General features: G+C 40.8%; 29 protein-coding genes across 29 annotated transcripts; 14 read left to right on the top strand and 15 right to left on the bottom strand.

Moving 5' to 3' along the window:
- Positions 1-970: 970 nt before the first annotated feature.
- Positions 971-4,724, bottom strand: MELLADRAFT_41450 (uncharacterized protein; the record flags this gene model as incomplete). The annotated part of the gene is made up of 12 exons (XM_007404017.1): positions 971-1,740; positions 1,807-1,905; positions 1,980-2,181; positions 2,242-2,866; positions 2,937-3,141; positions 3,207-3,395; positions 3,457-3,711; positions 3,782-4,056; positions 4,133-4,329; positions 4,396-4,474; positions 4,542-4,572; positions 4,655-4,724. The coding sequence occupies 12 exons, from the start codon at positions 4,661-4,663 to the stop codon at positions 1,291-1,293; spliced, it is 2,616 nt and encodes an 871-aa protein (XP_007404079.1).
- A 3,919-nt stretch (positions 4,725-8,643) lies between these two features.
- MELLADRAFT_58478 (uncharacterized protein) lies at positions 8,644-10,705 on the bottom strand (the record flags this gene model as incomplete). Its single annotated transcript, XM_007404016.1, has 3 exons — positions 8,644-9,114; positions 9,231-10,494; positions 10,575-10,705. The coding sequence occupies 3 exons, from the start codon at positions 10,703-10,705 to the stop codon at positions 8,644-8,646; spliced, it is 1,866 nt and encodes a 621-aa protein (XP_007404078.1).
- A 1,388-nt stretch (positions 10,706-12,093) lies between these two features.
- MELLADRAFT_76282 (uncharacterized protein) lies at positions 12,094-14,599 on the bottom strand (the record flags this gene model as incomplete). Its single annotated transcript, XM_007404015.1, has 6 exons — positions 12,094-12,962; positions 13,034-13,232; positions 13,310-13,654; positions 13,715-13,896; positions 13,984-14,378; positions 14,462-14,599. The coding sequence occupies 6 exons, from the start codon at positions 14,555-14,557 to the stop codon at positions 12,479-12,481; spliced, it is 1,701 nt and encodes a 566-aa protein (XP_007404077.1).
- A 1,974-nt stretch (positions 14,600-16,573) lies between these two features.
- MELLADRAFT_32369 (uncharacterized protein) lies at positions 16,574-17,044 on the top strand (the record flags this gene model as incomplete). Its single annotated transcript, XM_007403534.1, has 2 exons — positions 16,574-16,743; positions 16,825-17,044. Coding segments are annotated over 2 exons (390 nt in total), but the record flags the coding sequence as incomplete, so codon positions are not given.
- Positions 17,045-18,709: 1,665 nt separating this feature from the next.
- Positions 18,710-20,223, bottom strand: MELLADRAFT_76283 (uncharacterized protein; the record flags this gene model as incomplete). Its single annotated transcript, XM_007404014.1, has 3 exons — positions 18,710-19,213; positions 19,278-19,398; positions 19,469-20,223. 3 exons carry the CDS (start codon positions 19,803-19,805, stop codon positions 19,099-19,101), a joined length of 573 nt encoding a protein of 190 aa, XP_007404076.1.
- Positions 20,224-22,365: 2,142 nt separating this feature from the next.
- On the top strand, positions 22,366-24,235 carry MELLADRAFT_41455 (uncharacterized protein; the record flags this gene model as incomplete). The annotated part of the gene is made up of 5 exons (XM_007403535.1): positions 22,366-22,635; positions 22,740-22,767; positions 22,839-23,319; positions 23,538-23,957; positions 24,019-24,235. The coding sequence occupies 5 exons, from the start codon at positions 22,506-22,508 to the stop codon at positions 24,145-24,147; spliced, it is 1,188 nt and encodes a 395-aa protein (XP_007403597.1).
- Positions 24,236-25,217: 982 nt separating this feature from the next.
- On the bottom strand, positions 25,218-27,996 carry MELLADRAFT_58483 (uncharacterized protein; the record flags this gene model as incomplete). Its single annotated transcript, XM_007404013.1, has 2 exons — positions 25,218-27,597; positions 27,734-27,996. 2 exons carry the CDS (start codon positions 27,994-27,996, stop codon positions 25,218-25,220), a joined length of 2,643 nt encoding a protein of 880 aa, XP_007404075.1.
- Positions 27,997-29,400: 1,404 nt separating this feature from the next.
- On the bottom strand, positions 29,401-30,283 carry MELLADRAFT_73819 (uncharacterized protein; the record flags this gene model as incomplete). The annotated part of the gene is made up of 4 exons (XM_007404012.1): positions 29,401-29,767; positions 29,852-29,951; positions 30,017-30,048; positions 30,132-30,283. The coding sequence occupies 4 exons, from the start codon at positions 30,209-30,211 to the stop codon at positions 29,743-29,745; spliced, it is 237 nt and encodes a 78-aa protein (XP_007404074.1).
- Positions 30,284-30,502: 219 nt separating this feature from the next.
- Positions 30,503-31,580, top strand: MELLADRAFT_101116 (uncharacterized protein; the record flags this gene model as incomplete). Its single annotated transcript, XM_007403536.1, has 2 exons — positions 30,503-30,862; positions 31,179-31,580. 2 exons carry the CDS (start codon positions 30,503-30,505, stop codon positions 31,578-31,580), a joined length of 762 nt encoding a protein of 253 aa, XP_007403598.1.
- A 9,226-nt stretch (positions 31,581-40,806) lies between these two features.
- MELLADRAFT_86867 (Hypothetical protein) lies at positions 40,807-44,960 on the bottom strand (the record flags this gene model as incomplete). The annotated part of the gene is made up of 5 exons (XM_007404011.1): positions 40,807-41,376; positions 41,439-43,662; positions 43,724-43,856; positions 43,950-44,693; positions 44,780-44,960. The coding sequence occupies 5 exons, from the start codon at positions 44,958-44,960 to the stop codon at positions 40,807-40,809; spliced, it is 3,852 nt and encodes a 1,283-aa protein (XP_007404073.1).
- Positions 44,961-50,775: 5,815 nt separating this feature from the next.
- Positions 50,776-51,291, top strand: MELLADRAFT_32386 (uncharacterized protein; the record flags this gene model as incomplete). The annotated part of the gene is made up of 3 exons (XM_007403537.1): positions 50,776-50,858; positions 50,990-51,125; positions 51,211-51,291. The coding sequence occupies 3 exons, from the start codon at positions 50,776-50,778 to the stop codon at positions 51,289-51,291; spliced, it is 300 nt and encodes a 99-aa protein (XP_007403599.1).
- Positions 51,292-51,911: 620 nt separating this feature from the next.
- MELLADRAFT_32569 (uncharacterized protein) lies at positions 51,912-53,485 on the bottom strand (the record flags this gene model as incomplete). Its single annotated transcript, XM_007404010.1, has 4 exons — positions 51,912-52,351; positions 52,436-52,505; positions 52,758-53,001; positions 53,151-53,485. 4 exons carry the CDS (start codon positions 53,483-53,485, stop codon positions 51,912-51,914), a joined length of 1,089 nt encoding a protein of 362 aa, XP_007404072.1.
- A 162-nt stretch (positions 53,486-53,647) lies between these two features.
- On the top strand, positions 53,648-55,676 carry MELLADRAFT_41456 (uncharacterized protein; the record flags this gene model as incomplete). Its single annotated transcript, XM_007403538.1, has 10 exons — positions 53,648-53,720; positions 53,801-53,885; positions 53,967-54,229; positions 54,303-54,312; positions 54,375-54,458; positions 54,550-54,663; positions 54,754-54,852; positions 54,935-55,003; positions 55,091-55,227; positions 55,344-55,676. The coding sequence occupies 9 exons, from the start codon at positions 53,670-53,672 to the stop codon at positions 55,204-55,206; spliced, it is 891 nt and encodes a 296-aa protein (XP_007403600.1).
- A 246-nt stretch (positions 55,677-55,922) lies between these two features.
- Positions 55,923-57,071, top strand: MELLADRAFT_114854 (uncharacterized protein; the record flags this gene model as incomplete). Its single annotated transcript, XM_007403539.1, has 5 exons — positions 55,923-56,135; positions 56,236-56,303; positions 56,376-56,539; positions 56,646-56,739; positions 56,817-57,071. 5 exons carry the CDS (start codon positions 56,012-56,014, stop codon positions 57,042-57,044), a joined length of 678 nt encoding a protein of 225 aa, XP_007403601.1.
- A 539-nt stretch (positions 57,072-57,610) lies between these two features.
- On the top strand, positions 57,611-60,922 carry MELLADRAFT_58491 (uncharacterized protein; the record flags this gene model as incomplete). The annotated part of the gene is made up of 4 exons (XM_007403540.1): positions 57,611-60,015; positions 60,085-60,318; positions 60,402-60,786; positions 60,899-60,922. 4 exons carry the CDS (start codon positions 57,611-57,613, stop codon positions 60,920-60,922), a joined length of 3,048 nt encoding a protein of 1,015 aa, XP_007403602.1.
- A 6,557-nt stretch (positions 60,923-67,479) lies between these two features.
- MELLADRAFT_58492 (uncharacterized protein) lies at positions 67,480-69,652 on the top strand (the record flags this gene model as incomplete). The annotated part of the gene is made up of 3 exons (XM_007403541.1): positions 67,480-68,125; positions 68,224-68,350; positions 68,434-69,652. The coding sequence occupies 3 exons, from the start codon at positions 67,480-67,482 to the stop codon at positions 69,650-69,652; spliced, it is 1,992 nt and encodes a 663-aa protein (XP_007403603.1).
- Positions 69,653-77,380: 7,728 nt separating this feature from the next.
- Positions 77,381-79,642, bottom strand: MELLADRAFT_58493 (uncharacterized protein; the record flags this gene model as incomplete). Its single annotated transcript, XM_007404009.1, has 9 exons — positions 77,381-77,491; positions 77,588-77,866; positions 77,937-78,098; positions 78,180-78,204; positions 78,318-78,405; positions 78,488-78,725; positions 78,802-78,873; positions 78,939-79,019; positions 79,136-79,642. The coding sequence occupies 9 exons, from the start codon at positions 79,640-79,642 to the stop codon at positions 77,381-77,383; spliced, it is 1,563 nt and encodes a 520-aa protein (XP_007404071.1).
- Positions 79,643-80,899: 1,257 nt separating this feature from the next.
- MELLADRAFT_86874 (uncharacterized protein) lies at positions 80,900-81,439 on the bottom strand (the record flags this gene model as incomplete). The annotated part of the gene is made up of 3 exons (XM_007404008.1): positions 80,900-81,053; positions 81,194-81,286; positions 81,351-81,439. The coding sequence occupies 3 exons, from the start codon at positions 81,437-81,439 to the stop codon at positions 80,900-80,902; spliced, it is 336 nt and encodes a 111-aa protein (XP_007404070.1).
- Positions 81,440-97,966: 16,527 nt separating this feature from the next.
- Positions 97,967-99,239, top strand: MELLADRAFT_86875 (uncharacterized protein; the record flags this gene model as incomplete). The annotated part of the gene is made up of 4 exons (XM_007403542.1): positions 97,967-97,992; positions 98,052-98,262; positions 98,600-98,764; positions 99,075-99,239. 4 exons carry the CDS (start codon positions 97,967-97,969, stop codon positions 99,237-99,239), a joined length of 567 nt encoding a protein of 188 aa, XP_007403604.1.
- Positions 99,240-102,890: 3,651 nt separating this feature from the next.
- On the top strand, positions 102,891-106,639 carry MELLADRAFT_86876 (uncharacterized protein; the record flags this gene model as incomplete). The annotated part of the gene is made up of 5 exons (XM_007403543.1): positions 102,891-103,836; positions 103,913-104,681; positions 104,754-105,402; positions 105,485-105,708; positions 105,766-106,639. The coding sequence occupies 5 exons, from the start codon at positions 102,891-102,893 to the stop codon at positions 106,637-106,639; spliced, it is 3,462 nt and encodes a 1,153-aa protein (XP_007403605.1).
- Positions 106,640-110,443: 3,804 nt separating this feature from the next.
- MELLADRAFT_86877 (uncharacterized protein) lies at positions 110,444-110,608 on the bottom strand (the record flags this gene model as incomplete). Its single annotated transcript, XM_007404007.1, has 1 exon — positions 110,444-110,608. The coding sequence occupies one exon, from the start codon at positions 110,606-110,608 to the stop codon at positions 110,444-110,446; it is 165 nt and encodes a 54-aa protein (XP_007404069.1).
- A 1,862-nt stretch (positions 110,609-112,470) lies between these two features.
- Positions 112,471-113,694, top strand: MELLADRAFT_86878 (uncharacterized protein; the record flags this gene model as incomplete). Its single annotated transcript, XM_007403544.1, has 3 exons — positions 112,471-112,830; positions 112,906-113,203; positions 113,261-113,694. The coding sequence occupies 3 exons, from the start codon at positions 112,471-112,473 to the stop codon at positions 113,692-113,694; spliced, it is 1,092 nt and encodes a 363-aa protein (XP_007403606.1).
- A 3,014-nt stretch (positions 113,695-116,708) lies between these two features.
- MELLADRAFT_32383 (uncharacterized protein) lies at positions 116,709-118,226 on the top strand (the record flags this gene model as incomplete). The annotated part of the gene is made up of 6 exons (XM_007403545.1): positions 116,709-116,963; positions 117,063-117,246; positions 117,355-117,416; positions 117,500-117,640; positions 117,721-118,048; positions 118,138-118,226. 6 exons carry the CDS (start codon positions 116,709-116,711, stop codon positions 118,224-118,226), a joined length of 1,059 nt encoding a protein of 352 aa, XP_007403607.1.
- A 298-nt stretch (positions 118,227-118,524) lies between these two features.
- Positions 118,525-119,459, bottom strand: MELLADRAFT_101127 (uncharacterized protein; the record flags this gene model as incomplete). The annotated part of the gene is made up of 5 exons (XM_007404006.1): positions 118,525-118,710; positions 118,814-118,892; positions 118,992-119,093; positions 119,148-119,247; positions 119,333-119,459. The coding sequence occupies 5 exons, from the start codon at positions 119,457-119,459 to the stop codon at positions 118,525-118,527; spliced, it is 594 nt and encodes a 197-aa protein (XP_007404068.1).
- Positions 119,460-119,645: 186 nt separating this feature from the next.
- Positions 119,646-121,370, top strand: MELLADRAFT_32219 (uncharacterized protein; the record flags this gene model as incomplete). Its single annotated transcript, XM_007403546.1, has 7 exons — positions 119,646-119,721; positions 119,804-120,016; positions 120,187-120,304; positions 120,386-120,442; positions 120,529-120,583; positions 120,656-121,149; positions 121,235-121,370. 7 exons carry the CDS (start codon positions 119,646-119,648, stop codon positions 121,368-121,370), a joined length of 1,149 nt encoding a protein of 382 aa, XP_007403608.1.
- A 2,166-nt stretch (positions 121,371-123,536) lies between these two features.
- Positions 123,537-125,481, bottom strand: MELLADRAFT_46354 (uncharacterized protein; the record flags this gene model as incomplete). The annotated part of the gene is made up of 7 exons (XM_007404005.1): positions 123,537-123,965; positions 124,038-124,188; positions 124,263-124,342; positions 124,419-124,759; positions 124,828-124,942; positions 125,016-125,248; positions 125,334-125,481. 7 exons carry the CDS (start codon positions 125,479-125,481, stop codon positions 123,537-123,539), a joined length of 1,497 nt encoding a protein of 498 aa, XP_007404067.1.
- A 2,582-nt stretch (positions 125,482-128,063) lies between these two features.
- MELLADRAFT_70441 (uncharacterized protein) lies at positions 128,064-131,893 on the bottom strand (the record flags this gene model as incomplete). The annotated part of the gene is made up of 16 exons (XM_007404004.1): positions 128,064-128,577; positions 128,674-128,731; positions 128,792-128,832; positions 128,905-128,969; positions 129,052-129,072; positions 129,202-129,398; positions 129,484-129,601; positions 129,703-130,001; positions 130,082-130,146; positions 130,343-130,398; positions 130,484-130,549; positions 130,641-130,837; positions 130,937-130,997; positions 131,078-131,464; positions 131,640-131,668; positions 131,775-131,893. 14 exons carry the CDS (start codon positions 131,172-131,174, stop codon positions 128,401-128,403), a joined length of 1,518 nt encoding a protein of 505 aa, XP_007404066.1.
- Positions 131,894-134,577: 2,684 nt separating this feature from the next.
- Positions 134,578-137,140, top strand: MELLADRAFT_41465 (family 59 glycosyltransferase; the record flags this gene model as incomplete). The annotated part of the gene is made up of 9 exons (XM_007403547.1): positions 134,578-134,896; positions 135,008-135,096; positions 135,171-135,516; positions 135,597-135,834; positions 135,936-136,016; positions 136,096-136,231; positions 136,314-136,373; positions 136,446-136,588; positions 136,664-137,140. 9 exons carry the CDS (start codon positions 134,783-134,785, stop codon positions 136,954-136,956), a joined length of 1,500 nt encoding a protein of 499 aa, XP_007403609.1.
- Positions 137,141-137,475: 335 nt separating this feature from the next.
- Positions 137,476-138,975, bottom strand: MELLADRAFT_73825 (uncharacterized protein; the record flags this gene model as incomplete). The annotated part of the gene is made up of 4 exons (XM_007404003.1): positions 137,476-138,137; positions 138,229-138,443; positions 138,592-138,700; positions 138,782-138,975. 4 exons carry the CDS (start codon positions 138,934-138,936, stop codon positions 137,816-137,818), a joined length of 801 nt encoding a protein of 266 aa, XP_007404065.1.
- Positions 138,976-140,436: the final 1,461 nt, after the last annotated feature.

The raw sequence follows: 140,436 nt of genomic DNA on the forward strand, positions 1-140,436 counted from the left end.
TGCATTCATCACCAAAAACATCTCACACATGCACAACATTCTAGAACAAATATCACCATATATTGAAAAGTTCATTGTGGACAAGTCAAGGCAAGAAATGCACTGTCCTTTATTCAAAACAATCTCTGGCCTCCCCCTTAACTGGACCCCCAGGATAGGCTTTACGATTTGTCAGAGAGATCTTGCTAAGACATACTCTATCAAAACCCATACCTTTTGAAGTCCCTAAATTGGTATGGTTTTCACACAGTTGACTGTAGTCAAATCTTGCACATATAAGAATCATAAAATGTGATCATATCACCAGAAAGCCAATTGACTGGTTTCTCCATGGAATTTTGTAGTCCACTGACAATAAGTGCAACTGGCACTTATGGTAAGGTTTTATATCAGTTTTGATATCACTAAACATTACAAGAATTAAGTGAAATATGCACATAATTGATTTATGGAAGAAAAACTAAGGCTCTTTCAAGATTGGTCATTGATACCCTTCCTTATCCCAATCAATCACTTCAAGAGCAAATGTTAACTTTTCAAGTTTCAAAATCTTTTCTCTTGTTTTATTCATCTAAACTATAGTTGCTAGTGCCAAGAAGCATTTAATGTTGGACCACCAAATATTATTCTTCTGAATTGATACCAAGCCACAAAAGTCATCCAATCTGTGGGCCAAGTGTATTGTTAGAATTCTGACATCAATGGCAATCCAAATATATGATTTAAAATTCAATATTCAAACTTCTTGTTTTACTTGGTTTCTACAGCCATTCTTGTCTTGAAGTGTGGTTTTGGTAGATATCCGGTCTAACATTATACACTTCTTGGCACTTTACCTCAAGGATTTTGATACTTTGGGAAGTGGCATTGTGTCTTGAATATGGATCATTGGGCAAACAGTAAAGTACAACAGTCCACAGGAATCCACTACCACAATCAACTACATCAGTCAAGAACACAGTTTTTAGCTCCACTTCATACTCCCAAAGCAGTCCTCTTTCATTTCAATTCTACCAATGACCATAAATAGACTAAACAAACAAACCCATTATAGACAAAAACAAAATCAAAGAGACATTTTTACATAATTAGGGTTTAATTTTATTGACAGGTGTTTAATTTCTTTTTCTTCAATACCCATTCATAGTCAACCATTTACAAAAAAACCCCACTCCTCCAACAAAAACAAGACAAAAAATCTCTCCACACCAGTGCATGTATAAACCAACAAAATCAAGAAATAGAAGAACAAAGGAAAACAAGGGGCCCAAGATGCTTTTATGGAATCTTTTATCCACTACACATCGTACAGGCTCCTGGGTTTTCTAGTGAACACATCAATGCCGCTTGTTCGAGTTCGCGTTCTTCAGCCCGTTTCTTTGCTTCTTCAAAGGTCAATTCACGTTCTGGTGCTTTGGAAGTAGGCGCTTCGACTGTTACCTGAGAACCTGTTGATATATATGAAGATGAGGTAGAGGGTGCAACTCCAGAGACCTTTCGAGTTAATTTGCTAGCTACAGCTGTCGCATTTGTGATGTCATTCATCGGCGACGATAATGACTTTGTAGGTGCAAGAAGAGCTTTGAGTGAGCTTGTAGTAGCGGTAGCAGCCTTGTTTGCTGCTTTGGCTTCATCTTGTAGTTTTTTGTCTACCGTAAACTGAATGGCGTTGGCCGCAGCTCGGGTACGAAGATAGTACATCCCGGTCTTCAAACCCTTCTTCCATGCATAGAAGTGCATCTAAAAAAAGTTTCGCGGTCAGATGAGCTATCTTTCTCTTCAATCATTTCCATGGTAAAAGCTTACAGATGTCAGTTGGCCAAATGTCGGAGCTTGCAAGTGAATATTGAGTGATTGCGATTGATCAATGAAAGCTCCACGATCGGCAGCTAGATCAATGATCACCTGTGAGATATTGGACATAGACTAGTCAGATTACGTGTATTAAGCGTGTTATGCAAAAATCAAATATTGATTACCTTTTGACTAATCTCCCAAACGGTCTTGTACACTGCTTTCATCTTGGTGGGAATATCAGGGATGTTTTGAATAGATCCCTGATGGGCTATGATTCGGTTCTTCATTTCATCGTTCCATAAACCCATCTCCACGAGCTCTTTGAGCAGCCAAGGATTGACAATTTGAAACTCGCCCGCCAGGACCCGTCGCGTGTAAATGTTACTGTCGAGTAACACTTCAGCATACGTAGAACCGTGAAGATATCAGAGCAAGATAACATACGAGGTGTACGGCTCAAAACATTCGTTGAAGCCCATGATCTGACTGGTCGAAGCAGTAGGCATTGGCGCAAGCAAAAGTGAGTTCCTCAAGCCGGTAGCCTTTATCCTTTCTTTCAGATCGTCCCATTTCCACAGGTCGGAGGGTGTGACGCCCCACATATCGTATTGGAGTTCTCCTAGACTAGCGGGCGACCCGGGGAATGTCTCGTATGCGCCTTCCGCCACGGCAAGCTCGTTCGAGGCTTCGAGCGCTGCGTGATAGAGTGTCTCGAAGATCTGCGCATTCAATTTTTTGGCTTCCGGGGAATCGAATGGAAGCTTTAAGATCTGGAAGGCATCTGCCAATCCGTTGACTCCGATTCCAATGGGTCGATGTCTCATGTTGGACTTTTTAGCTTCTGGGACGGGGTAGTAGTTCACATCAATTATACGATTCAAGTTCCACGTGACTTCCTTCGTCACCTCATGTAACTTTTGGAAATCATAGACTCCGTCGGTGATATACGTCGGCAGCGCGATCGAGGCCAGGTTACAAACCGCCACCTCATCTGGGGCTGAATACTCGATGATCTCAGTACATAGGTTCGATGACTTGATGGTACCAAGGTTCTTTTGATTCGATTTGCCTGTTCATGACCAGACAGATTCCATCAGATGAGAAGTTTTGAGAGACCCTGGTTGTAAATCAAGACTTACGGTTCGCGGCATCTTTGTACAACATAAAGGGGTTTCCTGTCTCAGTTTGAGCTTCCAAGATAGCGTACCAAAGTTTTTGGGCTTTCACTGTTTTCTTGGCACGGCCTTCTTTTTCATATTGATCAAATAACTTTTCAAACGCCTCTCCATAAACGTCGGAAAGACCGGGCGCCTCGGCCGGGCAGAAGAGGGGCCAATCGCCGTTCTAGTGGATGGTGATAATTGGTCAGTTAAGATTAACATGATAGTAGCGTGAGCAGGTAGGCTCACGTCTTCCACTCGCTGCATAAATAAATCTGGAATCCATAGCGCGTAGAAAAGGTCACGAGCTCTGCTTTCTTCCTTTCCGTGATTTTTACGTAGATCGAGCCAATCAAATACATCTGCGTGCCATGGCTCAATGTAAATCGCAAAAGCACCTGGTCTTTTGTTCCCACCTTGATCAACGTATCTGGCCGTCTAAAAACGTGACACTCATCAACATCGCGACGCTAGGAGTGTATCGAAGTCGACTACCTACATTGTTGAAGACACGCAGCATAGGCACTATCCCATTTGAGTACCCGTTGGTACCAGCAATGTAACTACCAGTGGCCCGGATATCATGGATATTAAGACCGATTCCACCAGCCGTCTTGGAGATCATAGCGCAAGTCTTGAGAGTGTCATAGATACCATCAATTGAGTCCGACTTCATGCTGACCAAAAAGCAGGACGAGAGTTGGGGATGGGGAGTTCCAGAGTTGAAAAGGGTAGGTGATGCGTGTGTGAAATACTAGCAAATGTGACCATGTCAGCAAGATTATCAATGATCATAGACAGAAAACGTAGCACGGATGCTGCACCTTTTCTGACATCAAATTGTAAGTCCTGATGGCTCGATCAACATCAGTCCCATGAATTCCTACTGCGACGCGCATGAGCATGTGTTGTGGCCTTTCAGCAACTTTATTGTCGATACGCAGGAGGTAGGATCGCTCTAGCGTCTTGAAGCCAAAGTAGTTGTAGTTGAAGTCACGGTCATAGATGACTGCGCTGTTCAAAGCTTCCGCATTTGCCTGGACGGCTTCGTATGTTTCATCTGAGATCATAGGTGATGGACGACCGTTCTTCGGGTTGACTGTCATTGAGGAGAGACGCACACGCGTAAATAAAAGTTGTAGGAATCGAGTCAGGCCTGCGAATCTGGTGCTTACCATATCTGTAAAGATCTTCGATGACCTGGCTAAAAAGTTTTTTGGTCTCTTTGTGAAGATTGCTGATAGCGATCCGCGCAGCAAGCACAGCGTAATCAGGATGTCGCGTGGTCATATAAGCAGCTGTCTCAGCTGCCAAGTTATCCAATTCGACTGTTGTAACACCATTGAAAACGCCGTTGATAACTTTCTTAGTACTAGATCGAAGGAAGGGAAGCAAATGAGTAGTTGTCTCGATTTGACATTACGTTAGCTCAGCTTACATTTCAATCGGTTCAACATGCACATTGTCAAGACCATAGCAAAGTTTATTTATCCGAGCGGTAATCTTGTCAAAAGCGACTGTGGAAAGAAGATACCTTAGTAAGAGACAGATTGCTTGATGAAGAGTAATGGCGGAATAACGTACCTCGCTCTCGGCGTCCATCACGTTTGTAAACCTGCAAGAACCGTATAAAAAAGTGTCAGATCCGATCAGCCGATCAAAAATGAAAATGGGTTATGATTCGAAAGGTAGCGTACAAAGGCCATCGCGGTTATCTAGATATCTGAGAGCTGTGGTTTACAGGTTTGCAAGAGGTCTAAGTCAAGGATGATGAGTTCTAGACTGTTAATCTGAAGATGTAGTGATGGTAAAATGTAAGTCGAAGTTCTGAGTCAATTTATTCTTGGATGGGAACTGAAATTGAAACGCGTCTAAGGTTTTTATAAGTTTGACCTTTTGAGGCTCACAGGCTGTCTGTCTGCTAAAATCACGGAATTCGACGCGTCAAGTTCTCTAAGTCCTGAGTTGGTACTTAATTTAGCAGATAATGCTTAAGATTACTAATCCTCTATCATGTATGCAGATACTCCGAGATGTGCAGTGCACATCGTACAACGCTGCTTGACGACATATCAAATCAGACTTTGCAAACAGGAATCAAATTCAAATTCAAAGCCTGTACAACTCCTGCTGGAAGCATCATAGTGCTCTTGATCAGTTTCAAAAACAATTGTGTTAACAATTGCGTTTATTGTAGGATAAGATGCTGGGAAACAGATGATGATGATGATTGGTTTTTGAGGCATATCCTTGCAAGCCATGAACTACTTTGATTGCATGGTCCCGATTATTTGTAGAGCTGTAAGGGTATCAAATCATTATGTCTATCCCAGGTGTACCCCCTATGGCTGCTCTGTGATATCACTCCAAAGGTTGAGTTTTGTTGCACAGAATATGTCCATTTGTGTTGGCTCAGATTCAATGATTGGTGAGTCTCCATGTGAAGTTGCAGAAAGAGATAATTGCCTTGTAGGCTTCAATGTATGATAGGATTTGTTTGTTCATGTGGAGGATGAATTGATGTGAATCAATGTAAAGTTTATTGCTAATCAAACACACATGGTCAACTACCTCAACTCTTGGGGGGTCTACAGGTATCTCTAATTTGCTAAGGTAAGATTTGCAAGAGATGTGGCCTCATTAAACTTGAATCATCATGACCACCTTTTGTTTCAAAAGGTCTGATGGACTATCAAGATTTTTTTGGACTGAGGTTGCTGTCCAAGTCTCTTGATCCCTTCTTTGCCAAATGTCAGAGACAGTAAAGAATTTGGATTTCAAGTTGGTCAAGAAAGATGATTTTTGGTGAGAGTAGACACAGGAGTTGGTTTCTCCAGGGAAATTTCTAGGAAACATTGGAGGCCGCAGTATCTAACTTGTATATGACATGAGAGTCTGCTGGGCCTAAGGAAACAGTGTTTGACTTTTTGATGTTTGCACACCATGCAGTTTATCATGGCTATCAGTGCAGATTGCCAAGTACTGGTGCTGTCAGCCCTTGAGCTTTTGTAGAGCAGAAGCCAAAAGGGCTTCACATAAGTACACTGATAAAACATGATAAGAGGCAAAAATCATGCTCAAATTGATTGAGATGCATGTAAATAGTAAATTCCAAAAAATCACTCCCATTGATTTCTTCATATCCTTTAGAATCAACAAATCAAGCAAAAATTTGACTGCTCATGTCCAATTCACAATGACATATAGAAATACTGCCCATAAGGGAAGACCACAGGGGACAAATTATGTTTTGGTTATATTTGCTGATCACCCATTGTTCAAAACCTTTGTGGTTTGTTGCAACATGTATGTAACAAAAACTGACTTTGGGCAAGGAATATCAATCACCATCCCAACTAATCCTTCTGACACTCAATGAAACAGTCCTTACAGAAAATTGACAATCCAAAAGGATTTGCAAAGAACAGTATAGTTGGAAATCTTCAACCTTAACCTCACATACTTCTTGCTACATATTTATCTTTAGGATTGATCATGTATCTCAAGAGTTATCCAATATAAGCCACAGTAGTGAATTACAGAAGGGTGATCAGCAAACTCATTGCAAACCTATTGCAAACAAGACTTGCAATTGAAGAAAGTTGCGAAGGAGAAAGTTGCAAAGGAGAAAGTTGCAAACACAGTCACTGCAACTTTCTTCAATCAGGTTACATACATTCTGGTGGTGTGAAAAAGGTATTAGAAACACAGTTGATGAGAATATAGTATCTCATTCACTGTGGATATTGAGTGTCCCAAAAGCCTCATGACCATCAATTTTGTGTCATTTGTCATTTTTTTCAGCTATCAAACCAATACCTTCTTGTGTTGGTGATTGAATTCATTTCATTAGTCAACCCCATCAATCTCATGAAATTCCTATTTCAACCCAAAGATCAAAATCTTTCAACTCCAATGCAAGTAAAGCCTTCATACATTCATGATGATAGGCCATAATTTCACAAAACATCTTCACAAACCTAAAAACAATCTGGTTTCTTTGTTTCATTGTCTTTGGTAGTAAAACATCTCCCAAAGGTACCTGCATGGATTATATGGAAACATAGTTTGTTTTTGATCATTGTTTTACCAGTTCATGAAGGACCCTGTTTTGATTCACATGGGGATCTCACCATGTAGAAACATATTTGGCTAAAGTGACCAAAATTGTAAAGAAGAATCCAATCCTTGAACATGTATGAACTTGTCAGAAATGTTTGCCTTGTTGCTTCATAAAGAAAATCAAAGTGAGAGTTTTGTTTACTTTACAACCTGCAGCTCTTTTGCCATTGCTTTCCCTGGTCTTCCAATATGAAAAATGAAACTTGACTCAAATTCCAAGTTTCAATTGGGTAAAGAAAGTGCTGAATAAAAAACCTGTCCTATGCCTATTCCAGCCTCAAGGCTTGCACCTTCACTATTTCCATCAAGAGGAGGTATGTTGAGTTGAGTTCCTGTGTTGCAGGAGATCTGCCTTGGCCAGGGCTTTTAATTACATATATTTTCACTAATGTATGTACCAACTGTTATGATCACTGAGATATCCATGTGATCTTGGGGGGTTGTGGAATTTGTCAAATCACACATTTCCAAAAGAACCAGACATGGTATTGGCAAAGCTCCTAGATGTGTGCCATCTGATAGCCCTTGTTCAGGCACATCGTTAGCACCTCTCATGTATCCGGCACCCTGTCACATGGCTTTCAATGAGCTGGTATCTGACAACCCCCTTGACATGGATTGTTCCCATGGGGGGCTTTCTGGGGTCCTGATAAAACCTGACTTTGATTGGCAGATTTGATATGTGAGTAGGTTTTCACATGGTTTAAATATTTATTTATTTTCAGAAAGCCAGGACAAGCAATAGCAAAAACAGCTGTGCGGCTCTTGTCCCTTGAAAGCTTTTAAATCTCATGTCTTCTGCTTGTTACCTGGTTGAAAAACCTTAAAATTCATAGTAAAACTCGTTGCTGCATCCCTGGTAAAAATTAATCTTGACAATAATCACCAAATTTTGTTAAATGCATTCTTACTGTCTGATTCCATATGACACACATGGTTAATCTGTCTCTTTATTCAAAAAAAATAATAATCATAAATTGCCCGAAAGAAAAAAAGGAAGCAAAAAAAAGAACATACTATGTATCTATTGATACAACTTAAACCATCAATTTTCTTACCAAAAAGCAGAAGAAAAAAGACAGAAAGAAAAAACAAATACAAAAAGATAAAAATAAAAGAAGAAGTTAAAAAAAGGGAAAAAAGAAAAAAAAACATAATATCCAAGACATGATTTTTTAAAATCAAAAATCAAAAATCAAAAACCTTTCATCTAAACTCAACAAAAAAAATTAAAACAATTCTCTACTTATCTGTCAATATCAGAAAAAAAAAGATAAAAATTATGAAACCCAAAAAAAGAAGTTTGCAAAAAAGAAGAAAAGAAAAAGCAAAACGTTTAACGACAAACAGATCGTGTGTATAGTAAATGAAAAAGAATGAAAAAAGAATGAAAAAGAAAAGCAAGACGAAGACAATGACAGAAAAAGAAAGAAAACCTTGAGCCAAAAAAAAAGAAATCACTGTCTATGTGTTTGAAAGGTATGTACAATATATATAAGAGATATGTATATATAAAGCATAATAAAGTATAAATAGATTAAAGAAACCTTGTAAGGTTGAAATACTACATAATAGTACAACAGCATTTAGCTGAAGATTGTTGTTGATGATCTGTTTCTTGCGGCACTTGAACATTTGTTGCTGATGGTAAATCGAAAACAGATTGACGATGTGTATCTTCTACCGAATTCTCTTGCTGCTGCATAGTCATCATAGGTATTGGTGTTTGATGAAAGGTCTCTGAAGGATGAGACGCTGAATGAGATCGACCATTGGAGAGCATAAGTGATGGGCTTGGATGGTTCGAAGTTTGAGGGGGATGTGAAGGTGAACGATATGAAGCCCGAGCAGGCGATGGTGGAGAGGGTTTGAATTCATTTGGAACAGAGTCTCGGTTAGCTGTTGGATGGGTTGGAGGCGAGCACAGCGGATCTGTAGGTGGTGATGGTAAGATTGAGGATGGCACTGGATCTGATTTCAGGACCAATGATTCATCTTCCAGTGATGTTGAAATGTCAAGATCAAATGTATTAGGCTGTTTTCAAATCCAACGATACGAACAGATATTAGCTGACATTGAGAAATTTCACCCCTGGAGGATACAAGAACAAGAGCGGGGTGATGAGAAGGTACGAAAGAGGGCAATCTTACCTGAGCAGGGCGAATGGGTCTATCATCATCGGCTGTCGGCCGATATTCAATACTAGGGGCACGAGAAGAGGAGGAAAAAGAAGTTCGAGAAGAGTGGTCATGTTCGGAGGGTGGAGTCGGAGTTGGCGCTTTGGGTTCCGCGAGAGGAGGTGGTGGTGGCGTGATTTTCCTGATCAACATTGGCGTGCCTGCCGGATCCCATTCAGAAATATCCACTGCGCTCAATTTTGAACTCTCAGCCAGATCAGTCTTGATCTTCTGTTGGGCCTCCAGCTGCCTTGCAACAGCAGGTAGAATCATGTCATCAAATCCAGGTTCTACACCTTCTGCCTTCGGATCCACTCGATAGAGTCTCGGACTAGGGTCAGTAGACCAAGGCGGAAGCGCGCCGCTCTCACGGATAGAAGATGATATAGAGGAAACCGAAAGACTTCGTGGCCTGCCAGCTGAAGCGGTTCTATTTCGGTTGAGAGGTGCGGTAGTATTCCGAGTCGGAGTCGGCTTAGAGCGCACCCCAAGTCGAGGTTTGGATGACAATGTATGAGCAGTACTTTGTGTGTTTGCACGTTGACGAGGTAGAGAAGGAGAGTTATTGCTAGGGCCATTCGGACGAGGACTGAGATCGGGATTGGGACTGTGAATCGGCTTAGAGCGTACATGAGAGCCAGAAGGAGATGGTGATGTGATGGATGGTTTGACGGAGGGCGCACGTGAATCTTTGGTGGAACGACGTGAAGGGGGGTCGGCATTACGTGGTTGGGATTGAGCGCGTGGGGAACGTTGGGAAGCTGAAGTCATCCCGCTTGTAGACCGTAGTCGAGGAGAATGTTCTACAGGTGAGGTGGTTGCTTGCTTAGTAAGTGAGGAGTTGGAGATCAACGGAAGCTGGCTCAATCCTAATGCACTTGATTTCACATTAAGCTGCTGCTGGTTTTCGTCATCAATCATAGTTATGGGAGTAGTCAAAGATTGATGATTGAAAGAGGCTTCAGGTGTGGGGCTAAAGTTGAGTGCATGACGATTCTGTTGATGAATATCAATGGGAGTTGTGGGTGAAGACCATACAGATTGAGTAGGAGAGCCGGCAAGGTTGGTGTTTTTAGGTTCATTTGACGAACCGGATTCGTTTTCACTCGAAGAGGAAGGAGTGAAAGCGCGGTCAGGATGAAGAAGTGCAAGCCGAGGAGAAACAGAAGTAGTGGTAGGTTCACGAGCACGACGGGCCCGAAGACGACGAGACACGAGTTCTGGCGCGATCCGCAGTCTGTGATAAAGAATTGAAGGGAATACGTTGGGGAAGATTAGTTAATTGGTATTTTGTATAGAAGCATAAGAATCACACACTGAACCAAATCCTCAAGATTATCCTCAGGTAAGATGACATTGGCAATCTTCAATCGTTCCTCCAAGATAGAATCTTCGACATCATGTTTGAGTCGATGAACCGACTTCTCTTTAGAAACTAAGCTAGCCATTGGAAGAATGAAATGAGGGTAAAGATAGCCAGCGAAGCTCTAAAGAGTGATGAGGAGATGAATGAGTTGAATGTTCTGAGATGTTGATGTAGATTGATGGATGTCTTGTGAGTGTTCCAAGTTGATGATATAAGGGACCAATCTTGAGATATGTATGAATTCCTGAGGCTGAGCTGAGATAAGTTTGAATGGATGAAGTTTGAATAAAATGATACAGCCGAGTTGAGAAGTTGAGAGGGAAGGAAGGAAAATTAAAAATTAAAAATTAAAAACTCAAAAACTACAAAATTAAAATTAAAAAACGAATAAATTAAGGAAATTATAAATAACACAGTTCAATTCAAAATACATCCTAACTGGTACAGCTTACTCAATTAAGGTTTCTTTATTTTCACCACAACAGCATAGTACAACTTCAAATTTATCAATTTCAAGAATCAAGATAGAATATTGCATAGTCCACCTTGAAATAGCTTCACTGATGATCAACGAGATGTGTGCTCAAACACCCAGCACCAGACACATTTCCAGGAGGTATAGCAATTCCAGGAATTATTGTCACCCCCCCTTGCTTTTTTTTGTAAAGAAATCAAACATGCAAATTTGATCTTGATCCCCCCTATTCCCTTCCCATGCAATCTTTAACTTTTCTCGATCATCAATCAATCATAAACATCAATGTTGGACCATCTCGTGCTCCTGCCAAAAACACACGATCCATAATTCTCATTGAGTTGTTCTGTGAAAATTTACTCAAAGAACTTGATAAAGTCTCATGCGGGTATATATTGTTGGACGCATGAGGTGTGATTGTGTCCAACATGTCACCAATACTCAGAGGCGCATCTGAAAAAACGCGCCAAAGGGCGCGCCCAGAAAACCTCACAAAGACACAGGCGCGCTCACAAGTCGTTTGGCCGTTTCCTGGTTAGAGAGATCGCTTGGTTGTGATTTGTCAAATTATAGATTCCGACATTATGTATTAGATCAAAAATACCAATAATCAAAGAACTCAAGTTGATAGCTAGGAGAAGCGGAATCAAGAAGTCATGTTGAATGAAATTTTGCCTGAAAACCCTCAATAGACAAACTCTTGTGGAAAAAAGTTTTTGTTTACCAGAGCAGCGTGTGAAGCAGAATAAGGCGAGTTGCCACAGCTCCTTTTGCAAAAAGGTTGCGCCCCCAGCCTGACCCAAGCCCCAGCAAGTGACTCTCTTTGTGCCAAACCTCAAACTTGCTCATAGACAAAGGTCATGAACAAGAGTTTGGCTGGGGACATCCTTGCAAGCCTTCTGTACCTTTTGTTTACCAAGGAATATTGCCGGATCCATGATGAAGCGGGGTGCAAGAGTGGATGCTGACTTTAATAAATAAATCACAACACCATAAACATTTTACAGTGATCATCATTTCTTTTGAAAACCAAAAAAAAAGTATGTAAAACAAAACAACTAAAAAAACAAGTCACATGATATACAAATGTCACAATATATATAATAAGGTAATTCAAAGCCATCATAATTCTTACAAAGACAAATCTCAAACCACAAAACAAACGGGTTTTAATAGACAAGTTCCAATTCGGTTTATCATACAACACATCAAATATCTTAAAAAAAATCTGCAAAAGAAAGAAACCTACAACCCAAAAAATCATGGAAATCCAAAAAACCACAAGAGAAAAACAAATCACCATGCTTCTTTTTCACACAAACGTACAAGAAAAAAACAAATCACCAGATCACTGAAATATCAATTTATATCAAAGTCTTCTTAATCAACATCATGTTCTGATGATGAAACAGGAAGAGGAGGAAAAAGAGTTCTAACACTAACTCGTCCATGAGCATTAGTCCCATCCACTTCAGTAGTAGCAAACCGACTACTATTATTCCCACTACTGATCCCACTAAACAAAAACAACCCATTAAAGGATTCTTTGGTTCTTACACAATGATTAACAAGTTGATGATTAGGGTTAAGACTATGACTTGCTTGACGTGTTCGATGAGTTGAAGGAGTTGAATTTGATAAATGTGAATAACTTGCTCTTCTATCTTCATCTTGAAACCTTGAACTCTTTTGAGGTGAGCTTTGATTGGGTGATTCGACTGATGGTCGACTACTTGTAGGTGAAACTGAATCAAATTCTTGATATGATCTTGAACTTGTTGAAGTATTGGGGCTAGTCGGAGCTGAGTAAAAACCCGAGAGATCTGATGATGTGATTTCAAAATTTTGAAACACTGTGTGGAAACTAGAAGATGAAAGAAACATGATGTTAGGGTTGATCTGCGGACTCGAGTACAGATGAGAATGAAATCTTACTTGGTGATCATGAATTTGAGGATTGATCCAAGGCTGGTGCCTGAGATATTGGATATCAGATTCAGTGGGCTGGTTGTAGCAGACAAGCCATCAGTAAGTGATAATTTGCACATGGCAGCATCCTTTGCCAGGTCATCGGATCGAAGAAGTGTGGGTGTGAGACATGTGGCCAAGTTATGGGCATCCATTTTGTTCTCAGCTGTGTTTCAAATCAAAGCCATCAGTCTGTTTGCTTTTTTTACTCGTGATCAAATAGAATTGCGAACAACGACATACCAGCATGTGATGCGATATCGTGGCAAAGACTCAAAACGTAAGACAGTAGCTTGACTGCGGGAGCGGAGAGTTGGTCAATCAACTTTTCCTGGATATACGCCATTACTTCCGAGTTGCTCGAATTAGCCTGGATAGGTGGACAAGCTAGAATGACAGGGTATAGTGATGATGGAAAGACTGGGACTGGTAATTCCCTCAAGAAAAGTTTCAAAAGTGATGCTGCCAAGTGTGGTGCATCGGGGTAATCTGAAATCTTGACTGGATGACCGCGATCATAGGCTTCACTCAAGACTTTCAAGGTGGCTAGTGACGGCGGCCTTCGAAATAATCCTTCAGCATCGAGACCTGAGGTAGAAAGAGTGTGAGCTTCGGTTGGTTGGATAATTCCAATAGGTTGATACTAACCTAAAGATCGAATGCAGTTGACCGAGTCCTGAACGAGTTGAGGAATGCCTCTTTCGCCTTGTGGACCCATAAGCTGTTCAAGAGGTGTACCTATGACAGGTTTCCTTCTCCAAGTTGGTGGCATCACAATTTGGGGCTCAAGAGTCAGGTTGATTTTGTAAACTTCAGGAGGGATGCAGATCCTAAAAAGATATTTCAAAAGATAACAAAAAGATAAGTTTGGATATTACGATAGAATTTGAGGTTAAGAAGTATAATGGAAGACTGACTGATGAAGTGGAACTTGAGTCGCAAGTTCTGAGAGCGAATTGGTCCACTTGACCTTCTTACCTACCTTCCAACTTACAATCCCATTTAAAAAGACTTGTAATGTCATCTTTGCCCAAAAAGTGGGATGAACCACCCAAAGTGATTTCAAGTTTTTACGAGTTGATTTATCGAGTCGAAGGTAAGAGGAGATGACTTGAGTGACATTGGGACCAAATTCAGAAGGAGAAGCAAAGATGACAAGAGAGTATGGTTCGATAGATGTGATAGGTGAGAAGAGTGAAAGTGCTCGATTGACAAGCATATTGAAATCAGTTCCAATTGGTAAAGTTGAAGGTGAAGGGAATCTTGAAGCGCAGATGATCAATAGTGGATGCGATTCATGATCAGAACCAGCCTGATGGATAAGAAAGAAGTAAGAGTCAGTCAGTCAGTAAGTTGGTTAGTCAGTTATTGGATGGATTTGAATGAAATGAAGACCTGAAAGATGATTTGATTGAGAATTGAATCGAGTTGATTTAATTTTGAATGATGAGTTTGAGAATCATTTGAATGAGTTTGAATGAGTTTAGTCATCTTGATGGTAAGTTGATGATACGGTTCTTTCTTTAAAGTGATGAGTTTGATAAAGTTTTAATGGAAGCTGAAGACGAAACGATTGAGGAAGATATGAATTTTAGAGTTTATATTGGTAAATAGCAAAAACCAGGGCTTCAACTTCCAACGCTCTACACCTTAACGTGCCTTAAAATCATCATTAGCACAGCATCTTAATTCAGGCCAGCATCTCCCCTTTTCCTTTTCCCCTTTTTTCGCTGTGCTTTTGCTGGAAGAAATCAGAACCCATCACAACCATCTCGATTCTCGACCTGATCAGTGGCCCTTGTCTTTCAAGGCTCCACTAAAGCTTATAACTCAGCTATCCGAGATATGCTATGCAAGCAGAGAGTTTGGGTTGCTGGCTTGTCAGAAACTGCGATCTTGTGACCATTTGCTTGAGAGCTTTATTTTGAACTCCAGAAAATATGAGAACAGCATCAGCCAATGTGACTGCAAGATTCAACATAGTGGAACTATGTAATATGTTCACACCTTGTCTATTTTGTATGGCTGTGTATCTTTGCCCTTCTAAAAATATTCACTCTTCGAGAAACAATCTTGAATGCAAGGAAATCATGCGAATAGTAAGCTGCATAGTCTGCTTTGGATCTAGCGCATAGAAAGCTTGAAACCCGACGTATGGGGTACAGATATAAATATTGCAAATTCTTGTAAAATACAATAACAGAAAATTGTAAAAGTTTGTTCAAACGTAGCAAAGTCTCCATTTACAAAGAAATTAGAAAAAAATAGGGAGAGGCTAGGTACTTGGTCAATGGTATATCAAATGAGAAAGAAAACAGGTCAAAGCAAATCTTTTTCTTGATGTTCACCCCGTAACGTAAATGAGCATTTATAAAGTAGAGCCTGTGTAAACAAAGCACGGCACAGTCAAGCTGTGGGACCAACTGTCAAGTGCAAGCACCGACATCAAGATTCGTATCCTCTGGGATTATGGATGGTTCGAGGGGCCAGTTTTCGAGAGATGATATATCGGAATTATCTGCTGTGAAAGACAAGGTGAAATTCACGAAGATGCAAGCTTGATCAGATCCAAAGGACTTTGTTATTGATCGACAAGCGCATACAGCCCAAGATATAAGAAGCATATGCATACATAGGATTCATGATATGCATGAAGCGGGCCGAGATACATAGTGTTGATGCTGGTTGAAGCCTCCGATGTTCCGGGTGGCGTCGTGGAGTGCAGCTCCTTGAGATCTGCTCCATCTCGTCCTTGTTATGGAGTCCTGGTCTGATGTCATAACGAAACTGTAACAAGAACAATGGATGCCGAGCTATATGATACGAGATGACTTGAATGGTCACCATTTACTTAAGTAGGCATAATGATTTTTAGCGTGCTTCTGTCACCTTTGCAAGCTATGATGTGCCTTGAAGGATCGATATGAAGTGCTGAGAATGGAAGGTGAAAATGATTTGCTCAATTAGCGATTACAGATGAATTTTTGGGGAGTTTTGGTCAACGAACCTGGTGGATCGGATCTTTTCTGTCGTTCAACTTCAACAACATCAACTTCATTACTTACGATTGTCTCACCGCGACTTGTTCTCAATCAACACTAGCAAAGTAAACCAACTATATATCGGAAAGTATGGCAAACTCATCAGGTGGGCGAACGATTTATCATACATTACGACAAACCGGCATACCATTTGGTCATTCTAGACCATTTTCCATTCTTTGTCATCGTGGACAAAAACCTATTCCATCTTTCGGGAGAGCTTTCATGAGAATTGAGGATAATCCATCCAATCTTAATCAATTGTCTTCTTCCTTACCCGTCTCTCGGAATACCATATCAACTCGATCGTTTGGAACGTCTGCTCATCTGCTTTCTTCTCTAGCAACTTCAAGTTACAGGTTCAAGTAAGTTGGATTCCTGGTGTTACATATCCATCAAGACTAAGAAAGTGTGATGATGTGGATTTGACTTGTGAGCTAATTTGCTCTCTTCATTTCGCAGTCATACGATGCTTCGGGTCAAAGATCCAGAAGCAAGTCTAAAGTTTTATCAAGATATCATGGGTATGAAGCTCATCGATGAACATGATGGGGGAGACTTTAAGCTTTTTTTTCTAGGCTATGATCATCAAAAAGGTGTAGCTCGTAGTCAAAGAGAAGCCTTACTCGAACTCACGTTAGTATTTGGATTTCATCTGTACAATCTGAATGTATTTCCAATTCTGATTTTCTTTTTGTTGGCTTTCTCTTACTTTAGCTGGAACAAAGGTACCGAGAAAGATGCTAATTTCGCATATCACAATGGGAATGATGAACCTCAAGGGTTTGGTCATATAGCAATCGCTGTGGATGACATCGAAGCAGCTTGTAAACGATTCACCGAAATGGGTGTCAAGTTCAAAAAAAGGCCTGAGGAGGGTAAAATGCGTAACATGTATGAATTTCTTTTTGAAACTCGATTGGAGAAGATCTGCTGATGTTTTTTGTCTGCTTCACTTCCTTTGAACCTCAATTCATTTCTATCGTCTTACTGAATGCGGATTATGTCATGAACAGTGCTGTGAGTTATTGTGCATCCCTTGCGACATCTGCAGCTCATTCTTATGGCTGACCTTTTGTCTATCACAATTTGGCAAATTTTTAATAGTTTATCTATGACCCGGATAATTATTGGATGTAAGCTCCAAGTTTTTAACAATCTCTTTAATCATTGATTCATTACTCATCCTTTCTTTCTCTGTTTCGTGACCATAAGCGAAATTGTTTCGGCGAAGATGAAAGATATCTGAGGAAAACATCTTTTTGGCTATCAGTTTGAACTGAATCATGTGAAACTACCAAAAGACCCACCATAACGTAGTACTTTGCGGCAAGAACGTATCAATATTTTTATCATTATCATTCCCTGATCGGGCTCATCCAACCGAATCGGGTTCCTAATTTGCAGAAATAAAATTAATCACTTCATCACACTTCAATTCCCTGAATTCGAGAAAACATAGTGTGACGGGGGTTAGATCATAGACAATCCTGTTAATATCAAGACATATCTTTGCAATTATAAAGCTTTAATTTTATAGAAGTAAAGAGGTAAAACCAAGTGATTTCAGATGAGGATTTATATACGGTTTTGGATTAGATACAAATCCTATGCTTTGCTTCTCATCAGGTTTGAATTTGAGGGTGAAGTCTATGATCCAATCTTGGATCTTGGATCATAACCCAGGGAATGAGGGTGAGGATGTTGAAGTATTTGGCAATCTTATTCACAGTCTTTCCTACCCTTACCCAGGTCAGCTGGGTGATCCCAGGTTTGCGTGCAGAAACCAATGAGATCATGTCTCACCACCTAGTCAATACAGTCAATTTCTACTCAAAAGTATAGACTTATCTTCTTAACTTAATCATAACACCAAACATCTCTTTGATCCTTCTGAGTAAAAAACTTTTGCACATCAGTCAACATACCTATATGGAACCATCTTGAACCTCAAGAAAGGGTCATGTTGAAAAAATCTTGCGGATAATCTGACCCGGAAAGTACGAGAATGGGGTAAGATTTGATTTGGCCCAACCAATTCAAACATCCCCCGTGTATTTCATCTTTCTGAACCTAAAATCCAGACTCATTTCACTTCTGGCTACCTTTTCCTGAAATATCATTCACCATATGTTTTTTGCGCAATTTGAAAAGACATAAGTAAACCATACTTTGATTTGTTGGAGGTTGAATTTTTGTACTGCTATTCTTGTTGGGACATGGGGACTTTGATATTGGAGAAATCAGGAGTGTTTGTGAAGTATTGCATGGTTTATGAGGATGTAAATCTTGAGTCATTATGTAAATTATTCATGAGTTGCTGTACACATAGCTGTTTTTCGAGACTCATGAAAGAAATCTTGTGATGGATATCACAGCACGAAACAAAGCTGAAGAAAAACTCATTATCTCGGGATTCGGTGTATAGTGCAACGGCTGTTGTGGATGGCGGGCTGCTGTGCTGATCAAGGTTTACTCGATATCACCTGTTATGGGCTCCAATCAAACTCCATGGAGTTTCTCATCAAACCTCATGGTTTGTAGAACGAGATGTGGTCAAAATGTATGGTGCGTCATACACAACAGAAGTATCGTGTTCAATGATTCATCAAAGAAGAAATTTAAGAATGCAAAAAACTCCCAAGGGGATAATTTATCAAGAACACGAGTGAGAAGTTATACACATTTGATGAACTCAAACTTTTTTTTTGAAATATGGTACATCTGGTATTTGAGATTCTAGAGAAAAATTGAAATCTATGAGGTGCAAATATAAAAGGAGAACAATCAAGAATCTTATGTGACTGAGTGCCAGTGGTTTGGTGAATCTTTTGACCGAGTGATTCGGCGGTCAGTTGGAGCTGATGAGATCATTGAATCCACTCTTTCGAAAACAGAGTTCAGAAGTCACCAAATTTCACGGTAGCTATAGCTTGACTGCATGTGAGAATTGATGGTTGAAGTGAGGTGAAATGAACTAGTGATCCGATCTCAAACTGCTCTGCACTTCCATGTAATCATGAGATAAGGGTTGGGGTCCTCGTGAAGGATTATCGGACTTTCTTCTACTTGATTAAGACACCCGCGCCGTGCAAAAGAACTTCCACTGTTTGAGGCATATCATCAGTACAGATATCAAGTCAAATTGGCGGGTAAGATGGAAAACTTACCGTGATGATGTAGGTGAAGGAGGAAGAGATTCTTGATTGAGATTTTCGTCATGTTGGCTTGTGAGATCAGATGCGTACTTCTCTCCTATGCAGCACCTGTGAATTGTCACCTGGACTTCACCTAATCAAAATAATTAGTTTTGTTTGCTGATAGGCTGTCGAGCTGATTTTAAGATTAAGACTTGACTTACAGTATTCCCTTGGATCCTCGTAATCCAACATCCGAAACCTACTACCGGTCAACTTTGAGCTATTTTGGATGTGAGAGATGTCATACTCGATAATTGGCTGCGAGTCTCCAGCAAGAAAACACCGTCCAGCGGCAAAGAACCCATCCAACCATACTTTCACCACTACATCAAAAGGTAATGGGGTTGATGATAATCTGATACCGAAGAAACTTCCACCTGGTACATCGCAAGTGACACTCATGCTCGACCAAGATTGTGTTGGTTTTTGTCGCTTCTCGGGTATGATTTTCCCATCACGTCCTATGAGATTAAGAGTCACAAATTGTAGTTTCGGCATGCTTGATGAAGGTATCAATAAGTTGATTGTGTTTTAGAAGAAGTTGGAGAGCAGGAGGCTATAGAGATCGATGAGAAAGAGATATTCGATTCCCAGTGATATATATATGAAAACCAAGTACCGTTTATCCATTGTCCTGAGTATCCATTGAGCGTTATGATGAAGAAACAGCAGTCATTTCCTTACGTGTCGACGTGCTCATTGTTCGGAAAGGAAATACTAATACCATACGTTAAATTGAGCGAAAAGGGGGCGAGTATTCAGATGTTTGCGCTTCACAGCAGAGATCGTTTCAATCAATTAGATATACATGAGCTGTGGAAGGGAATTATCAAAGGTTTTCGACTGGACACCCCCTTGAACTGATCCATACGCAGCGGTTCAGACAAAGGCGAACTTGTCACATCTGAGTCTGAGTCTGAACAAACGTTTGGTTAATGCGTCATCCGCTAACAGGCTGATCGATTATCGTAACAAGTAACATGTACGGTCAACCAACACTCGGATCGCATCAACTTGGATCAACAGCGTGAATCAGTACAACATATTTTGCCTAAGTGACTTTTATCAAGGTTGAACTTGTGCGGCTTTCATTGATTTTGGATGTTCGTGTGCTGTACGAGCGATTCACCTATGTGGACTCGGAACTCATGAAGGTCAAACCAAAAGCTAGCTGCGTCAAACAATCCGACAGATGTGAGCAAGACTGTTTGTATCCCGTCTGAAACTTCGCGTCCTGTTTTCTAAATCGGACTTGGTATCGATTGGACATTTTCTTATGGAATTTTGGGTTCAACTTCCTACTCATTACCGTCTCTCGATGAGTCAAAAAGAGCAGACACTGGAAGAGTCGGGATCAGAATAGGTGTTCTGATTTTTTTGCACTGCATCCGAATGGCACCGAGGCTAGTCTGTTGGCAGAACACACCCCAGATCATGAGCCTCCAATGAGGGATGTTCAAGTTGTCAAAATGCGTGAAGCACAACTGTCTCCACTCTAAGATGAAAAATCAAATGTTACTGAATCCTTTTTAAAAATACGCGGAGAAAGCCCCACCGGAGAAGCACATTCCTCGTGATTCTTTTGAATATCTCTTTTTGAAGGGCAGGGAGGCCAAAGTAAATCATATTTTTGACATTTCTGGCCAACTTTAATAATCAACCCATTACTTATGACTTTTGGAGAGAGAATCAGGCTGATATATGTCCTTGTAAACTTTGCCAACCTCAAAGAGCAACCCGCATTTCAAGTGCATCAATCTCGTCTAGCAAAATATCACAATACCTCTTGATTGAGTATGTAGAGGCTGATTCATTGAAAATTGACAATGAAGTCTTGGTCTAGTTTGTGGGTGATGGGCCATGGCTCAATTTTGCTGACTCATGATTGCTTCCAGTCTCAGATGTCAGAGATTACAAGCATGGAATTTATGTTCACCATTCAACCTCATGGCTCTATTAGCAGTAATATACCAACAATTTTTATGGGCAATGTAGAGAAGGACTTATCTCATCTGACCCAATTTGAAGGTGATGATCTATTTACCAGGTCCACACTCATCTCCAAGGGAGAAGCAAAGTGCTGAAAGGTGTTTCTTTTGCAAGCCCAACACTTGGTATATTAGCAAACCTTGTGATCACCACTTTTCAAATACCTAGGGCCCAAATGATCTTGCACCAGATGCTCAATCTGGTAAGATACTCAATCTGGTAATAGTATCTCATACTTGTGAGCTCAACAGGAATATAGGCAGATGCAATTCAGGTGCCTAGTGCCATATTTTGGGTGCTTCTCTCTGAGCACCTTCAGATATTCTAACGATTATTTTCATCACATGCAAATACCAAAAATCTGACACCAGCAGTAACTTAAGGAAGGTTTAAATGTACTGAAGGATGGTTGGCTGGAAGAGTCACTGGCAAATTCATAGAAGAAAATAAGAGTTGGAAACCTTTGCTCTCATGTTTTTCTTGAGGGTGCTGTCTCGTGAAATGTGGAAAGAATTCAGGCGGGGAGATGCTGATTGTGAGAATTTGTTACCACTCCATAGACGGCGACAAAATCTACCCAAGAGAAATCATACTGAACCCAAGCACTGTGTCATTTTGTAGGAAGTCGAGCATGAAACCTCAAAGTACAAACATTTGCTGCACCATGTTCAAGCACACTGCGAAATATACCAAGACTCTCCAAGACTGAACCAATTAACATTCAACACACCCAAGCCCATCCCTTTGACACAGGCGATCCCAATGAGGCGTATCTCGTGCCACCGGCATTCGTAGGGCAAGCAAAGAAGCGTTTGTGCGACGCATCACCCAGAATAATGAGACTTGCAAATTTAAGCCCAGTCTTCTGGAAGTAAACCCTAACCTCAGGTATAGATAAATCGACAAAATGCCCACAAGCTAGCCCTTCCTCCTGCAACCAGTCTCGCCATGAGATAATTTCTATCGCCCGATCGGACTCTTCTCGGTCCGAATTTAAAAAACTATGTAATGCCAACCTCTCTCACTCTCAGACTGACATCGATCGGTGCACTAACTCAACCTACCATACCTCCATTTCTCCTCAAAACTTTCATCAGATCATCACTTACTCCTCAGACTTTCCTTTCTTACCCAAATCAGCCTCGCCATTTCACTACCTCATCTCTGTCACTCTTCTCATCCACTTCTGCTCATTTCATCAAGAAAAGAATGCCACCCAAAAAGACAGTAGTAGAGAAGAAGGCCCTACTTGGTCGGCCATCGAACAATCTCAAGATTGGTATCGTTGGTATGCCCAACGTAGGAAAGAGTAGTCTTTTCAACGTCATCGCCAAGTGTGGTAGGTGCGCCACGTCTTCATATCTATCAGTGTTTTTCATTTCTTTCCACTCTTTGACTCCAGGCTCACCTCATTTTGTTCCTTGGTGGCTTATCTTTTCTCAGATCTGGGCAAGAGTGCCAACTTCCCTTAGTGAGTCAACACAACTTTTCTCCTGCCGAAGACGCGCTTTAACCAGAACTAACTTCGTTTCCGATTGACAGTGCTACAATTGATCCTGAAGAAGCACGGGTCCCGGTCCCTGATCAACGATTCGACTGGCTCTGCAGTGTTTACAAACCTGCCAACAAGATACCCGCCTTTCTCACCTGTATTGATATCGCTGGTCTTACCGCTGGTGCATCTACAGGGGCTGGTCTCGGCAATGCTTTCCTTTCACATGTCCGAGCCGTCGATGGAATCTTTCAAGTTGTTCGAGCTTTTGATGATGCCGAAGTTATCCATGTGGAAGGTGATGTGAATCCTATCCGAGATATGGAAATCATCTCTACTGAACTCAAGTTGAAAGACATTGAGTGGGTCGAGAAACACTATGAGACGATCAAGAAAGCTTTCCGTGGTACCGGTACAGCTAATCTCGCTGATAAGGCCAAGAAGGAAGAGATTGATATCACTGGTAAAGTGCTCGCGTGGCTCAAAGATGAAGGTCGTGACGTTCGGAAAGGAGATTGGTCTAACAAAGAAGTAAGCTCGGTTTCCTCTGATTTATGACATGTCCTCAAATGATGAACAAGGGCGGCTATCACGTATTTGAACGCCCGATAATCTATACCCAGCTCATCGAGTGGTATTCACCACGTCTGAGAAAAACAGTATCAATCTGACTTTGGACCTGTCATAATCGTCCATATCTTCAATCATCCTTGTCTCAAGTATTGATGTCTGTGTTCCCTTCAATCCAGATCGATGTCATCAATTCTTTGCAACTGCTCACCGCCAAGCCAGTCACCTATCTCATCAACTTATCTGAAACTGATTACATTCGCAAGAAGAACAAGTGGCTAGCGAAAATCAAAGCCTGGATCGACACCAACAACCCCGGCGATCTCCTGATTCCCTTTTCCGTCTCGTTGGAGGAACGTTTACTGCAAATGGGTGTTGATGACGAGGTTCCAGAGCGGAAAGAAGAACTGACCAAACTCGGAACTACCTCTGCTCTCGGCAAGATCACCACCGCTGGTTATGCTAGTCTTCATCTTATCCGTTACTTCACAACGGGTCCTACTGAGGTCCGAGCATGGACAATTCGGAAAGGTACCAAAGCACCCCAGGCAGCGGGTGTGATTCACTCTGACTTTGAAAACAAGTTTGTTTGTGGTGAGGTGAGTTGCAGAGTTTTTAACTTCTCAAATGTTTTCTCCTCTCTGACTTTTTTCGTTACAGATCATGGCATACGATGATCTGAAAGAACATGGATCAGAAACAGCTGTCAAGGCTGCTGGAAAGTATCGACAACAAGGGAAACCTTATGAGATGCAAGATGGAGATATTGCATTTTGGAAGCATGGTTGAACACAAATGAACTTTGGGATTTCATCTTTGTACTGAGTAGTGTAGTAGTTTGAAATTGTACTGTGGCTGTCCCACAAGTCCTAAGCTCTATGATTTGTTCTCCTTTGCGAGAACTGTTCCCAACTTGTGCCTAACCTCATCAACTCCCCGTGCCAGTTGAGAAAGAGTCTCCTTTGAATTTCCCTTGAATCTCTCAAAGACTAGCTCTGAACAGCCTATGTCAGTAGGAACAAATCTGCCGTGCCCGTTGCAGCCTTGTGGGTACATTGTACAAGCAGAGTACAGAAACATTGTACTCGGCTGCAATTTTGTCGAAAGACCTTTTTCATGTTTTGCTACTAGGAGCAATGAACAAAAAGGTAGCCAGTCCTGCTTCTGCGTCACATCTCACTTTCTGAATAAGTGCTGAAAAAGCAGCGAAAGACATCCTAGATCGAACATTAAGCTTCTTATTGGACTATCACATTGTTATATCTTTGATATTATCGGCTTGATTAAACTCAAGCTGTGAAACCTGAATTATCCTCGGATCATGATCTCTTTTGAGTACACAAAGTCACTGTTTACTTTGAATGTTTGGCACAAGAATTTCTCAAAGAAAGATGTCCCGCATGGACACAGTCGCAAAAAGACCTGGGTGGGTACATATTTCGATGTGAAACAGGCAAAAATTATTAGATGCCTTTAATGACACATTATTTTTGAGAGATGCCTAAAGCCTAAATAACTCTAAAGCAGAGCAACACTTACCCATATGACGTTTACTCATGTCAATAGCTAGACTCTTATTTGATGTTTAGGTACAAAACTCATGGGGATATTGATACATCGAAAAAGCAAGGGTATGCGTGCACGTCATTGATATGTTGTTGCATTGAGGTCAAGTCTAATCGCAAGAGAATAGAGACGACATGAAGTAATTTTGGATATTATCAGAATGGATTATTATGATTTTTGAAATAAAAGAATAGTTAAGTTGTGGCTATATTTTCGATTACACCCAAGACAAGAGATACAACTATACTTATACCACTCAATTGTGGGATTGCACAATTTCAGTATTCTGTGATCTAGTTCTTGCTATTATTGCGACGGTGCATGAGGAGATATTTTCTGTTGGAAAAGAAGTTCGGTCCCAGAGTGTTTTGTACCATTCTTGTCAATTGGAAATGCGGCGGAGCTTTGTGTACCTTTGCAGTTATTATAGGATAACCTGGGTATCCCTTTTCTTCGAAATCGACATCAGAAATCGATATCACTTCAGAATCAATTTCTTGAATATACTTCACAAAGTCTTTTGACATCGTTTGAGTTAAGACGTTATACTTTTCTCTCCAGCGCAAGAGTCCTTCGTAGTTTTCAGCAGCCTTTCTTCGTATACCTTGCGTTAGTACATAAACTGCCTTCGCATCTGACTCCGGTGGGAATCGTGCTTGGATGACGGATAAGATGTGCTCATTTGCATCCTCGATGGCTTTGAATAGGTTCCAATTCGCGGCTGTTAGTTCTGCAGCAGTCTCGAGTGAAATTCCGGAATGAAATAATTCCTCAATATACAGATATGCACAATGGTTGATATAAGTATAGAACTGATTCATTGAGAATGGAGGCATCCGATTTTTTGTGACCTCTGAAAAGCTTCTATAAAGTTCTCCTAGCCGCTCAAAGGTTTCAGGACGCTGTTGATGAAGTCTATTTAAATGCTTTAGGTAATGATACCAATGCTTACGTGATGCCACTTCGAGTCCTTCTTGTGCGGCTAAATTTTGCATATTTCTCATGTTGATAGCATGTCTTATTTCATCTGAGATTTGAATAATCTGTTTCATCCTTTGGTCATAATTTTCAGTACCGAGAAATTCTATTAGCTCGGTTTTGAATTTAATCTTTTCTTCAGGAGAAAATCTTAAGACGTTGTTGAGTCGCTTTCTCATTATCAAAAATGTCGAAGCTGCCACAGAGAAATCATTTTCATGACCCATCGTAGGCAACGCATAATAGCGCTCATACGCCCAAGGGAATACGATGGCCACTAAGCTTTGAAGTTGGAGTCTGGCAGATGCCCCTTGCTGTAATAATCTGTTGGCCTGGGATAAATTTGGGACCTGTTTCTCTAAAGTCTTCTCTATGGTATCCCTGGAAAGATCAGTGTTGTGAAGCGCGACCCATGTAGATAAAGCCAAGTCTGCTCCAGTGATGTCCTTCCTGCGAAAAGCTTTCAGAGTCACTACTGTCGAATGGTATTTTACAGCTGCATCAAGAAAAACCTTATTCTTCAATGATATCAATTTACCTGTCGTCAACAAGTCCCACTCATTCAAGGCCTTCAACAGCTGTGATCTGAATGGTGATTTCTGTGGTAGTTTAGCCAGCTGTTTCCACGCATTTTTTGCATTAAATCCTGCCAACATAGCTGCATTGAAAGTCTCGTCGCCTGCTACTCCTCGCGGCGAGATGTCCGTAGAGTAGGCAATGGCTTGCAATATCCTATCAGAAGCCTTTGTTTCGAGCTCTTTCAGATGTTTTATCTTCAAACTCCAGCGACCTCGGGGGACGGAGAATTCATTGAGCCAATTCTCGGCAATAAAATAAGTGAGAGGATCGCTGCGAAGTAGTTGATTGAGTTTTTCTAAGGCGTCGAGAGCTTCACTTTCGGTAAAGATTCTGGTGGAAGACCAGAACTCGGTTGCTTTTGCCATTTCGATCATTACTTCATAGTTGTAGGTCAAAGGAACATGTCTGCTCAACCGTTTCTTCACATCGCCGATGAATTGAGAAAGTGATAATGCCTCGTTCACGAGTGGTTCAGAGTATATTCCACGGGCGAAGTCGTCTTCAACTTCATTTTTGAGGTCTTCAAAGAAATCCCCGTCACTATTCAAGCCTTGCTTCGTCCATGTGTCCATCAGCCCGTGGAAATCTTCCGGCGCGTAGAAAATCATCATATCGATGTTTGCCTCGCCTAGCGCTCTCTTTAAGCGTGGGGGATCATCAGCAGAGTGTACAAAAGCTTCTCCAAAGAAATTGCCAGGCAGGCGATTTTCTGGATTGACATCTTCACGTTCCTGAGCTCTGAAGTAAGCCTGTGCGATAGATTTCATGTCGTAACTAGAAGCCTCAGATTGAATGAAAGCGTCGGTTATCTTTCTAGCGAAATCCTGATGTTTCTGACCCGGATGTCGTACAAGTTCTGAACCGTCATCGTTCACTGGGATTGCGAAAGGAAATTTTCTCTTGAGTGTTGGGGGGGTTATCATGAGTTCTGGACTGGCTATAGAATTGCTGCTTTGTAATCTTGACGGAGATGCATGAGATGTTGCGGTTTGGGCAGGAGGAGTAGAATGTGGGGAAGGCTCATCCGTTTGCAATAGCAAGGACATCCATTCTTCTGTTGTGGGAGAAAGGGCATGTTCTAAGTGCAAGTCTGATGCTCCTGTTCCGGAGTGTTGGCTGTTTGAGAACCGCTGTCCATCACTTCCACAATGCAGAAAACGCAATTTTTTCATCAGGCGTCAAGCAAATTTGATATGTGATAAGTTGTTCCGCCTGCATTCATCGGGAAGGAAAAAACGCTCAAGGTGCTCACAGGCCATTTACTGTCGGTTCAAAAGCTTCCGGGTGGAAGGGCTGTGGAGATATAACGTGTCTCATTTCACTGTCGAAATGCAAGAAGTCCCTCTTTAGGAGGCGATTTTCAGGACCAATCGAATTCCTGGAGTCATCCTGATGTGATTGCGGAACATCCTGTATTCCGTGGTGTGGAGAATTAATTTGGATTTCTAGGGTCGCCTGGTTATATCGAAGCAAAGAAAGGTATACGCAAAAAGAGAGGATGTTCCAAAAAAGCATCTTGAAGATCAAACACTGGGTCAAAGGGCGACAGGAAGTATTTTGAGGACGGAATGGGAATCATTATAACCGTAAAAGGATGTTGCAGTTGATCTAGAAAGATCTGTCCCACCACTGGTTGACACCACATCAAGTCCTGAAGTTATAGCATAAGTCTCGCAAGTGGTACATGCAGGGAGCAAGGGAAGTTGTATATATTCCTTCACCGGGGGTTGGAAGCATCGTCTGGGCCAAGACACCAAGATTGACCCACCATAATTTTGGAACAGTCACTGGAACGATACGATACCCTCCGGGTCACTAATTAGGAGCGGAAGCGATATCACAAGGTTTCGAGGTTCCGCAAGATCTCCCTTTTTTTGTAATCGTCGGAGATCTATCAGAGCGGCGATGTTTTGTCACGGATCGGAAACGGTAGCTTGTTTGATAGCTCAGAAGCATGCACACGAAACATTCGGGAAAGGGTGAGAATTGGGGCACGCGAGGTAAGCCTGGTCTTTCGATCAATATTTCAAGACTACCTAGTTCAATTTTGACATTAACTTGCGAATATTTTACGTAACCTCTATGAAGGAAAATGAGCAGCCTTTCAGCGTATCATTCAGTCCAACTCATCATGATGATCGTATGAGACGAAGCTCACTTCAACGCAACAAGATTTATTAGAGTGAACCCCCTGACTCACTAAACTCTCACGGCGCTTGTTTCACGCCGCCACATGAGCGTCTAAACATGGGACAAAGTAAATGTAGGCTATTGCCACCAAATCTGAAAGCTTAGGGCCGAAAGAGAGTGAACCTCGATTGTACAAGATAGAGGTTGGTCAAGGACATGAAGCACGAGATGAGGCACCAGTGAGATGAGCGAAGATGAGGGGCCGAGGATCATCAATTTAGCTCAGTTTGTATCAGCTTGTGGAGTTGCAGCCGGTAGTTGCAACCGTATGATCTTAGATTTGGAATCTTTAGGAAGGATTAGATTCCTTGAAGTTTGATCTTGGTACTCTTGAATTGACCGTTCCCCAGCTGATCATTCCTCAAGATTGTTATTTAAACAGGTATGGCAGGGCATAACAGACTGTGTGGAACGTCAGAAGGACATATGATTTGTTTTCCTACTCTTCTATCGTTGTTTCCGCTTCTTTTGCTGCATCAAACACGTATCAAAACCCGTTCATTGGAGCTATTAGACATATGTCAGTAGCCTGGAAAACCTTCTACAATAGGTACATTGCAGTGCAGGAAGTGAATGAGCAACCCGAATTTATCACATAGGTGAGGCAGATGCGTGGTGTGCTTCCACTTAGTATGGGGTAGCTGACCCCCACTCAGTATCCAGTTTATATATTGAACACGTGTAGTTGACCTTGCGAGTTGGCGGAGTGAAAGTTGCTCCGAAAAGCCTGATTGGGCGTTGATAACCGAGTTCAAGAGAGAAAAACCGATTTCACGAACTCCTGGACAATCGTACCCAAGCAAACTCCGGTCCTATTCCAGGCCGCGTGATGAGACGCCCGGGCCTTGAGCGACAGAGCACAGGTTCGAAGGTGATGGGCAAGGGGTAAACAACGCCAAGAGACATCGACCACGCAATAGCGGTAGATCCTGTCGGGAAATGATGCGAGCAGTCCAAGCGGTGACCGTAAGGTAGAGATCAGCGATGAGTAACCAGAGCAATATGCCGTGCGTATCCTCTTTCTACAGGGCGTGAAATGTCAATTTGCGCTTCATGATTATCGATCAGTACCTATTTAGCGCTGGTAATGAGCATGCTGACGAACATAGAACACACCATCAGCAATCCGGGATCATGATAATAGGAAGAAAGACTATTGTGATTCAATATAATTTCTTACTTCTGCCGAGTTAGGTTGTTGACGTAGGTCTGAAGAGTCTCATTATCGGCTTTTTTCCGGTCACATTCAGCCTGCACCTTGTCAACCCGCTCCGAGAGTTCTAAAATCATGGGAGGCATTGTCGATAGTCAGATTTGGGATACACCTATTGGGAGGGAAGCTGACCTTGAAAGCTGCCTTGTAAACTGTTGATCTCTCTATAAAACCGAGAAGATCAAAAATGAAACATTTTTAGTCGGATGAAATGTGAATGGAGTGGAGCCCGAAGTGAGATATGTACCTAATCAATTCATCTTTTTGCGAAGCCGAACCGTCGAGAGACCCGTTGTTGGGGTTACTCAAGTCACTATCTTCTTCCATATAGTAAGACGAATTGCAGCTGAACAATCAGGTTGGTATTTGCAAAGCTAAGTTCTGATGCGAGTGAAGTGTCGGGATAAGTTGAGCTCAGCGCTGGCCAAACATTCTCTCAGTTTCAAACATTGAGCCGGTCCCGGTCCGATCCTTTGATACGGACCGGGTCTTAGCCGCTCATTGTCAAGCTAAAAGTTTGGCACTGGAGAGCCTGATGCATCCTCATCACAGACAAATCAAATCAATAATACTGAGATGAAATCCAATCCACATTATCAATATCAGTAAGTCATAGTCATGCAGTCTTATTCTACAGGAACGCATCCACGCCGGGTCAAAAAGTTTCGATCTACGTTCACCCCATCAGCCGAGGTTTCCAATTCTGCGGTGAAACTGTCGGTAAAAATCTGGATATCAGAGGATCAGCAGCCTGATAACATTCGCACATCAAACTTCGATGATCCTGCCCTTGCAGCTGAGCATATCACCCGGTTCGCGCTTCTGGCGCACCCCTATGGACGACTGGGGGGAAGCTCTCGTGATCCTGTCATCAGGCGACTTGCTTTTCATCTGGCGAGCCTGAACTGGATGGTGGTACTGTTCGACGCCAGAGGAATAGGAAGTAGCACGGGTCGAGCGAGTTGGACGTGGGTGTTGGTTGATGTTTTGATTACTTTAACCGCATGTATCTGAGTCATGTCATCATTCACGTGACTGAACATGTATAGAAGTTTGCCAGAAGGCAGAGACTTTCAGGCCATCCTCGATCAGCTCTTGAAGCCAATGATTCTTCGATCCATCTCGCGCTCCCTAGATTCAGGTACGGGGTCGAGGAATTGGACGCTTCTTCGCGGTGTGCGCCATCTTGTATCTCCTCCCCCAACCCTCAGTCTCAATTCCTCTGACATGGGGGCGCGAAGTCGAAATCATTGATTTTGTCCAAAGAGACTAATATGAGGTTGCTGAAACATAGGGCTACTCCCATGGCGCACTAGTCGCTTCGGCTTCAACTCCGATCCTCCTTCCAGCTGATGCCCCAAGATTGAAGACACCCTTGCTCTTGATCTCTTACCCTGTCTCTTATATATGGGCTCTTACATCCTTCAACGCTTCACACTTTGAAAAGGCCCTTCAAGCTCAGCTTACGGGATCTGATGAGGAACTCCTTATCATCTACGGCGACTCGGATCAGTTCACATCCCAAAAGGCGTATCGGAAGTGGCTAGATCGTCTGAAGAGCGATATCTCCCCCGCAATCCTCCAAAAAAATCACTTAAGTACATTTGAAGCCAAGACAGATCATTTTTGGAATGGTAGTTATTCAACACTATGTCAGGTTGTTCGTGAATGGCTCACTCGAACGACAGTTGAATGATCAATGTTCCACTGGCAAGCCCCCCGCATGTTTTTATCCGACGTGGTGTCTTTGTTGAGCACTGCAGGTATTGATCACGGCTCTCTTAGCCTCATTTATCTCACACAGACCAATTGATCTTTGAGTGGCTCATTCTGCATAGCTGACATCTTTGTTGTGGTAGTAGTCTGATATGGACCCTAGAAGTTAAACATGTGATTTTCTTTTACTTGGTCTCATTCCCTATTCAATATCTTGCTGCATACCACAAGTTGTTAGAGCAGCCCCAGCCATGCCCTAATTTCTTGCCATATGGATTGTTTGCATGGAGAGTTAGGGAAGTGTTTGAGGTATAAAATTCAGGTGATCCACACCTGCACTTGGCTTGTAAGCACATTCTCACATCAGTTCCATGGCTTTGTTGATCATTGAAGTGTTTGTTTGGTGCTGGGTGTGATTGTTTCAATCAATATTACAGGGGAAGCAAGGTACATATGAATTTAGGGAGCAGGCTGTCGTGGTATTCTATCCCCGTAGGTCTATTTGCAAAAAGAAGTACATAACTTAACGTACTTCGAGTTGTCTGTCAATTTTAGCAAAAATTAACTTACAAACATCTTACGTGTGGAAAAGAAGCGTACGAATGAATATGAAATGAGATGTTATGAATTGGTGTGTACGTGATAGAGTGATGGATGGATTTGACTTATTGGGAATAGGACATATGTGTCCTGCGTGTTTTTAATTGTATATGTCCGAGCCTGAACAAATGTTGTTGTCTTTTATATACCAATGCTCTCTCTCTCTCTTCTGTTTCTTTCCTCATCAGAAAGAAACGGTGAGTCGTTATACTTCTTCTTTTTTATACGTTATCTACAAATCTAACTAGTGGTCGTTTTTCTACTCTTACTCACTGTTTTCCGACCACGTCTACTGTCGACGTATCCCTGTTGCAATAAGCACAGGTCTGTTTTAACTTTCTCATATTTCTCTTTATCTTCTTTTACTAACCTTCATGTGTGTGATTAGGTGTGTTTCTTTTAGCTTTCGAAGCTGAGTTGGCTTGTTGCCGTAGTGCCCATCTGTCACCTGATTACCCCAGGTTAGTAGAAATATTTATGATCGGAAAGAAACGTTTCTCTTTACTCTTACTCACTGTTTTCCGACCACGTCTACTGTCAACGTATCCCTGTTGCAATAAGCACAGGTGTGTTTCTTTTAGCTTTCGAAGCTGAGTTGGCTTGTTGCCGTAGTGCTCATCTGTCACCTGATTACCCCAGGTGTGTTTCTTTTAGCTTTCGAAGCTGAGTTGGCTTGTTGCCGTAGTGCTCAACTGTCACCTGATTACCCCAGGAATTTTTCCATACGGCTCTGCCCCACTTCGAAGGCTATAAGTTCTAAGTGAACATCTCACAGGCTGAAATACAACAAATTTCTTCTATTTTGGTTTGCACAGTGGGAAATCCCTTGGCTATGTTAAAATGTAAGGCAATGGCTGTCGAAGATTTTGCCCTAAATTTCTGTGTGATGCAGTTTATGCCACCTGGCTGTGGATGCTCTTAGATTCATAAGTTGAAATACAATAATGGGTGGAAAATAAGCTGACCATAAAATGATACATAATGAATGTCTCACATGTTCATGCACCATGGATCCTTGAAACTTTTTCCTTCTTGTATGTAATGGCATAATTTATCTGAAAGCAAAATTTTGGAAGCAAAAAGTTACATCTGTCCCAATTTTGTTTGCCCTCAATATCTCCACATCCTTCCCAGTATGTTTATTCACATACTGCTTGGCAGTTGAATACAGAAAAAACATGAAGATATGTATCACACTGATACACTATCTGGGATACCTCAGTCAAAAATATACTTTACTTCTTTTTGAGCTGGGCAAAAAGTATTTGTTGAAACTCTATGTAATCACATTGAACCACATGTATCATTTCAAGGTACACTTGAATTTTGGTGTTTCACATACTTTGCTCTTTTTGTATGTGCAAGATGGATGGCAAATTTGACACACACAGGCTCTCACTGCAAAAAAACACATTTTTCAACTTTAGCACAGACTAAGATAAAGACTAAAGTCAGTCAAGCAACCAAGTTATCTCTGAAGATCCTTTTCCTTGGGACAAAAGCTGGAGAAGAGTACCATGTAATTATCTATGTGTATTAGATGTTGAGAGGTGGATATCTCAGAGAGACATAGAAAAGATTTTCTCATTCACTTCTACCCATGAAAGCTTTCTTGTCAAATTAATCTTACCTGGATGTCAAAGAACAGGGTCCATTGCTTATGTTTTTTGAGACAATATGGTTGGTGGGATGTTGTAAATAGGTATAGACTGAGAAATTTTGGATGTTTTTTTATATTTAAACTCATCTCAATCCTCTTCTCTGAGCACAGACCAGTTTATTGTTTTAGCTCTTTGAAGCTCATAGGTGCTGTTGCTGTGCTGTTAATCCTGAAAAGTTTCATTGAATCTTTAATTTCAAAGAAAATAAATCAGGATTGATATGGCTAAACAAGGTATATGAGCAACTCAAAACTTACACTTTAAACTTCAGCTTTGACCAGGAACCTAAATGTTGAAGAAATACAAAGGCCATGTTGTACTTTCCTTGGCATATCTAACTACCAATTCAGGAAACATTTCCTGCTGATTTTCTTTCAGCAACCAGATGCTTAGGCCAGTATTCTATTCCACCCATCTCACCAAAAGCAAAAAATCATCTACTTTCTTTTCTCATATCTTTGTGTGTGCACATTGAGATGCTACAAGGATATTGACATGGTGTGAGTGGAGTTGATGTCTCAAGTTGTGAATATGAATCAATGCTGTCTTTGAAAAGCAGATGTACAATTACGGTACTCAAAGTTGTGTATACTTTGCTGTGCATAGTTTTTTTGTGTTTTTTCGCAACTACAAACAACTTGGAAAAAGTATGTTTCTTGATTGAAGCTCAAAGATATGTACTTTTAAGCCAAAAACATAGTTTTCCCTGGTTGTGTGAATTTGTGAAAAAAGAAAAGAAAACTATGCACAGCAAAGTATACACAACTTTGAGTACCGTAAATATGTCAATGTGTGTTGTTAACTTAAGTTGTTACAGGTCAACAAGTAAGAGAAGAAAAGATAAGGCACAAGATGTAAATCAACATCCAAGGGATGCTTGATAATGACACATATCTTTCCATACCTGCTTTTCTTTAAAGACTTAGAATGGATAGGTTTGACCTAGTGGGGAAGATCATGAGCATTTGTAATTTTAGATCCCTGGAAATCATTCTCCATACTGAACTGTCTCTGTTGAGTTTCAACTATAATAGTTAAGGGCTGTGTGGGCCACATATGCCTTTCCATGAGTTCAATATATGTCTACTCTCAAGCAATTTAGGTACAGTCGCTAAAGGCTGAATTCAGCTACCCTTTCGACCCGGGGCCGGCCCTGGTCCCAATTTTGGGGGTTTGAATTTCCAAAAAAATAGTTTTTTAGCATCTTCAAATCTTCAAGAACCATACCAGAATTATAGCTTTCAGGGCTCAAAGGAGAGTCTATGAGGCTCAACAGACTTTCAACTAGTCAAAATCAGTGTTCAAGGTGGTAATTGATCTGATTTTGTGGCCAACCTTTTGTTATGACTAGAGCTATTAAGTACTTAAGCTAGCGGGCCTAAGTACTTAGGTGGCTAAGGTACTACGTTTATTAGCATAATACAGCCTAAATATATGCTTAGGTCCCAAAATGTGGGAATTTTAGTAAAAAAAAATTATTAACTTTTGAACCGTTCAACTTTTTTGATTTCTTTTCACATTTTCAGATTGAGCTCATTCAGCCCATTCCATAAATGTCCTGGTATAGAGTGTAGTGTAGAATTGAGTTAGGGTAACACCGGGTCGAAGTTGAAATTTCGATTTTGCCGGCAAGGGGTAGTTGGAATCTGGCTTTAGCGACTGTATGTAAAAAAACCTCACAATCCCTGATGTGATATATGCAATGTTTAATGATATTGTCTTCAGTCCATTTCCAAAAGCAACAATCCGCGGGGTTCCTCAAATTCAAACTTCAGATGAGCTAAAATACTAAATCTATAACAATCGTCAAGACCCAGCAGCAGGGAAGATATTGATTAGAACATACATATGCACACGACAATGTAATTATTGATATTTTGAGCACAGATAAAATCACAAAAAGCTCCTTAAAACACAATCACACAAGATACAGACAAAATGAAAGAAATCACATGCAAGCAACACACCGGTGAAGCAACTCTTAAACCCATAGCAAGCAGAAGATTGGTAATCTAAATCAAACTTTACACAAACATCTCCCATGGCGCTGTCTTGCTTCCTTTAGGAGCAAGTACATTGCCTTTAGGGCCCATACAACTCTTCACTGGACATTCCAACCAAGTCAAACTTGAGGGTAATTCAGCTTCTGCTTGATGTGGCTCTTCAAGCGGTTCTTTTGCTTTTGCTTTTCCTTTGTCCGACTTCAATATTTCTTCTAGTACACTCTCTTCTTTCTCATGTTGAAGAGCTAAATTTGTAATTTGAGGTGATGCTGAGGTCGAATCCATTGATCTACGAGCTTCTCTTGCAGCTGCTCGATGGGCTCTCATCGAATTACAATCTGTCTGTGAGTTTGAGCTTGATTGACCAGTACCAGTCTTCTTGGGGGTCAGAGATTCTAATCTAGCTCGTTTTGAAGTGGCAGTAGTCGGACTCTTCAATGAAAAGGTGTCTGTGGTATTCGAGGCTTGATCATCGGCACTGGCTTCGTGGTGGTGTAAGGAGCTCAAGGGGCGTTTGCCACGACCCCGACCTCGACCCCTTGTAGCACGCTTAGCTCTAGCAGCTTCGGTTTTCAAACTGCGCACATCTCGTAATCGTTGTCGAGCGCCTTCTAAGCATTTTGAATCGACCACATGTCCACAAGCCAAAATCCAAGGCCTTCTCCCTTCGCCCCCTGCATGACTACAAGACTCTTGACCAATTAGTAAGGGGTCATCACAACTTGCACACACTGGTTTTGAATCTTGTTTGGTCGGATTGATGGTTTGAGAATCGGAATCGAGTGTCAAGAATTCTCGATCGAGTGGAATGATATTCTTCGAGAAACCGGACTTGATTCGAAGAGGATGAGAATCAAGTTCGGCATATGACGAACTAGCAGTAGGATTGGCTTGGGAGGCTCTCAAGTCAAACCAGGCAAACAATCGAGCCGGGTCTCCCCTGACGTTTGCAGGATGTCGACGATTGGGACCAGTGAGATTCAGGAAGAGTCCTTCGATGGTGTCATTGGGCTCAGATGGGAGTCCGCTTGATCGAGCCCATTCACGGAAGTGGTGCATCCCCGATGTGGCGATCCCACTAAAGAAACCACCTGAAAGTATTCCGCCGCCCCCAAAGGTTCCATTCGAGGTCGGATTTCGTCTCACCTGTAGTGGAGGCGAGTCTCGGATGACGATGGTAGACGGGCCTTGAGCTGGAGGTGAATTGGGTGCGGGTGTCGGATGAAAAGAAAACAATCCTGCATGTATTCCGGCAGTGAGGTTTGCTACGTTTTCTAGGGTAAGATTGAATTGAACATGAGTAAAGGACGGAGATAGTTTAGGAGAGGCTGTCTAACCTGATTCAACTCAGGGAGGAGAGACTGGTAGTTGATATCGAGGGTCTGGAATGAATAGAGATGGGATCTAGCTTTGAAAACTAACCCATGAAGGAACTCGGAGGCCGAGGAGGTTCAGTGTCGGTTTGCCCATTCGAAGGTACCCGACTGCGAGGAGGTCTTGCAGGAGGTCGGTACCTCGAAGTAGAGGCTTGATTTTGACCAGTGAAAAGGACCTCGTCATCTGAAGCTGTGAGATTGACGTGGCTTGATGTTTGGGGTCGGTTTGATTGCCTATAGCGACTGGTTGAGGGTGTAGGATCAGGATCTTGAGTCAAATCGATCACTTGAGCAGTCCGAATAGCGGGAGGAGAGGGAGACCGATGAGGAGAAGGGTTTCTGTTGAAGGATGGACCTTCCAGAGTTGAAGGAGATTCGGATGGATTAGGGTCGGAAACAGATTGAAAAGGCCCATCCATGTCCGAGTCAATAGATCAAGTGAATGAGAAAGAAGGTGAGAATGAATTGAATGAACAGGAGATGATGAAATTCTTGAAACTCAAAAGAGGTGAAGTTCGTTTTAAGGATTCAGGAATCATCAGTTTTCACAAAGGCGGTTTGCTTCATGGAGGGTCGCTCGGACTCGGTCCCAGGAACAATGGACTTTAACATCACGGTCCCAGACGTTTTCAGAAAATCACAACACATCCTTTCAGTCTGACCCTGCTTTATCAACTCAGCAAATAAATAAGTCAACCTCAAAAGAGAATTGAATCAATGTAACCTCCAAGGAACTCTTGATCGGAAACATGACATGTACACTGATTTCCTTCTTTGTGAGATCAAAGGTCAATTCCCATTCAATTTGCAAAGATATCATCTGCACCCGATGTAAAAGAAATCAAACAGAAGGTAAAGACTTGAATCCAATTCTAGAATTCTAGATACATCCCATGATAAGATAGCTCACCATAAAGAAGAGAAAAACCAAATGCATAGTATCCAACAGATCATACATTACCAATGGTTTACATATTTAATACCAAACAAACGGAATTTGCTGGATCAAAGCCTATTACTGAAGAGCTATCCTACATCATTATGAAAACAGGTTTGCTCTTTCACTGTTCTCAAAACCAATTGAATATAAATCTAATCCAGTAGAACAAGAGGATGTTAAGTATTTATCAATTTACCCATTTGATGAAGGATTATAGGATGAGATATACAGATAAAAAGTTCAAAAGGTTACACAGATAGAAGTGTGTATCTGTAAGCCATTTGTTTTTCAAATGGGTTGTAATGTTTGTGAATGAAAAACCCATTGAAGTGATACAAGATCAATCTTCATCAATTTCCAAATATCACATACTGTTTGATAAAATCAAACCGGTACATCTACATCCTGTTCTGAAGAGAAGAAGACTTGGTTTTACCGTGCCATTGGACAGATTTGTCTAGTTTTCAGTAGTAGAATAAAATGTACTAGCCAAAAGTAATGAAGGTGTCTTTTGACCACACGCCTGATGAAGAGATGTGCACTAACGGTACTCAAAGTAACTAGGTGGTTTCTGACTACTTTGAAACCTAGAACCTACTTTTTTCTTTTGGCGGGGATTTTTTTTTAAAGTATGTTTTTGCCAACTGGGCAGCTTTGAGGACCCCGTGCCTGCTTTTACCATATCTTTAGCCTCTGTCACATAATGCCTTGCATTGGCCTCCGGCAAGGTCTGGCCGTAGATCTAGTCCAAGCCTCCGGAAAGGTCTTATCTACCATTTATTCCACCTCACAACCTCCGTCTTACATTGGCTTATATGCCTACCTCCACCTCAACATCATGAAAACAGCATCGGAAATCTTAATCAATAACTCCGACAAAGCCCTACTGGTCTCCATCGACTCCCTTGTTTGGGCTTTGAACAACTTCCTTATTGTTAAACATGTTTCTTTTTGAGTTTTGTTAGGTCATTGGAATGAAAGTTTGGTGAAGGTGAATGAACTCGCCCTTTCGTCCGCACAAACAGTCATCTCTACATTTATGGGCCTGATCAATCCTGAAATGTTTTTACCAATCGTAAGTCATTCACTCTATTCCCCAAGCCCTTGCTGATAGTTGGAATGCAACTGATCAAATTCAACTTGAAACACGTGCTCAGATATCAATCATTTTCAAAACGATCGATCGATTCAACTCTGTCTTAAGAGGGAGTTGACTCAATCCCTCTCCCCTCAGGCTTCTATTCAATTTTATTCAAGTCTTCATTTCAGAGATTCACAAAAATATACCAAGAAATACACAAAAACAATAACAAATTTTGAACGATTGATCGATTTAAAAAACAACCAATTGTCACACTTCTCACCGGTTCAGATCATAACTCACACCTACTCACACTAATCACTCTCAAATAGATAAATTTTCCACATATAAGCATCATAGTTTTCATTTCAGAGTAAAAGGAAAATAAAAAACATGACTATAAGAGTCTTTTGTGTCTTTGGTATCAAAATCGAGAGAATTAAGAGTGAAAAATTGTTTTTTATTGGTTTTTATTTGTTGTGAATGAGGTAAAAGAGTAATTTTTGTGGTTTCAATTGTTTGTACTGAGAGGGGACAATAAAAAATAACCTGTGTAATCTCGTGTATTCATGAGGTAAGGAGTTGAAGGGTTCACTACAAACCGTCAGTAAAAGCTTTGGCCATCTTTCTAGCCTGGGCATGAGGAACACCAGCTTTAGTTATGGAAAGCAGTTGTGGGTGAAGCGGGAGACAGGGTTTCCGGAATAGATGGTGGCAATTGATCTGACATGCTGAGCGTGAGATGGTGTGTGTGGTGACAGATGGGGCTCAATGACTGAGAAAATTGAAAGTGGGCACCCGGCACGGCAGTACAAGAGTGCTCGCCTACTTTTTCTGGTTGGTGCCTACTTTTTGAAGTTAGGTTTCTCAACTAGGTCTAACTAGGTAGATTTCACCTAGTTACTTTGAGTACCGTTACTGTTAAAGTTTGCTGTTCTCTGTTTTGCCACCTTTGTACATCACTTGAGAACCATGACATCGGTCACCACAAAGCCAACTGCAGTATGAGATCAAGGCCCAATAGAGAGGGTAAGCAAATGACATACGCATAGAGACTCAGAGCACGTGACTGAGGATAGTGCGGCTGGCTTGTTAATTGACTACTTGAGGGATCAGTTTCAGAACATCTCAATGCTTCTCTTGCATTTCTTTCAATACAAACATATAGTTGACATGATTATCTTGCATATATTTTGAAATGATATACACTGAATATACTCTAACAGGACACCTCATAAGGAGTGCTATAACAGGAAACCCTGAAGGTTTCTATAACATGTATGGAGGAATTAAGATTCACGACTGGAGGTGATATTTTTTTGGTTTGGATAATCATCTTCTGAAACAAATAAGTGATGAAAAACAAAGAGAAGAGAGAGAAGAGACAATCATAGCAGGCTCGCAACTTTGTATGGTAGCTACAACTATGAAGCACCTTATCTGAAACCTACATAAATGAACTTGAGATAACGCCATGATTGCAAAGTCTTTTTGAAAATGACCTCGATTGACCGCAGAAAGTCTTGAAATGAGTCCAAGGACACTTCAAGCAATTTGTCCAGCATTCATACTTTTCTTTCGCTGTTTGTGCAATTCTTCTACCGCGCTACTGGGTTCAGCCGTTACTACCACCTTAGAGTCAATAACCGGGGGTCTTCGGATTGTCTCTAAAAGAGTAGTATCCCGCATAGCCTCATCAGAGAGTTTGAAAGATTGTCTTCTCTGTTTCAACTCTTGTTCCGTCAGTCCAACTACTTGTTGATCTGCACCGACGCTACCACTCTTCGCTTTGTCATACATCCGATACATCTCTGATTGTCCTTCGGGTGTAGTAAAGTCCATTTCGATCGTACTGTCCAAGGTATTACTCATTGGATGTACGTTCTTGAGCGAAGCAAAACTTCCGCGCGATGATGGATGTCTAAGAACGGGTTCATGGCCGGGCGGCGAAGCTATATTTTCGGGGAGTGTGGTGTCGACAGTGGCAATTTTGTTGAGTACTTTGCCCATCGGTATGACTTCATTAGTTGGCAAACGAGTGAGTCCAGGTCGGGTTGGTACGCCGAGTCCAGAGACAGGGCCCGCCAAATCACCGGTTGCTTGATGCTCCGGAAGCTAAAAGAGACATGTAAGCGATATGACCAAATCATCATACTAGAAGAAACTAGTCGACTTACAGTATTGTCAACCATTAGCTTATCAGTCAATAAATCTGCCATCACCACCTTGTCGGTAAGCTCTTGAGGATGGCTGCCTGAGCGGACTAGCTTGTGTTGCATAGCTACATCGGTGATCAGCTTCTCACCCTCGTCAGGCAGTCCACTCAAATGCCGTGTCACTTTGTCCATAGTCATATTGTTGACAAGACCGATAACGTGCTGTTCATCATGCAAGTTGTCGATGGTTGGAGGATTTTCAATCGTTGCTCGAATGGTGGTATCTCTCGAGGTCAGTTCAGACAAGCTTTGAGCCATTAAGGAGAGTTCTCGATGGTTGAGATTTCCTCCGTTTGAGCCAAGTTCTCCCAAAGAAGCCTCTGCCATCTGATATGCTTCATATGTCATTTCACCGGTCGGGAAACAAGGCATTCCACCTCGATGAGATAGTACTGAATTCAGGTCTGCTTTGTCGGACACGACGGGTCGAAGGACCGTAGATAAAGATGTAGTGTCACGTTCAGCGGATACTGAAAGGCTTCGGGCCATGGTATCATATTCAGTCGTCATTTCATCGTCGTCTTCATCAAAGACGTTGGGTAGGACGTGTTGACTTGGTCCCTGATAATTCGAGCTAGCAACTGGTGGACGCTGTATGTTTTGCGGCAATGTGCTGTCTGCTTTCGAGATGTCGGTAAGGTGATCAGCCATTGACTGTCTTCGTTTACGTTTGGCATCGATTGATTCTCCGTCTGCAGCAGGGCTCAGCAATGGCGAAGAAGGTCCAGAGAGTGGGTTCTGAAGGTGTGTCAACACCGATCCTGTTTTCAAGCCAGTCAAATCGCGAATAGACGCCTTGAAGCGATCTCTGGCAGTCCCGTGAGTTTCGGGAAAACGTGATGGTTGAGCAAGCTTTTGAGCTTGCGCAGGTGTGTTGAGGGCGGACACTGTGAGCTTCGGAGTCTTTACAGCGACATGATGTTTAGTCGGTAACCAAGTTTGAAAGAAACTTTCCATCCAGCTAGTCACGCGCTGTTGCACACTGTTTATCAAATGTTTCTCGAGAACCGGCCATATCGTATGCAAGGTGTTTGAATTAGTTGGATAAAATTTGATGTCTGCTGAGGTGACAACAAGCTTTGTTCCCTCGTAAACGGGCAAGGAGGAAAACATATGAAACAAGGCTTTGTCCTTGGGACTCAGGGTAGTGACCACGTCCAATACAAATTTGGCGTCCAAGGTGCCAGTGTGCTCAACAGCAGATTGGGACTTGTTGATGTAAGTGAATGGCACGGATTTCGACTGTAATTGTATGTGTTTCATACTAAAGCTCGTATTGCTACAGAAAGTGTTGTCGTGGGCATGGAATGTGGAATGAGTGTTGAAGCCAAACTCGGACGGTAGCTCATCTACCAATGAAAGATCGAGTTTTGAGAAGACTAGTCGGGTGGCTTCGTCGTGGTGCTCAACATCCCCTAGCGGAATGATCAATAACTGAGATAGCAGGGTCTTCACAGATTCCAAAGCGCCTTCTACCCCGGTCCCCGGTTGATTAGAGTTTGAATCTCCCATAATCCCGAACCAGACCCTACGCAGATCACGAGAAAATCGTGCAAAGGTACTGTTGCCCTGAATGCCCAGCATGACATTCTCGAGGTGCCGCTTGAAACGACCGTAGACATCCTTGTGAGTGGGTGTGTCGAATAGTCCACTTGACCATGCTTGTAAAATCAGATCGAGTTTTGCATCTGTGTCGCAGGGCGAATATACATAACCCAGTGGATGCATCTGGTAATCGCTCGATGGGGGTGCCGTGGTGGTCAGTGGTTTAGTTAAGATGTCGCGAGTCTCCGCTGCCAATTTGGTCGACGATCCATCAATCAATGCAATCCATGAAACGAAGCTCTTCACTAGAGGTTTGATGGAGCTTCCGGTGAGTTGTTCAATGCTAGCAAATAGAAGACTTAAAAACTCTGCTATATGTCGAACTTCGTTTTGTTCTGTCACACCTTGCGGGCCGAATAGCGAATCTGATAATCTTGACCAAAGCCCGTCACGTACACTTTCAGACGCCAGGATGAGTTGACATACCCGATCAAGCAAATTGAGGAAGGCCGATTTATAGATACTTAGTGAGACCACCTTGTCCATCATTGTACGGAGTATAGTCAAACACGATACGCCAGTTGGTTCAGACTGTGCCGCTGACATGAAGCCGAGAACGCTTCCACTAAATTCAGCGAACCTACGAAGGAGGGAGAATCAGCATTGATCAAATCACGAATGTGAGGAATCAAAGCACCGACATTGAGGCAATCTCGGGTTCTGCATATAGCAAGCCCCCTATGCGCTGAAATTGTTCGATAATCTCGTGTAGATGGACGGTGAGATATGCTGCTTGTAATGTGGGTACACTCTCTAGCACCTTGGTGATCAATTCTACCAAACCCAGCGGCAAGGGTCATCGTCAGTTTCGGGTCATCTAGTGGTGTTATCGAGAAATTAAATGTTTGTCGCGGAAAATGGACTTACTGGTCACATCAGTGCTCAAATTCGCAAGGCCGCCTGATAAGATATATTTCACAAAATTTCCAACAGCTTCGCCTCCGCCTTCTTGTCCCATAAGCGAGCTGAAGCTATTGAGCAAGATTTTTGCGTCTGAGTGCGCACTTTTCTTCGCTTCGCTAGAGCCGTCTTCCAGATGGTCGACGTCAGACACTGCAGACCATGCGTGAGAATTGCGTGCTCGGACTGCCACTGAAGGCTCTCGTGCGATGGTAGAAAATCTCCTGGCATGTAAAGCAGCCGCTTGATTTGCAGTGCCAGTTGAGGAAATGGTGCCACCACCATAAGAGAAACTAGCAGCAGGTTGCGTGAATCGACGGGCACCGATGGGCGTGTTTCGGGGCTGGTTGGCAAATGAGCCCATGCGATTGGAGCCAACTGTACTACTGGCAATCGTAGTTGGAGCACGGTTCTTAGTTGGTAAGGCAGCTCTACGATGCTCATCTCCTGGTAGGATCACATCATAAGGATGTGGACTAGCTTGACGAGTTTGAAAAGTTGATTCTACATCCAAGTCTCGAACTCGAGCCCCCAAGGTGAAGTTGGGTACACTGGTAGAGGAAGTGGTCAATCCAGGGGTGGGCAAGGATGACCGGGGCGAGTTTGCCAAACTATTCGCAGACGTACTGCCGCGCCTGGAGTGTTCGGATTGATGAATTGAACCCGGGAAAGATTGATCATCGTGCGAAGTTTTTCTCGCAACTTGCTTGACTGTCATCCCCAGAGATAATGAACAGTTGGTTAGGTTAATCGATGCAAGAACCTCAAGCGATCAAGAGATCCATGGATGAACTGACCTGATTCGTCATTAAGTTGAGTCAATGGCCTGAGTCTTGGACCACCAAAACTTGAGCTTGGTCGCCCACGGTTAGATGGAGGGTTAGACAAATTGGGTGTGTTGCTGGAGATAGAGCTTGTAGAATCGGCAGCAACATTAGTATGGAAAGAAACTCGACGTGGGGGCTGATTTGGGTCCATCTTGGAAAAGAATTAATAGAGAGGAAGAAAGCAAAGTTATAAGAACTGTGGAGAGGAAGTCTAAAATGGTTTTGAGATTGCAATCGTTGGATGGGAAGGGATAATAGTCAAAAGTGAATTGAAGGTAAAGAAGGAAGAAGTGAACAGCTCAGCTGATCAAAAGTACAATGATGATCTGCCCCATTAAGTTGGAAATTATGACATCATCGATCGATCGATTTGATTTCCATTAAAAACCCATAAGTCATGACACTCCGGAATAACTTTCGGTCGGTTCGACGTTGTATAAGATCTTCACACTTGGTGATATGCAAGATTGCACATTCAACCCACATGAATCCATGATGCTTGGTCAAGGATACGTTCCAGACAATTAGTGGTATATACAACAGCTTAATCATGCTCACTAAGTGGACATAAACTCTTCAAATGGGCTTGAAGATTCCAGGATGAAGTAGTGCAATTCACCCACGTATCATTGGGGAGACTAGTCCGTGGATCACCACTTCGTTCATGGTGATTGCATGTTAATCATCACTGGTGAAGCAGTTCTTGATCAAATCTGTCTTGCTCAGACGGGAAAACCAAACTCATCACTGAAACAACAAATCCGAATTTCGCTCAATTCCTGTGCGCAGCAATAGACCAAAGGCACGACATCATTGAGTAAGCTCATCAATTGCAGCGGTATGGAGTTGTGACAGTGATTAATGATGAGGTTCATTGATCTTTAAGAGAGGAGTGAGAATCCAATTATTGGGCTTCACTTCAGCCTCAACTGAGTCAAAAACACCACTCTTTTCATTGTATGAATCTCAAGCTCCGGATTGACTTTGTCAATTCCCTGTTGCTCACATCTTCTATCTCTATTAATTGTGGGATACAAAGTAGGAACCGACAACTTATCCGAGCTTCCCAACTTGGACTTTTTGGCTGCGGTTTTTGGCTTGCCCAGGTTCCCAGTTTCCCAATACAGCCAACAAGTGCAAGTTGCAAAACTCAGAGGAGTTCTGGTTCTACTTTGTATCCCATAAAAGTATCATACCAATTGCCCTGAAAAACTGAATACTATCTTACATGCTGTTGTTGGGGTCCCTTCCATCACTTCTTTTCTGAAAAATAATCACACCTGGAACCATTCCAACTCAAGTATTGGTCTTGTCTAATCCAACCACCACCTCAACAGAGCTTTTAGAAGAGCCCTTGAGGCAAGCTAGGAACCATGACAAGGCAGCTAGTATGACAGATGATGTTTTCAAGCCCCCACAATGTGAGTTGGAGGCGCTTATTTCCCATCTACAGTAGGAATCAGCGCAGCCTGCACCTCCTGGTCAACATTGGCAAAAATTGTGGTGAGGCCACCAAGACTCTCAAAGAGCCTGTACCACCATGTTACCACAAGTTCATCCATATGTTTCAACCACCCAGTGCCTGGCACCCAAGAAGAAAATACAATTTTTGTGCTCCATTAGTACCCAATGCACAATCACGAGCTTGTCGCATCATCCCTCTGTCACTGGCGGAACAGGCTGCACTCAACTTCATGATCAATGAAGCCTAAGGACTTGCCAATGGAACCATTTGTCATACTACTTCACTGCGGGTAGCACCTGTACTCTTCACCTGTAAGAAGGATGGCAAACTACGACGATGCTTTAACTACAGCACCCTGAATGCTCTGACAGTCAAAAATAAGTATCCCCTACCGTCAACAATGTATCTTATTGACAGCCTCATAGACACCAACAAATTCAAAAAGTTAGATCTACATAATTCAACAGCAACTTATGCATCACAGAAGGAGACAAGGATAAACTTGCATTCATCTGCATGGCAGGACAGCTTGCACCCCTCACCATGCCCTTTGGGCCAACCATTGTGCCAGGTTTTTTTGATATGATATGCAAGATATCCTACTTGGCCATGTTTCAAAGGCACAGCTGTCTGTTTGGACAACACCATTGTCTATACCAAGAATGGAACAGACCAAACTATGATCATCACTAATTATGGGATACAAAGTTAAAACTGGAAGTTTTTTCCCAGTTTCCCAGTTTTCAAAATACAGCCAGAAACGCAAACTGGGATACTGGGAGAACATGGGAAAGTTCCAAACACAGCCAAAAACGAAAACTGGGAAACTGGGAAAAAAATCCCAGATTCAACTTTGTATCCCACAAATGTACTAGAAAGACTCAACAAACAGCAACTATTGCTAAAACACAAGAAGTGTGAGTTTTCAAAGGATGAAGTTGAATACATAGGTTGGATACCAAGGTCTCATAAATTTGTACAACAAAATCAAGATGGACCTGTCAAAGATAAAGGCTATGAAAATGTGGACAGTACCATATAATCCCTAGGAGCTGGGGCAGTTCATAGGTTCTTCCAACTTCTGATGCAGGTTTATTAAGCAATTTACAGCCACAACACGTCCACTACACAACTTGAAAAAAGATAAGACACCATTAATCTGGGACAAACACCACAAACAAACATTTGAGACATCAAAGGTAGCATTCACATCCACACCAATCTGAAGAAAGCAGACTCATATGAACCCTTCAGACTGGAATGCAACTACTTCGACTTTGTCCTAGGAGCCTTCCTATCTCAGCATTCAAGCAAAGACAGAGAGTAGCTTACTTATCTTGCTCATTAGTCCAAGCCAAACATAATTACAAGAATTTTGATAAGGATCTATAGTGCTTATCCCTGAAACTAAGGACACATAGAACAGGGTTGTGCCCTGGAGATTGAATTTTGAAACACAAGAAAAAGCTATCAATTGTTCACAATAGATATAGACACCAAGTCCCCAATCTCACAATTCCAAAACCACACTTGGGATCCAAAAATGTGACTTGTGGCGGAGAGGATGGGTTTTGGTGATCCAATTTGATTTCATTATTTCAGGGGTAAGCACTGTACTAGCAATTGTAGCATACTTTAAGGAACCAAGGGACTACCTCAAATGTAAACCAAACCACCTAGAGGTAATAGTCTATACAGACCATTGTAATCTTGAAATTTTCATGACCACTGATCAACTAACAAGACAGCAAGCCCAATTTATCAAGACCCTTGGTTGCTTCAATTTCCAAACAATACCACAACCAATCCGCTGTTGATTGCGGTTGCAGAGCATTTTGTGGAACCATATGACCATAATATATAGAAGTCACTGTGCTCCATAATCCAACAGCAAATGATCCCATATGTAGTGGTGAAATTGCTCCACCATCAGCCAGGGTTGTGTATATTTATTTGTTCAAGTTTCTTGATTTCATTGGTTTATCATGTTTGATTTCCAATTCTTCTCACACCATGTAAATATCCTTGTAGCACGTTGACGTGCACACACAAAAGACTTTCCTTAGACCCTGTAACAACCCATCAAAGAGGTGCCACAACAAGCACATCTTCCCCTTATCACCTGGGAGGTTGAAATTCAGTTGACCCCTGCTGACAACAAAGGATTCTGCAAATCCTTTGAACAAATCACAAAGCACAAAGGGTGCTCAACAACAATCTCAGTCTAAATTTGACCAAAAGACTTGGAGTTTTATTTCAAAACTCTCTGTGTGTGCATGTTGACGTGCCACACGGATATTTACATGGTGTCAATTGATTTTTTTGCTCTCATTTGTTTTGAACTTTGTAACTATATATTTCTCAGAAAACATAAGGAAATAAAAAAATTACATTGTGTGCCTTGATAGGAGCTCTTGGGTATGCTTGTCAACAGCACCTCAATTGGGTATAAGGCTATGTATGCTTGTAATTCCGCCTGTGTTGTTGTACAAAAAATCAAAATTGGCCAAGCTAATCTCAAATGACTGTAACTCCATCACTCCTTGAAACCTAAACTCAAACTTATAAAGTCTTGAGGTATAAGGGTTGGTTTTCCAGGAAATTTTTCAAAAAGTTTGAAATGGGACCGTCAAACTCACTACTAGATCCAAGAAAGATTGCCAAAGGCAATACCTGTGTTTGGTGCAGATCCCAAGGCATAAGCCCCGGGTATATAATTACTTGAACAAATGATGAAACACACCCTACAGGGTGGCTAGGGCCATACATAAAAAATATTAGAAAAAGACAACCACAACTAATATATGTTAAACAACCTTTGTAACTACTAAGAATGAAATATGAATAATACTAGCAAAAAGAAAAAGAGATATAAAATAGAACTAAAATATCAATAAAAGACTGAAACAACTATACTTGAAAAGATAAAGAATTAAAATAATCGACTAAATGATAATACTTGACTAATACCTTTTTTTACCAGCTTCAGACAGGGAGTAGGAGGGAGGGATGAATTTTTTTTCTGAAATGGAATGAGAATAGAGAGAAACCTTGAGTTTGATGAAGTTGTTGACGAAAGTAACTGCTATGGGAAAGTTGTGGATGATGGTGGTCAACAGCTATGATGTCATAGCTGATGAATCAAAAGATATGGTCAGGAAAAGTCCAACCCGTCAGTATATACTTACATGTAATATTATCCAACTTTCCCATTCCACTCTGTTAATAACAAGTTACCAACAACGAGTCAAGTAGCTTTTCAAGATTGTAATTCATGGACAAGAAACACATGAAGAAGATGATTTTTATACACCATGAGGTAATCCAGACTTCTGTTTTTAGCAGAAATTACCGCTGTGTAACCAGATTGGCTTGGTGGTGGACAGCTGCTGCAAGATGGTCACAAGTACGGTGTTCAAGCAGCAAGATTGGCTGGCTGCTGTAAGTTGGTCCATTTGGCAGCCTATCAAACATCTATAAGGTTTGTATGCTGCCAATCATATGGGAGCTGATCAGAGAACCTCTTTGTTTCTGCCCATAGCCACTCCTTCCACCCCATGTGGGCTGAGGCATCAATTATGGGATACAAAGTAAAATCTGGGCATGTGCCCAGCCTTGCACTTGCAATTATTTTGGCTGTAAATTTGGATTTTATGGGCAAAACCCTGGGCACAAAAATCAGATTTACAGCCAAACACATTCCAGCACAGGGCCGGGCACATGTCTGGCTTCTGCTTTGTATGTTGAAGCAGATGGCAAAGAGCTCCCAGACCAAAGAGTGGATTCTAGGAGCTCTCTCATTATCAAAGTAAAAAAACGTGGTGAGAGCCACATCTATGGAGGCAAATGTGAAAACAAAGTCCAAGCTTGCAGCCTCTAATTTGGTTTTGCTTGAAGACACTTCCTTTGACCTTCTGCTATTTGCCAAAAGGCTGGTAAAGCTCTCATCAGACCTATAACTGGCCACACAATCAGCTGATTTCTGGCCAAAAGTTCTGCTTATGGCCATAAATCACCTGGTGTTGTCCAACCATCCATAATTGGGTGAAACATGAAATATTGGCCAGCGTTGCCAGATCGTGACACGGCCACCTTTACGCTGGTGTCTCAACAAAGAGTTACCCCGTGGTGTAGTGAAGTGATCAACCGTAGGACAGCCAGCAGAGATAATTTGCCCCCGGAGAGGCTTCATGAGGAGTCCAGATGAAGGTGAACTGCCCAAAAAGACATCATTATTCTGATGGTCATCCAAGGTCTTTTCAATAGAGCTTTAAAACGGGACTATCGTAAGTTCAGTCAATTGATTATACAAAGAGTTAAGACATTTGTATGCGCGGACAGAAAGACTCATTAGCTGAGATTGTGACGTCATCTGACCATTCTTCACCATACAAGTTCAAACCAGCTTTCTGAACCTTTACAAATCAGAAAGTCAACCCAAAGACCAAAATACGAATCAGCTTCAAAGAACTTCCAAACACTCAACAAACAAATCACAACAATGTCTCGATTGATCCGGGTTACCTTAAATGATACTTTAATAGCAGAATCAAATCAAACAAAATCAATCGAAGGAAACTATTAGTAAGTCATTCATTCCAAACATCCATCCAAATCTAAAACCTCAGTTTACCTCTTCTTTACCAAAACCAATCGAATCTTCTTAACCAAAACCTCCTTTTCTCGATTGTTTATTTTGATACGATCTTTTAAAGCTTTCCACCTGATTCAATCGTCAAAGAACATTATGTTTCATCTGATACAATCAGTCATTGTTCTTGGAAGGGTAAAGCCAATTATTATACAATCTGTGGTGAAAAAGATGTAGCTTGGTATTACTCAGATCCATTAGTAAGTCAAATTCGATCATCTTGAGAATCATCTCATCAACTTGATCGCTTATACATTTTTTTGTCTGGATCGATTCAATTTAAAGGAAAAAGCCAAAGATATCAAGGGTTATGTTGCATTTTATAAGGGTAAAGTGGATATTGAAGAAACTGCAGCAACTAGTTAATCTTTTCCAATCAGTTATCAAATATCTTATCTCCCATACAAGGGTCATCTAGCAGCTTCATCCTTCAAAGATTGTACTTTGGACTGTGTTATAATCATCAGAAGAATAAATGGGAACCTTTTAGATTCTTGTCTCGATTCTCTTTCAAAAGTATTATCAAAGCAATTTATCCTCTTGTTGTATTCTGATCAAAATCAAATTCCTGAATTGATATAAGTCTTCATTGTAAAAAATGACTCAGAAATCTCTATATCACTGCGTGAACTAAAGGTTTCTAAAAGTCAGCTTCACATGAAATTGGCGACAGTGCAGAAAAAGTTTTAATTCCTTCAAGTTTGAGCAAGAAACAACAGAAAATACATGAAATCCGACATCGATCATATTCATCAATGTGTCTACATAAGCCACATTGATCCTATGATGACAGATGTTTTTAATTTACATCTCCATCTCTCAAAACTCATCAGATCACAACACCATTTTCCAGATTATTAAATTTTATTTCAAGTTACAGTGATTGGAATATCATTTGTTTCATCATCTTCTCCACCCTCACACGTGATTTCCCCAGTATTGATCCATCGAGAGGTATATCCCACTATCAAAACAAGTTCATCTAATCAGCCAAGACCATCCAAGAGATCAGAGTGAAGCTCAATCAACTTACTCTTCCATATACGTACTTTCCCATCCGAACCACTCGTACTCAACACCGTTCCTGTTACATTCCATTCACACTTTCCAACCCCTCCTCCACCACTGTTGTCACCATCACTTCCGACTTCCTTCAAAGGTTTCTTAATCACATGATCTTCTAATTCAGTATCAAGTTCAACTTGCCAATGCATACTAGATTGATTGCTTGGTAATGAATTCAGACTAGATGGTTTTAATTTCCAAATCCTTGCTCTTCCATCCCGATGACCTGCTGCAATCAAATGATAATCCCTTGCACATGCAGGTGACCAAGCTAAACTTGAGACTGGTGCTGGTTTTGAAAACTGATGACTCGTTTGGGTTTGTAGATTCGGATTGGATTCGGTGCCAGTCGATTTCACTGCTGAGGTTTGAGGACTTAGGTTTGCAAAGTTTTCCCATTGAGAATGTGAGGTAAGTTTAATCACTCGAATCAACCCTGATGGACCAGCAGAGACAGCTAGTATATCGCCCCAGTAAGTCTCAGGACACCATGTTAAAGACCAACCACCGGATGACTCATTTGTAGTGGCCGCTTGGGTTGTTGGATGATGATTCGAAGAGGTTGCGAGTGAAGACAAGGTAGGAGTAGGAGTAGCTCGAAGACCAGAGAGAGGACTAGTGAGGGAATTGGATGAAAAGCCATGTTTTTGATGGTTATGACTTGCAGATGTGTCAAATCCTCTGACAGAGGTAAAAGCTGGATGTTGAGTAAAAGGACCACCACCCACACCAGCGCCAGATGGTACGATTGAATTCAAATGATTAACTGAACTACAGAGAGTAGGAGGTAAAACGGAAAGATCAAGATCGATGATCATATTCCAACTATCAGATGTGATCGAATTGGACTCTAGACACTCATAAAGACGTAAATGATGATCGGTAGAGATAGACGCGAGTTTTAAGCTAGTTTCAGATGGACTAAAAGCCAAATCTCGAACATGACCATAAGAATCGGCCAAGATTGCTTGTTGACGCCATTGAGTGATAGGTTCTGATGAAGGTTCGGTACTTGATTTAGATTTTGATGATGGTCCAGTAGAGCCTTTTGGATTTGATGATCGATCATTTCTACGAGTTTCTAATTAGAAAGATATCATTCAAGATTTAAATCAGATTATATGTTCATAAGTTAATAAAAGACTAATCAAATGAAAAACCAACGTTCTTCCCAAATCCTAATCGTTCCATCTGTACCAGAACTAGCCAATAATTCATCATGAGGAGGTTCAGACCAAACGACTTTTAAAATCGGACCTTCATGTGCTGTCCAACTTTGTAAGTTTGGTAATGATTTCAAATGTTTTTTATTTTTGATTAATTGATCTTCTTCTTGTTGAATATCTTGAGGCCAATTACCAGTTTCAGGATCCGATGAAAGTACATAGAGATGATGATCTAAAGAAGAAACAGCTATTCGATTACCATGATAATTGAAGTTGAATGAAGAAATTAAATCTGTGTTTGGGATCGGTAGGAAATGAGTTTGAGCCATTTGAAAGTTGAACTTGAATTGGTTTTGGTGATTTTCAAAATTTACGTGACTTGGAACTTGGAAGTGCATTATCTATCAAAACAGTCAATCTATAATAATACAGTTCTGAAAATGATGTTTTTGAAAATTCAAACTTTGTGATTGGATGATCGATGCTGTGGAGTGAATCTGGATCATCATCATCATGAAGTCGAATCCATCAGTATCACCAGTACTATCAAACACGGTCTTCAAAGTATGAAATTTTTGGATGATTACACTTGCTCGTGTACTTGAGAAGACTGCATGACTCATTTGTTTCTATCATACCCGTAGGATGATATCTTTCGTGGTAAAGTCTTATTTTGCACAGGTGGTGGAACTGGGATTTGTAAGAAAATGGTAGAAGCAGTCATGAGACGTACGTATGTTGAACCAGATCACTAAATCATCATCATGTTCATCGACTGATAGCAACTCAATCTGTCCCACTTTTTAACAGACGGAGCATCTGCATTCATCTTTGGTAGACGTGAAGAAGTACTATCAAAAACCTGTGAAGAATTAATCAATTCAACTCAACAGAAATGTTCATTTTCATCTGGAGATGTTCGAAAGATTGAATCACTTCAATCTGCTGTTGAAAGTTGTATCAAAGAATTTGGTAGAATCGATTTTGTCATTGCTGGTGCAGCTGGAAACTTTTTATCTTCAATCGATCAACTTAGTGTGAATGGGTTTAAATCGGTCATTGAAATCGATCTGGTTAGTCGTCTTTCTTTCAAAATTAAGGTCTGAATTGTAGTGCTCATGGTTGGAGATAATCATTTTTTTAAAGCTTGGAACTTGTGAGTACCGACTTGAACTTCTTATACTGTGTTCAAGTCACTGATTAATATTGGCTTGCCAGATCACACAATGAAGGCGACGTTGCCGTATGTCAAAAAGACAGGCGGAAGTTTTATAAGCGTCTCAGCAACATTACATTACGTCGGTATGTCTAATCTACAGAGCAATTCGATCTTCATCATGAACTCTAAAGTATCTAGGCTTATCAATCCGTGCAATCCATCCAAATTCCGTAGGTACTCCTTTTCAAGCCCATGTCTCCGCGGCCAAAGCTGGTGTAGACGCTTTATCACAGGCAATGGCTGTGGAGTTTGGTCCTTTTGGGATCAGATCTAACGTGATTGCACCAGGTAAGTTGATCTCTCAAACCCGTTTTGTTGAGCAAACTTATGCATATTGTATATGTTAAGCGGATTGACTCACACTCAGATCTTTAACAGGTCCTATAGCAGATACTGAAGGGTTCTCGCGACTTTCAACTTCTGAAACTAGGAAAACAATGGCTCAAGGGATCCCTTTACAACGATTTGGTAGTCGAGGTGAACTAGATCACTTCGAATCTCATCACAAAACTTCAAAACTCTTCATTTACTTCACTGACTTGATTTCTTGTGAATCTAGATGATATTGGAAACACTACTGTTTTCTTATTCTCGCCAGCTGCTTCTTTCATCACAGGAACTATCATAGGTCATTATTTCATTACTATCGATGCCATTCTATTGACTATATCTGATCTGGGTTTGAATCTTTTTGTTTTTTTTGGGGGGGGTATAGTTGTTGATGGTGGAGAAAACCATTTAAGATCGACTACTTCACTTGGATCATATTATCCTAAAACCTTTTTACAAAATGATGGAGAAGAGTTTTCAAAACTTGTTAGTAAATTATAGGTTGATGATATATAATATATAGTAAGTCATCACTTTTTTGTGGAGGAAGATTTTGTATGTACTTGGTGGACGTTTTTTAACCTACTTAACGTTTTCCCATTTGTCTTCAATCTTGGGATTTTGAACCATCATTACAGAAGTGGGATGTACTCTCTCTCTTTCTGTATAAAGATATCTTCATCCAGCAATAAGTAAGGGGTTTTTATCCAAAAGGACCAAGTCTTTTTTCCGTTTGATCAAAATGTCAATGCCTTCCTTTGAATCATGGTGATGATCTGGCATTTGATTTTTTTGGTTCTCTGTACTCTGATACATCCAAGCACGTAGTTTTCAAATGAGAGTCTTTGTATTTCATCTTGTATGTCATTCATTTTAGTTGTTGTAATGCTTCATGTACTCATATTGATTAAGTATGAAGCCGGAGTTGAGTCACAATTGACGTTTTGAGAAAGCAAAATCTAAAAATTCAGAAGAAGTCTTGTGAGATCAATGAGCTCTGAATGCTTTATGACTTTCCATCAGAAGTGAACCATCCTGAACCAACCCAAAAAATGAAAGGTCCGATATGGTAGTCCGAGATATGTGACCCGGGTAGACCCGAGCCAGGGCTGCATCGAGTATAGGGATGTGATGCTTATATGTGGTATGTGTGAATGATCGAAGTTGAAGTTTCAAATCTGACCACGTGGAAATCCATCAACTTTAAGAACTACCACAAATCAAGAAATCAACTCAAAGAACATTCATATCAAACCGATTCCTAACTCAACCTCAATCAATCCATCAATCCATCAAACCATCAAACATGGCAGCATCAAAACGAAAAGGAAAATCATCACTTCCACCTTCTTCACCTTCTAAAGCTTCTGAAATCAAACCTGATGCTGATTCAGATCTTGATGAATCAGTTGAATTTGAACAAGAACAAGGTTTGTTGATTCATTCATTCATTGGTTTGATCTATTTCTTTTTTGGATCATTATCACTTATATGTCCTGAACCATCTTTTTGGTTGTTTGTTATTTATAGTTGTTCCTGTAAAGGTCAATAATGGTTCTATTACCGAATTGAAAAACGCTCTTGATGATAGTACCAAAGTAAATGATTTCGTTTAAACTAGGGATCAGAAACCGAATTGATGATTTGGTTTTGGTTCTTTTTTTGCTTAGGTACACTTGACTAAAAATCATAATTTTATTGAAGATCATAGTCATGATGATATTAAACTTACTTTAGGATGGGTGAGTAGTTTGTTAGCTGGTGCTGTTAGTTTTGCTGGATGGCATTATGGATGGGAAAAAACTCAGGGTTATACTCTTTATGTGGTAGTTGTGTAAGTGATTTTTCTTGGCGGGGAAATTCTCAAGATCACCTGATTCTGCCTTTAAATGATAAGATATTAATCTGCTGGTTTGATTCTTTTTTTGATTGTTGTTTAGGTATTGGATTATTGCAACTATTGCATTGGTACATGCTACGTTTGTTCAAAAACAAATTATTTATGTTGGAAGAAGAGCCTCTATGAATGATAAAGTAAGTTTCCTTAAGCCTACTCTTAAATCCCCTCCGGTCCTTGAAAACTAATTGATTTGTTTTTGATGAATAAATAGTCAACATTTGAACGGATTACGATTTCAACTGAATCTACTAGTTATGATCCGATTTATAAAGTTAACTTGGATTATGAAATTCCTAAAAAGAATGGAATTAAAAAGTATCAAACCGATTTGAAACCTCATTATAAAGATTTTTTTGATGTCGATGGAACTTTGATGGAATCTATTTGGAATTCTTATCTTGATGGAATTTTAAAAACTGCTATTTCGAAAGCTAATTAATCTACCCAAACCCCACTTTTCATCTTGATCGGTTGTTTTCATTGATCCGATTGATTTTTTTTATTAAGCATATTTGAAACTCACTCAGAGTGATTGAGTTTTATATAAATGTTTTTTAGCGTTGGTTTGATTTGATTGGCTAGAAAATTGAGCTTTCTTTTTTCATCTTTGAAATATTGAGCTTTTTTTACATTTTGTAACTTTGCAATGAGATCTCTTCTTCTTCACAAAGAGTGATCAGACGATGCTTGAGATGAGTTGATAAATAGTTGAATCTTTGGTTGGGTTGCAGTGAGATTTGTAGCCTGATAGTAGTGAGGATAGTGAATGTGTTATGCAAATTAAAGGTTGTTTTGAGTTTTGTTTTGAAAATTTAGGTTAATTGGTTGGTGTATTACACTTAAGTGAGCTTCGATCTGGATTTGGTTGAAGGTGGATTTGGATTTTTTGATTTTTTGGAGAAGCAGATCAACTCATCACATCTCATCTCATCAAACACTCACTGACTTCCTCAGCTTAACCAAATCAAATCAAATTAAATCAAATCAAAGGAAATCAAGAAAACGATGCCAATCTCACCTTCACCTTCAAGTCCATTACCCTATATCAACGCTCGATCAAATAGTAGTACTGGTTATGCAACTCCTCAATCTGCTTCACCGGGTCCTTCCTCTACTATCTTCTCTTCTTTACTTAGTCCTCATCCTCCAGATGCAGTCATCGAGAAACATAGATTATCATCTGGAAGAAGAGGTTTTGGTTTCTTACGATCTTTAGCTACTCATTTCTCTCCTTATCCAATGGCTTTACCTTTTACTCATCGTCGTTTGATGTTCCCACTTCCCAATTTCCTTTATCCAAGTTCAAGTTCAAATTTATTAATCCCTCCAAACTATCGATCTAATCATCCTCGACATTCTTCTCATCAAAGGCGTTCTTCTGATAAACGATCTTATAAACTTACTCTCATCTATGGTTTCATCCTTTTGACGGTCATCTTATTGGCTTTTAGTAAAATTCGATCAGCAATCAGGCGAAGTACTAGACATATTCCTTTACCTTTTCAAGATCCTTCTACTCTTGTCCTTACTGAAGATGAGATTCGTAGAATATGGGAATGGGAAATCAGTAATGGTCATTATCCTTCTTCAAGAAGAACTCCCACTCTCGTAGGACTTCATCAGATTCCTAATCCTAGTCTACCACGCAAACCTCCGGAAAATCCTACACCTGTATCCGATCCTTCTGAATTCCTATCAAGTTTTGAAGATGATGTTCTGACTCCTCCTATACGATCTTTACAACAAAATCAATTACGTGCTCCTCTATCATTCTTGGACGATGTGGTCCCAGTTGGACCTAGACGATCTTACCTCAATATCTCGACTCCTAAACCGTTTCATCCCGATCCATCATCGAAATCATCAACACCTTTACCTTATCCTCCACGACCGATCTCCAATGCTATCATGGATCTTGATGTCATCATGGACTATTGTGACTTTTCCACAAATCAATATGTTCGAGATTGTTTAGAGATCCTTCGAATGGGAGGAGGTTTGGATTTGGAAAAACGGGTTAGACGAGGTGATACTCGAAGATGGAGACATATTTACCATGAACAAAATGATGATGGAACGGTTCGGAAAATCAAACCTCAACTTTCATCAGATACTGAACCAGCAACTCATACGATTGATGAAGAATCTGGTGAACAACTTATTAAAGATCCTTCTTATCGTCCGATCGACATTTTACAAATGCTCAAATCCGATTCTTATCATTCGAAGCTCAAAAGCCTTCAAGACAAAATGCATTCTGCTGATTCACGTCGTCGAGCGACTGCTAAGCATCCATCTCATCCTACTTCTGATCCTACTTGTGATTCAGATTATCCTAAAATCTTTCACATCTTTTGGGCTGGTCCTTTTACCGATAAACCTTATTTGGCACTCTCCTCATTCCTTTACACTCAAAACCTTGGTTTACATCTTCCATTAGCGCCCAAGAAAAGAAATGCTAAATTATCACCAGCAGAAGAGGAAGCTTATCTTCGTCGATCTGAGTTTTTGGCGACTACTTGTAGACCTCAGATGTGGGTTTGGATCAATCCAGGTCCAGCTGCATCAATTCCGAATCCGAACGCAAGACGAGAAATGTTTGATAACTTGAAACAAAACCCATGGAGTGCACCATTTCTTCATGATCGGTTCCGTGAAGTGATCAAGTTTAAGATGTGGAATACTACCGAACAACTTGACGGTGTCCCAGAAGTCAGAGATCACTGGCGAGAACTTCCTTTGTTCAATAGTGGAGGTGTTAAATATGGATCTGCACCAGTCACGCCTACGCCAAGTGAAAAGCTTCGATCAGGTCATGACGATAAGGCACATGGTCCTAGTGGAAAGGAGACGGTTAAGATTGGGATAGTCGTACCAGAAGAAAAGGCTAAACTGGTGGATAAAGACGGAGATGGACATGGTGAAGCGCCAGATGTGGTTGAAGAAGAATTAGGTAGATTTGGAAATCATACTCGAGGTGAAGCAGCTGTAGCAGAAGACATGACAGTTACTGAACCTGCACCAGTGGTTGAAGGGGAAGAGAAGCCTGTTGCTGACTCACCCACAGCTCCTGTGGCACCAGCACCTAAGAAATCCGAAGACGAACTCTTTGAACGAGTTGGTTCAACATCCTCCAAAGGTTATGATCGTCTCTCAGTAGTACTATCAGATATGGCTCGATTTGTATTGTGTCATCGATTTGGTGGAATCTACCTTGATGCAGATACGATCTTGTTACGTGATTGGGAAGAGCTTTGGGGTTGGAGAGGTCAATTTGCCTATCGATGGAGTCGACATGAGAAGTATAACACTGCTGTACTTCGATTACATCGACATTCTGCTATTGGTAGTTTCTTATTCAAGACTGCACTTGCCAATGGATTAGATTTTCATCCGATGACTATCTCTAGGTTAGTGATCCAATACTTTTCTACATCATGATCGATCTTAAAAAACTGATGTTTTGTTTATCTTGACAGATATACAAAAGACGCTTCTCTTGATGGACTCTTGTTACGTGTACCCGATGCGCTTTTTGATTCAGCATGGTTAAATACAGAATACTATCAAAGAGATCGTCCTGCGTTTCCTTACTTTAAACGGTTTGAAGATTTCTTTGATCCGCCTAAAGAGACGGATGCTGGACCAGCTGCGATTGGGTTTGATGGGTTCTTTAGAGGAGCGTTTAGTTATCATTTTCATAATTTCTGGTGGTGAGTTACTTGGTTCTTACTCGATCTTTTGATACAAATCAGGAAAGTTTGGAATGAATCTGACTTTGTTTGTGTTTCTTTAGGATTCCATTTGACACCTCACGTAATTGGCCAGACTTAGGTCCACGATTTGCCAAAGGAGAAAAAGAAGCGAGAGTGAAATTATTAGCAGCTAAGATGTCAACGGTGAAATATCAACAACAAGAACATCAAAGAAAACAACAAAGTGAATCGAATTCAAATCAAGAGAATAGTAATAGTTGGAGTAATAACTTAGGATCAGATGCACGTAGACCGATGAATTATAAAACACGTGAAGAGATTGAAGAAGAATTGATGAAAAGCTTGAAATTAGATGAAGATGATGCGGCAGATGATGAAAGGGATTTGGGTTGGGCAACCGTTTTGAAAAGGACATTTGAAGCTTATTTAAGATGTGAACGTCCGAATATGTATGGTGAATGGATAGTAAGTATTGATTTCTTCACTTCTTCAATTCGGTTTCTTTCCTTGAGGAGTATAATTTGGGTTTGACTGATATTGGTTTGTTTGATGATTGTTTTTTTTTTTGAAAAATTAGGATTGGGCTGATCAACATACATAGGAAATACAACGCTCGACTTTTTTTTTTTTGTTAATTTCTTTTTTTTTCCTTTTTTTTTACAACTTATATAACTTCAATGAACGTTTTTTTCTCCTTTAAGACAGATTTATATATGAACATATTTCAATGAACTGAAATTAACTAAATTGAAATCTCTTCTCGCGTGCAAAAAAAATCAATCTCTTCATTAACTATCTCTCTATCTCTCTTTTGTTTCTCTTTTCTTTCTTTTCATTTTTCATTTTTCTTCCTTTTTTTTCTTTTGTTTAATTCTTTTGATCTTTTGAGGGGGGTTTGGTTTGTTGATGATGTGAAACGAAAGGAAGAAAGAATCACCAAAAGAAAAAGATATAGATCAGATTGTTTTGAAATTTTTATTTTAACTTTTTTTTACTTTTTGTTTTGTTTGCTTAATATTGTGAATGGAATCTTTTTTTTTCTTATCTTTTGAAGATCAGTTTAATGAATTGATCTAAAGTGAGGGGTTATTTTGTTTGTGTGTATGTGTGTCAGTGTGCATATATGTTGGTTTGTTTTTTGTGTGTTAGATGAATGAATGATCAAATGAAGATGAAGATGAATTTGTTTTTTTTGGTTTTTTACTTTTTTTTTACTTTTAATATTCCAAAAAGTTTACAATATAAAAGATTATGATTAGAGATTATTGTTGGGTTTGTTTGTTGATGATTATGTTCATTTTGGTTTGTGATGTGTCTTTTGCAAAGCAAAAAAAAAGAAAATGTGAAAAGAAAATAGAAGGAAATATTTTGAGGATTTTAGGTTTTTGAAGTCAGTACATACATATGTTTGTTTTATAGTCAAGAGATGATTGGATTTGTAGTGGGTTTTTCTTAATGAGCTTGTGGGTTTTGGGTTATGTTTGGGATAATGTAAAGATTTTTGAAATGGAGAATGAGAATGAGAATGAGAATGAGAAAGATCAAAATTGAACAAAATTTAAAGAGTATAACTTTAAGGAAGATAGGTTGTATCTTTTGATTTGTGAACTTTGTTCCAATTGAAGTCATATGAGATAGTCATTTGTATGGACCATGTCTTTTGATTTTGTGGTTGGCTCAACATGATAAGGATCATGGATAACAAGCTTTTTTTAGCCAAACTACATAAAGAGAATTGACGTGATTGTCAACCTTTGTTGCCTTGATCAAGCATTGTTAAACAGTGCTTGTTGTTGTGTTTTCCCCCTTCTAACCACAGCTGATGCTCTATGTCCTCTGTTATAAGTATCAAACCTTTTCAATCCAGGCTTGATAGTTTGTCTCTCTCTGTGTCTCTCTAGATACTTGTTTCATCTATCAAGTCCTGTTTCATGATGAGTTCAGTATGTTACTGTACCTCTCTTTTACAAAAAATCCTGACTTGGTGTCTCTATCTCTATCCTATACCTCTGACTTTTGATCTTTGGTCTGACTATTTGATGTGACCTTGATTACCAATTAATTGTTTTCTTCAATAAACTTTTATAAACCAAAAGACTGTTTCTTAGATCTCTTGCCTCTTGGATTTTCTTTTGAAATAGTTTTGTTCACTTTTTCGGGGGTGTTTTCTCTATACTATGTTAAGAGTTTACAAACCTACAACCCAAGACAGGATCCCACTATTTAGCAACCCCAGGGAAAACCAATGTCAAAAACCCATGAAAACCCATCATTTTTTTCCTGGTTTTTTGACAGGTGTTTTTACATGGGTTGAAGTTGGCTAGATCTGATCACCCGTTTGTTAAAAAAATGAGTTTGATACAATAGCCGCGTTCAAACTTAACCCGGTTGACACAAAAACCCGGTTACCCAGTTGCTTTTCTGGTGGTAACTTTGTGTATCCATTGACAGTTCTTGACAGCTTCCAGCCAAAAAGTCCACCGGGTCAACTGGGTTTTTTGAAACCGGGTCAGGTTTGAACACGGCTAATGGACTCAACTACCCCTTCCTTGCCAATGCAACAACACATCCAAATCTTTCCACAAATCAATCCCACACCTGCATCAACTCTGACTCTGTCAAACTTTGTTCAACCTGTTCAAAATCATTCAATTTCAATTGGCACAAACATGGCGGGATCTCAGCTTAATTTATCCTTGACCTCTTTTGCAATCCCAACTCTTCCCCCAATAGATTGGGCACATCTTCAATAAATTTTCACCTCCTCCATTCCACCATCAGCCAAGCAGCCTGAACCCTCTATCTATATTACAGCTACCCCTGATCCACCTAAGAGGCAACAAGGACAACCTCAAAAAGCACCAGCAGTGCTACCTTATCAAAAGCCATTTGAGCATCTCAACCCAAGTCTGATACTCAAAATGAGACTACATGGGATTCTCAACATGATGCTCAAAATTATGAGGATGAAGACACGGACAGCACCAAATCTAGGAAATGTCGGCTCAGCCTTGAAAGTGATGGTAAGTCTGAATTAGATCTCATTGCTGAATGGTTCAAGGTGTTTGAGAACTACAATGCTTGGAAAAAGCAACAGAAGAATATTGTTTGTAAGACAGTCACTACTTTACTTGTTTCAACAGGGCATCCAGAAAGACGAGGTTGGGAGTATAAAAAGAAAGTAAGTGTGCTGTTTGTATGTGACTGTGTTATGATTTGTCCTAACTTTTCATTGTCATAGGCAGATTGGAATCCTTGAAAGAAGGTTCCAAGAAGTTGATAGTCTCCAAAAAGTGACTGGGGAAGACAATCAGGATGCAGACATTGAGTTCACTGTTCCAAAGGCCAAGCTTGCTGTACTCAAATGGAGTAAGAGGAGGTGTGAGGAATATGAAGAAGGAGGGGAAAGTATTCAGGGTACATCACATGTGTCACAGTGGAACTTTGCTTGATCTACACTGACTGACTACCTTTCTCCAGATGGAGCCAGTACTTCAAGATCAATCATCTGCCAGCCATTTGACCTCCAGATGCTTACTAGGTGAACAAATGTAGTGCTTGACTTCTCTCACAAAATTTCACAAAGACAAACCATCTCAAAGTCCAAATGAAAACACCATGGCTTGCACACGGTAAGCGATGCCACCTCACCATCTTTTGCTGTACTGAAGTTTCTCCCCAGAAAAGAAGAAGAAGAACAGAGCAAGAACTGTGCTACAAAATTCCAAGACAAACCGGCTCCAGCTTTACCAAAGAAATTTTCAGGATGATGACCACTAATCGAGCTTCAGAATTGGCTTCAAAAGAAAACAACACAATCTCAAAAATGAATGTGGAGCTGTGAATCACTCATGGCAAGATGGTTGTGGAACTTATCAATGGAAACATGGACCCACCCACAGCAGGGGACCTGGATTTATGTTTATTACCAGATGTCCAGAATTCTCAATCACCAAATCAGATATCAGATTCTCAGGCCTCTGGAACAGCTTTTCAATCACATGTCCCCCAAAGTGACCAAGTAGGAAATAAAATTGAACTTTTGTCATCAAAGACATATCACAATTGATCTGATTTGATTCATGCTCTTTCTGCTTCAGAAGGGTTTTGACCACATTGGCCTCTTATGTGCTTTTGGAACAAACATATTTGTGTTCCTTCTCTGAATCCGTTCAATCCAATCAAATTAAATTTAAAAAAATTTGCTGCTTTTCTATCTGATATATTCTGACATAAAACAGTCTTAAAAATCGAAAGGCTGCATGTGATATACTTCTTTTGGTCAACTTTGACGCTATCTTAAAAATCAAAACACAAAGTTTATCTGTGATATGCACTGTAAACATCAAACAATTTCCCCAAGTGAGAGGGGGAAACAATTAAGGGTATTATTTGTTGTGAAAGGATCTATCACTTTACACCTGAGCCATAACACCCACACTACATATGTTCAGCAGGCTGAGTAAATTGGTAGATATAATGTACATATGTATAAGTCTCCTTGGCTATCTACTCATATGTATAAGCCAACCATATGTAATAAATTCCAAAACTTTTTCTAGGTTGACAAAATGATTTCAAAAATTGACTGCATACACTGAATCAGAGTTTTGGTGTAATTTCATCAAGTACACTTCATGTGATATCCTTTCTGTTACTGTTGAATGGCTTCAACAGAGTCAATTTTCTGGACAATTTTGCCAAAATGGTCAAAATTACATATGTATCACATGTGATTTACTTATTCAGATCAGCAGAGAACTGAGCAAACCTGTATGTACATGATAGCTAACAGTTTACTTGGCTTCTTGTACATATGTAGTGTGGGTGACATAGCTCAGGTGTGAAGTGATAGATCATGTTACAACAAATGAAACTCCTAATTGTTTTCCCCCTCCACTTAGGGAAATTGTTTGATGTTTACGTTGGGTGCTTTTCTTTTACATTTATGAAAAAGATCTGTTTTCTTTCTCTTTGGTTTGGTTCAACTTTTGCAATCTGCAGAAATCAAAAAAGATATCATTTTATTTCAAAACAAACCATGTTCAAAATGACTCATCAAACTTGGAGTGAGACTTTTGAAACTAAGATATCATTTTAATTCAAAAAAAAACATGGCAAAATTGACTTTTAGAACATTTGAGTGAGTAAAAATATGTTAGATTTCATAACCTTTATCAATACAAAGAGCACAGAATAAAGTATCATGCCATTGAGTTCCCACAGAATCCACATAAGCCAAACTTGAGCTTGAGCCATACTGTTATCTACAGCTTCCAAGTTAGTGTTCATCTCAATTATCACCATTGCTGAACCATCCACAATCAGGAAGTTGTGGATGACCGCACATGTAGAAATCCAATCACATACAAATGTGGCATCTTTTGAGTTGTCAATTGATAGTTGCAGCTTGTGAAGGGCACCAAATCACATTTGTAAGATTCCATTGTAATCTTCTTATGCAATTTGGATTTTGGAAATTGAGCATATGGAGTGACTTTGAGCTACTCAAAGCAGGCCAGATTGTGATCATTTAAATACAAGTATAATATGCTCCACAGATACATAGCCCAAGTCTCTTAAGATATACTCTCCCTCTGAAAAGAAAGATGAGAGATCCTGGTAGAACTAAAGTATTTATGATCAGGTTGGATGTAGAGAAGGTAGTGGACAGAACTTGCATTCTAAAATGTTTCAAAGTGCTAGTTTGGTGGCAGAATACAACTTCTGTCCAGAAATTGCTTAAGTGAACAGGCCCTTATTATAAGTGAAATGATTTTCTTTTTGACTTGTTTCTGGAGTCATTTTGATTTTAACTGGTTTCAACTTTCACTTTGATCTGCTTCATAACATAACCAATGTTCTTTATATACATAGGTACATGATTGACTTAGATTTGAAAAAAGTAAACAGCGAATGAGTTGATGATGATATATGGATAAATTAATCCAACAAAGAATTCAGGTTGGTCAGTATAACATTATGTGGGTCTTAGCATTAAATTTTGAACAGGTTCACTCTACACAAACCAAGTTTGATTAACATCTTGATCGAACCCATCAAGATTTCCTAAGCGAGGAAGAAAATCAAAATCACATTTCGTATGTTTTGGTCATCTTGGATGCATTTACATGTTTTTCAGGTACAAAGTGGGCCCAAGTTTAAGGCAAGTATGTGTGTGAATCTTAAGATTTTAAAGTGGTGAAGAAGCCAGTTGCTCGATTCACAATTTTCCCACCAAGCTTAATGAAAGATTCGAGCAGTGGGAAACTTCACAACGAGCAGCAGAAAAAGCCTACTTGATACCCCCTATTAATGAAAGTTTGCTTTAGACTTCTTGATGAATCTTGACGAATCTGAAAAAATCTAATCAGTCTTCTTTCGAGATCTTCAGACTTTAGTTCCTATACTGTAACTCAGATTAAAGATGATACATAATACTCTGGGGTTAATTCCGAGAAACGAACCCAAAGAGTTCTTCTTGATGACCCATCAAAAGTTAAAACAGAGTGTGTAATTTACGCGTTTTCTTTCGTGATGGATTTACCACCCAAGCCTCAAGAGTTAAGACTTTAAAAGAGAGTTTGAAGAGTCAAGATGAATTGTGTGAATTTTTCGGAATGGCTGATTGAATATGTTAGATGTTAGCTTGATAAGATCTTAAGATTTGAGATGGATGAGGTTTTGACTGATTTAACATACTAAGTCTTTGATTTAGAGTCAGTATGTGTCAGAAAGGTGTTTTGTTCTTGTTTTTGTTGTTGTTAATATGAATTGGTTTGAATTGAATTGGTATAAGTCGTGAGGATGATGTGACTCAAATAGAAATCTTGAGAATCGATTGAGAATTTGAATTTGAATTTGAATGGGTTTGTCGTCTTTCATTTAAAACTTAAGAATTTCTCATTAAATTCCATAAAATCAACAAATATTACAACAACTCACTCACTCACTCTTCAAACTTTGAATTCTTTACTTACACTTCAACTCAACTTAACATCAGACTATCATTCAAATCACTTCATCATCATTCAACCACCATCAAACTCACTTTATCATCATCATCAAATCAGATATTCAAGAGAATCAGAAATTGATTGATTGATTCATCGATTGATCGATTTGGATTGGATTGAATTGAATTGGATTGATTACATGATGAAAGTGGAATCAAGAAAGACGATCAAGAACAAGAATGAAACGATTAATAATGAACATTCCAATCATGATGATCATCATCAAAAACCAAGTCAAACGCTTCCAAATCGAAATCAGACTATCATCACTAAACCATCTAATCAACCATTTCTTCCGATTCAATCTTCATCACCCATCAAACCTTCATCTTCTTCAACTTCAACTCCATCAATCGAAACCAAACCAATTCCTACTTCATTACCTTCAATACCGTCTACTTCTACTTCCACTACATCTTCATCATCTTCAACAGACTTGGAAATCGATCAATCAAATTCAAATGATTTATTAATTCTTTTACTCATCGAACATCTCACTTCAATCTCAATCCAATCTTCTCATTCAATCGATTCACTTCAAGTCGCTTTAAATTATATTCATCAATTCGATCCTCATTCAATCTCACCTCATCTTTTAAATCGATTACGTTCAATCTTATGTCCATCTCTTCATTCATCACCCCTTAATCAATTAAGCTCTTCGGCAATCTTTCATCAACTCTGTAGTTCTCAATTCACTCAGACTACTTCACAACAGCAAACCTTTTCAAAACGTTCTCAACCCTCTTCGCCTCTCTCTCATCTCTTTCGTCGTCAAAACATTCAAGGTGATGGGACTGGTCCATTTGCTGATGGCTGTTGGTTCACTTTACCTTGTTTTTCACTCAAAATCAAAACCAACTGATCACATCCTACTCTGTTCTAGATCCTGCATGTACGGCTGTTAGCAACGCCGTTCTTTCTTGTTTCCCTGAATCGAATAGCACACTCGTTCAACACACTTGGTCAAAATTCATTTGGAATAATAATTACCCTACCTTTATCGGTTCTAGGTAAGTTGATCTCTTCTATAACGTATCACTTGTTTCGCTTCAACTGACTCTCATCTATCTTCCTTCATCTTCTTCTCTCCTAGATTGGTTGATATCTATCTTTTCAATGCTCAATCTGAAACGATCGTCGCCAATTGGACATCAATTGCAAATGATCGAGGAATGATTGGAATCTATGCCAGTGATAATTGGTTTCCGAACCAAACCTCTTGGACCTATGGTCAAAACCGAACATTTCCTTACTTTTTTGTTATCACCGGTGGTGGAATGCCTCTCACAGGCGGCGAACAACATCAATCGACTTTCACAGTTGTTCAAACTGCTCCTGCTGCTGCTCTAGCATCTTCTCTTTCTATCAGCGCGTTATCGACTATGTCCTCAGGCAATCAAACATTTCGCCCTTCAAATTCTTCTCGTGAACCCGGTTCTAATGGCACTTCGTCTCTTCAGAACGCATCAAGTGATGAGCCATTTCCAAAATGGGAAATTGCATTGATCGGTGAGTTTTTTGCTTCGAGTTCTTCAGCCGACTACACGCTAAACAATCTTTGGTTCCACTCTGCCCGTTTGTCAGTTGTGCTTGGAGTCTTGGCTCTCGTGACTTTCTTGATTGCTACCTACCTCACTGTCAGCAATGCGAGACGGCGAAGACAGATCCGAAATTGGCAATCGGCGGCGATCGGCGGCAGTGGTGGAAGTATCGGTAGTCGAAGTCCCATGATTCAAAACCCAGAAGCTGCAGCCTTGATTGGACAAACTCGTCAGAAACGTCATGAGATTGGTGGAACTGGGCTTGGGGAAACATCAGGTCGAGATATCAATTCACCATCAAGCTCAAGACCAGGTTCACCACTTTCAGCTACTGCAACTGGAGGAGCTGCTTCGTTTGCTTATCCCGCCATTGTAGGAGGAGCGGGAGGATTTGGAACTGGTTCGCAAACAACCGGTGTGAATGAAAGTTGTACCAACCCAGATGGACCGATCAGTTCAGTTGATGCATCTATCATGGCCGATGCGTTTCGAAAAGCGTTACGGAAACCTGAATTCGCACCTACTACTCAAGACGATAGCAGTCCCGAGACCACACCGGAAACCGAATCCAAAGCCTTTGTACCTGGACCAGCACGTACTAGAATGAGTATGCATGCTCAAGTTGTCAGTATGGATGATTTGGATGGTGGTACGAATGATGAAGAGGTAGATGATGAAGATGCAAAAGAAATCATGGATCGAGAATTGGCTAGTGAGGGTAGAAGTATGACTTCGGTGGATGTTAGGAAACGACCGGAAGTTCATTCTTGAACAAATTGGGATCCAATCTTTCTTTCTTTAACTTTTTATACTTATTATTGAAGGAAACTTGTCAGAAGATAAAGAAATCGGACATGTGGAAGTGCTAAGAAGATGAAGTTCATCCATTGATATATCCAGCATTTCCCAAAAAAACGTTCTCCTTAACCCAAAACCAAAAAAATCATCAAAACTGCCGATCTTATCATGATTCCCGATTTCTAATTGATCTTCATCTCCATCTCCATCTCCATTCCCTTGGTTTGGTTTGTTTGGTCTCTTCTTCCAAACCCAAGGAAGTGATTCATATACCCAAGTCGTCGTCATCTCGTATTATGTTTATTTTTTCTTTTTACCTTTTCGTCAGTTTATGTGTGTGTGTGTGTGTGTGTGTTGTCTTTTAATTTTCATTTCCCTTTTCATCTCTATCTCTCTTTCTCCTTTTGTTGTTTCGTTGTCTTCTTTTTTCATTCAGATTTTTTTTTGATATGTCTGTGATCAAGTGATGAATGGTTTTGAGAAGATTTTCTTTTTTCTTTTTTTTTTGGCTTAGCTCTTCCTGATCTTTTACAAAATATTTCATGTGTTTACTTTTAAGAACATAATAACATCTGTCTTTTTTTTTTCTTTTTTTCAATTCTTTTTTTTTCCTTTTTTCATTTTCTTGTTTTTAGATTTTTTTTTTATTACTTTTTTTTGATTAGATTCTTTCTATAGTTTTATTAACCTAAAAGAATTAGAATTAGATGAGTTTTTTAAACTGGTTTACGGGTTTAGTAGTAGTAGTCAGTAGACATAGTAGCTTTAGTAGTAGTAGTAGCTTTAGTAGCCTCAGTAGCTTTAGTAGTGATAATTTTTTGAGTTAAAGAAAGGAAGGATTCTTTGTGTGTGTGTGTGTGGTTTTTTTCTTATGTTGATATATAGAGATAGTATACCTATTTTGTTTTTGATTTTTTTTTTTTTTTTTTTTTTTGAATTATTTATTCAGTTTTGAATCAATTGATTTTTCTTTTCTTTTATTTATGATTTATGAGAATGAGAGAAAAGATGTGTATGAAGAAGAATTTGGAAAGAAAAAATTGGTTTTGTTTTTGTTTTTTGGGGGGATGAGGGATGAGGGATGATGAATGAATGAAAATGAACATGAACATGAACATGAACATGAACATGAACATGAACATGAGTTTTGGAATGAATTAATTGAAGAAAGAAAGATGATTTGGTTAACTTTGGATTGATTGTTGATTTGTTGAGATTCTTGAAGGATAGTACATAGTTGAAGTAGACATTGTAATGTTTTTTTTTTGTTTCTTATTGATATTATCATTTCTTTATATGGTATATGAAAGGTATATGAGATTGAAAGCTTTGTGATCATCAATTTAATTATACTTGAATGATTTTTGATTTTGTATAGTTGGTTTTCTTTGGGAATATTTAGATTCTTTTATGTATTTATTTACTTTTTTCATTTCAAGTATGGTTTAAAAGAGTTTAAAAACTTTAGGAATTGGACATCTTGTTCTTATGTGTAGTGAGAAAAAGCTGTTGAAGTTTGTTGAAGTTGATATGTATGATCAAGGTCTGTAAAGTAAAAGACGAATACCTATAGATTTTTTCACTTTTGGGTTATACAAAAAATTGTAATATCATCAATCAATCAAACTTTAAGGTTTGAAGGTTTCAATATAGATATTGAGACTGATATATATATATCCATCAAAGACTGTCTATGTATTCTTGAAACAAACAGGAAAAACTTTCTATTTGGAAAAGGAAGATGGTAATGGAAAATTGTTTTTCAATAAGATATATAAATTGATCTTTTAGTTTTCTTGTATAAATCTTGATGATCCTTTTAAATTCTTGAAAAATTAATCCTGAGGAGGAGGAAAGGTTTTATGAGACACTTTGTTTTGATTTCCCAGGGATTACAGTCAAACCCGCGCTAATGCATAATTTGGGGAGACAAATTAAGCTATGCATTATCGCGGGTTATGCAAATACACAATGGTCCCAATGTGTGACTGATTTAAGCTACATGTAGCAGAGCACCTATGTTCCAAGTTACATACCACTGGAACATTGGCATTAGAAATTCACACTGCATGTGCCAGAACAAACATATGTTACTCTCTATGCTATGCTCAAGGCCAATTTGAATACCTTACATTCTGGTTTAATCCAACAAGCCTTTTTGTGCAAAAGCTCTAGAGTGGTGCTGCAATGGCATCCTTGACCAAACCTGGACCCAGCCACACTGATCAGCTCAGCCTGAAACTTCCTCCCTGTACATTTCACAGCTATTGTTTCTTGTCCTCTATGGACCCCCAGTACTACAGTGCTGGCTGCATTTTCCTCAGTCCACAAGCCCAGAGTCAAGTGCCAGCTGTTGTGCACTTTGTTCATTGCATTAGTGCCAAGTGCAACCAAGACCAGCATGAAACACCCCTTATCCAGACATTCATGCAGTGGCCTGTACAGTTGCGGCTCTACTTGGACCAGGGCTAGCCAGTACATACCACAACTCCTTGCTAATGACCCACAGTGATACTGTTTACACTGTTCCAGTACATGCTCTGCCTTCACTTCACCCCAACCCATTTCTCAGACACATTCCTTCTTTCAGGGCTTCCATTGCACCCCATTGCATTGGAAGAGAGCCCTCTAATTTGTTTGAACCTATGTGAGCTCGTCATGTGTCCTGTATGCTTGCCCACCCTGCCAACATAAGCCATGGGACTATACTAATATGTAAAGCCTATGCTAGAGACTATTTGATAGGTCCCCATCCTGGCTTCATTGCCTCCACATCTTGCAATGATCCTTTGCCCTTGTACCTGACCAGTTCATCAAAAACTCAGTAATGAACAATGCCCGAGGGCACCTACTTGGTCTTCATGCACAGTAGAACCATCTATATCAGCCTGATACTCCCCAATGCACAGTACAGTTATACCCACATTACCCACCTACTTTAAGAGGCTGAAACAATCATGTTATAGTCATATGTCTTGCACATGACTACAGGCAACTCTTGTACCTCAACTCAATTTTCAAAAGCTATGGTAAGTGACCTATGCCTGTCATGTAACAATACCAAATTGGTGCATGGCATTGTGAAGTAAGTTTCCATTGGCTATGCAAGGTGGTAGAAGCTGAGCCCATCAATCTAAATCACTTGTCCCCTCTCCCACTTCTGCCTGTTTCATCAGCTACCTCCCAGAGGTCCCCGCCAACATAAATCAAAAACCTTCAAATGACTTACATGGGTGATGCTTGCTTGCCAATGACTTGGAGAAGCATATTCCACCTGAATGCTCAGCTCTGTCATTACAACCCAGCCCATTTAATTATTAATTAATTGTTTGAGTGGCATGTTGGAACTGGGCATCATTCAATTCAATTAAGGTTTTTTTATCAAAATCCATTTTGTTCATCATTCTCATGAAGTATATATACATCATCAATCAATTTGTCAAACAACCTTTGAACCATAACAAATCAAAAAAAATGATCAATGGTGAAAAAACAACAAATATGCACAGTAAACATTATACATTATCCCCATGTGGGAATGGGAAAATTATTATTATTGTAGTTTGTCATAAAAACATCTATCACTGCACACCTGAGCCATAACACACCCACTACATATGCGCAACAAGCTGGCTAGATTGTTAGCTATCATGTACATACAGGTCTGCTCAGTTCCCTACCCATAGGAATAAGTAAATCACATGTGATACATCATGTAACTTTTTCCAGTTTGACAAAATTGTCTCAAACTTGACTACACATACCTCCATAGCTACTCAGGCAATACTTGGAAAGCCATTCAACTGTGACAGAAAGGGTGTTACATGAAGTTTAGTTAATGGAATTACACCAAAACTATGGGTCAGTTTATGTAGTCAATTTTTGGAATGCTTTTGTCATGCTGAAAGACATTACAGAAGGTATTACATATGATATACTCATTTCAATGCACCATAGCTTAGCGTCTCTGTATGTACATGATCACTTCCAATTTTACCATCCTGCTGCACATATGTAGTGTGGGTGCTATGGCCCAGGTGTGCAGTGATATGTTTTTTCATGAAAAACTACAATTTTAATTGCATCTTACCAATCTCACTTGGGGATAGTGCATAATGTTTACAGTGATGTAATCAAGCTAAAATGAAGTTTCAGTTATGAAATTTTGAGATTTCAATCATCAAAAAATAAATCATAATAATTGGTCAAAACATTCATTAGGATTTAAATTTTCATGAGGGTTGAACAAATTTTTCAAAGATTCCATGGAATTCAAATCCATGAAATCTTGAGAATAAAGTAAATTGATTTCATTAAATTGGATGCATGTTCAACAGAAATTTGCATTTTGTTTTGATATCCATTCATAAATCCATGGTTCAATTAAATATGGGTTTTGAACTTGGTCACAACAAGACTTGTTTCTTGTACAAAGATGTGCAATGTTTTCTAAAAAAAAAAAACCCAATACATTGAATGAGTGAACTGTTCAATGAATATGATTGATGTTACTGAATTCATGACTTCATGCAGTCTATGCATAAATACAATTTCATTTTTGTTATCCATCTCAGGGTAGGTAGTTATGTACCCCCATGGGGGGTTATTTGGCAGTCAAAGTCTTACTGTACCTTGACAGTAAGACTATTGCCTTTGGTACTGAGTGTTGAAGTTACCAGAAAGAGATCCTCTAGGGATCTCCTGTAACCACATTAGTAAGGTTACTTAAATCCATGCTGGGGTGGTGTGGGGGTAGGTCCCGGAGGGACAGATAAGACCCGTCCCTCCGGGCTGAGAACAAGGAACCCATTGAGGGCTTCTTTTCATGGGAGGTGGGTGGGTAACAAAAAATTTTGTCTCTTGATCTAAAAGGGGATGAGATGAGAGATAAAAGTAGAGAGCTTGGTCAAAGTGCTAAAAGGCACTGTGAGAGAAGAAGAGGAAATTTTCCATGTGCCAGGAAAAATTTTGATCTCTTCTGAATTGAGAATTTTCATCTCACAAGTTGTGAGGAATCCATGAACAGGGTCATGTAAGCCCTGGGTCTTTTAGTGGTTCTCCTACCTCCCACAATGGAACTTAGATGTACCATTGCGGGCTTAGGGTAATCTACCAATACATTTTCACTCCAACAAAAATTTTGGTATCTCAATTTGATTTAGCTGCTCAAAGATTATGATGTGTGGCTTCAAACTTATCAGGCTATAAAGAAAGAATAGTGGTTGGTAAACTAGTTTATTAACTGATGGGAATGTGGGATAAGTTGGACTGTATGTTACAGGTTATTTATTTGACGGGTCGGACTTTTCAGGGTATTCATCTGGTGATCATAACTATGATGTCATAGTTTGTTTACCACTTCATCCAACTTATCGATTCATTTCCATCTTTGTTATATCGTCGTTTCTCTATTCTATTTCGTTATCATTGGCTTTTTTGATCCCACCCACCCTTTTTATTTCCCGCTGAGTTATTTTATTTTTACGTTTGCTTTATTTTATTCTTTGTTTTGCTTTGGTGTTAAGGTTGTGGTGTGAACAGTTTGGTTGTTTATTATATTATTTTTAGCTAACTCCTTTTATAACAGTTATTGTTTTATGATTTATCTCTTTATATTAAGGGGTTTCAAGTTTAAATCTTTTATATGATTTTTTAAAAATTCGGTCAAGTTTTATACAACAGCCTAAAAGTTTAAACTTGACCGTTTGTAAAAAGCAAGCACCTTGGATGATTATGGTCATAAGAAGAATCGAAGCGGTGACCCAATCGCTCCAAGCTTTGGCGACATTCCCTTCAAAGACAATGACAAGATGGCCTTCTTGACCAATCTCATGTTTGATGAAGTGGGCGATACCATCATTGAAAAGGTCAAAAGGTTGACCGGATACTTTTTATAAGCGTAAATTTACGCTAATTTTAAAACGGGCAACGTAAAAAGGTTGTCCGTTCTAAGATTATTTTACGTAAAATTTATAACATCGTCCAAGTTTTTAAAACGTAAAGATACGCAAAAACTCAAACTTGAAACCCCTTATTTTACTTTTAATCTTTCTTTCTTTCTTTTTCTTTGGTATGGTTAGTTACAGATATAGTATTATTTAGTGTGTTAGGTTATATTCCGCTACCACCCCGTAGGGTCATATTTTTAGTTTCAAGTAATTTTATAACCCTAGGCATCTAGCCTGGGGATTTGCCCAAACCACGTGCCTTCTGGTATTTTCATACCAAGCTTTAGTAAGTTTAATAAGTACACATTTCCCAAAATTCAATAAAGTTGAGAGACAAAATCATTGCAGTGGAACAAAACCAAATTGAAACTTATGTCACATGTAGCAGAAGTATCAAATATTGTTTCAAACTCTTCTTCCCCTCTTCTAGGCAAGAAACCCAATGACTATGCAGGTATAGGACAATCATGTAATAAATGCTCATCAGTCAAAGCCACTCATTTTCTTGTTCAATTGCTTCTTAAAGCTCTACTCATAGGAGCAGAATCCCAGTGAGGATTCACAGGTGAATTGACTGCAGTGAGTGAGCATTTATCTAGTCAATAATCCAATGAGTTTTGATTGTCAGTCAATTGAGTTCTGGATGATTATATGGAATGACTGGATTGTAAGCGGCTTTTCATCAGTTAAATCATAACTCAATATAGGATATTGTTCATCTGTTTGGGTTGATAATTGGTATGTTGAAGTTTGATTTGAAAGTGTTATATTATCAGAATGATGTTGATGACTTGTGACTCTTTGATCTTCTTATCTATCAACTTCTTCTAGTATCAGATGATGTAAATAGGATGAAGTTTATTGGCAAAAATTGATGATTTTCCATAAGATTTGAAACTTGATTTCAATCATGATATGGATTGAATTTTGAATTGGATTAACATGTTGTGGTGGATCAATTTAATAACCTGATGGAAGTTGATGTTGGTCATCTTGATCAATATCAATATCAACATCCATTGATGTCAATCAGGATCCAAAAATGTCAAAGTGTGCAAGTATGTTTCCAAGAAAAGGATGATGTGAAACAAGTCAGTGGCAAAGTATAAAGTGGAGTGAATTTGATGATGTATTTCTTGTTCTATCTCCTTTGAACTTGGTGTTAGACTTGTGAGTTGTAAACAAAGATCACATTTTTTGTATTTCTCCTGTTGATTGCACCTGGTTGCAGATTTAAAGAAAACCATTGGTTGATGGGCAAATTGGAACAATGATGTGCGGCAGAACTGTGTGTTTCTGAGTGGAATGCCGAGTTATTATGATGGAGGCACACTGACGTGGTGCAGTCTGTGTGTTGCTTGACACTGAAACCAAGGCGGTGAGGCGTGCGGTTGCTGAATGGGACGGGCAGGGAACTCAAAATTTTAAAAGGTTGTCTCACTGCGCTGGAGGAAACCGGCGCGGAAGAGTTAAGCTTAGCGCGGAAGCATGAATTGGAGACGGTTGTCTTGCATTGTGATCTTATGATATAGATCATCAAGTTTTTTTGCAATATCACCTCAAAGTTTTGGGTCTTGTTGGATGTCCAACCCAGCCACCCTCTGGACGTACTGGGTACCATCCACATAGACAAGCTCAAAAGAAAAGACGGGGAAATCAAAACCATAGGAAAAGTTGAATACAGAAAGATTCACCAAGGTTGTGTATCTTTCAAATCTTCTTTGTGGGAAAATTACTAGCCATTGTCTCCATTTTAGGCACCATCGGTGCTAGGTTGGACACTCTGAGGGTTAGCTGACATGATACCTGCTGGATCCAAATGGGCTTTGATTTGTTGAAGTTTTGGGTACTCATCAGAATAATACTGAAAGAAAGAGTTTCAATTTCAGCTTTGTTAGCGGGATTGGCAAGGCAGAGAGAGAGCAAATTTTCATCGGGCTCTCGAAATATATCTACTTACCCTGCTAGACCACTGTTCTTGAGTATACGCGCTATCTCGATAGTTTGGATAACTTCGAGGGTCTTTTTGGCTATCGAATAAAGGTTTAGTAAAGGATTGTACAAAACTGATTCCATCGCTTGGCCATGCTTCAGCAGTAGTCGCATTGAGTACTCCATCAGCTCTAAAAAGCAAGAGAGCGTTGTTGTGTGGAAATCCGTAAGTGTCTTCATCTTCTTTGGTCATCTTACTACTGTAAGATCCGTTTCCTCCCCATAAATCAAAAAACTGTTGCATCCTCTAATTTTCAAGAGACCGCAAATATAGTCAGTCACCCACAAATAGCAATTGAGAAGATACGAATACCCACAAAATTGATAGATTTCTTTTCTTGGCTTCTTTTCATCAAGTTGGACATGAACTCTTGGATTGTGTTGTTTGGTAGCGGTTGAAAAGCCAATAAAGAATTGGTATACGCCACAGCGCTAGGTCTAATGGCAGGTGGGCCGTCAAGAGGTCCCATGAGTGACTCCTGTGGGCCCGAAAGGAGAGAAAGTCAAGCTATTTGAGCTCTTTGGACACACAAAATCTTCAAATGATCTCATTAACAAACCTCAGATTGCGCAAACGTGACTGCTCTGTGAAAGATAAAAAAGATACAAAAGATATAGTCGGATTTTATTCCTGCAAATGAGCTGTGAAAGACACTATGACGATGGTGAAGAGAAAGTATAGGCATAGGCACACGTACGTCACATTGGTAACATCCGGTGGCGATAGTTGGCTGAGTAGGGGCTCTATGATGGCCTCGAATTTCTTCCGATCTCCGTAATATACGCCTGGAAACAACAAGGTGAGAACCCCACGAAAAAGCGACAGACTTCCACAGATTAGATCATAGAAAATATATTGAAAACAAACCTTGAAATATAATGTGGTCTGGAAAACCTGTTGGAAAACCTAGATTTAATCGGAGGGATAATTCGGGGGGTGCTTGATCGATACCGTAATTTTGAAACGCATTGAAAGTCGCCACTGCTTTCTCGAGTGTAGGTTTGTTCCATTGATAAGTGTAAAGCACTGGACTCGAGTACGGTTTATGGGCTTTGATGTCAATTGAGACGATGATACCATAACTGGAGCCAGCTCCCAACACGGCCTATAATGTCGATTTCCCAGTGCGGTGAGCTGAGAAAGTGACGTCGTCATAATGATAATCTGAAGTGAAAGCTTACAAAGAAAATATCTGCATTCTGTGTTGCTGTTGCGTGTGTAAGGTTGCCGTTCGGCAAGATTATATCAACCGCCTGCAAAATGGTTGCATCATCAATAGGTAGCAGAAACATCTTGGAAGACACAGAAGGCAACTAACCACCACGTTGTCCAGCGTACTTCCCAAGAGCCTTGAGGCTGTGCCGAAACCTCCACCTATCGCGGAACCAACGACCCCGACCTGTCGAGGTAAAGATGCGTGGTATGTCAGCAGACATTCTTTCGATGCAATGTGTGCTGAGTCGGGTATGTAGATAAAATCATAAGGAAGTGCAAGTGTTTGAACTTTAAACTAACCTCGGTGCATCTTGCATGAGGCCAATAAAGGCCACCATTTTTGAGTAGAAAGACGGTCAACTCTCGCACTAAGACCCCACCACCGACTCGCACGATGTCAACACCATCTTGCGGTTCCAGCATCTCGATCTGCTTGAAGCTCTTCATGTTTACGACTATTGCTCCATCTGTGCCTCCCAACCCAAAAGACGTATACGAGTGACCTCCACCGAGAGGTGCAAGGCGAGTTCCAGGAAAAAGTCTTGCACAAGCCATTGCATCTTGGACACAGGAAACATCGTTGGGTGTTAGGATGAGTTTAGGAATAGGTGCGATTCTCGGGTTATAAGGTTTTATCGACTCCCCCCACTCTGGAGAATCGGGTGTTAGGATGGGATCGTCCGTTGCTTTCAAGCATGATAATATGTCGGGGTATGTGTCTCGCTGTTTTTGGTCCGTGTGTTTTGACTGACCAGCCACAAGGAGGTCCAATCCAAGGATCAAAGGAAAAACTAGATGGAAAAACATATCTTAATAAAAAATGTGGGCTAAGATTGGACTGAAGAGAAGAAAGTGCGGTGAAGCCGTTTTTATATGTTGCGTAGTTCATGGGAATCATTTGGGCGCCCGAACCGCAACCGTGTGAATTCTACCACCACGTCGTAAGACCTTTGATCTTCTTGAAATGAACTTTTTCAAATCAGCTTTCATGATTGTACTCAACGCATGCTGCGTACATAACATCGCGCAGGTGGATGTGAGCTAGACAGCTTTCCGCAGGTCAGCATCTGTCAGCATGCAACCGAAGGGCGGCCCTTAACACCGGTGGCCCTTAACAAAACCTCGAAATGGCGTGAGCAGCTTGATGAATATCATTTAGGGACGCAGTTGCAGTTATTTGACGTCTGACCTTGCAGATCTGGGCGGAGTGGTCATCGGTCATCAGCTTTCCCCCTTTCCCTTTCATAGGTCACTCATGCTGAACATCCAGCCAAGAAGTATATTTCAAGGTTTATAGGAGTTCAAGTTGCTCTCCCCGCAGAGCAGAACTTGTCACAGATATATGGGTTTTAAATGAGCTTCCCACATTCATCAAAGCAAATATGTAGGTGACAGGCTCAGTCTGAATTTCTTATTTCAATGAGAAAGAGATGCGAGTAAGATATGTAATTGATTTAAGTGTGCCATTCTTCCATTACAAGCATAACGTGCACCTACAATACCTAATAAGATGAAAACGCGCATAACTCAACATCCCAATAAATCACACATCAACACTATTGAGCCCACATAGCACACAGGTGAAATGTCTTGTCAGAACTTCAGAACATTTTACGATTTTCACAATCAGATAAACTACCAATCAAATGAAGATGGTAGATGAAAACATGAGAAAGATGTTGCAACAACAAAGTGGTTCAAATATCTTTTAATTCTTCTTCATCAGCGAGAAGTATAAGCTGATGGTGTCCATCTTACACACCACCAGGGCTTGGTTGAATACTCTGAGGATTAGCTGACATGATACCTGCTGGATCCAGATGAGCTTTGATTTGTTGAAGTGTTGGGTATTGATTGGAATAATACTAAAAGTGAAGGTTTTTAAGACAGAAATCTTTAGCAAGAGCATCAAAGCATCCAGAGTAAATATCTTCATCAGGCACTCTGGGGACTTTGTGCTTACTCTGCTAGACCACTGTTCTTCATTATAAGCATAATCCCTAGAGTTTGGATAACTTCTAGGAAATTTTTTACTAGTGAACAAAGGTTTTGTGAAATATTGTACTAAGCTGATTGCATTGCTTGGCCAAGCTCCAATATTGGTTGCATTTTCAGCACTTTGTCATATCTGAACAGCAAAAGAGCCTTGGTGTGTGAGAATGTGTATGTCCCTTCATCTTTCTCTGCCATTTTACTGTTGTAGGATTGATATCCACCCCTGGCATATTGTAACATAGATTCATAATCAACAATCACCTACACCACAAATCCATCAAAACTGTTTTTACGGGGGTCCAATGCGGTTAAAAAACTAATTTTCTTTGGTGGTGCAAAACGTTTATCAAACACCCCCAACACATCAATTCCAAAACAATACTCTTGGCATTCCAGCACTGTGCACTGGGCCCTTGACCAATGAGAAATCTAGGAGCAAGTTCATTTCCTAATTTTCTTTCATTATCATTTTTTTTTCAATTTTGTGATGAAACACTCAATAAAGGAATAGATGGATAACCCAGATTGGCCCAGCTCCGCAGCACTCATTGGCTCCCCAAAGCAATGAGTGTTGCAGCTGGGAATGGTTTCTGGAGATTGGTCAGACATTTATACAGTCTTGAACTCCTCAACTATACATGGTTGTTTCAAAATTTAGGCATCATTTTGGAGTATTCCAGCACCTATGTTATGGACAGACTTGGGGGTTTTCGGCGACGAGGGTCAAGGGAGTTCTGGTGAGGATTTGTATCTATTACCAGTCTTCCTATGTGGATTGTCGGATGAGGGAAAATCTGTACAGGCAATGTATCTACAACTATAAGATGGTTCTCGAGCTTGTGACATGTAATGTGAATATGTCACTCAAGTGAAATAGAACCAGTTCATAACATTATCCCCCCTTTAATGCCCAAGCTTCCTCTTGCAAGCTCTGCATTCTTTCCACGGGCTGCGTTAAAAAACCCAGTGGGAAAAAGCATAGCCCTCTCACTTCTTCCGCCTTCTCCTTTTGTACTTATTTGTTGCGTCGGGATATTTTAAATTAAACTCATTAACTAAATCTTGACTATTCTTGAGGTTGATTTCGGGTTCCCATGAATTGTTTTCCTTGCCAAATCCTTTCCAACTCACAAAGTATTCCTTCTTGTTGTACCTTCTTCTACAATCTAGTATCTCGTTGACTTCCCATTCTTCTTCATCCTGTATTATGATTGGTTCGACTGGGGGTTGTTTTCGTTGATGTATTGTATCCGGGTTATGTTTCCTGAGTACAGAGACATGAAATACAGGATGGACGCTTTTCATGGAAAGAGGGAGATTCAATTTATAAGTAGAATTTGATATCTTTTGGATAATGAAGAAAGGACCTAGCCATCTATTTTCTAATTTTGGGCTTGGCCTAGTTGTCGAAATGTTTCGTCCGTTCAACCAGACTTGGTCTCCTACTTCCCATCTTGGTGTTTGTTGTACTCTTTTGTCAAATTGTTCTTTCATCTTCTCTTGAGTTAATTCTAAACATTGATTTAATTCAGATTGCACTTCGGCGAGTGTTTGCATCCTCTTCTCTACTGCTGGCACACACTGTTCAGCTGATGGTACTTTGTTGAATGATGGGTTAAATCCATAGTTAGCTTTAAACGGTGAAATGCCCGTGGATTCATGGTCTTTGTTGTTATACGAGAACTCAGCTGTGGGCAGTAGACTTTCCCAATCGTCTTGTCGATATTTAACGAAATGTCGTAAATATTGTTCGATTACTTTATTGACGATCTCGCTTTGACCGTCTGTACGTGGGTGGAAAGCGGTTGACGGGTGAAGGCGTATACCTAGGCGTTTGTCAATTTCTTCCGTGATCTGTGAAATGAAAATACTACCCCTATCTGAGATTATCGTCTTGGGAGTTCCATGAAGCTTCCATACGTTCTTCATCATGAGATCTGCTAGGTCTTCAGCCGACATTGATTCAGTACAAGCAATGAAATGACTCATTTTCGTTAATCTATCCACCACGGTTAATATGCTGTCGTAGCCGTTTGATGCAGGGAGGCCGGTGATAAGGTCATATGAGATATCCGTCCACGGGCCAGCCGGTATCGGTAATGGCTCCAGAGTCCCAAAGGGTTTCTGTGTGGTTGATTTAACCCTTAGACAAGAGTCACAACCGTCCACGTACCTGTTGACGTACGCTTTCTGAGATGGCCAGATGAAGCTTCTCCTGACCAATCCGAGAGTCTTTGCTCGACCTGGGTGTCCCGCAAGCAATGAGTCGTGTCTGCTTCTTAGTATTGAGTATTTGATGTCGTCGACGTCAGGTACTTCTATTCTACCTTGGTTGTAGAGGATACCATCTTGTACTTTGTAATGCTTCAAAGCTGCTTTCGTCTTGGCTGATATCGGGTTCAAGGTTGCGTTCATCAGTTCCCCTATCCTGTCACACTCTATGCTTGCGTCTCTGATTCGTTGTATAATTTGATCATCCGTAGGAATGTCCGGTGCCTTAGTGCCAGTTTCAGCGATGCCCAATACATCCACCTCAAACCAGTGCTCAGAATTGTCGAGTGCAACCACTTCATCTTCGAAGAACCCCTCTACGCTAGCAAGCTCGACCGGGAACGTGTCTGGGCCGATGTTTTCGGGTCTTAACAACTGGCCAAAGGTCAATTTTTCCTCGTTAGTAGGCGCCAGGTCCGGTCTTCTAGATAAGGCATCTGGTTTGGTAGCTTTACTGCCGGGTCGGAATTTAATCACGAAATCGAAACAGCCCAGTGTCTCCGCCCATCGAGCCTGTCTGCGGGTAAGCTGCTTGGTTGTCATGAAAGACTCCAGGTTACGATGGTCCGTGTAGACTATCACATCTAGGCGGTTGGGGTTTCCCTCCAGGTAGTGGCGCCACTCTTTGAAAGACGCGACAATCGCCAGTAGTTCCTTATCAAAGATCTCGTAGTTCCTTTCAGCTTGGACTAGTGATCTGGACAGGTAAGCTACTGGGTGGAGTTCTCCATCGTCCTCGCTGCATTGTGATAGCACTGCTCCTAATGCAAAATCGGAGCAGTCACATTCCAGAGTAAACGGCTTGTATGGATCGGCTATCTTCAGTACGGGTGCGGTGGTGAAGGAGGTCTTCAGGCTCTCAAAGGCTTTTTCGCATTTTTCATCCCAGACATAGTGCGCGTTGAGCTTGGTCAGATTATGAAGTGGTCTTGTGGTTCTTGAAAATTGGTCGATGAAACGTCGGTAAAAATTGGCGAATCCAATGAAGCGTTGGAGTTCAGATACTGATTGGGGTGCTGGCCATTCTTTGACGGCTTTCACTTTCGTCGGGTCCATTCTGATTTTATTCTTAGAGATAATAAGGCCAAGGTATTCAATTTCCTTCTTCGAGAACTCGCATTTTTCGGGTTTCAGCCAGAGTGTATGCTTGGATAGGACGTCGAGTACGCCATCAACAGCGCCTTCGTGATCTACTTTAGGCTTTGTATAAATCATAATGTCATCCAAGAAGGCCGCGGTGTCTTTACCTATACGTCCCAATAAGATATCTTGAATAAAGTATTGGAAATAACCAGGGGCGCCTGTTGGCCCAAAAGGCATAGTCAGAGGTGCAAACTGGCCTTGTTTGCATATAAAGGCCAGTTTATCCTCATCACCCTCTGCTACTCGAAGATTACCGTACGCATTGCGCATATCAAGCTTGGTAAAGTCTTCGGCATCCAGCAAACTGTTGACTAAGTCCATAGTCAACGGTAGTGGGTATTTGTTCTTGACGGTTAGGGCGTTGAGCTTACGGTAATCAAAACAAGGGCGCAGATTGCCGTCCTTCTTCCCTGTGAATAACACAGGGGCAGCCCATGGCGAAGTGGTTCGACGGATAGTCCCGTTGGCTAAGCCTGAATTCACCAATTCCTCCAAAGCAGCGTCCTCGGCTGGTGATAATGGAATTATCCTGCTAGCCTGCGGTTGAGCTCCCGGTATCAGTTCGACACGAAAGTCGTAGCGGCGTCTCGGGGGTAGGCGTTGGGCATTGGACTTCCTAAACATGTGTAAGTGCCTATGATACCTAGACGGGACAATTTCCTCTAGAGCTTTGACGGGTTCGAGTTTCTTTTTGTCGGCGGCGAGTCGTGCTGAGGTTGACCAGGACGTCTTGGCTGCTGTGACCTGGATTGATGTGTTATTCAAGGGAGAAACAGGCTTGCCAGCTGTTCGGGTTGAACATGGGTTGGAATCAGTAATAAACTCACATTGCGGGGGCGTTGATATATCTAAAAAGACATTAGCCCCCTCGTCACTGTTCCTTGCGTGCCCCTGAGGCTCCTCCTTGGGATCGTCGGGGTTCTGTGGCGGGACGGACGAGGCCGTATTCACTACGGCCGCAATGCTCGTATCCGGGTCTTGTGTCGTGATGTGTTCGTGGTTTTCGTTGTTCGTGGTGGGTGTAATCGTGATAAGGGGGGAACTATCGGGAGATAGAGGGTTGTCATCTGTTTCAAGGTGATTAGGATTAACTGGACTCTCGAACTCACATTGCGGGGATGCTAACGTGTCAGAATTGACACACATCCCCTCGTAATTGTGCCTAGCGTCCCTCATGGGGTCCAACGAGTGGCCAGATAAGGGTGTTTTCGGCCAATACGAAACCAATGAAGTGGTTGCAACGTGAGTCTCGGCTGGGTGTACCATACTTTTACTCCAGTCAATCAGGTGAAAGTTTTTCTTGATCCATGGCATGCCAAGTATGCCGTCGTACGAGTCTTTGAGTCTTGTAATGATGAATGGGGTCGGTAATGGGTCGGATTTGATAAAAAGGTGGGTCTTGAAGGAAGATCGGCTCTCAGAGCCGTCGAATCCAGTGATCAATTGGTCATGTCGATCAGCACCGGCTATCAAGCCAGCGTGGTAGGCAAATGATTCACTGAGCACATCGTGCGTAGCACCTGAATCAATGAGGAACGTAGCGGGAAATGTTTGGGACGGTGTGGCTCGGGGAATTTGGGACATGGATAATGTGGTGTGTAAAAAAATGCGCGGGTCGTTTGTATTGCACAAGTTCATTCTACTAGATCCCACATTAATTGATGACAAATTCTCCAGGTGGCTCAGGATGGGCACAACCTTCAATCCTGAGCTTCTCCATTTTTTGAAGTTTCAGCTCGTCCTACTCCTTCTAAACTACTGGTATGATTCACCCTCTGATTACTCAACTCTGCGACTTTAATTTCCAATCCAGCTATTTTTGATTGATAACCACCTCGACCCTTCCCTTTCCTACTAGCTCTACGATCGGGACATGCGCTGGAGATGTGACCCTGGCCATTGCAGCGGAAGCATAAACCCGCTCGCATACGTCGTGCTCGTTCCTCTTCGGACAATCTAACGTAGGCGGCTGATAAATCCATGGCATTGGGGTCTGAGATTCCTGCACTCGTGCTTGGCGTATGGAAGGTTGGGTTGGTCGCGCCGTGTAATTTACTGTCTATCTTGATAGCTAAATTAGTGATTTGTTCAATTGACGTGAAATCCTCTTGCGTCATAACCATTGCCACTCTAATCTCCTTTTTCAAACCTTGCTCGTATTGACTAATGAGCGTCGGAGTTTCCCAGCCAGTAGAAGTTGCGTGAATGTTAAATTCATGGGTATACGCGGCCACGGTGGTCTTCTGCGATAAGTTTCGCAGCGCGCGTTCCGCCTTCGATTTCTTCTCAGTATCGAAATACATAGCTTTAAAATTTGTAACGAAGCGTTCAAAGGTTACGAGGTGGGCGGTAGCGGGGTCGAATAACTCCTTTGTCAAGGGTTGCGCCCAACTGCTGGCTGCTCCCGTGAGGTAAGACAGCGAGAAAACCACCTTACTTCGGTCGTCGGGGAAGAGGTAGGGGTGTGCCAGCATATAGAGCTGGACTTGACTCGCAAAGATCTCTGCGGGTTCGCCTCGAGCGCCGTTGAATTTATCGGGCGTCGAGACTTTGGGGCCCTTCAGGACCGGTTCAGCTGGTGGTGGCTGTGGCGCAGTGGGTGGTTGAGTGGCTGCAGCAGGTGCAGATGGGCCTCGGGATTCCAACGCCGCTAAACGAGCTTCGGACTGCTGGTATCTGGCTTCAGCTTGTCCTCGCATCAGGCGTTCTTCAGCCAATGAGGTGGAAAGCTCCGCAAGCTTGCGTTGTATGTCTTCGAGAGAGGTCATGTTGGTGTCAGACATATCGATCTCGCTACCGGTAAGGCTAGAATCGGCGTCGAGAAAAGGGATCGGAGTTTCACTATCAGAGTCCTCCTCCTCTAAAGGAGCACGGTAAGATGGAGACGTGGTTGCGTTTGCTAGTCCAGGGATCACAGTCGGGATCGACAGAGTTTTTAGTAAGTAAGATAAGGTTCTGGTGGATTCGGTTTCAGCGTATGCAGATTAGTTAATAAGGTTTTCGATTTCGAATAGTTTCTTGGGTCTTTTCAACTTTGAATTTCTGAGATCTAGATAAGGTTTTCTAATGAGGTCGAGATTCGCTAGTATTCTGAATCTTGAGGTTCGGTTTTCTTTCGATTTAAGTCAATTCTACTTGTTTCTTCTTGGTGATCTATCTATAGTCCTTGAGTCTCGTCTATAGATCCGACAATATGTTATGGACAGACTTGGGGGTTTTCGGCGACGAGGGTCAAGGGAGTTCTGGTGAGGATTTGTATCTATTACCAGTCTTCCTATGTGGATTGTCGGATGAGGGAAAATCTGTACAGGCAATGTATCTACAACTATAAGATGGTTCTCGAGCTTGTGACATGTAATGTGAATATGTCACTCAAGTGAAATAGAACCAGTTCATAACAACCTACATCCTCAATGTAGGCTCTTTTCTGTGGGGAACACCCATGTAGGAGCTGTTTTGGAAGTGCCTACATGGGTTTTCTGCAGGCTGAAAAGAGCAAAGGCCTAAAAAATATGTCTTGATCTGTTCAACGTGTTTTTTTCAAGTATCATGAATCAAACACAAATTTGAGTCTGAATAAAAGACAAATGTCAGACAAACTGGATTAAAAAAGAAAACTTCAATATGAAATAAAAAACTTTGACTTTTGAATCAAATTGAAGATGTTTAATCCTGTATTCTTCCCAATAGTGATCAGTGATATTGTGAGGGTAGGATACTCTTTGAGAGTGCTCTATGCTCACTAAAGTTGTAAAATGGGTATTGTAGTATTGAAAGTCTATTCTTTATTTCAAATAATGTAGTATTTACATAACAAAATAAAGAAGAGGAAGAAAGTAAACAAGACTAACAGTCTGTTTGGATAAATTCAGACAGACTACAGTTAGATGACTCCTTGAAGGAGGACTGAAGTATAATTAACAATTATTATGAAGTAAGAAGGCTGGATCCAAGGCCCTCCTGTAATCTTTAAAGTAACAGATTAAAGAGTGAGGTGAAGGTCACTAATCTGGTTGTTCTATAGTCATCAACTTCTAGTTTTTCAAAAGGTGCACTGACCTGTGAGTTGATATAGGCACTGAGCTGTGAGTTGATATAGGCACTAACCTGTAGTTGTTCAAATGGTGCACTGGCCGGTGAGTTGATATAGGTCACTAACCTGTGGTTGTTCAAAAGGTAACCAACTTGAAGTTAATTTGAAGGTCACTAACCTGGAAGATTTCTGCTTAGGGAAAGTAGAGGATCCAGAAAAAGGTGAAGAGATTACTACTTGCTTTTAGTCAGGAAGCTGATTAAAGTTCTGAAGTTATCACTAGTCTTATATTTATAAGACTCTTAATTTTACTTCAATAGAACTTTAATGCTGTTCTTTAAAAGTAAAATTGAAATAAGGGATTTAAGTAATAGGGGATTGAAAAGAAGAGCAAAGAAGGAAATTTAATTATTAGGGGTTTTGAAAAGAAAAGTGTGAATGATTGTGAAAAGAGTGTTGTGAAAGGTTAGATAAGGTTCTGAGTGAAAGGTTATTAGATATGATATATAGCCACTCGTCACAAGTTATAGGGTTATGTTGGACTCAAGTGAGTTTTATGTTTAGTTTCCCTGATTATAGCTTGATTCGAGATGTTTTTAAAAGAAAGAAAAAGAAAAATTCAGAGTCTATTCTAACTACTTCTGGATGATGAAGGGGTTTGGATAGGAATCTGGAAAGGGAAACAACAGGTACGCGAGGAGCAAAGAGACTCCTTTGTCAGGGTACCTTGTTATAAGGTGGAGCATGCCTAGTAACATGTCAACCTTGAGTAGCTCTTAGATCATTTATTATCTAATAGGAGGTCGTGACTACGTCACGGACCTTTTCCTTGGGAGACTATTACTAATCTAGGTTTCCACGATAATGCTCTTTGGGATTCCTATGGGTGCGTGTGCATGGACTAGTGCTTCTCTCCTTGCGTGCCTCATACGAGCGCTCCAAATAATATTATATCCACCCCTCTTGATCACTATTATCCCTAACTTTTCAACTGATTATGAGATGAAATCTTTGTGTGAGATCAGCCTGCAGACCTGCTGGCATTTTTTTTTGAGAGAGGAGAGCTCACTATTTGGCTCATACACCTTTTGACCACTTAAAATTTGGATGAATATACTCTTTGTCAACCCAACCAATGAAGGTTTGAAGTTTTGATCTCACTTTTTGAAAGCTTGAATTGAAATAATTATCAAATAGTGTGAATACACATCCAAAGTTTAAGTGAAGTTGAGGAAGAAAGAATCAGAATGTTTCATTGTATAGAATTTCTTCAAGTTCTTTGCAAAGTTGTTGACTTGTTTTGTTCCCAAATGAGAAATTGAATTCTTTTCTATTCTACTTGGCTGAATTTAAGGTGGAGGTTGTTGATAGAATGCTTTTCACCTGAACTTCATAACAAACTCCCTTTCTCTCGCTCACAAGTGTCAAACCTCACAAAATTACAGTGCGGAGAGCTGAAAAGAAAAAGAATAAAGAGATCAAGATGGGATTCCGTAGATCAAGAGAAAAGAGATAAGTGAACGTTGGAAGCTCATCTGGGCAAATACCATCCATTTGATCTATACCATGATACAATCAATCAATCAAGATCCGCTTGGATTTGTCAAAATACTGCACACCCTAGGTGAGATGAACTTAGGCTTATTGGCATTTTTCTGATTTCTACTGATTTGATGATTGAAGTAAAGTAGCTTCAAGAATGAAGGATGTGGGTGTGGATTACCTGAGGATAAGTTTGAATATAGTGGATTTGTGAAATAATGCTCAATTAATAGTTTACAGAATCTTTTGACCAGATGTTTAGAAGTTCTCCAGATGCACTGGGGACAACACCGCAAGCGCTACGCAACGCAATGGATTTCAACCTATTTCCATTGTGTTGCGCAGTCGGCGCATTATTACGCTACGCAACCACTCCGCAATGGGGCGTTTTTATTCTACCTTGCCGTTGTGGAGCGGTCAGGCAAATATTGCAGAAAATGCGCAATATTGCCCTATTTCCGCAATATTTGCCCTAAATAACTGTCAAAAACCAACCGCAATTGCGGTGCGGGTTTCTGAGCAACGGGTTTTTTGAACCTGGATTGCAGAGCGCTGGCACCGCACTATATTGTGTTGCTATTGCGGCGCCCAAAAGCGCTACGCAACCGCACCGCAACCGCAACATAGTGTGGTGCTCTTGCGGTATTGCTGGGGACGGGCTTGTTTGCTTATGCTCTAGTTGATCTTTCTCTCCATAAATCTTGCATACAGAAGACGCTCTAATTGTAAGGTACCCAGAAAATGTTCAAGTTTTTGTGTTTGAATCAAAGATCAACTTCTTGGCAAAATTTAGGTGTGAGTTGCCCATAGCCGCATAGTTCTCTTCCTCAATACTCAGAGATGGTTCTCGGTGTGACTCCCATTCATCTGAAGGTTGTAAATCCCAACTTCCATCGACTTCTTGCACAAAATTATGTACCACACAACACGCCAAAAGCCAAGCATTGAGATAGTTAGCACTTTTTCTACCTTTGATGACAAGTCGAGATTCTTCACAGGACTGAGTAAGTCCTTCCAAAGTCCATTCGTGTGTTCTGAGACAATTCAAGCAAGACTCAACGCAAAGTTTAAATGACGGCAAGCACGGTCAAGCTCTTGATTCCTAGGCTTCTTGAAAGTGGGCACTATGTATTTGGAAGAACTACATCCCTAATCTGCTAAAAGGTACTCTCCAGGGCTAAAAAACGATTTGGTGTTTTTGTAAAACTAGTGACAAAATGACCACTCAGTTGCTATTATGTGATCACAAAAGGGTAAGTACTTACCTCTGTAGATTTAAGGACTCTTTGGTCATGCGCACTTCCACACCATCCATGGTGCGCGTAGATGATCCTTCTTTGATGATCACAGATGATCAACAAATTCAAAGCATAGATGGACTTTCAACAATAATAGTCTTCACAATTTTTCTGGGGGGCATACACTAAAGGAATAAGTGTTCCGTCAATGAAACCTACACACTCTTTGAAAAATGATGTTGAACCAATTGCTGATTTGATTTCGTTTTGTTCTTCAGCTGTAGGCCACTTAACATATCTCAATTCAATTCTATTGAGTGCCTGGATACATTGATAAGTGTAGTTATCAACACTTCCTTCTAAATAAGAGGTCAGTACTTATTTAGTTCCAGATGAGATACAGTCAAACACTTACCTGCCATCAAGAAAATTTTTGCTATTACTCGACACTGGCTGCCATTTCCAGACAGCCTGAAATTGGCCATTGCAACCAAGAGCTGCCATTGAGGTGGAGATTGAGAGCATGTTGAATTGTTGTAAAAGATTGGATCCCCTGCTATTTGATTGACAAGGGTGTTAAAAGCATTCTTGGACATCTGCACCTATCACATAACAAGAATCATGTCAGTCAATTGGAAATGAGAGCATGAGATTAGATTTCACATACTACAACTACCCAAGTCCGATCGGTCCCATTCCACCATTCGTCAAAACAGGTGTGCTTTCTTTCACGGCGCAACATACGGGGAATTCTAGGAAGGAGGTATCTTTTCTTCTGAGCACGTTCTAACCCATAAGCCAAGATGGCTAGTTTCGATTTGTCCTCCATGTATCAGCGTTTTTGAGCTCTACTGAACGACATTGCTTCAAGTGTACTGGTTAAGATTAACTGACAAGCCATCAATAGAAGAGGATCTTGCAAGTTTGGATCTACTGTATCTTCATTGGAATCAAGTTGATCTAGGATAATAACCGCTGCCAAGATGGTAGTGAACTTGCTGGGGTGTGTACTGGTTTTGTAATGGTTGGTGGCCAAAGACGCTACCTGAAGTGCAAAGAAACACTTCAAGTAGGCCAAGATGTTGCGACAAGTGGTGGAGGTCGGCGTTGGGGAGAGAGAGAAGGGGTGGGTTGGATGGAAATGTTTGGGTCTCAAACCTGAAGTCCCAACTGGGTGTACCACAGTACACCCAGTTACCGCCAAAAAATCACTGGGTGTACCGGGATTTTTGGCAACCGGGTCAGCTTTGAGACCGGCTGTTATATACTCTCCTCTTTAAACCTAACTGTATTGATATTTGTTTGTATCACTACGTTGTTTTAGGGTTTGTTGTTGATGATTGTTATGACCATTACTAATTATGCTTAATTACATATACATGCTAAGTATATTACATAGTATAAGCATTTTAACTCTTGACACTCAGTTATGAGGTGTAACTGATGTTTTATTACATACTACATGTGGTTTTAAGTGTACATGTATATGTAATTAATATTTTTATGTCTTTTCTTACACATTACATACTGTTTACAGGCTGTATGTATATGTAACTAGTCTTTTATATGATAATTCTATATTACAAGTTAGTCTTGGGTGCATGTATATGTACTCAGGGCTGACAGGTATAGCCACCATTAGCAATCAGTTTTTTCATCAGGGAGTGTGTGATAACACGCCCAGCAACATTCAGTATATATTCCACCTCGTGATCTACATGAGGCCAATTTGCTCACATTTTGATTGGCTCCTGGTCAAATGGAACAATTTCTTGATTGGATTGAACTCAGGCAAGTATGCCAGTAGGTAGATGAGTAAGACTCCGTTCTGTTTTCAGAATTCTTTGATTAATCACCCTTGGTGGATCTGCAGGTTGTCCAGAATGAGGACTTACAAAGAGATACTTTCTTGTCATCAGAAAAGTATAATAAGTAATGGCTCAAAAGATCCTTACCAAGTTGCGTTTGAAATAGAGTTTCACATGGACTCTTCCAACTGCCCCCTTGACTGTAACACCTACAATCATGCCCTGTTTCCTGACTATTGGCAACAGTGTGCAGTGGTCAAGTTCCAAATGTTACACTTGCTGGATAGTCTGACATCCCTTAGGCGCCTAGCTTTGTGATTGATCAATTTCATGTGCAGAAATTTCACATTCATCTAATGAACAATACAAAAAGGATTGTCAGTTCAATCACTATAAATATCAGATACCAAAGAGAGTTTACTGACCAAGGACTCTGGTGGAATTCTAGCCACCATCATGACAAACTTGGCTTGTTTATTGGCACATTAGTCCTTGTGAACGCCCCAAGTTACCTCCAGAGATAACCCAAGCTGTTTGCATAATTTGAAAGAAATGGTAGTTTGCAAGACATAGTGACCAGTGAAGAGCTGCAATTGATGTTGAGTCTTGTCTAAATACATGGAGGGTCAACTAGTGATCAGATTGTATAGAAAATCTAAGTGTTTATCTGATAAGGTGAGTGGTGGCCTTGCTTTGCGTACTCATATGGGTTGTAAATGACTTTCCAAGTGTGTTGGTACAGTTCTTGCCATTGCTTTAAATACCAGGGTGATATTGAACAGTCTAGTAAACCATTGATATTGGATTGAGAGAAATTGTTTTTCTCCATTTGAACAGCGAGTAACTTTATATCTTCTGGATACTTTTGAAAAGGCACCAAGAAAGATAAAGAAGGCAAATGAAAGATGGAAGAAACTGGAAACTGAAAAACAGAGATCAAGTTGGATGGATTTGAGGTGAGGCATCAAAATCCAGGAAGAGTTTGAGGCTGGTGCTGGTGAGGGTCCTCCCCCTCCATTGTGGGTGGGTCATTGGTTGATAGACCCAGCACTGGAAATATTTGTGGTGGAGGAAGGTTTCAGAAAAAGTAAAAAAAATGAAATCAAAAGTTTTTTAAGTGAGCACACAGACCTGAGGCAAAACAGGACTTTACAAGCAATTTCTGAAAGACTGTACACATAGATCAATTTCTACCTAAATATAATAAAGGAAAGTGATTGAAGAAAAAAAAGTGTTGTGGTCTAGCCCCATTGAGATGCCCTGCGGCCAATTTGAGTGTCCCTGTGGTATGCTATCACACGTCAAAATTCTCAACACCTTTTTCTATCCACCTGTGCCATCTCACTGTTCCTCATCTCACATTTTCAGTCACATAATCAATCTGCTTTTCCATCTCTCTCATCTATGGGCAAGTTTGGTTATGTTTGATTTTTGGTGATTATAGCAATCATGTCACCAAAAGAGAAACTCCATCCCGGTGACCAAAAACTACTTACATAATTGTAAAATCTTCAATAAAATCCTCTATGTACTCAGCAATGTTCCTCTTCAACACCTTTCAGGCTCCAACATCATCATCATCAGCCAACACCAGTGTGGCTCAGATCATTGATCATTGGACCAACACCTTTCATCTGACACTCAGCTCATCAAGTGAAGCATGTGATCATATCATAGTCCATCAAATTCAAGGCATTTCAAATCCATATCATTCAAATTCATGAAATAATTTCAAGAAAATCATTGAAATTGTTTTGAGGACTTCATTCAACCATCTCCACTTGTTTTGCTCAATCTGATAGAATTGATCAACAAATCAAGACTAACTTCAAGTTTGATAGAAGCACAAAGTTTGAAAGATGCTGTTACATATGCAATTTTGTGATTCTGTCTATATATGCTAGGACATGCTCTGCACAAAAACAGAATTAGGGGAACTGTGACCTTCTGTGATTACAACCAAGCTACTTACATGTGAGGAATTGGCATGCCTCAAGCCTGTGTGGCAACTGGGCACCAATTGCACCTAGTACTCTTTATAAACTGTGATGCCAAATATTTGATTTTTTAAAGACAAGAGAAGTCAGAAGTCAAGAGAGATTGAAAAGTTATTGTGTTGATTTTCATTGATGGTACAAGAAAGAAAGCAATAAATCAGGATCACAGTTTGAAATGGTTTGTCAAATCTTAAAGGATGTATGATGAGTTTGATAAGGACCCTGGAATGCGCCCATGGATGTATCTGACGAAAATTAGGACCTTTTGTTGGTGATGTTTTTGGACACTAAACTTCACTTCACTGACACCTACAGGAGTTTAAACGATGCGCCAGAAGCAGGCCTTTCAGCTACACTAACTTTCAACCCCGTAGCTCCAATACTTCCTGAGATATCTCAATGTAACAGCCAAAAAAGGCCCATATTCGGAAGGTCCTAATCGGACCTTGGAGCAAGGGTGTCACTATACTATACCAGTATCGGTATAGTATCGGTATAGTATCGCAACCCGTTACTATACTGACCACGATACTGGTAAAAAAGGACCGATACTATACTACACATGTAGCAAGTATAGTATTGGTCTTCTCAACGATACTTGACTTTACTGGGCTTGGGTAAGTCGCTTCAAAGTTTGCCCTCCGGATTCCGACATTCACTGCTTGCAGCCAAGTCATAAAACAACTACAGCATCAACAAATCTCACTACCACAATCCCATCAGAACAACATCAACAGCTCTCACTTTGATCGACTGTAAAACCATTCAAGAACCAAGCAAGGTGATCAACGCTGACCGGATTCAGTGCTCTGATCATCTTGTGGCCATTTGAGAACTTACAACCGGTTGTAACCTCCTTGGCTTGGTTGAACTGGACTACAATCAACTTTCAAAATCAAAACCCAGCATACAATATCATCAAGAACGATCAAAGAAAGCGATCAAAAGGCAACATCAACAATATCAAACTATTCAAACTCACATCAGTTTACTTGACTGATCTTGTCTTAAATCAGCTTAATCAATCTCTCGAAATTCTGATCAACAAAAAACAATCAATCGATCATCATATCATCAAGTCAAATCGCATCCTCAGTTGTATAAAGCTATAATACACTCAGAGCCAATCGGTCAGTCTTGCATCGATCGACTTGATGTCACAAAGCCAACAATCTCGACCGGTACCGTCCTCCAGTTCTCGCGCGATCGCACCTTCTCGAACTTCACGAGGGCGATTAGTCCGACAGAATAATGCTAGCGAGGATAACGGTTCCATCGAATCCTCGCTTCCACCAGATACAGATCAGGGCTCAGAGAGCGAGTCAGCCCCTCCAGCACTACGCCGAAGCAAGAGAACTCCTTCGGTTGCTCCCTCGGACTCTTCTGCTGTACTCAAATCACCTTCCAAAAGACAACGCAAGTCAGGATCAACTCAGAAGAGAGTAGAGAAATCATCAGCCAAGAAAGGTGGTCAAAAGAAAAAGAAGACCAATCAGTCAGCTCCTGCGACTTCTACAGCCCTTCAGGTAAGCTGATTAGACCCAACCTTAGTCTTTTACACAAGCTAACTGATTCATTGACAGCTTGATGAGACAGTTGTCAACTTGGCCCAAGACTCTGGGGAAGAAAATGCTCGATCACAACCCCCAAAAAGGTCTCGAACCACAGTTCGTGCAACTGAGCCAATCTTGGATTATTTCGAAGGGCCTTTCCTTCTTCCAGAGGAGGTAAGTAAAATCTTTCTCTTGGGACTTTTACTTGCATATAAGGCTGATCATTGCTCAATGTATAACTGTGAACAGCCTCGTGACAAAATACCAACAATGTACACATGCATATGGTGCAATACAAATCACCGAGGTGCAGTGACTTCGAAATCAAATTTAACTGCGCATCGTGATGGATCGACTCAGGAGTCGCACTCAGGGCGAGGATGCCCTGAACGCGAGGAGGCAATTAAATCTGGCTTATGTCTCCCTCCGACTCAAGCTGAACTTCGCAACATTGCAAAAGCTTCGAAAACCGGATTTGTACCATTATCTGAATCATCTCTAGCTGCCATGAAGCATCGATCACGCTTTAACAATCAACTATTAAATCAGATGGTTTTATCTTGGATTATTCGTTGGGCTTTACCTTGGTCAAGGATAGAAGATCCAGAACTTCGCGCAGCATTCCGATACTCAAACCCAAATGTGCATCTCTATGGTCGAACATGGGCAGCCCTTCAGGGCCATCGGCTATATCTGTCGCTCAGTGAGCAAGTCATCGGGGATTTAAAAGTATGTCCATCATTTTTCACCTTGATTTCATCGAAGCTGAGTTTTCTCCTGTTGATTCTAGAAAAGTAAGAGCAAATTCAACTTGCAACACGACGGCTGGACAACAAAAGGGAATCGATATGCATTCCTTGGATATTCTGTATCATACATAGATGAAAACTTCAACTTTGTATCTCGTCACCTTGGACTTAAGCTCATATCGTGGTATCACAAAGGAGAATGGCTCTCGGCTCCAATGGTCAATTTTCTACAGAAGAATGGTCTGTATTCTCAGACAAGTAGTCTATTTTAATTCTACATCTTTTTATCCAATTTCGTACCTGCTCTCATTGAACTCTTTCACCTACTTCCACATGCTCTCACAGACCACCGATTCGGGGTCCAACAATAATACAATGGGTGCTGCAATGCACAAGTCTTTACAATCAATAGCTGAGAGTGAGTACCAGCCGTACTTTTGGGACCCTGGAACGATGCATGTTAAGTGCATGGCACACAAGCTGGCACTCATTGTCAACAACGGCCTCAACGCTCTTGGTATCAAAGGCCAGACCAACAAAAGTGTTCAAGATCTTGCTCGAGGACAATTCCCAATCAATAATCACTTACAAACTATTCCGGAGGAATCAGAAGATGAAATTACTGCCGATTGTAATGTATCAACTTTACCTGATTCAACTCAGCTTCAGCAAGAACATGATGAGCTTCCACCAGAACACGACGAATTCGATCCTGAACATGATGAGCTCGAATTGAATGGAGCTCTCACCCCTACTTTCTTTGACAACATCAACAACCATTTAGAAATTGGTCTTCAGACTTATGAAGATCTTCCAGACCTTGACGATGTAATTCCTGCAGGAGAGATTCATTCCGATACTGGAGTGGAATCCGATTCTGACAACAGCTCGGAACCCGATGAAGAACTTCCTGAACCCCTATCTCACTCTTTCAGCCAAATCAATGGATCACCTGATCTTCCAGCTAACCCGATCCCTACTCTCCAAGCCCAGAGGAACGTAAAACGTGATGCTAAAAAGAAGGCCAAAGCACAAGCAGCTGAGTTGACCATTTCAGACCGAGCACGCGCACGTCGACTCAATGGTGTCTTAAAAAAGGTATGTTTTTCTGTGACTGTTTTGAGACTGATCAGGGTCTGAGGCTGATCTATGTGCGTGTGGATCTCATTTCCAGCTTGATTTTGTCCTTCGCAAGATAACAGGATCTGCAGCTAATCGCCTATACTTTCGATCTATCGCCAAAGCAATAAAATTGAATGTCCGAGACCTGCTTGCCGCATATGGAATCCGCTGGAACATCAAGTGGGAGAGCCATCAGCGTGGGTGGGAGGCACGAGATGTAAGTCAATCAAATTCATGAGATCAAATCCTACCTCGACTGATCAGTGTTTTGTTGTAGGTCATTGATGAAATGTTGAAGCAAGATCAATCAGAGGCTCCACACCCAAGGGACTGTCCAAGCGCCACCAACACAGCTAGTGGCGGTCCTGGAAGCTTCATATCCGACCCCATCTTGAACCATCAACGCGGTATCTTCAAGAAGATTACCTTCAGTCAAGATGATTGGAAGCTCGTCAAAGCGCTCAATGTTGAACTCAAAGTTGGTAAAGGTACCAGTTTTTTCATCAATTTTCTGTCAGAACTGACTGGTTTTCTTTAGGTTTATGCTGATCTTACCAAAGAGATAGAAGGTGATGGGCCGACTGGATGTATGGTCCTTCGGAAGTATTATCAGCTTCAGAAGAACCTCAAGAAAAAGATCTCAAAGAGTAATCGAACTGATACTCTCTATCCAATGTACCTATCAATGAAGAATAGTGTTGATACTTACTTTTCTGAAGCTCTAGGATGTGAAACAATCGTCATGGCTACTGTGTTACATCCAAGCTGGCGAACAAATTTCTTTTCAGCTGCATTTGGTTCAGATTCCTCCGAGTTCAAAATTGCAACTCATTTACTCACAACTCATTTTAATAAAAGAGAACAATTGTTACAGTCTGAAGCAGCTCAACAAACACCAGCAGTCAATTTACCCAGACACGGCGAGGATTCTGATGATGAGATGTTTAATCTGAGATGCAAACAACCAACAGAACCAACTAAGGATGACTTTCTCAATGGCTTTGGGCTGATGATGCCCCAGATGAGGAAGTTGATCTGGACCCCAAGAAAGCTCTAATATGGTGGAATGTAAGCTTGGTTGTCTGTTGATTTATGCCGAGTCAAATATTCTAACCAATTTCTTCTTATCAACAGAATAATCAGTCTCGTTATCCGGTACTATCATCCTTGGCACGCGACTATCTTGCAACAAGTGCCACATCTTGCCCAGTTGAGAGATGTTTCTCGACTGCAGCAGATGTTTGTGACCGCAACCGAGGTGGCCTTCTACCTAGAACCATTGAGCGCTCAGTAAGTACTTGTCTCTGGACTACTCAAAAGGTCAAGTTGTCTCAGGATTTTGAACTAGCTGGAGAAATGATGGCTCTATGTATTGCGGAGGATGAAGATTCAAGGAATAAGATCAAAAAGTCATAATGTTTAGGTGACTGTTGTTGTCAGATTGCTTTTCAATAAAAATCTCAAATGTGTTGTTTGTTTCAGATTGTCTACAATGGAATTATCAAATGTGTTGTTTGTGTAGTGTTTAACTTATGTGAGCAAAACTGAAGATACTACCAGTATCTCAATGGAGCTTGCTTCATCAGAGAACAATGATGTATCATATATGGTTTAGTTCATGGATGATGATCTTCATCTTTTGAGCAATCACAACTAAAAAAAAGCACCCAAAATTCTTGAAAAAAAAACTTGCAAAATATAAAAAAAAACACCCAAAAAACATATACAGTCAAAACTCTCCAAATCCATAACTCGCTAAATCCATAAACCCCTCAAAGCCATAGGGTATGGTTTCCACATTTGTGGCGCAGGCCAAAATTTGGATTAACCCCTCTAGCCCCTTAACCCATACCAAAATAGTGGGAAAATGTGGTTTTTATCCCCGCTAGACCCATACTTTACCACAGAGTTAACTGCTCAGCAGTCTACCATCACTGACTTCTTCCGCTGTTCTCCTCTACCCTCAACCTGATGATCTATGTGTGTTCATAAACCTCTGTCACCCTTACTGTTCTTCACTTTTGTGATTGATTGTTCTCTTTGCTCAGCCCTCTAAATCTATGATTATCATGGTCTGATAGAGTTTTTGTTTCTAAAGAACCATACATCTATGGCATTAGAGGGTGTTTCTGATAAAGCCATACTTCTATGGTATTAGAGGGTTTTTTTAGTAAAACCATAGATAGGCTAAAACCCTATAAGCCCATAGCCCCTGGATTCCACAGAATGGTATGGCTTTAGGGAGTTTTGACTGTATACTGAGTATAGTATAGTATAGTTGAACTATACTATACTATGCAGAGTATAGTTGAACTATACTATACTGAGTATAGTCCCAGTATAGTATAGTATAGTATAGTGGCACCCTTGCTTGGAGGCCGATTTTTTTTTTGCGCCTTTGCGATTTCCGTCGAACTGAGCAACGCTACAGGTCTACGACCAGGCTCATTGGATAGCCCTGTCCCATGCACATCTTTTTAGGTGTCTGGGACCGCGAGGCAGGTAGTGGTGTGTAGAGTAGCGCCCAAAAACCAAAAATCGGGTTTCGTCAGATACATCCATAGGCGCATTCCAGGGTCCTGTTTGATATTGATCATAGAAATGAATGCTTGATAAATAAAACCCAATGCACGTACCTATATAGCTGTTGTCAATGTTTTAGTACAGTCTTGGCATTGATCTCAAATGATATGTTGACTTTTCCATTCATGAACAGGTGAGGAGCAGCTCAAGTGAATCGTTTATCTCTTCTTCCTTCAAATTTAAAAGATTTTTATTCGTGACATGACTGATAGGGCTTACAAATGCATTGGATGATGATATTCTTCATTTTATTCCTCAAGCAGACGGAATGATGTGGCTCTGAAGGTTATGACAAGGAGTTTGATATATAGGAAATGTAGATTCAATTTAAATTCAAATTCAAATCTCGCTGCATCACTGCATCATCAATCCAACCTTTTGCCAGTGTATGTACTTACATAAAAGGGAATGTAGAACAGGCGATTTGGTTTAAGTGCACGAGTATTCTTATGCGGTGTATTCACAACAGCTTTGGATGCCGTGTAAATCCTACAGATACAATTCCATTACTCGTCTTTTTTTTCTTATCTTAACTCACATCAGACTCCGCATTGGATTGGAGATATGAGTCCGTTTAAATTTGATAGGGATCATCTGACCGGGGAATCGTTGGCGATGACGAATCGGCTTGAAGGGATCGGAATTGTCTAAGACGGATGCATTCTTTGTATCTGAGTGAGGCTTGGATCAAGACTTGGTTCCGAATAGTGGAGATGAAAAATTCTACCCACTTGATTGTCGAAGTGAACTGATCATATACTAGGGACACATAGATGGGTCTACCGATGGCTCATGAAGGGGTCTGGTGGGTGGGGCTTGAAACCCCAGATGATATATCGGATGTAAGCCAAACTACGGAATGAAATCCCAACTGGAATTTACAGGCTTAAGACGGTGTTAAGTGTCACGGGTACAAATCCTCTTGCTGATGAATTGATGAATCCCATTGTCGAGTTTAATGGAGAATTGGAGTTTCGGTTTGATCTTTCGAGTGTACGATTCATCCTGGAGCCGAGGATGTGTTAAAGAGGAATTATTAGAAGTTGGATCAACCTGCTGTATATAGATGTATTGGATGGTGAGTTGATTGATGATGAAGGATGGATGCTTTAGAAAGGGAGATTGATGAGGAATTGAGACACTAACGAGGAATTTAAATGAGTATAAAATCAAAATTTATCACTCAATCTCAATCTCTCTCTTGTCTCCGTAATCGTTGGTCCGTTGATTGGTTGATATAATATTTTTGAAGTTTAAAATTCAATTAGACCCTTTTTCGTGATGCTTCTGATTAAGTAAGACTTTTCACAACAAGACACAAGAGGTCAAATCATTTTCATTTTCTGTCACATATATATACAGCCTTTGACTTATTGAAGTGATTTATACCCACACACACTCACAGAAGCAGAAAAGAAGAGCAAGAAACTCATCAAACTCACTCCAGTCACACACATGCAACAAAGAATTTAAAATTTGATTTCAACCCCTCAAGACTTAAAACTACGAAGAATATGTAATGAGTTTTTTTTTTTCTTGACTACATATACTTTTTGATATATCAAGCTTCTAATTTAGCCCTTTCTTTACCGACTTTCTGTCTCTCCCCCTTGGGTGTTTAAATCTACAAACACCGACCAACCCACCAACCGACCAGTTAGCTGCTGACTTTGAATTCCTTCTTTTTTATTAATCACCACCTCATCGATCGTATGCAGTCTGAGCTTTTTGATTTTACTCAGATTTCCTTATCCTGAGCTCTTCATTTGAGTTTTGATAGTGTTACTTTTGTTTCATCAAGAATCCAATTAAGAGATCTTTGAGTTAAACCCTGAGTTGAATAATTAATCATTGTCATCTCCACATTCTTCGAGTCTTGATACATACTTCTCTCAATCTCCGATTTGATCCATTTTTTTTTTGTTTTTTTTTTATTTTGATTTCTCCACTTCACTCGTTCATTTTTCAAGAATCGATTACTCAACCCAAATCCAACAACACCTTCATCCAAGATTCATCAGATGGACCAACCTCAACATGATTCAGTGGAATCTCATTTAGTTTCTTCATCTCATGATCCATCTAGTACTAAGAATACTAACAACAACAATAACAATCCCAATAATCATCAGAAGAATGTGAATTCAGTCAATTCTAATAACATTAACAATCAAACCACCACTCATCAACCTAGACTTAATAATAATACTTCAACTCAATCTACTTCAAATAACACTACTCATGATCATTCACTCTCAATCGATCATCATCATCATCATCTTCATCTTCATCATTCACCTAGACCTACAAAACGAAAATTAATATTACTGGAACCTATCGATTCAAATCAACTCAATGTCATCAATAACAAAAACAATCCTATCAATTCGACTACCCTGACAACTAACCAACATCATCATCATCATCATCATCACAATCTAATCAAAACCCCTATCTTACAACAACAACCACAACAACAACAACACTCATGTCAATGTGATCAATCTAATCCCAACTCCTTACTTTCTTCGAATTCTTCATTACCCTCTCCCACTAATAATACTAACCCTATCACCAACACCCCTCTTCCTTTCCTTTCATCAAGTTTACCCCTTCTCCATCATCCAAGCCCTCCTCATCCTCACTCACATACCCTACTTCCACTCTCAGCCCCACCCACTCGATCTCACTTTGATCAACAATCCATCAAATCTGCAAGTCTTCATCGACATCGATTCCTTTCTCGCTCTCGACTTAAATCTCTCAATCATCATCATCATCATCCCTCTCCTGTATGCTCCTCTTTACCTGCTTCTCGCACTCAACCAGATCAACAATTGCCCAACAAACGCCCCTGTAATCATCATCCTTCGCTCATCATCAATTCTTCAGCCTCTCGACCTATCCTTCATCTACCAACTATCATCAACTCAGCTCCTTTGCCCCGAATGCGCAAATTAACTGATGGTATGTCTCTTGTCTCTTTTCCTCATCTGTCCAAGCTCATCTTTTGGGTTTCTCGTGAATCTTTCTTCACACACAGCTTCACGTCCCACCCAAATGCTCTCGCTGGCTCCACACAAAACATTTCGAGCCACTTCTCTACCTCCATCCTCACCCACCAAGAAAAGAAGAAAGGATGACGACGTGGTCAACACCAGATTGAGCTCCAAAGCCAATCTACGGGCTTCTGCTCATAAATCTTCTCGAGCCGCTCGCTTTCGTCATTCGCGCCCAAAACCAACAAGTCCTGCCGTTGATCATCGTACCTCTTCATTCACCACTCCTCCAAAACCCTCGGCCGATACCTTCACCCCCATCTTGGCTCCTGGCTCGATCCCTACGACAGACAAGAGCAAGATACATCCTCTCCTCCTCAATCATGCGGCTACGACACGACCCATCTTCAAATCGACTGTTCCTTTTCTTCCTTCTACTAATGCTAATTTACCAGTTGTTTACCGATCTCGTTCGGCTCAAGAATTCAGCCTTCCTATCCAACCCACTGCTCCAGTCTACGTCCAACTGATTGCTCGACATGCTCTGGATCTTCCTCGAATCAATTCAATATCCGCATCTTCTAAAACCAACTCTTCATACCCACGTTCATCCAAGCGCACCTCGGGTTACTCTATCGATTCTTCTAGCCTCGGAACTGCCCCGGAGATCAACTTACCCTCCTGGATACCCCCTATCACTCGGTCATCGATGGCTGAGCTCGAGTTTGTGGAAGTTTTGAAGAATGCTCAACTTCGTCATGATATCGTGTTCGATGATGTACTTCGATTTCGTCCCAACTTGGATGGTGATAGGTTAATGAATTTGTCAACATCTTCACTGCTTTTTGATTTCACAGTACTAATAGGTTGCATTTTTTGAAACAGAGGGCAGCGTAAGCGTCTGGTTGCCGATCGATATTGGATCGCGATTGCTCGGGAACTAGAGGCCAATTGTCGTTGTGCAGCCTTTGTTCAACGCTTTCCTGACCGACGTCCAATTTCTACTGCACCCGATCCTCGGCAAGTACTCGGATGCGTTTGTTCAGGAGGTCAGTTTAACGAAGCCTCATCGGAACCAAACATCAAACCTGGCACAATCCCCTTGGATCGAATTCCTTCAAGAATCCCACCTTTGGTTGAAGAATTGAGGAATATCCTACTTTCACTCGTCGTACCTCGGTCACAAGCTTTGTGCCCAAACAAAAATACAGATCCTAGCCCCTCTTCTTCAGCTCATGATGTGATTTGTTCAACCCTCGATCCAATTGAAATCAGTCAAAAACTTGAAAAAGGTCGTAGGATCGATATGCCTGCTTTAGCTAGGTTCTTAGGTTTGGTGCTTAAAGGACACTGTGCACCCATGAGAGATAATATTGTGGACGGAATGGTCTCTCTAATCTCTGGGGAGGCCAAAGACTTTACTCTTGAGCCTGACCTACAGAATTCAGCACATGATAGTCTTCAAAAGAGCTCTTACGCTGGTTTGGCTGGTGGTCTGCGAATGTCGTTTGAGTTATTAGAACTAATGAAGCTGGTATGTCTTCACAAACTTTCATTTTAAATCCTTGCACACACTTGTCATCTTGCTCATTTGGATTTTGTGATGGTCTATCCAGGATATTGCGAATCATCAACTACGCACACTTCGACCTGTGCTACTTGAAACCGCTCTTGAGTTCGAGATCCGACACTTCCGTGATCAGTTGATCAAGCGACCTTCGATCGACCGTACCAAGCGTTGGTACTCAGAAGCGGTGGCCCGAGTTCAAGGCAGTTCAGGATTATCTAATCTCTTACCCGCAGAGCAGATTTCCAGAGCTGTGCAAGATGGTCTGCTTGAGTTGGTCTTCAACTTACCTCAAACCAATCCTCCAAGCCGATGGACAATCCCCCTCAGCTTTCCATTCTCATCCGCTTCTCCTCCTTCGGATTCAGCCCTGACGCCTTCACCATCACCAAGTTTCGTTCCCGAGACCTTCAGTATGGATACCATACGCCTTCAGACACTTCATTCGGACTTGACCGACTTGACGATTGCATATCTGATCATTATGCTTTTCAAGCAACTCGTTGGGCATTCAAAGCTCAAGGAAGGAGATGTGGAAACTCTGAAGTCAGAATTATGGGTGTTGATGTCTGAGCCTGGTCTGAAAGTGAAGGGTAAGCCAGGCATCGGATTGAAGAAGATTGAGTCAAAATCATGGAGAGCTGGATTCGAGAGTGTACTTCTACACATTGGATCAAGAATCGAAAGCCTCAGAAATGGAGAAGGTGGGAGTAAAGGAGAAATGAGAGCGGCAGTACCTGGGAAGGAATTGATGAAAGTGATTCAGAATTGGATGGATCAACATCTTCGACTTCAATCTACCTTATTTGCAATTACGATTCGTAGATTGAGAGAAACGGTTGAGTTTGTGATCAATGAAGAAAGTGAAGCAGCCGAACGAAACCCATCATCAAATATTCCGACTTGTTTAAGGACTGGACGATCATTGAATTCTATTTCAACACATCATCAAGATAAACAAGAAGAGATTGAAGAGGCTAATAGATTGAAACACAAGAAGGGAAGTGATGGAGGAGTGGAGATTTGGAAAAAGAGTGGATTGGTCGAACTTGAATATGAGATTAGGGTGGTTGGAAACCGATTGAAGAAATTGTTAAAATATCATCTTAGAGGGTATGGTGGACTTTATGCTCATTTATCTAATCTTACTACTACTGCTACACCCACTACTACTACTACAACTACTACAACTACTGTTTCTTGATACTTTATAAATATACACTCCTTTTAGTTTATCTGTTTGTTTTTGCCTGTTTGTCTTATCCTTTCTTTCATTAGTTAATATAAATGTGCTTGCTTCTTTTTTGGGGGGAGGGATCTCTTTTTTTTTGATATAGTTAATAATTTTTTGGATTTGGGTTTTTCTTTCTTTTTTTGATTGGGTTATAGTAGCAGTAAAGGTGATTTAGGGTTGGGTTTCTTTTTTTGGTTTTTTTTTGATATTGAAGAAGGAAAAAGTAGAGAAAAAAAGATGATATGTTGTGTGTGTGTTGGGTTTGGTTTGGTTTTGATCTTTTGTTTTAAAAAAAATAGTTGTGTGTGTGTTTTTTGGGGAGAGTGTTGGTTTGTGTAGGAAAGAAAGTTTTTTTTTTTGATTGTGAGTTTTGATTTTCTTGAGATGTATTGGAGATCGATCAAATGTAAAGCTTGGCTTTTCTTTGATTTCAAGTCATTTTGATCATTTGTTTTAAAGGTTTTGGTTGAACTTGGTATGTATGGCATTCAGGAGGTTCTTTGTGTCAAAACCTTATCTTTGGCCTTTTTGGCCTTAAAGCTAAATCTTATTGCACAGGTCTTATGTAACTTTGACACATTGAAGCTAACAAACCACCAAGGCTTCTCGGATGGGAAGCATGCCATCTTCAGGCTCAGCAGAATCCTAACAAGTAGCATCAAAGACATAGTGGTTATCTGCTGCAGTAGTGAATGTGCCTGTAAGGCATTGAGGTGGATCATCTTGATAGGCCAAGGAAGTTGAACTGTTTGCATTGTAAAAAAACTGCACCAGAAATGTATGAGACAGTTTGACAAGTATCAGAGCTTGGAACCCATTGTGCTACAAATGGGTATGGTTTAGAGATGCAAGAGGAGCTATGAGGGTACCTCTAGTACTAAGATGGATTGCTCTGGGTCCTGGTTATCACTAGTTTTCTTGCACTGCGGGTGATCATGAAAAAATTCAAAATTTAGACTCTTGGAGATTTAGATTTTTTTGGCATTGCTTATATCAATTTCAAATGATCTCTGCTCAACATTGCCTGCACCGCCAACATATTTACCTCGGATTGAAAAATCCAAGGTATCATTGGATTCCAAACCTTGGACAGAAGCTGTCTGAGGTTTTGATCCAAGGCAATTCTCAGCGCGGAAGATTACCTGGAACAAAAACCTCGGACAGGGTCTGTCCGAGGATTTACCTCTGATGATGCCTCGGATTCTGCAACCCGAGGCATCTATGTTGGCAGTGCTGTACAGTGCCCTCCAAAAATTTTACGTACAGTTTTGTAAATACAGCTGTGTGTTGAAGTACTAGTGCTACAAATAAGAGTCCAATACAATATCACACCGTCTCCCATCAACACCAAATCATGAAGACACGATCCCTGACATCCAAGGAGAGGGCTGAAATAGTTGGGGCAAGGAAGTCTGGGCTCACAATGGGTCAAATTGCAAAAAAACTGAACCATCCTCGATCAACGGTTTCAACAGTGCTTTCAAACTACCAAAAGAATGCCACCACCAACCCTCAGAATCACGCTGGTAGACCCAAGAAGCTCACCAATTGCAATCGAAGAACTCTAAAACAAACCTTGAGGAAAGATAGGCGGAGGACACTTTTGGAAATCTCAGCTCAGATCCCAACTCAAGTCTGTCATAACACTCTTAGAGCCGAGATCAAAGACATTGGTTTCAATTCTCGCATTGCAGTCAAAAAGCCTTACCTGAGTGTTCAACATTGTCGGAAACAATTAGGTTTTGCTCTAGCATACAAAGATTGGACTGTGGAGGACTGGGAATGAGTGATTTGGACTGATGAGTCATCCTTTGAGATTGGAAAGATGTCAGGCCCAGTGCGAGTGTGGCGAAAGAGTGATGAAAAGTTTGAATTGGATTGTCTCACCCCGAGTTTCCAAAGTGGTCAATCTTCAGTCATGGTCTGGGGTGCTTTTACTTCATTTTGCAAGCTTCCTCTTGTCTTAATTCCACCTGGACGACGTTCTTCTTCCGACTTCATCTCGATTGTCTACGAGCGGGCTTTGAAACCTTTTGTGACCCATCCTTGCTGTCCTTCTAACCTCATCTTGATGGAGGATGGTGCTCCAGTTCATCGGAGTCAGGCTTCAAAGGAATGGCATGCCAGTCATTCAATCCTCAAGTTGGACTGGCCTGCAAACAGTCCGGATCTCAACCCGCTCAAGAACCTTTGGAAGATCCTCAAGAGCTTGATTTCCAAGGAAAAGCAACCAAAGTCTCAACAAGAGATGTATCATCTTCTGGTGTCTAAGTGGATGGCTATCCCAGAAAGCAAGCTCAAGTCACTTGTTTCTTCAATGCCTGAACGGATTCGAGCGGTGATGAAAGCTAAAGGGGGTGCAACTTGGTGGTGATTCTGCTTTGATTCTACTGCAATATGTTGTTCTAAATACGTAGCCTGAGCACTGCCCATAGTGAGAAGAATGCTTAGAAATGCATTTTGTCATCAAGAGTGTAGTTATTGGTCCCTTTGAAACATTTTTGATGACCATACATACAGAGCAGATGTGCACTGTACGTAAAATTTTTGGAGGGCACTGTAGGTCAATTCAATTTCCTGGATTGACTTTAACCTAAGTATATCTTTTTTATCAACTAAAAAATGTATGATACATCTCTTCTCAAAATTGTTTTCATGGGTTTTTTTGTTTTTTTCTCTCTCAAACACCTCTGCAAATAGTATAGGTGTGCAGGATGGCTGGGTGTGTACTGTGGGCAGAAGACTCAAAGGGCTGTGGAAGCAGAGAAGCAGCTCTCAAAATGAGAGCACAAGCCACACATTGCAGGAATGGGAGGAGGAATGGGGGCAGGAATTAGAATTCTTGGTATGAATTCTGAGACCTCTCAACCAAAAGAGGCCCAAAGCCTTCTCCTAAATCCTATGGAAACAAAGGTATGTGAGGAAAATTGACTCTTGGCACATCTTCCTGACACTGAATTCAGCCCTATATTTTTCTTTATCTCTCTACATTATTGTATCCACTTTCTATTTGGGACACTAGAGGGCTTCACAACATCTGAAGAAGAGGATAAGGTGGATGCCAAATTTCCAAAAGTAGATGAAAAATGTGGAAATATCATCTTGGTATTTACTGAAATCAAAACTAACTGCTTGAAGCTAGGCCAAAATGTTTTGTAAAATTAGATCATCCCACAAACATCACCCTACGGGGTGGCTAGCGGTCCACAACTAAGCACACACACAAAAATTTTAACTAAAGAAATAAAATGAAACCTCCTAAAATAAAGAACCCAAACTAGAAAAATATATACCATTGCCCAAAGAAAAAACCCACTACAAATTGAACAACAAATCCTCTACCTCTAAAAAGAGTCAATCAAACCCACATGAAAGAATAACAAAAACACTTGAAAAATAAAACAAAATAAAATAAAAAATAAAAAATCAACTACAACCGGGATGGCAAGGGTGGGATTTGAAAAATCACTAACTTATCAGACAATGATGATACAAAAAGTGAGGTTTGGAAAGAAATTGGTAAAGAAGAATTTGAAAACAAATGATGTCAAATACACCACCACAAACTTAAGATCACAAACCAAACCAAGCACTACACTTAATTATATGTAAAGAATTTTTTATATGTACCTGGCACCCAATATTCCCATTGGTAAGTAACAAGTGACCTACTACTATAATGAAGCTATGAGATGTCTTGGTCTCTTTGATGATTTTTTCTGACATTGGACTAACACCTGTTCTGTTCCTAATATTTGTATTAATCTCTTCATCTCAACTTGAGCAAATACTCTGCAAAGGCTCTAAATTGTCTGAGATTGGGAGATGATTCATCAAAAGATGGAAGTAGTTCATCTGAAGATCAAGATAAGTCATCATAAAATGAAGATAAGCCATCTGGAGCTGGACATAAGACTTCTGGAGATGGAGATACATCATCTGATTCTTAAGCTGTGTTATGATCTTGTTCCAATCACTATAAGGCTATTACTATACTGTGTTTATAATGAGGGTTTAAATTGAGATAGAGAAAGAGGGTGGTGTCAGTGTTGTGCAAGATGAATAGTAGAAAAGAAAGTTAAGAGAGAAAAGACTTACATATTTATCAAGATCTAAATCAAAGATCAGAATCGAAATTGAAACTAAATAGGAATTCGATTTTGAGGTCCAAAGTTAAAACTAATGAAAACAAAGAAAGGAGGTAAAGGAGTCAGTATGAGAACAAACAAAGAAGTGAATGGGAAAAGAAACTTACTTAAATGATGTCAAAATCGAAATCTAAATACATAAAGTCAAGGATGGGATAGTGTAGAAGAAGAGAAAAGAAATCAAACTTACATTGTAAATCGATAGTGTGAAGATTGAGCTGGAGATTGAGGATGGAGTGCGATCGAGAGGTCCAGATCGAAAGAGAGTGGAGGAGGTTGAGGTAGAGGTGGAGACGAGTGAATGAATAAAATAAAACTAAATCGAAAATCGACGGAAATCCAGTTGTGTCGTGACTTACAAGTGAAGTCCGATCGGAGGTAGTAAGTGGAGGTCAAATTGAAATTTCAAAAGAAGAGGGGTCTTGTTCGTTCGTGTGTCTGTGGAAAGAATCGCATCGTTTTCATTCTTTTTTGGGATCCATCGGAGGGATCATCGTGTTTTTTTTGTGTTATTTGCGTATCAGTGTTGATCAAAGAGTGTTCTAAGTTTTTTTTTAAAGTGTTCTAGTGTTCTGATTGTCGTATCAGTGTTCGTGTCTGGGTCTAAGTGTTATAATCGTGTCTTCATGTGTCCTTGAGAACGTATCAGTTTTTTTAGTGTTCTATCAAAGAATTAGAATATCATCTTTAGTTAGTGTGTCCGATTAAATCAAGTTCTTTGAGTATTAAAAGATAAGAAAGATAGATGGAGAAAACATAACCTCTATTGTTGTTTAGATTATCATTTGTAGTGATTAGTGTCTTGAAGAGGATCATTGTGTTTTTTTTCTTATATTTTCTGTTTGCTGAGCTCGGTCAGAAATCAGTCATCAACTCGTCAGGTTAGATTACAGTTTGAAATTACCTCAGACCGGGTTGAGTCAGGGCTGTAGTTGTTACATTTACAATAGCGGTACACAAATATCAAAACCGTATGGGAAAACCGTATGGAAAACCGCATGAAAACCCGCATGGTTTTTTTGATTTTTGCGGGGAAACCTAAAAAAACCATGCGGTTTCATGCGGATTTTTCATGCGGGTTTTTCATACGGTTTTCATATTTGTGTACCGCTAATTTTTACAATTTCACTTTTACATTAAAACTATTTACAATAAAACTCAACATCAACATAGTTTTGTATCACCCTCTCATATAGTGTAGTGTGGGGTACCGTTGGAATCCGCCAGATCTTGCGGATCTTCTAGTGATATTAGAATAGTGTTACGGATTAGATTTGAGAAGGTAGAAATTTGTTAGAGAATTGCTTCCGTGATTTTTTTATTTTTTTGAACTTTTATTTAAAGGTTGAGGGCAGTCTACGACAACCATAGTTTCACCTGTGTGGTTATTCTTTCTGCGCGGTGATTCTTCCCCTCTCCGGCTCAGCCTACGCTACACAGCGTAGGAGTTCTACAACGTTCCAGAAAACGTCCTCAAACGGTAGCCCCTTTGTGATTTCTAATGTTGGACACGGTAGATTGCTCAAAAGGACCAGATGCATACCATCTCTGGTTGTCGTACGCAAAAAAAGACAAAACTAAACATAAAAGTCAGTTGGTTTGATGTGAAACGATTTTTGAACATGCGCTGACATAGCACTTACCCTCACAATAATGACTACAGTGCCTGTTAACCGAGAGAAAGGTGTACTAGGCCAACGAAATAAGGATCTGGGGGCAATGTGGACATCACTACCTGATGATCATGCACGAGTTTTCAAACCTCATATTTTTTATACTCTATCTGGCCTTCCTAAACCTCAATCCGAGGATGATAGCGATGATGATCCCGAACCTGATGAAGTGTTACAACCTGAGGAGCTAGTGAAACTACAGGAATTATATGATGAGATCGTTTGTAAAGACAAAGTTGCAAAGGTTTATGCAAAGGTTGCTGCAGGTATGCCGCAAGGGACTTCACTTCCAGAATTCAACCGCAAGTCTCTCAAATGTGTCGACCGCCTTCACAAACAAGTTAGTTTTCTTTCTCTAATGTTCAACCTACAAACTGATTTTGATTCTCCTGTCCTTCTTGAGATTCATAACGAGTCGAACCGAATGGAATTCGGGTACTATCTCATTGCTTCAGGTACTCACGCAGCTACCAATGGACAGGCATCTGAACCCGGATGGTGTCGCGAATACACTTCTCACCCTGATATGGCCAATTATCTTCACACCAAGGCGAATTTCTCAACAATATTTGCAACTCACACCCAAGGTCTTTCTGTCAACGAGGCTGTTGCAAAGCAAATCGGTCACCAACCAACTTCAAAGCCAGCAAAGCAAGCCTCACCTGGAGATCTATTAAAAGGCAATTTAGCTCGCAAGCTCCGTTCTGAAATAGGTCAGCCATACATGTTTTTCTCCATCAATGAGAATATGAACTGATGCAATTCATCAGACAACTTGCTGAAAATCGAATCTCGAGGATTTCCTCGTGGACCCGACCCTGTTAACCTTTTACCAAGCAAGTATCCAAAACTGGAACTCATCCAGCTTCCGGGGTCGACGCTTACAAGTGAGAAGTTAAAGATAGGCTTTGACAAAATGACCAGTAGCACTCGCCAGCTTTGGCTCAATGACTTTTTAAACGGGAAATTCAAGATTAAGATCAAAAGCGTGCCTGGTGCAGATGAAATCGAGGCAGTAGGAGGAAGCAATATTGATGATGATAATAGAGAAAGTGGTCTTGCTCAAGGTAATAACGGTCTGGATGTAGGTAATAACAATCAATCACCAAACGTTGGAAATGAGCTCAATGATAAATATAGTCACGAGGAAGAAGAGGAAGAGGAATGGGGGGGTATTGATTTAAGTTCTTTTGTGCCCTTGTAAAATCGCAAGGTTCATTTTTGGGGCTTTAATCAGTTTTGTCAAAAAGGCCACCTTATCATCGTCTTTGGTGTTCCTCTGTTGATTCTTGTCATATTAAATGCAAACCATTTGTATTTTGCGGACAGCTTGTATTTGATTTTATCTTTGTCTTAGACAAAGATCTCAATTCCTGTTTACTTATCTCGTTTATGTTGTCTATCTGCTACATGGTGTGTTTCTCTTAACAATTCTTTGCTTTCAACAGTCGTAGTCTGAAACTACATGGTTTGAGAAGTCTCCTTTCTTCTCTTTCCTTCAAAAACTATGTTTCTTTTCAATTGAATTGATGATCTAAACTTCAATCGAGCCAACTTGAGTTGAATTATACAGAAGGTTGACTATTTACTTATACCTCAATAAAGTCGGTCAAAGTTGAGTTTAAAGAAACGTTGTAGGTGATGGTTAATGAAAGGCATACACTTTCAAGTGCTCATCGATTCTCGGAAACTGGTTGTTTATTTCAATTTTTTTATCTCTTTGTTTTGGTTTTAGGTTAATAGATACAAGTAAAGATTATGGAACCATGTCATGGATGGTGCGAGGTTCGATGATAAGATGTGAACGAATCGGTATAAAAAGTTACCTTCCTACCTATAACTGAAGTGCAAAGAAGATTGTAATTTCAGTACTATTGTTCAAAGCTGAATAGACTGAATAATGCCAACTTGAATTACCTGTAGATTGATCGTGCTGAGTTGAGTGGTAGGTAATGTTGAATAGTGGTAGTATTTGACGCATATTGGTAGTTCTTATGATGAGTAAGTTATGAAGGAAGGGGTGTATAAGGTTTCACGAATCGAGAAGATAAGGAAGGATGTGATCATTTTGATTGGATTTGATAATCGATCTAAAGGTAAGGAGGTTTGGTGTGAGGAGTGTAAGACTTGGTGAAAAAAAGATAAAACCGTGCCAGACGAGTCTGGGATTACAAGATGGATGAGTCTCCAAGGAAGACTGGTGCCAGCCGCGTGTATGACTTGAAGACAGGTCTGTGGTTTGTGGACGGGTCTGTGGCTTGCAGACGAGTCTGGGAGTGAAGCACTTGTGCTGAGAGGGATCCCCTGGACGGGTCTAGACTGTCGAGGCGTCTAGCAGTGAGGGATCGGTGTCACTCCGATGAGATTGACACAATTTTCATCGGTTAGTATCCGACGGGTCTGGTATGCACAGGTGCCAAAAAAAAAAAAAAAGTACACACTCAGACATCCGAAAAGTCAAACGAAATCCCTTGCTCCGACTAGATGGCCGCCCTTCCGAAGGTATATTAGTCAGTTACTTAATTTAACTAGTTTTGTTAGTGTTGTATGCAATTAAAGCCAAAAGCACTTTAAAGGAAAAAAAAAATTACCTAGCTTGCTACACATCAATCTGAAACATATGGTCATATCAAAGCCATATCATCATGATATATAAGCTTGCTGTGGATCTTTGTCCATGGTACCGCAAGACAACATTGACGAATGTCTCTTGGCGTCGAGTAAAGGAGTCTGAAAGATGAGATGGATTAAGATATCAGAACGGGAAGCCAAACTTGAATGTACGTATAAAAGAAAGAAAACTTAGAGCATCTCCAACGGTCCTGAATCACCAAAAGGCGTACAGGCTCGTCTGAAAACATACAGTAAGCTGTATTTTTTCTTTAAAATGATTTCCCTCCACCGCGCACATGATGGAGGGACTTCCAAGGTCGTGCTCCTGCCAAAAACGCCAAAAGCGCACAATATTCCTTTTAAAAGTTGACTGATATCTCATTGACTATATACTTGATATGTACTTTCTTTCGATTATCATATTTATCTTTGGACGCATGTGGTATGATTATGTCCTAAACGTCGCCAATACTGCTTCCTGCATCTTTTGCGGAAGCCCTTCATGCATGAAGGTCTTGACATGCGATACCCAGTATCCCTCAAACCAAACTTCACACGAGTGGCCAGAGGTGAGAAATCTGCCGACCGGTGGAGGGTCGTTTTTTGACCCAACCCTGTAAACGTAACATACAGCTTACGTATCGTTACGTTTACAAGGCACCGTTGGAGATGCTCTTACAATCCATTCTCCTAGTCCAGAACATGCTCATCAATCAAATGCACAAATTGACCTTAGCCTTTGTGACCCATCAAAATTATGCACTATGTACCTGTCACCTACCATAAGATTTTGCTCGCTGTTTTCTTAATCTCAGGTTTTTACTGTAGGTTCTCAATCTCCACTCTAACTTCTAAGCGTATGTGGCTCGAATCCCAGCATCAAGGGTGTCTTCAAACCTTGGCATCTGTCATGCTCAGGGTCCAGAATACTTCGAAGCTATTCTTATACAATTTTGGCTTACATTCGGCTTACATTCTGGATTTTGTATGGATGGTATTGATAGCTTTTGAGAGGTTATGAGTGTGGATTGGCTAGAATAAGAGCGTTTTGGGACTTAGGAAAACCAGTCCAATATGCTCGAAAGGCCTTGTCGAATACATATACGTGGTCAGGAGAGGTTAAATTCTATGCGGAGGAATTCTTGCTTACTGATCTGATATCAAGGTGCAGATCAGAGATTTTTGATCGGGGAAATCTCTTGCTACCATACCAAAAAATCATGAACAATAATCAGATCTTTTTCACAATAGACTCCTACATTTCGAGTCATATACTTAAACCATTCGGACCCCTCTACCACATTTCAAATGAGACAGGTCTCGCCATAAAGATGGACCAGGAGGAGTACCAGCGATTGATTTTCGAAATCAAAAGGTATGTTTAAGGGTGCAAGCTGAGGATAGCGGTTCGTTGTGGGTACTTGTAGCTCCAGGGGAAGGAAACAGCAGGATAAACCATTCACACTGCAGCTTGAGAGGAGGCTTTGAGAGGCTTGGCTTCTGCCCCATTGTTTATAAATGTCCCAATGTATATATCAGAGATAAAATAGTAGAATCTGGCTTTCCTTTAACATCGTCTTTTGACGTAGATTTGAAAGAATAGCCATGCCCCTTACGAGCTGTTTCGCTTTGCTCATAGGTATTTTTCTTTTCGCTTCAAAGATTGCATTATGTGATGATAAAGTTTCTATACCTGCTCAAAGCACCTGCAAAGCAACTCCTCCTGCGATAACTTCTAGTTGTTATCCATCACTTGTTTCTGATATCGAGTTTCCTAATACAACAATAACCGGAAGTGAAAGACCAGGATGGTGGTGCCAAGCAAGAGATGAATATGGTTGGCTTGGTTTTAGTTATGATGTTAGTTCTTTTTCATTCAATCAGTATTAAGAGTTTAATAACCTCCTGTTTTTGAATACTGATAATTATTGAGATCATTGCGTTTCTTTTATCAAAAAGGTGGGACATTGTCCATCTGAAATGGAAATGAGTTTGACTTTTAATTGGATGAAAAGAAAGAAAAATGCAAGATATGTTAGGATTTATAGTAATTGTGATCAAGATTCATTTAATAAACATCTTATTAATGCTGCTGCAACTGCTCAAATTGGTGTTTATGCTTTGATTTGGTTTGGATTTCAAGGTGTGACCAAAATAAAAACAGAAACTTTTTATTTTCTTTGATCATTTAAAATATCATTAGAAAATCAAAAAACTTATCTAATCATTCTTGATTTTGAACTCTGTTTAGGCGATTCTGTTTGGAGGACTAGGAAAGAGAACCTACTGAAGGCCATTAGAGAAAATATACTGGTGAATAACTTTCTCTCTTTACTTGATACTTTGAGAAATGATGAAAGAGAAAGATTTTGAATGTGCAGTTCAATTGATTGTAGGCTCCGTATACCATTAGAGCGGTTACTTTAGGATCAGAGCCATTATATGATGGGGTTCTAGATGTCAAAGAATTATCAGACGAACTTAAAAAACTCGCGAGCGAATTGGAACCTTATTGGATTCCAGTCACAATTTCAGAGGTAAGGAACCAATTCCGTATTCTTTATATGACAAGCCACAAAGTATAATCACTGATATGACCAATTCAACATTACTTAAGATGACTTACGGGTTTCAAATAAATGATAATGCACCCAGTATATTTGAAGCAATGGATCTAGTCAGTTTGAATGTCTTACCAGTATTTGATAGTCATGCTACTACTTCAAATCTAGCATGGAATTCTGTTGAATTTTGTATCAACTACGGAAAGCTTCATGGGAAAGGAAAACCAGTGGTGATCACACAAACTGGTTGGCCTAGTAATAAAGATCAAGCGGGGAATAGCAAAGCAACAACGGATATAAGACAAGAGAAGAATTACTTTGATTTGCTTAGTGATCATTGTGAGTACTTTAAAGAACAGGGCGTTGGATGGTTCGCTCACAGTTGAGTCACATTGTCTGATGGCTTGATGAGTGTTTAAACACTCCAACATGAATGAGGCTTACTGAGAATTTTGATTTCTGATTTGTAGTCTTTGCTGAGAACTCTCTATCAGGATGGGGTGTTGTACTTGAGAATAGCTCAGAGAAATTTCCATTTAATCCTTTGACAAATTGTTGAATACCTATGAGACTTTGATGTTTTGATATTATAAAGATAAATCCTCGAGGAATGAAGGAATACCTTCACTTGATCATCAGTCTGAGTGTGATCTGATTGTTATTTGGTAAATTTCAATACAAATGCCTGTCAGTAATACAATTCTACACACCCATGTGGCGATATAGAACAGTGACCAAAATGAGTAAACCTCTATAAAACGCTTAGTGATGATAGCGCGGAAGAAATACAATGGTATCACAAAAAGCTGAAGAAATGTAGAAGCTTAATTGAAATTTTTTGTTTGCCAGTTTTCCACTCAGAAAGGCTCCACTCTCCCCAGGTCGACTAAGCCTTTCAAATAACCTTGAATCCCACGAATACGTTCAGACGCTTCTTCTCTCAATTCTTGTATAGATCGACCAGTGGTGTTTGCCGGTGGGATGATGACCGTAACTGAGATGAGATATGTATCTCGCCATTCAATAGGTGGATCTGTTGGTGTCTTTTTTATCGTCGATGAAGTAAGTTTTTCAAACAAAATCGGAAAAAAAGACGCGTAAGCTTATCAATCTTAGACAAGTTCTGCATTTGAAAAGATGACTCACCGAGTGAACTTGATAGATTTCCGTTAACACAGGACCTCGAGTAAAGACTAATCCTCGTCGATAGTATTCAAATTTGCGTCTATCTTTTTGTCAAAGAGAGTATTCCCCATTAGAGCAAAGTTCATTCATCTTTGAGATTATTGAGTAGACGTGCCTGTAACCAAGTGCACTAACGAACTCGAATGGTTCGCCTTCAAGAACTGGACCTGTGTATATGGGTCGAATCAAGAACTCAGGTGAGAGTCTTTCGGGTTCAGGTCGACCGAGTGAGATCAAAGTCCTATGATGATCATCAATGAGTAGTCTGAGTTGGATGGATTAAATTTTAACGGACCATCCTGTACCAGTTTCTTTTGGTTGACTAAAATCTGGTGTTTGTAATGTATGCCTCAATCGTAACATTTGAGTATCAGCTGGGAATTCGTCCAATGGCCCTATGATCCGAAGAGAATGAGATTTAGAAGTCGAGATGATGACTAGCGATCGATTTCTTTGAGGTAATGGGCATGTTATGCTAACCTCGATCGAAGATGACTTCCCTAGCCAAGAAATGGCATACCGAGTGACTGTGAGTAGCGAGTCGATCAAGAACACTTTGACGAAGTTCGATTGAAACGAGACCAGTAGCTGAGATCTCTGTACTCATAGCCTTCAGCTCTTTTTGCGTCGATGGATGTGGTGATGATGATGTTGAGATGGAGAAGTTGAGTGATATGTAGTAAGGAGAATGAGATAGAAATACAGTTTCCAGCTTGAAATTGAACTTTTGAAGTTCATGAAACCGCATACTCACTTCTGCATTCCTGCTTCTGATAGATACTTGAACTCAGCAATGGAAGAATTCAATCCATCAGAACATCCTCATCGACGTTATAATCCACTCATTCGAGAATGGGTACTCTGCTCTCGTCAGTACATTCCATTCTATCATCAGCTTGCTAGTCTGCTTCTATCAAAAAGCTAATCGATTACATGCCGCTATATCATCAGCTCATCGTGCAAAGCGTCCTTGGCAAGGTCAAACAGAGCCAGCTGCGACTATCGATATACCTACTCACGATCCAAAGTGCTATCTTTGTCCTGGCAACACCAGAGCTCAAGGTCAACAAAACCCACATTACACCGGTACGTTTACTTTTGAGGTCCGTACCCCATTCACTCATCTTTCGCCTAGCAGATTCAAATTCCTCTCCTCCAATTTTGGTTCCAGAACGACTATGCTGCGGTCACGGATACGGAGACTGTTCCCGGTAAAGCATTTTCCACGTCTTTCGATCATTGTCGGCTTTTTCGATTCGTCCCGTTTCCCTGAAGCTTGCGAACCTTTGTCAATCTATTGTCCAATCAAGGCCATGATGACTCGCTCCCAAAAGGTCTTTTTCGTACTGAAACGGCACGAGGCAAATGCTTTGTGATCTGCTTCAATGCACATCATGACCTGACCATTGCGGAACTTGAGGCAAAGGAGATTTTGCCCATTGTCGATGCCTGGTACGCTGCACGTCAATCAGAGACATTGGCCCGCTTAAAATGCAAACCAAGCTGATTCAAGCTTTCTTCTGATTTGCATAGGTGTGACCTTTATCGCAAAGTTTCCACTGAATATCCTTTTGTTCGTTATGTGCAGATGTGAGGACAAACATTTTTCAGACAATAGTCGATTCTGATACACGCGCCGGTCGCTGATGACATTTGTTGATCGATTGATTTGTCAGTTTTGAAAACAAGGGTGCAGTGATGGGTTGCTCAAATCCTCATCCGCATGGACAAGTCAATTCATTTCACTTGACTCGCATACTCATGATCTCAACTTCAACTCACATTGTGTATTTTTTTCTACAGGCTTGGGCTCTTTCATATATTCCTACAATTTCATCCAAGATTCTTGACTCCCAACGCGCTTACGCTGAGGAACCAACCGAGTCCAACAAATCAAATTCTTCAATGGTCCCTAGACTGACAGATGGAAGGCCATGTTTATTGTTGGATTACAGCCAAGCTGAGCTTAAACCAAAACTCTCACCTCGGGTGGTATATCTTTCGACCCACTTCATGGCCTGTGTACCATTTTGGGCTCTTTGGCCTTTCGAAATCATGATTATGCCTCATAAAGATCACATTCCATCACTACTTCACATGTCTAATGATCAACGTACAGATCTAGCTCATACTCTCGGGGTGGTCACACGACTTTACGACAACCTATTCCAGTGTAGTTTTCCTTACAGTATGGGTATTAATCAGTCTCCTCCTCAGCTTGAAGCCACTGCTCAACTTCATTTATCATTCTACCCACCCTTATTGCGAAATGCGAGTGTGAAAAAGTTTCAAGTCGGGTAAGTCAAACTTACGCTATCTGAACCTCATAACAGCGGAAATATATTCATTGACATCATACGTCACGTTTTCTTATGTGTTTAGCTTTGAGATGTTTGCTGAATCTCAGCGTGACCTAACACCGGAACAAGCTGCTCATATGCTCCGTGAAGCCTTGTCTGACACCCACTACAAGAAACGTGCAGCTTGGTTTAAATATCAGCTGTTCTCTCCAAGATAGTTGTTATCAGTTTTGACCACGCGAATGTATGCAGAGCAATATGTATGTACAAAATGTGATTCTTTTGCATGAATAGGAAAATGGGAGTATCCAAGTAACGCAACTTACGCAAGGCCAGAGCAAAGTGCCGTTCATCTGTTGAACTTGCATGATGGCCGAGAAGGGAAACCCCAGTTGAAACGCTTCAAGAGAAAGTGTTGTAGAATCTCTTATAAACAATTTGTACCAATGGTCCAGCTTCCTTCACCACCATTTAGTGGCATTAATTCATAGCGAATGAATTAAGGGAGCTTCAGGAGTGGGAGCTTCAGGATAATCAAAGGGTGCTGATTGTAGAGGCATACACGTAATTTAGGGTTCAGTACTATACATTGAGAAGATTGAGTGAGAAGATTGAGCTGGATCCAAGTGGCCATCGGCTAAATCAGAAGAAAGGACTGGGGAAATGGAAATTGTGATAAAGGAGAGTCAGACCAAATTTCAAAGATAATTCAGGTGGGCATGAAGACCATAACTGGTCTGCAGTCTACCACGACGCCTTATGATGTCAGCGTATTGGCTCTTTCAAAGTGTACGTTGTAAATAAAAGATACTAAAGACAGATATATGCTACACTTGCCAAACAAGCCCATGCTGAAGTATTAGGCCATCAGGGTCAAGTAACTTACAAACAAAAAGCGAGTTGAATGCTGAAGAACATAAAAGTATTTTTTTGATTTGACTTTTCGAGTTACATCATCAAAAGCGCATAATCAAGAGCTTCTCAAAGTACATAGAAGATACAAATAATTACACTCAAAGTATTAGCCCCCTTCCCTCCGTGTAGCTATCCGTTAGAAGAGAGCACTTTGAAAGTGATGATAGTGGCTATAAACAGATTCAGAATACGGACCGTGACACCCCTTGGGGTTGATGGCTACGAGTCAAAGAACGATAAAAGAACGAGGAATGGTATCATTTGGGCATTGGCATGGCGCGAATTCCACTACGGGACGTGGGCGGTGCTGTTGATCGCTTTACTGTCTTAGAACGTGTGATTGATGGTGGCGCAGCGAAGCGTTGAATTTGGTCATTGAACTTCAGAGCAGGCCTGTTCAAACGGATTGAAATAAGGGCTCGTCAGTGCTCATTCCGTATGTCCGTTAACTGATTGATTGAATCAAAATTTTATAGAATTACGTTTTAGCCGGAGGTACTTTCAAAGATGTATCTTCGATTTCAATTACCGCTGCCTGATTGTGTTTCGCAGACTGCCGGCAAATTTTCAGTATTGCTGCCCCGTGGTTTTTGACAAATCTATATTAGATTGGAAGTCAGTCAGTAAGCATCCTACAACAGCTGTAGTCGACAACAGTGATATGTACTAACTCCTTATCGATGCCCTCGATTTCGAGCAAGGCTTTTTGAGCTTTGTAGATTAACACGAGACATGATGGGACAAAATTTATCATGAGTGCCCGACTTTCTGAGTGAAGATATGGTTGATAATCTAGGCTCACTTGTAGGATTTATGCACGCTAGAATCTCGATGATTTCGGTCGGAATAGCATTGTCCGCATTTCCATCTGCAATAGTCTGTATTGAAAATATATCAAAATTAATCTGTGATACGAATCTGGAACAGATATGACATAATGTACGAACTTTGTCACGCAGGGCAACCAACGCTTTATAAGAATGATCAACATCGACTGAAATGTTTTTGGGTTTTTTTGCAGTGCCTCTTGTAACTGGTAATGGACGCGGCTTCTCTATAGTTATTTCGTCCTCAAATTCGTAATCAGGGTCATCATGAATCCCAGAATCGTCAATATCGTTCTCAACCGAAGCTCGAGGAGCCACAACCTTGGTGTTTTTCCGTTGGGGAAGGTCTGGATCTCCAGCGCTAGGTTTCATTCGCTTGTTAGGCGGACCATCGGCAAATGGCATAAGAAACTTTGTACCCTTAAGCAGATATTCTTTGTGTCCCGGTGCTAGCTGTGATAGAACTTGTCAGTGGGATTGATTGAAGTGCTCATCTCATACAAACAAGGTAAACATACCGCCATATATGAATTGGTATACGCCCCGGTGCTTTTGAAATGCTCAACCCAGATGTTTCTAGTCATCATAAACTGAAACAGCCTTTCGACATCAGTGCGATCCAAAGCACTACCAACTCCCGCCTCATCGAGCAAATGATGACCTGCATCGACAATCTAGAAAGGAAACACGCATAGTCAGATGCATGTGTTGAGGGTAGCTACCAAAAGAGTTTGTGAAGATGATGACCTTTTTATTCTTGCTTCCTCTAAAGACGTCAATACATTGGGCCATCGTGATCGAGTCAGATTCAGTAAGTCTCTGAATCAGCTTGATTGCTGAGACCACATAGTTCGTGACATCTTGTTGTACCACAGTTTGCCCTCTCATACAATTATCACAGGTCTTCCTGCAATCTGCGGGTGAAAATTTTTCACTAAAGTAATCCAAGACTTGCATTCTACGACAGTCAAGTTTATTGAGACAAAAAGCGACTACTCGTCGAGCATTGACCAGTCGCCTTTCGACTTGCTGAACATTCGGTTCCTGTTCGACCATACGTTGTATGCCGAGCTGTATGTTCCCAATCATAAATCTTTCGGTAGTATTTTGAAGGACGAATAAAGGGATTCCGCCCAGGCTTACAAAATCTCTATAAGTATAAAACAGGATGCATTCGGATGGTCCACCATCCCGACCCGCCCGTCCTGTCTCTTGGTAATATCCTTCAAGAGAAGAAGGTAGAGAGTAATGGACGACAAAGCGGACATCGGGCTTGTCAATGCCCATCCCAAACCTAGTGGGGTTGTAATAGGCAAGTCAGCTATAAATTTATGAATACAACGGCGTCTTTCAGTCAACGGCACTTACGCTATTGTTGCGCAAAGCACCTGTAGAACACCTCTTTGCCAATCCTGTTGAATTCGTTGGCGGTCGTTTGTACTCATTCCCTGGTAGATTGGATGAGATAAAAACCATCAACATTTGATCCATGAGCATCCATGATCATGATCAATTTGAACTCACGGCATGATAATGGTGTGCGCGGACGTTCCCTCTAGAAACAAGGTCCGAAGCAACTTGCTCACAATCCCGTTTGGAAAAGCAATAGACAATCCCACATTTACCCGCGTGATCTACGGTGATGATCCGGATCAAGTCGTTCATCGCTTCTTTCGTTTTATTCCGCACTTCATATCTCAGATTTGGCCGGTTAAAGGATTGGGTGAGCTTTACGCATGAACCAATTTGCAAGTTCTTGATGATGTCTTGTTGTACCACCCCGTTGGCTGTTGCAGTCAAGGCAAGGATAGGTATACCTGAGAAGTCAAGTGCCAAGTGCTTCCCGAGTAATATATAATCAGGCCCTATCCGACAGGGCAGATTCAGCTCCGTGGACTGAAGTTACTATAGTTTTACTCAAAAAAACACTCACGAAAGTCGTGCCCCCATTGACTGAGACAATGAGCTTCGTCGATTACAAAACGTGCAATCAAGCTTCTCTTCTGCAGGTCTTTCAGGATGCCTTTGAGTTCTCCACTTTGCATCATCTGGACAATAAGTGCTCTCATAGGTCAGCGGGATATCATAACGCGGACAATACAAAGCCATTGTGATACATACTGATTCAGGCGTCACATAAAGTAAACACAATGACGGGTCTTTGCTTCTTAGATCACTCGTTACAGCTGCTTTTTCTTGCTTGGACATGGTCCCCGTCCAAGGGGCAGCGCCGATTTCCTTTTCGCATAGGCTTTGAATTTGATCGGTGATAAGACTTAACAAAGGACTAACTACAATAGTCACCCCATGCGTCTTGCCTGATCTAACTACGGCTGGTAGTTGATAACAAAGGGCTTCAAAGATACCCATTGATCACGTTGATGGTTTGTTAGTAAATCAGTACAGATTTGGCCAGCTGGTATCCCTGACATGACTCACATTTTCCACCGCCCGTCGGCATGAGCACAAAACAATGCTCTCCAGATAACGTGGCATTTATAGCATCTAGTTGATTTCGTCTCCAAGCCTTTAGCTTAAAGATCTTTGTGAGGGCTTTGGCAACATCCTTGGACCATGGGTGCTTCATCTTACTTCGACTGTCCTCACATGGTTCTTTATTCACATCAACGTATCCGACAGTGGGTGATGTTGTGCCTGTATGACAGAGTGTACAAACTCAGCTAACAACCTTGTAGGATAAACGATAAACAACAACTTACTTGCGATCGCGGACTTGTTTATATGACAAGAATCGGCGGTTTTCTGAAGCGCGGCGACAGGTATCTGCAGTTGGGCACGGGTATCAGATTGCTTTGGTGCTGCACCTTGGTCGTCTGAATAACCTTCGTCGCCGGAAAAGATACCGCACAGCAGTGCATCAGTATCATGCTGCACATCTGGAATCGGGTGAGGCAAGGGAGGATGTTGGTAATCCTGCTTCGAGTTGGTAAATTTATGTGATGAGCCAGCAACTGGCTGTTGATGAGCAGAGTTGTGATCTTGGAGATCAATTAGCGGTTGCGCCTCCCGAGTCACTGATCTGACTGCCATCGGTTTATATGAATTAGAAACAGATTGCGCAACGGTTTTTGAGATTGAACCTTGCTGGCGAGCCGTAGGAGTGAGGGGCCCTGGATGTACAGGTTCACTCGACACTCGGGACGTTGTTGAAGGTGAAGTGAAGACTTGGTTTGGTAAATTCCGTGGTTCGAGCGGCGTTGTTGTTCGAATTGGTGGTATGACACCCGCTACCACTGGGTTTCCATCGACACTGGTTTGACGATTTTCTATTTCAGTATTGAACTCGTTCATCCTGTTTTCGAGGTATAATCTAGACAGAAGAGAGCTTATTTTAGCGTCTATTCTTTTTTGAAATCACTGTTAGGTGAAGACCGACCTGCTATGCTGGAGTAACCCAAGATCTTCTCCTGACTCACACGATCCAGTTTGTAGGTAGGTGATCATTGTTTCCAATTTGGTCTTGATCTGGACCATGCAGGCATGTCGTTTCACGTACAGAGTCTGAAGGTCCATCTGTTGAAGAACAGGAGGTTGAACAAATAAGGCTTTGGTTTATCAAAAATCGGGAGATGATGTTAGCGCAACAAACCTCTTGAAGAGTAGGTTCAATGAACGGACGAGCGGGGACAGAGGGCATGAATTCTTTTCGAGTAGGTACCTGAGGAGCGTTAGATGAAGGCGTGCGCAAGGATGGAGAATGTGTGTGGCTTGAAAGTTCGACGCGCGTATTGGAGGGCCGTGATATCCCCGCTGAAGTTCTTTGAAGTCCATTGACCTGTGGTGTCCATGAGGGAAGAACTGGGGCCGATGGTCGAGGAGCTGGTGGGTCGGGTGGTAACGAATGAGTATCTAGCTCGTTCATGTACTGCTCCTCATCTTCATCAGGGTCAAAAATGTCGAGTGGGATGTCTTCAATGATTGTCTGTTCAGGTGGGTTTGGCATGACACGAGGTCTCTTGACTGATAGCCCTGGACTACTTGCGGGCGAGAAATGGATTGGGCGCTTGATGTTCGGTCCATTTTCTGATCCAAGTGTAGTACTGATAGGCTTGAGAAGTCCGTTTGGTTTGCCTCCAAGGTTCTTATTTCCTGTCAATTGAGCCAGTGGGAGTTTTGTTGTGGTAGGATTGACGGGTTTGGAGATGAGGGTATCATCCTTGAATTGAAACCCACTTGGCTTTGACTTTTGTGTGCCAAAGGAAGGCTGTCGGGAGATATTGTTGGGGAGAGTCGATTTGTTATTTTGTGATGGTTTGAAATGTCTTGAACTTGATGAGAGATCGTCAGAAACTCGAGCAAGATGTTTATCGATGTTTATTCTTGGTCCAGCCATCCAAATCCGATGTGAGCAATTTGAGGGTTGAGGTTTCTTTTGATCGAAAGGATTGTTCCAAGATGAACAATGGATGTTAATAAAACTTGGAATGGTAAAGTGAGTAAAATGGTCATGAAACTCTTTCAGTCGCGACTTGAATCAAGTTGCCTTCGCGCGTCAAAGATATCAAAATCATACTATAAGCATACTGATACCTGAGCATTACTATCTATAAGGATATTATGCATAACTTGACATTTCAGCTGCTCTTCAAGTTTTCCTTTCGTTTCAACTTTCACATCTGTAGCCTGAGGTTCCCCCAGTTTTCATGATACCTTTATTGTGGGCGCAAGAGTGATAAACTCAGTTGCATAAGGGTCAACCCAAACGCAGGATGAAATTTTAGCATCACAAAATGATCCTTCCTGATCAGCTTTGCTTTTCACTTGAAGCTCGTAATAGGGAAGCTTCAACTTGAGCGCAAAGCTTACAGACATTCTTAGTTGCCAAAGTCAAGGGGAAAATTATCTGTTTGGCTGTCCTGTTCAAATACCACATTCACTGTTGACAAAAGGTAGACTTGGCTCATAACATCAACAGACAGCTTGCATAAGGTTTGAGACATTGTGATCTGATTGAGCCGAATAGGAATCAAAGGTGAAAAGACACTAGGACAGGCATCGGTGTCAGGGATTTGATAGGGTGAAAGAGATAGACGTTGATGAAGTAGAAAAGGCATTTCTGGCGAATAGAGGCAGAAAGGCTCACGATTCTTCATTACAGATGAAGTACAAAAGTAATCACCCTCCAAGGAGGGTGAGTTCGAATCATTCACGGAATTACAGAAGATTATCTGTTGTTCATTAAAATGCGTAACCGTTTTCTCATGTCACAATGGCCTCGGCATCTTGCACGTTTTCAAACATATTAGATAACTTTTGAATGATACAAAACATTGATGCGAAAAAAAGAGAAAAAAGCAACAATGTAAGATGATAAACAAGATGACAGAAAAATTAAACAGACTAGAACGACCGCCATTGATGATACAAGAAAGATGAAAGAAAAGAAATTATTAAAGGATTTGGAAAAAGCTAATCAAACAGTAATGAAGTTTTAAAGAAAAATTGATACTCTCCACTGTTGTTGGTCTCTTCAACAATTGGACTTTTACTTCTGGCTTTCTATATCGCCTCCAGATTGACTAGGTAGATCTCTATACTCTGCGCTGGTGGAAGTTAATGATCTTCCTAGTATATCTTTGCGAATATCTGAATTGATGCTGTCTCCAAAAAGTAAATCTATTTCTTCCAACGACTTGCCTTTGGTCTCTGGATAGAAAAAGAACTATGTTTGGATCGAAGGATCACAAAGCAAAATGTTGTGGTTAGAAATAAGTGATTCTGCCTGCTCACTGAAGAGCTCGAGGAAGGGACAGCTTACCATGATGGGTACGAAGGAGAAGTTGAAGACCATGAAGATCAGATACACCTTCCAACCGCTGAACACGTGAATAAACTGTCAGTTATAAATTGCACTCGGAATAATGATGAAGACTTACATGTTGTCAATGGCAGGAGGAAAGACCTCCACGACAGCAAACTACACAGCCACATTTGTGATTCATGTCAGCTTGAGATGACGTATCATGGGAACAACTTGAACTTTACGAACATTGATGATCCAATTGCAAGCCGTAGCAAGAGCCGTCCCTTTGCCCCGAATACGGAGCGGTAGTACTGATGAGTCATAAATTGCCAAAAGCAAAGTTAGTCATCGTGTTGCGATTTAGATATGTTCGAAGGATAGAAAAATGCATACCTTCCGGTGGGTAGACCCAAACTGTGATTCATCATGATTGGAAAAAGGTAGGAAAAGATAAATCTGATGAGAACGTTTGACTTTTTTTACGGAGCGGGACTTGATTGTTTTTGGGGATTGGCATTTGATATCAACACTAATCTGACTTACCAGTGGCTTGAAAACCCGTGGTGAAAGCACCCATGTATAGAAAACAAAGTACGGCTGCGGCAACTCCGTACTCGTACGAATGAGCAACTTTATCTTCTATTTGTTTGATGACCCCTGAAAGAACGGCAAAGACGCATCCCATGAAAAAGGTTGAGCTGATAAGTAATTTTCGTCTGCCTATGGTATCAATCAAAAACCTGATGAGGATGGGTAGTAGAATGTAAGCGTCGGATGAGATCATGAAAGTATATACTGAAGGTTGTGTTTTTGATTATAACTGACCATGGGATAAAAGAAGCGGCGAAGAACCAAGTAAAGAGGAATCCAGACATGAGACTAGCCATGTTCGCTGAGAAACCAACAGAGTTCGCAAAGATAAAGTTTGCATAGTAGATGATGCCTGTATTGTCGAAAAGATTATACCATTCATGAGATGGTCAGCTCACGGATAGCAAAAACACGTCAGGAATTTGTTTAAAAAGTGAATAACGTAGAACTAACCGTTTATTCCGCCCAATTGTTGAAAGAATTGGACTGAACATGCGATTGCGAGTCTCCGTCTAGTTGAGAGTCCATCATTTCTAAACATCTCACGGTACCCTGATACCTGTACAGATTTCTCATATGCAACATTGGATTCCATCTCTCTGTACTTCGCCTGAACAATTTCGTCGTCAGCTGCTCTGGCTTCCAGGCGGGCCACAACCTTTATGGCCTCGGACGAATGACCATGGTACAATAGCCAACGTGGTGATTCGGGTACGATGAAAGTCAATACAAGTATTGGAACAATGAGGATCCTAAAGTCCATATATCAAAGTGAGTATCAGAAAGTCGCAGGTTAATGAAGTGGATGAAATAAAGTGGATAAGATACAAACAATTGGAATCCGATTGGGAATCTAAACGTGATCTCCCCGTCAAAAGCTCTGGTCATACCGTAGTCCTATTTGATTGTAAAAGGCGTGGCCGGAAGAGGAAACGATCAAGTGTGGATCAGTCTTTTATGCATATGGATCAGCGAGCAATATACAAGGCGAGTCCGAAAGGAGACGACAGCCGGTGTAGATCGCGTGCAACCGCATCATGGGAGGGACTTGATATATATAAAAAGTAGAGATAGATGATTTATTTGCACTTACAATCCAATAACTTAGAAAGATACCGAAATTCAAAGTCGAGAGCTGCGCGCATGCGTCTGAACAACAAGAACTATTATCAGGCGCATTTCCAAGATTTCCAGTATATATTTTTAAGTGATGAGCAAGATAATTGATACTCACAACGACCTCGGCTAGCTTTGGGACTAAATTCAGCTTGTAGGACTGGGGCAGTGGAGTTGATGCAACCTGTTTTACCCGTCGAAATGTGAAATTGTTAGCAGAGGGGACATTCACATAGACACATGTTACGAATAGTTTTTCATCATTGGAATCTCACCCATGCCGATACCACTTACGACCCTACCAATGATCATTTGTAGGCGCCCAAAGGCAAAAGTCTGCAAAAGAGCTCCTACAATCATCCATAGAGAGCCCAACCTCAGCATATTTCGTCGTCCTAATCGCTCCCCAATGGCGAATGTCAACAGAGCACCGGCGAAGCATCCAATTTCGTAGATTGCCACGATTGTGGAGCTGATCAAGTCATTCGGGCTTCAGGTTCCAGGACGTACAGATGATGCTTACCGAAGCACCAAGATGGACGTGCAAGGTTGATGGGGCCACACTACTCACAGAGCACTGCCTGTCGGACTGTCGAATACACGGTTCCATGCTGGCGACCCGGTTAATCCTCCTAGAACGCCGGTTGAATTATTAGCATTGAGTGAGGTAGATCAAGAACTCAAATTCGAGTGCAGCTCAGATTCTCCTCACCGATTACACCGTTGTCATAACCAATCAGCATGAAACTCAATGCTGTCAAGGTCGAAACTGTCAGAATCAGCGCTTGACCCTGTAATCCTTCAAGCATATTGGATTTATGCGAAGGGATGCCTGGAGTTTCCTTGCGAGATTCGAATGGATAGCAACTGATAAGCCGAATCTACGATATAAACCAGCCTATAAACCGAGACTTTGAGGTTTGAGATACGGTCCAAGGCCGAAATAATTGGACGATGATATTGGTTCAGTAGTTGCGTTTTGGATGAAGCGAAGTGCAGTTGATAGCTTTCAAGAGCTGGCCAGAGTACACAAATGAGAAATTGATGTCCGATGCTTGACGCCAGGCCTGATCGATGTTCCACAGACAATGTATGTGATCTGTATGGAACAGGATCTTGTCAGATCGTGACAAGTTATGGATTTCAAACCCTCAGAAATAGCAGAATCTCAGAGTAGACGGACGAAAGGGAGCGAGGTATTGGCTGATGTTGTAGCTCCGTGGGAGCAAGTTGAAGAGCTGAATGAGAAAGATTAAGATCCTCGGACCACTGACCAAATTCGACGTATTTCTCAATGCGGAGTCTACTAAGTTCAAGAGTGAATTTTGCTGTAAGTTGAACAAGAAATAACTACAGACTTGGAAATTTGACCGAATGGCTTTGAAACTGTGGAGGCAGGAAATACAAACAGCACGACCAAATCAGGAAGTTATCTCATTTGATTTCGATCGCTTCACTTTTATCAGCGATTACTAAACGCTGCTTTGAAATCGCTGTGCAAATCTTGTTCGTTAAAACCTCGTGAGAGAATGGCGAATGATGAACGATGGGAATAAGATATCATCTCGATTCTCAGCTCTCTTTTTGTCTTGTTGTCTTCACATCCTAGAAAGGTTTGTGTAGTCAAACGAGGTCAAACGTGCAACACAACAAGGCATCGCAACCGGCATTACACAACCGCAGCTAATTTAGCTGGTCCCTTCAGAATCATGCTGCTGACGTCGGCCAATCGACGGGGTCATCGCTTTGGCCGAGCAGTAGTTGGGATTAGTATAGTGGCTGTGCGGAACTTACAGACAAGACGACCGAAGAGGATCGAGAGCATGCTACTTATAGTAGTCGGTAATCGCATGTGGCATAGCAGGGCCTAGCCACTCGATCCTCATTCGAACAACGATGTGGATAACCCTTCAACTTCGCTCCATGATATCACGGCCAATCGTGGTCTTCATGGTTGCGTGGCTTTGGGTTTCACCATGTCACCCTCAATGCCGAATACGTCAAACAATTGGGAAAAAAACCAAGTGACCGGGTGGTCTAAAAGCTATGTTTCCTTATGAATCACGTTGCGATAATACATAGTCAAGGTTTCTTCTTCGCGGTGGGAGGAGTCCTTCATCACACCTCGCGCCATGAAAACTTCTGAAACTGATGATTGACACGAACTGCACATGCTTCTGCAGCGACCTTCAAGCAAACAAAGGAACACAACTTGGAAGCCTTGATCTTTCTCCTCTATTTCTACTCGAGGGAGATCAGTTTCCTGCTCGACCATACCTTGCATTCTTTGCAGTACCACAGTGGCCCCACCAAGATAGTTGAACCCTGAGTGTGCTTGTCGGGCCTCGGGAGTCGGTGTGGCCATTATGTGCTCAACCAGGCTCACCCTACACCAGCACCCTGTTTTGTGGAGGTGCTAAACCGTACCATAGCACCCGTCACTGAATATATACCCAAATGTTCTGGGTGACATCTTTATACCCCCAAAGAACCAAATTTTGGTGATCAAAGTTTTGTGATAGAATCACCAAACCAAACATTCATCTATGCTCGCAGGTCTTTGCCAAGAGCTGATGCCATTGCCAAGTCCACCATTATACTATAACCCAAGGGTCTTGATTTTGGATACAAACAAAATCAAAGAAACAGCTCGAACCAAATGATATGTCGACGTATGGTGGTTTACATATTTGAATATAAACATGGTATAGGTTTCCTTTATACATATCCTCTAGAAGAGCAACTGCAATTTCCCAACTCACCCATGTCCCTTTCACAGAATACATTCGGAGATTTGCAATGTGTTGCAAACCCCAAAAGCCTATGTTGCTGAACCATCTGGTACTCATTAGGTTGGGATTGAAGAAAAAAAATCAAACAGAAGATCATAAAATAGCAAGAGCAGGATCTAACATGCATGTGAATCACTATGGCAGCCACATACATACCCCACTCACAAGTTATATGCTTGATTCTACTGCCCTGATTTGGTGAAAAAGCCTGACCTTAGACATTGTGGTTGTCTTTGCAATGACCATCTTCCCATAAAAGCTTTGCCTGATCCACCTCCTTGACTAGGTAATATTCTTGAAAAAGAGGCGACTTTGGGATTGTAAGACCTACAACTGTGGAGGTATGAGTATCATTTGCCATATGTGTTCTGCTCATATATACCAAATCTAAACCATCAAAGCCACACTTGACAAAACTATGGAAACTGGCGAGTGACTGGAATACTGGCGTCAACTTACATGCCACCACACAATTTGTTTTACCACAACAATCTCCTGAATGAGGAATGATAGCAGATGGCAAATAATTGTAATATGTATCATGGTTTGGGCCTGTGGATGTAGACTTTTTCATGATCCTTCATACCTCAATAATTCATTGAAGATACGAAATCATGGTTCTTGCAATGTATAAAAGATTGGCATCACCAGAATTTGAAATCACAGGCACTGAACGACAGGTCCACAGGTGGTGAATAGAGTAGCAGCAGCAGCTCAAGATATTTGATTTGGAGCTACAATTGCTAAACCTCTGGGGTCATCTCATGCTATCTGTATTTATATTGTTGGGAATGTCTGTCCAGGAGCGATGGGATGAAATAACTTTTTTGTCCTTGGGAAGGCCCTGATATTCTTTTAAATTTGTTTACAAAGAATCACCAATCTATTTTTATTCTGCTGCATTAAACACTGACCCAGATACTTTCAGCAGAGGATTTTCTTACATTGGGCGCCAGATGAGATGTGAATTCATTTTTTCTGGAAATAAATTGAAGGGGTCTTAATGGTATGTTTCCTAACTTGAGCATGAGTATCATTGACTCCTCATCCAGTTAAAATGATTCTTAAATTCCATCCTCCATACAAATCATGACCTTACTAATAAACATTTTGATTTCGTATCAATACTTTTTGATAGACCCCAGGCAAGTTGGCATCAATGTTTCTTATCACTTCTTCAGAATTGCCAAAAAATCAAATGGTGACCCGCATTTGAGAGCCAAATATACGTAAATTGATCAACAAAAGTTCTGGTTCAAGGTTGGGGAAGTACGTTCTGATGTTATGACTCTTGATCCGCGGGCTGATTTAAAGCCCTGTTCCGTCTACCGGGACCGTAGCCTGATCCGAGTCCGGAGTCCGGAGTCCCGAAATGAAGTTCAAGTTTTACTTCTCGATCACAATTTGGTCACTGTATCATCACTCACTCGATCGATCGATAACGACATAACCATCTCGAAAATCATTAAGGCCACGAAAAGAAATACCCCATAAAACCTACGGGAACTCACAAGACCTCAATACATTCAAGGCCAAAGTGCCCACTTGCTTATTTACTCTTGAAATATTACGGGGCTTGCCGATAGAGATTGAAGGAGATCTTGCTTCAGATCTTTTGCGAGAAAATGGATTACAAACAAACACAATCTCTCACATCTTTTGTGGCCATATCCGCTTACGTCGCCGCTATAGTACTCATAAGTGGTCAATTCAACGAGCTGGTTCCTGAGCCTTATATGGTCTGTGTTTTTGGATCTACCACCTTGAAGCACACTTTTTTTATAAAAAAACGTCCGGTGACGTCATGCTTTCCCGGGCAACCTATTTGTGTGGAATCTGTGGAATTATAGGACGAAATCTTCCATGTTAAACAGGCGAGGACGTATTGCCAAGGACAATGGCTAGAATGGGATGACAAAATTACGACGCCTCCTGGATTGTAAGTCATTTTTCACTTGACTTCAGTTTGATAAGCTATTTTTAACAATTGCTTACTTTTTTTTGTCTTCGTAGATATCTTCCGATCGCAATCCTTCATCATCTTTTACCTTATTGGTTTACATGTTCAATAAATGGACTTCGATCAATGAATGCAGTGTTACTATGTATTTTACCATGGCTGAATAGTAGGATATTATCTCATTTTCGAAAGACTCCTTATCCACCTTATCCAGGTGTAAAACCAAGGGTCCGATTTTTAATCCCAGAAGATGATATTATTTTGGAAGCCATCGTGATCTCCTGTTTTCCAATCGCCTACTTTTCCGGATTTTTATTTTATACCGATATCGCCTCATTGGTATCTGTCTTGGCTTGTTACGACCAGAGCTTAACCGGCCATCATATCACGGCAGGTTTAGTAAGTTATTTACTCATTTTACAGCTTCATTGCCTCGGATACAAAGGTTTCTAACGAGATTTACAACGGAACACTTGCAGCTAGGTCTCCTAAGCTGCACCTTTAGACAAACAAATGTCATCTGGGTTGCCTTCATTGCTGGTTCAGCCCTATTGGCTCAATTCAAACCAATCCCAACGACCCCAGGAGAAACAGTCAAATCTCCTACTCTACAACCTCAACCGAAACTCTTCAATCCGCCTTTGATGGATTCTTCTTTACGTGTGCATCTTAAGGTTTCTTATAACTTTCCCCTTTTTTCCTTGTACAATTTTTCAAGTTACGTAGCTGATCACTTCGTACTGGTCGGATTGAAATAGTCGATGTTCCAAAGTCACTGCAATCCTTGCTGATTAATATTCGACTGGATTTTCCGGCAGTATGCTTGGTCATGCTACCTTACCTGTCCGTTATGGGGTGCTTCATGGCATTTCTGATTTGGAATGGTGGTATTGTCTTAGGTAAGAAATGTCTACTGAATTGAGATGTATTGATCACAGCAGACATTTCCATCAATTTGATGTATGACTTGACTTACAGGAGACAAATCGAGTCATGAAGTCATTGCCCATGTTCCCCAAGTTTATTATTTTGTCGGGTTCACCGTGCTTTTCTTCGCGCCACTCGTGCTCGACAGACTACTTTTCAAGCGATCTCTGCTAAGGTTATGTCAATCGTACAGGTAAGAATGCTCCAGCTCATTACACGATTATGAACCTTTCCCTTGCTTACTTGTTTTGTCTTGGTTCAAATTCTAGTTCAGTGCTCAAGTCTATCATATCATGTGTGGTCATGATTTGGACGGTCTATAAGTTCACGTGCGTTGATAACTTGCTTTCGGTATCATCAGCACATCCCTAATAAAAAGATGAGTAAATGATGTGTGACAGTTACGAACACCCATTTATTCTGGCCGATAACCGTCACTACGTGTTTTATGTCTGGCGAAGAGTGTTCAAGTTCCATTCAATCGTCAAGTATGCTCTTGTACCGGGTTACCTATTTGGTATGAGACTTCTTTGGGAACGACTTGGTGAGTTCATTTGGCATTTCGATTTGAAAAGTTTTGAATGCTTTGATCTGATCTCAAACTTGAAATTGGTTATAGCCCGGTCATATACCACCACCTTACTTCTGATGGTCTTCTATGCATTTGCTCTTATCCTCACTCTCGTCCCTTCGCCTCTTATCGAACCTCGATATTTCCTCATTCCATATATACTTCTTCGACTTCATATCCGACCAGTCATTGAGGAGTCAAGGACATGGTCCATTCGATTGATTGGCGAAGGAAGTTTATATGGTATTGTAAATGCCTTCACGCTTGGTATGTTTCTTTATCGGCCTTGGAAATCTCAGCCAGGCGAGTGGGAAGGGACATGGCAGCGGTTCATGTGGTGACTTGGATGTTGCTTCTGTTGATTTGGGTGATGGAGTAGAAGACCAACGGTACATATTGTTGTATTAATGACTGTTTCAAAGTTGAAGGAAACTACTAGCGATGAACAGGCTACTTGAAAGCATGAGATTCAAATCCGCATTGTACGTGCAAAGTACATAAATGCTTCGTCTTTTATAATAGTTCTCAAACCAAACTTGCGTGACCGCAAGAATTTGCCAAATGAGACCGCTTTTGACAGTGATGGGCGGAAACACTTGGCCAATGGATGGACATTTTGACTTTTGGGTTGAGTCTAGCTTGTCTTGTGATTATTGGACCTTGACAAAATTACCATTCCAGCCTTCTTGATAGCATGCTTAAGCGTCAGACCTCAGACCGAGGCATGTCACCAAGGTCTCAACAATTGGGGCTGCTGTGCGAATAAGCGTTTTATGTGCGCAAACTGGAGAAAGGTTAGGGTGCTGTAACTCTTGAGCTCAAACTACCTCGATCAAGACTAGTCTTAGCTTAACAGTCTTGGTTTGAACGATATCCACCCCTTGAAGCTTCATTGCGAAGCTCATTAAGAGCAATGTTTTTCAATCATGGAGACACCACCGTCATATCACTTCTTTCCCAAAATTCATCCACATTGTATATCTGACGTACAAGGTCTGTGCAAATACAAGCATCTATACGATAACCGAAGGAGATAAAAAATGATAGAGTTCTTGCTGACTGGTTCTGCCTGTGATGTGCTCAAAGGATACACACAAGCTGTACCACAAAGCACACGATAATTTTGTTTGTAAAGAATTCATAGGTCTTGTTATTTTGTTTTTAGGTTCTTGATTGCAATGATAATTTGATTTCCGGGTTTCAGCGTTTCCTCCTTCGAGCCTTAGAATCCGTTCCACTTAAATTATCTTCACCTGCACTTTCAGCACCAGATGAAGCTGCGATATAAGATCCTGATTTCTTAGAACCTGGACGTTGTGAATGAGTAGGAGGAATCCAATCCGCTTCATATCGACCACCAGTTGGAGTTGAAATCTTAGGAGCATTCGAAATCGCTTCTACAGGGTTTCGAGCTTTTTCATTACTTTTGCCTCGTCGACCAGCTGCGTTAGATGAGTATGAATTCAACACCATGTAGCCTATTCCGCCAACGGTCGATAAGATGATGACATAAAGAAGGATTCTAAAATGTGTTCACAAACCAAACATAAACTCCAAGTCAGATTAGTCATCTCTTTATCAGTCTTATCTTCGAACATCTGTGGATGACATACAATTGAGGATCAAACCATCTAGTAGGTGGCTCAGTGATAGTCACCGTAGAATCATAAGCCAATGAACGTTCTTTTTTACGAGAATTAACAGCAGACCATTCAACCCAAATCTTGAGATTTAAATTTCCTTCTCTTTGTTCAGCGCTAAAGTGATAAGGTATACTATAAGCTTGAGTGTTTGGTGGGAGAGTTCTTTTTGAGGGAGTTGGGTTTCCCTGTCGATATGATTGAATTCAAAGTTTGAAATGAATCAAACGCAAGTTACAAGAACTGATCAGCTTCCCTGATAATTCAATGAAATCGAACCAAGCGCATGCTGCGGTTGGATTGATTTCATTTGCATCTGTTGGATGTGAGACTGACCTTTCTTAACAATTTTTCCTTTCCACCTAATTCTCTAAACTCATTCCAAACTGAATGAATCCTCAAGACGTCAGCAACTGGGTCCTTTCCGTGATTCTGTAATTTAAGTCTAATTACAAGAAGAGCATTTTCAAAAGTCAGCAAAACCATGAACCTTGTACCCTGATGAAACTTGATAAAGTAAACTTACATCATTTTATTAGGTTGACCATTGAAGACGATTCCAAATTGATTCTCCAAAGGGAATGAAGCTGAGATTTCGACATTTTCAGGGGTGAGAACTGAGAATGCAGAGGGTAGGAAAGGGACGAGAAGCACGGTGAGAAGTAGACTGAAGGGGAACATGATGTCTTTGAGGTGGATGTGTTCTTGACGGTAACTCTGGTGTCGATCAATCTGATTTTCTCTTCGGCATCAGAAAGAGTGATCGAAGGACTGCTACGTGTAATATAACTCACTACTAAGATACTGTACTCCTATCATATCTTACTACCGGGTACATTCCACCACTCATCCTCTTCTGATTCTCAACTGCAAGACAAACTACATAGACAAAGCAAGATATTTCATGGAAGTGAAGGCGGCCTAAGAAAACAAGGCATCACAGGAATACTGGGATTTGTTCAGGCTTGAAAGAACTTGTGGAGTTTTTCATAGCAATTCAAAAAAGAACAGGGCTGAATAGGGTTGAATGGTTTAGCCACAATCCACACATATGGCTCCCAATCCTGACATGATCAGGGTGCGGAATCAGCATGCCTTTATGAGGTGTTGGAGTGCGCCTATGCGCTACAACAAGTCACCATCGAAGTTCTTTTGTTCCAACATCAAAAGTAAACAGCTTCATGACGATCACATACACCAGCATTCCGAATAGCCCAGATCGGCCACAGACCTCACTCAAACGTGGTTGGCTTCCGATCGAACTCCAGTCTCAGATCGTGGAAGTCTTCTTCAATCGACTATTTTTCGATCAAGAGTGGCAACCTGCATGGCCTGAAAGCATAGCCACCAACCCCTTCCTTTCGCAACGGTCTACCTGCGAACTCCTCGGCTTGCGATTGATTTGCAAAAGTTGGGCCCTAGCAGTCCCTCCCATCTGCTTCCGCACGGTTTGGTCATATGATCACTCCACTGGCTCCATTGGCTCCATTGGCGCATTAACAAGCCCAGTGTCGTTGCTGGATGCCTCGTACTTCTTCAAGCGGCTTGCATTCAAAGACGTATGGTTGTCGAAGTCAGAGTCCGAAGAATTTCTTCGCAAGCAACGCTACCGTGATGTACTCGGGTGACGCCCGTTTCTCGAACACGCAGACATGTAGCTCCAGAGCTGATGCCATAATCCACGATAACCACGGATCGGGTGATAGAACTGATCAAGTGAATCTGTCAGAACGCAACAGAGCTTCATCTGACAGTGACTAGCTCAATTCTGATTACCACAACACTTGTGAAAGTTGTGTAAAACATCAAAAGTCTTAAAACACTGAATATTTAAGGGGGAGGCCAATATCAAACACATGGTGGCCATGATGCGCAAGCATTGTCTGATCTTCTTGCTGTTACTCCCAACCTCAAATGCTTAATCCTGCACAACTGCAAGCTGGAAAATTTTGATGTTGTAATCCACAACCATTTCAAAACTAAAACATCTTGCCCTCATTGATTGCTTATGGACTAAAAACCTCAAAGCAATTGTGAATATATGTGCTCTGGCCACAGACAATTTGAAGTCTTTTGGGTTTTGGATTGGGGACCCTGATTTTGCTCACATGAACAATTCTTGGGCATTGGCAACAATATTCCAATCCAGCCTGAAGACAAGTGAAGTTCTGTCATATAGCT

Source organism: Melampsora larici-populina (genome assembly GCF_000204055.1).
Source record: "Melampsora larici-populina 98AG31 unplaced genomic scaffold MELLAscaffold_1, whole genome shotgun sequence".
Classification (NCBI taxonomy): domain Eukaryota; kingdom Fungi; phylum Basidiomycota; class Pucciniomycetes; order Pucciniales; family Melampsoraceae; genus Melampsora; species Melampsora laricis-populina.